This window comes from Oryza glaberrima, chromosome 2 (assembly GCF_000147395.1).
Source record: "Oryza glaberrima chromosome 2, OglaRS2, whole genome shotgun sequence".
In the NCBI taxonomy this organism is placed as follows: Eukaryota; Viridiplantae; Streptophyta; class Magnoliopsida; order Poales; family Poaceae; genus Oryza; species Oryza glaberrima.
The window spans coordinates 4864897-5002568 of record NC_068327.1 but is presented as its reverse complement, the minus strand read 5'-3'; the positions used below and the strand labels follow the sequence as shown (position 1 = coordinate 5002568).

The 137672-nt window shown below is 41.6% G+C and overlaps 19 protein-coding genes, 3 non-coding genes and 1 pseudogene across 23 annotated transcripts in view; 13 read left to right on the top strand and 10 right to left on the bottom strand.

Annotated features, from left to right (window-relative positions):
• Positions 1 to 1355, top strand: part of LOC127762822 (non-structural maintenance of chromosomes element 4 homolog A-like) — a 3402-nt gene extending 2047 nt beyond the window's left edge. Inside the window, exons 5-7 of the mRNA XM_052287327.1 lie at positions 54 to 270; positions 373 to 464; positions 845 to 1355. Of these exons, the coding sequence (XP_052143287.1) occupies positions 54 to 270; positions 373 to 464; positions 845 to 1093 (558 nt within the window). The 3' untranslated portion in view covers positions 1094 to 1355. The remainder of the gene's footprint in view (positions 1 to 53; positions 271 to 372; positions 465 to 844) is intronic.
• Positions 1356 to 1830: 475 nt separating this feature from the next.
• On the bottom strand, positions 1831 to 4539 carry LOC127762821 (zinc finger CCCH domain-containing protein 14). Its single transcript, XM_052287326.1, has 3 exons — positions 4279 to 4539; positions 3636 to 3696; positions 1831 to 2770 (listed from the first exon to the last, which is right to left on the bottom strand). The coding sequence occupies exons 1-3, from the start codon at positions 4346 to 4348 to the stop codon at positions 1999 to 2001; spliced, it is 903 nt and encodes a 300-aa protein (XP_052143286.1). The 5' UTR covers positions 4349 to 4539; the 3' UTR covers positions 1831 to 1998.
• Positions 4540 to 5365: 826 nt separating this feature from the next.
• On the bottom strand, positions 5366 to 5562 carry LOC127764852 (U2 spliceosomal RNA). Its single transcript, XR_008015994.1, has one exon. It is a non-coding gene; the product is annotated as a U2 spliceosomal RNA (small nuclear RNA).
• A 695-nt stretch (positions 5563 to 6257) lies between these two features.
• LOC127762327 (citrate synthase 4, mitochondrial-like) lies at positions 6258 to 12879 on the top strand. The gene is made up of 20 exons (XM_052286805.1): positions 6258 to 6395; positions 6760 to 6840; positions 6932 to 6994; positions 7138 to 7179; positions 7806 to 7871; positions 7961 to 8026; positions 8518 to 8631; positions 8741 to 8804; positions 9477 to 9559; positions 9770 to 9819; positions 9905 to 9982; positions 10082 to 10210; positions 10305 to 10347; positions 11099 to 11185; positions 11387 to 11488; positions 11750 to 11857; positions 11937 to 11987; positions 12094 to 12167; positions 12289 to 12340; positions 12461 to 12879. The coding sequence occupies exons 2-20, from the start codon at positions 6790 to 6792 to the stop codon at positions 12554 to 12556; spliced, it is 1419 nt and encodes a 472-aa protein (XP_052142765.1). The 5' UTR covers positions 6258 to 6395; positions 6760 to 6789; the 3' UTR covers positions 12557 to 12879.
• Positions 12880 to 14066: 1187 nt separating this feature from the next.
• On the bottom strand, positions 14067 to 18010 carry LOC127762326 (SWI/SNF complex subunit SWI3B). The gene is made up of 6 exons (XM_052286804.1): positions 17711 to 18010; positions 17229 to 17638; positions 15385 to 15765; positions 14934 to 15066; positions 14556 to 14683; positions 14067 to 14464 (listed from the first exon to the last, which is right to left on the bottom strand). The coding sequence occupies exons 1-6, from the start codon at positions 17979 to 17981 to the stop codon at positions 14264 to 14266; spliced, it is 1524 nt and encodes a 507-aa protein (XP_052142764.1). The 5' UTR covers positions 17982 to 18010; the 3' UTR covers positions 14067 to 14263.
• Positions 18011 to 18251: 241 nt separating this feature from the next.
• On the top strand, positions 18252 to 18431 carry LOC127764869 (U2 spliceosomal RNA; annotated as a pseudogene).
• A 5014-nt stretch (positions 18432 to 23445) lies between these two features.
• On the top strand, positions 23446 to 23642 carry LOC127764840 (U2 spliceosomal RNA). Its single transcript, XR_008015983.1, has one exon. It is a non-coding gene; the product is annotated as a U2 spliceosomal RNA (small nuclear RNA).
• An 872-nt stretch (positions 23643 to 24514) lies between these two features.
• On the bottom strand, positions 24515 to 27064 carry LOC127762328 (mediator of RNA polymerase II transcription subunit 18). The gene is made up of 6 exons (XM_052286806.1): positions 26873 to 27064; positions 26726 to 26791; positions 25463 to 25562; positions 25334 to 25391; positions 24899 to 25255; positions 24515 to 24806 (listed from the first exon to the last, which is right to left on the bottom strand). Exons 2-6 carry the CDS (start codon positions 26759 to 26761, stop codon positions 24695 to 24697), a joined length of 663 nt encoding a protein of 220 aa, XP_052142766.1. The 5' UTR covers positions 26762 to 26791; positions 26873 to 27064; the 3' UTR covers positions 24515 to 24694.
• A 175-nt stretch (positions 27065 to 27239) lies between these two features.
• LOC127762325 (brefeldin A-inhibited guanine nucleotide-exchange protein 1-like) lies at positions 27240 to 35753 on the top strand. Its single transcript, XM_052286803.1, has 12 exons — positions 27240 to 28327; positions 29203 to 29520; positions 29722 to 30058; positions 30162 to 30584; positions 30663 to 30955; positions 31033 to 31306; positions 31670 to 32172; positions 32283 to 32604; positions 33000 to 33348; positions 33450 to 34099; positions 34289 to 35066; positions 35154 to 35753. The coding sequence occupies exons 1-11, from the start codon at positions 27342 to 27344 to the stop codon at positions 34895 to 34897; spliced, it is 5064 nt and encodes a 1687-aa protein (XP_052142763.1). The 5' UTR covers positions 27240 to 27341; the 3' UTR covers positions 34898 to 35066; positions 35154 to 35753.
• Positions 35754 to 37476: 1723 nt separating this feature from the next.
• Positions 37477 to 38890, bottom strand: LOC127761660 (uncharacterized). Its single transcript, XM_052285986.1, has 3 exons — positions 38732 to 38890; positions 38168 to 38272; positions 37477 to 38079 (listed from the first exon to the last, which is right to left on the bottom strand). The coding sequence occupies exons 1-3, from the start codon at positions 38888 to 38890 to the stop codon at positions 37726 to 37728; spliced, it is 618 nt and encodes a 205-aa protein (XP_052141946.1). The 3' UTR covers positions 37477 to 37725.
• A 1618-nt stretch (positions 38891 to 40508) lies between these two features.
• On the top strand, positions 40509 to 40581 carry TRNAE-CUC (transfer RNA glutamic acid (anticodon CUC)). Its single transcript has one exon. It is a non-coding gene; the product is annotated as a tRNA-Glu (tRNA).
• Positions 40582 to 42693: 2112 nt separating this feature from the next.
• On the bottom strand, positions 42694 to 45855 carry LOC127763467 (mitotic spindle checkpoint protein BUBR1). The gene is made up of 11 exons (XM_052288175.1): positions 45541 to 45855; positions 45350 to 45409; positions 45061 to 45205; positions 44793 to 44950; positions 44020 to 44101; positions 43871 to 43937; positions 43735 to 43789; positions 43476 to 43641; positions 43267 to 43352; positions 43085 to 43165; positions 42694 to 42996 (listed from the first exon to the last, which is right to left on the bottom strand). Exons 1-11 carry the CDS (start codon positions 45783 to 45785, stop codon positions 42936 to 42938), a joined length of 1206 nt encoding a protein of 401 aa, XP_052144135.1. The 5' UTR covers positions 45786 to 45855; the 3' UTR covers positions 42694 to 42935.
• A 643-nt stretch (positions 45856 to 46498) lies between these two features.
• On the bottom strand, positions 46499 to 47945 carry LOC127761633 (uncharacterized). The gene is made up of 2 exons (XM_052285958.1): positions 47687 to 47945; positions 46499 to 47097 (listed from the first exon to the last, which is right to left on the bottom strand). Exon 2 carries the CDS (start codon positions 47076 to 47078, stop codon positions 46638 to 46640), a length of 441 nt encoding a protein of 146 aa, XP_052141918.1. The 5' UTR covers positions 47079 to 47097; positions 47687 to 47945; the 3' UTR covers positions 46499 to 46637.
• A 2284-nt stretch (positions 47946 to 50229) lies between these two features.
• LOC127761620 (uncharacterized) lies at positions 50230 to 51196 on the top strand. The gene has a single exon (XM_052285938.1). The coding sequence runs from the start codon at positions 50230 to 50232 to the stop codon at positions 51130 to 51132; it is 903 nt and encodes a 300-aa protein (XP_052141898.1). The 3' UTR covers positions 51133 to 51196.
• An 8624-nt stretch (positions 51197 to 59820) lies between these two features.
• On the top strand, positions 59821 to 61120 carry LOC127764141 (uncharacterized). The gene has a single exon (XM_052288974.1). It carries the CDS (start codon positions 59865 to 59867, stop codon positions 60441 to 60443), a length of 579 nt encoding a protein of 192 aa, XP_052144934.1. The 5' UTR covers positions 59821 to 59864; the 3' UTR covers positions 60444 to 61120.
• Positions 61121 to 66069: 4949 nt separating this feature from the next.
• LOC127764313 (uncharacterized) lies at positions 66070 to 66948 on the top strand. Its single transcript, XM_052289174.1, has one exon. It carries the CDS (start codon positions 66101 to 66103, stop codon positions 66701 to 66703), a length of 603 nt encoding a protein of 200 aa, XP_052145134.1. The 5' UTR covers positions 66070 to 66100; the 3' UTR covers positions 66704 to 66948.
• Positions 66949 to 71532: 4584 nt separating this feature from the next.
• LOC127764411 (uncharacterized) lies at positions 71533 to 72421 on the top strand. Its single transcript, XM_052289294.1, has one exon. It carries the CDS (start codon positions 71576 to 71578, stop codon positions 72206 to 72208), a length of 633 nt encoding a protein of 210 aa, XP_052145254.1. The 5' UTR covers positions 71533 to 71575; the 3' UTR covers positions 72209 to 72421.
• Positions 72422 to 73878: 1457 nt separating this feature from the next.
• LOC127761485 (protein LYK5) lies at positions 73879 to 76188 on the bottom strand. Its single transcript, XM_052285783.1, has one exon. It carries the CDS (start codon positions 76086 to 76088, stop codon positions 74019 to 74021), a length of 2070 nt encoding a protein of 689 aa, XP_052141743.1. The 5' UTR covers positions 76089 to 76188; the 3' UTR covers positions 73879 to 74018.
• Positions 76189 to 79780: 3592 nt separating this feature from the next.
• On the top strand, positions 79781 to 80786 carry LOC127761617 (peroxiredoxin-2E-2, chloroplastic). Its single transcript, XM_052285934.1, has one exon. The coding sequence runs from the start codon at positions 79873 to 79875 to the stop codon at positions 80548 to 80550; it is 678 nt and encodes a 225-aa protein (XP_052141894.1). The 5' UTR covers positions 79781 to 79872; the 3' UTR covers positions 80551 to 80786.
• An 8222-nt stretch (positions 80787 to 89008) lies between these two features.
• Positions 89009 to 96075, top strand: LOC127762171 (glucomannan 4-beta-mannosyltransferase 1). The gene is made up of 9 exons (XM_052286556.1): positions 89009 to 89422; positions 89820 to 89918; positions 91533 to 91785; positions 94058 to 94168; positions 94306 to 94442; positions 94632 to 94745; positions 94841 to 95040; positions 95168 to 95365; positions 95469 to 96075. Exons 1-9 carry the CDS (start codon positions 89132 to 89134, stop codon positions 95629 to 95631), a joined length of 1566 nt encoding a protein of 521 aa, XP_052142516.1. The 5' UTR covers positions 89009 to 89131; the 3' UTR covers positions 95632 to 96075.
• Positions 96076 to 96708: 633 nt separating this feature from the next.
• LOC127762169 (methyl-CpG-binding domain-containing protein 9) lies at positions 96709 to 116504 on the bottom strand. 2 transcript variants are annotated; one of them, XM_052286554.1, is made up of 11 exons: positions 115581 to 116504; positions 108282 to 108373; positions 107569 to 107891; positions 105379 to 106485; positions 104579 to 105265; positions 103336 to 103644; positions 102034 to 102369; positions 101594 to 101692; positions 100754 to 101182; positions 98136 to 100193; positions 96709 to 97691 (listed from the first exon to the last, which is right to left on the bottom strand). In XM_052286554.1, the coding sequence occupies exons 1-11, from the start codon at positions 116288 to 116290 to the stop codon at positions 97437 to 97439; spliced, it is 6405 nt and encodes a 2134-aa protein (XP_052142514.1). In that variant the 5' UTR covers positions 116291 to 116504; the 3' UTR covers positions 96709 to 97436. The 2 variants fall into 2 exon arrangements, with proteins under 2 accessions (XP_052142514.1, XP_052142515.1); XM_052286555.1 differs by having other exon boundaries at positions 115584 to 116504.
• A 5571-nt stretch (positions 116505 to 122075) lies between these two features.
• On the bottom strand, positions 122076 to 126074 carry LOC127762244 (uncharacterized). The gene is made up of 3 exons (XM_052286680.1): positions 125864 to 126074; positions 124306 to 124638; positions 122076 to 124235 (listed from the first exon to the last, which is right to left on the bottom strand). The coding sequence occupies exons 2-3, from the start codon at positions 124623 to 124625 to the stop codon at positions 122393 to 122395; spliced, it is 2163 nt and encodes a 720-aa protein (XP_052142640.1). The 5' UTR covers positions 124626 to 124638; positions 125864 to 126074; the 3' UTR covers positions 122076 to 122392.
• A 65-nt stretch (positions 126075 to 126139) lies between these two features.
• Positions 126140 to 129450, top strand: LOC127762245 (protein FLX-like 2). Its single transcript, XM_052286681.1, has 4 exons — positions 126140 to 127016; positions 127121 to 127263; positions 127356 to 127453; positions 128399 to 129450. Exons 1-4 carry the CDS (start codon positions 126457 to 126459, stop codon positions 129035 to 129037), a joined length of 1440 nt encoding a protein of 479 aa, XP_052142641.1. The 5' UTR covers positions 126140 to 126456; the 3' UTR covers positions 129038 to 129450.
• Positions 129451 to 137672: the final 8222 nt, after the last annotated feature.

Genomic DNA, 137672 nt, shown 5'->3' with positions numbered 1-137672 from the left:
GTTCCATGGCTTACTCTGAATAGCACATTGATATGATGCTACCTTGTATGCAGCTTGCTGAATCTTCGGAGGGAGTAAAGACAGACACTGATAGGAATGTGTCTGTCATATTTGATATCCTGAGGAGGAATAAAAGGGCAAGGCTGGAGAACATTGTTTTGAACAGGTGTTCTTTTGCCCAAACTGTTGAGAACGTTTTTGCACTGTCCTTCCTAGTTAAAGATGGCAGGGTGGCAATAAACATAGATGACAACGGGCATCATATAGTCTGTAAGACCCTTTTCCTCTGCCCTCATTTGTTTCCTTAAATGATATGACAAGATGCCACTTCTTTAGTGACATGTCTAAGATAATTCTATTGGTCCTATGCAGATCCTAGAAATGCTCCTGCTGCTAGTGCGATAGCCTCAGGAGAAGTCTCCTACAGCCATTTTGTTTTCAGATTTGATTTCAAAGACTGGAAGGTTAGTAGTTCTTTTTGTTGATAAACCTTCAGATTTTCGACTTTGATTAATCAACTTCAACTGTAGAACTGTACAAAATTCAACTTCAAGATCTGATATATAGAATTATTCTTAAGTTTTACCACCCCATTTTGGGATACTGGTTTTCTCAGGAGTGAGTGCCCTTTGTCTTCATTTATCTGATACCAATCCATTTTGTTGCTGTACATTAGGCCTAAGCTAGAGCTTAAGCTAGGAAGAAAAATCCTTGTGTTGATTTTTGTTTTGGCCAGCTCCTCTATAAAATGACAATTTTTTTCGCACGCCTTTTCTCTTTTCATTTACAGTTCTGGGCATCAACTAATCTACAATTGGCCCTCTTTTTTGTCATCCATTTCCAGCTTATGCAAGAAGTCGTTCCGGACGGGGAAGAACTGATGCCACACAGGAACCCCGAGAACATCCCCTGCGCCGAAGATCATGACCAGGCTGATCCACCGGAGCTATGCGCGCAAAGAACACCCATCAGGAAGCTCACCCGGAACCGGGGCCTGGTGATGCAGCAGGACCAGATGGTGGTCGCGGAGACGCCCGAGGAGAAGCAGCCAACCTCCAAGCGGAGGCGCCTCTTCAGAGACCAACAATCTTGAAGCGAAACCCCCCCTGCCCTGCTCGTCGGCTGCTGTAGTTTTTAGCACTTCAGCGTGTGCGCCTACCTGCTCTCGTGTTGTATGTAGAGGGAGAGATCTATTATAAGTTATAATAGCCCGCTGTGGTTTTGCCTAGTGTCTGTACAACAGTCGGGCGACATAGCTCATCTCGTGCTAGCTCGTGTAACAGCTTAGATGTAACTAATGTTCTTCTTTTAACTCTTTATTAGAATTTAGATCAGGCAGCTTCGATTTTTCCAAAGATCGGTGGAATTGTACTCTTGTAGTGTGACGAAAGATCGCTAGAATTTGCTCCTTAGAGGAATGTAGCACCAGTGGCTGCTGCAATCCGTCCGAGGTTTTACAAGGAGCACCAGTGGATACAGCAATCTTTCTGGAGTGCTTTGATTGCCAGGTACGCAAGTTAGCCTTGACCCATAATTCTGAGCTACGACTAAAAAGATTATCTAACCAACATGGTAATAGTTTCACATTGAGGTAGAAAAATGAAAGTGAAGACACATTGGGGTAGAAAAATGAAAGTGAAAACACATCGAGGTACGAGGTAGCAGTTTAGCAACAGGAAGCGCAGACAGCAGATCATCCTTGTTTGGGTAGTTCCAACAATCAACGAGATTGCTCACTTTGCCAGAGAAACAGTCACAGTAGCATTAATTTTATGAAAAGCATAGTAATCATCAACCACAGTAGGCTTTAACATCGCAGGAGAAAAGGGATAACATAATCACATAACCAGGCGTACGAGAAATAGCTCAAAAATAAAATGCAATATAGAATCCAGAGGTAAAACAAGACAGCACATAAGCCTAAACGGTCAGAAAATTCAGCATCAGCCCTCAAAGTTTCGAGTTACAATGACTAATCGCTACAAACCACAATGGATCTCAAGCAGCAGCTGATTTCCGAAGCTCATTTTCACCATGGGCAAAATGGCACCTGTCGCCAAAAGTGCACGACCCTTTGGTGAAGTTCTCGCACAGCTTGGTCTTGAAGTTGCTTCCGGGGCCTCCCCCGCGGTGGGATCCTCCCACAGGTTTCTTGCCTTGTGGAGGGGCACCGCCACCGATGCTGACAATCAGCTCCCTCACCATTGCACTAGCGTTCTTGATCTGATCAAATGTGCCCTCAAGCTCAATGTTTTTCAAGTTGGTGTCTGATTCATGATCACGGATGGCCAGCTTGGCCCCTGTGACTCTGGATATCTGCTTTGTGTTAACCCCACCCCTCCCGATTATGCCACCTGCAAGAGATGCATCAACACTGATCTTGGCTGTGGCCGAAGCGCCAAAGCTTGCTGGAGTGGACATGGCTGGGCTAGGCATTGGTGGAGGTGCAAAGTGACCAGTGGGCCTTGGTCCCATTGGGGGAGGCATTGAGCTATCCATCAACATAGGCTTGCCGAGCTCCCTCTCACCGTGCGCAAAGTGGCACTTATCCCCCCATTTGCATCCCTCTGCAGTGTTATACTTGTTGCACAGGCGAGTCTTAACAGTGGGTGTTGGTGGCCCATCAGGAACAGCATTTCCCATTGGCATTCTTCCTGGAGGCGGCGCAATAGCTGGACCACCAAGATTGGTCATCTTTGCAACAGCTTGGTAGCCACCAGGGAAGTGGTGGAGGAAGTGGCAACCCTCACCAAAGGGGCAACCAGAGGTACTGCACAATAAGAATATCATGAGTGCAAGCAAAAAGATGCTGCAAATAATGTCCTAATTGAAGAACTACACCAAAAGATTTCATTGTAAATGCAACTGATGTTTACTTGGAAGATTCTAATATGTGAACTTTAATAGGTCAACATCTCATAAACAATGATTGGAAATGATATTAACAAGTGAAGAACAAATGTTAAGATGCAGTATGGACTGGAGGAGATTTCTGGAACCACCACCACATTTAAAAACAACATGGCAGTAAACTACATTCTAAATGTTGAGCTTGACAATGGGTGCTAATAAGAGATGTAGACCATATGCACAAATTTTGGTAATGACTCATAACATCATAAGCTTGATAGAAAATAATTTCAGGAGCAACTATTTACGGAAGTATAGATTCAAACCATACAGTAGTAAAATTTATCCCTGCATGTAGCAAATGTTAGGATAAATATTATATGTTACAAAGGACATAAGTGGCAGGATTTCAAAATGTGAGTTCAGTTGCAGTTCCCAAGTCATGTATTCAATCTTCTTTTCTCAATTTGAGCAGATGAAGCTGCATCATGATATTACTGACAGGTTGTTCATCTGACAAGGAGTTACATATCCTTAATTCCTTATACTGTTGCATCTTTCACAGGTTCAAAGTGATTTCGTGCAACTGTGCGCATTCCAATTTTACTCCAGTGAGTGTTTCTTAAGCTTGGATTAGGTACAACCTGTATCACAATCTTTACTTGATTCATTTGTTAGCAACAATACAATTCTTTTAGGAAAAAAAAACAGAAGCAAAATTTTAATGAAATAACCATGCATAATAAATGTTACCAGGTGGAGTTCATTTTAAGTTGGATTATAACCTGAAAAATTTGGTGCATGGCTTCGATTTGCTTCCTACACCGGTTTGAAATGACTCCGATTCTGTTGCATCAAATTAATTATGCGTTCCAAGTTAATAGTTGTTGATTTGCTAATCTTTGGTACACAAGAGAACATTAATACTCCTTTTAACTACTTTTACGTTCCTACTGCAAAAACAGTGCAAAAATACCGCATTAATTGAAGCAGCTACTACACTCTTTATCAACTACCCACAGCTTCCCTCCAAGTTTTTAAAACCCATAATTAATTCAAAGTACGCCTTGAAATGAAGAACACGGAGCAACGAGACCACCAGATCTGGTTTAAGCAGACCAACCAATCTGAAAAAGAAAAACACATGCCAACTCGGCGAATCTTGGAAGAAAAACTACAAAAACATTAGCTCGCCTTTACGAAACGAGAGTCACATCCGCTCTTAGTCTCTCTCTCTCTCTCTCTCTTTCGAAACCTACAAACCCTAGCAGAATAAGCAGCAAAAGGGCACGAACCGGGGAGGCTCCTCGATCTAACTACGCAGCGAGGAAACCAAATCTCGCCGCGGCGGGAGAGAGGGGGATGCGATTCGGGAAGACGAGAGCAAAGGTCGGGCACGGGAAAGGGGAGGAGAGGGTTGCGACTCACCTCGCGCGCGCTTCCCGCCGGCGCCGTTCGCACCGTCGGGCTTGCCCCTCTTGCGGCCGCCGCCTTCCATCTCTCGGCTCCCCCACACCCGCGCCCGCGCTCGCGCTCGCGCACGCCGCCTCGGAGCTCGGCTAGGGTTTCCGGCTCGTCGCGGCGGCGGCGGCGGGTAGAAGGCGGAAGGGATTGGGTGGGCAAGAGGAGGTGAGAGATGTGGAGTTTGGAAGAGAGTGGTGTGATGTGTTGGGCCGAGCGATGTGGAGTGGAGTGGTGTGGTGGGGCTTTGCGCCTTCGTGGCTGGATCAAAGCATCGCCAACTCACTGTTCTTGGAAAAAAAATATAAATGAACTGCACCCCAATCTTGCAAGTTGAAATAAAAATCATTTTCTCGGATTTGAGGTCCCATTCGTTTCCAATGAAATTATTTGAGTGAATAATAAGAAGTTAGGGCACAAATAATAAAACATCTATTAATATTAATATGTGATTAGTTAAGTTTTAGTTATTTTAATATTGCAACATAAATTTATTTGATATTTTAAAATAATTTTTATATAAAAGATTTTTTTTATAAAACACACCTTTTTACAGTTTAAAAAAATTGCTAACAAAACCGGAACAGAATATTACCCCTCCATCCAAAAAAAAATATGTATCCTATGTATCCAGGTTCATTGCTAGAATTGAATTCTTTATAGGACAGCAGTAATCAGATTTATTGTTAGAATTAAATTTTTTTTAGGACAGAGTATTAATCATTAATTAGAAGTGAACTGTGCCTGATAACTTCCCAGTGCAATCGAAAATCAATTTCTGGGATCTGGGTTCACATTTTTTTCTTGACAACGTTCCACTTATTGCCCTATACTGCATAATAATTTTGCAACAAAATGTCAAATAACTTAAAAAATACTCCACGTTAAACACCTTTTTATTTTGCAACAAAATAATATCCCACGTATGGTCAATTAACCTCGTAAATCGAAAATCTAGGGTTTAAGTCTAATGAAAGATAACAATCGGCCCGTTGAAAAGTCTGATGGGCCAAGCGTAACAAACGGCCCTTTAAAAATTTAATTGATGCTTTGGTTGTGGTGCGCCAGGCCCGGGCAGCAGTGCAACGCCTGGGCGACGCGCGAGGGCCCCAGTGGCTAGCCACTGTGGTGGGCCCTCCCCCACAAAAAATAAATTTAACATCGAAGTGGGCACATGGCCCACATATCAGATATTAAACTGATAAGAACAGATACTACACTTGATCTTAGCCAAAAGGCCGAGAAAGGTATGAGTTGCTCTCTTGCTCTGGGCCTCCTCTTATACACGCTCCTCCGCCCCGCCTCGCTCAGAATCCGCGAGGTGGTACTAACATTGAGAACGAAACCGTATCAGCTCCTCCCGCTCTCCTGCTGCGTTGTTTGGTTGGGCCCGCGTCTCTTGGTGGGCCGCGCATAAATGGGCTTTTCACAGCCCAAATCACTCTGGATTTTACTTATCTTTATTTTATTTTATAAGTAGTTTCATGTTTGCATTTTTAAGCGTGGCGTGATCCGTGTTCTCTTCTTCTTGCGGAGCAAGCCTGCATTCCAATTTTTGCCTGGGCCATCCAAAATTCAGCAATTTATTTATCTGTTTCTACTTTTGCACCTGCTGAAAATTAAAACTATTTTTAACAAGCTAATTATTGACCAATGACGTGGCTGAACAGTCACAGGCCTTCTTCCTCCCCGAAGAGACACCAACCACGCGATGATAATAATATATTTTATATATTTTATTTTAGTCATGGTCGTATCTAATTTGTCTTCCTGTTTGCAATTTGCAATGAGGTGTCAACTACCTCATTCTAGAAGCAATTTGAACCCAAACCTTTTGGAATCAATTTGACCAAATTTTACTATCTTTATTGACCAAAGTGTAAAACGGAGAATTTTTGAGGGGGCTAAGTGCGAAAAGTGCAGGAAAAAAAATGGGCGATTTATTTATAGGCGAGGAACAATCGCTCGCTCGGTCGCCTTCCCCTTCTTCCTCCTCTCCGGGAGCGCTTTGAACAATCGCTCTCTCTCTCTCTCCCTCCCCGATTCGATTTAATTCGCGACGCCTCCGTGAAATTCTCCAAAGCGTAAGTGCATTTCATCTCTCCCGGTTGCGATCCTGTTCGCCGTAGGCTGTAGGATTCCTGGGCGGGTGGTTGTGTAGATGGATTTTTTATGTGGAATTTCGGTGGTTTTTTTTTCTATTGGATTTTGGTTTTCTACGCGGGGGATTACGAATTGTGGATCCGTTGTAGTTTCGAGAGATTTAATTTGCTTTTTTTAATTATTATTTTTTTCGGTTTGGGAGGAATTGTTTGGAATCGATGTGGCGATCTGTTCCTCCGCGCGTGCGCGTGGTGGTGTTTAATTATTTTTTTTGCGGGATTTTGGTTGATTTTGGGATGTATTATGTTCTGACGAAATCGTTTACTTCGTTGTTTGTTTGCGCAGCAGCTTGCCCTGTAGCCGCGTGCTCCGGCCATGGCGTTCTTCAGGGGCCTGACCGCGGTGTCGAGGCTTCGATCCCGCGTGGTGAGCCATCCAACATCTTGCATGCCTATTTTCTGGCGATGCGTTTGCATTTATGTGCGCTGAAAAATTGTTCGTTGCTTTGTGTTGTCAGGCACAGGAGGCCACCACGCTTGGTGGTGTGCGATGGCTGCAGATGCAGAGCGCATCTGATCTTGTAAGTCAATTAGTTTTTGTTCGTTCGTGCTAAATGTGTGGTTGAAACTACCAGTTACTATGTGCCATCTGTGGCTAGGCTCGAAAGTGGGGAATGTGCTCTGAAAAAAGATGTTTGATTGTGTTTCTAAATATTATATGCAGGATCTCAAGTCCCAGCTGCAGGAATTGATTCCTGAACAACAGGTTTGTTACTTTCTAGCACGTCTAATAATTCACACAAAGTTGGAAAGTATATGGCATCCAGTTCTTTATCTACCCTTTTTGCTCTACTGCTTTAGCCTGTAGTGATATCATCTTCTTGCTTCATGCAATATTGTGTGAGGGCATGCTTGCAACTTCCAAATGTTGTGGATTATCTCTTTTTTGTAAAAGCTGTGCTGGCGCATGGAAGCAAATGCTGCATGAACATTGCATTACACCATTGTTTCAGCACCTTCAGAAACCGCTCATCACAAAATGTGTATATTTTGAGCAGCCACTAGCTTTGTGTTTTCTGCACTATTGAAAATGCATTACAAGATTGGCATATCAGGTTATTGTTTTCTTCACAAGTTTAGTTTTGCACCAAGCAGTAATCACAATATTCAGAATCTGTATCAGAGAAGACCATAATTGCAGCTAGTTGCATGCTCCTATCATTATGAGGAAGTCATCATGGTTGATATAAAATAACTTCACCATTTCACTGTTTACCTAAAATCCATATATGAGTTGCATGCCCTGTGCTTTGTCTCAACCATCCAAGAGTGCCAAATTCCTGTCAAATACCAGGAAAGAAAAGCTCAACTCACTTTACCATTCTGTTACAGGACCGCTTAAAGAAACTTAAATCGGAGCATGGAAAGGTCCAACTTGGAAATATAACAGTCGATATGGTATGCTTTTGGTATTGATTATTTATGGATTGTTTCTCAAGGGTGTCCTTTATTGATTGGTCTAAAATCTTAAATGGTGTTTATCCAAGGTCCTTGGTGGGATGAGAGGGATGACCGGAATGCTTTGGGAAACATCATTGCTTGACCCGGATGAGGTATGCTTGTAAACTATGGTGCTACGATACCATAATGGCATAATATAGAAGCAAATTTGGATATTTTGTCTATGTATATCTTGAAATTGGAATGTGCAAAAGTTGGAAAATAAAATAAATGAATGATGAATCACCATATTTTCATGATCTCCAAGCAAGTGTACTAACAGTTGAGCATGATCCGTTCAGTGCACAGTAGGAATGACACAATGATTGCTCATATTTGTCAATCTGAATCAAGTTCTGTAATCAACTTTAGCACATTGATTTAAAAGAGGTACAGGGACTAAATAGTCTAGATTTCTATAGTCATTATATAGGAATGTGCTTCATTACAAGAGTTTGATGCTTTTATGATTTATTTTTTAGGATGGCGGCTTTTCTGCAGATTTTAAGTTAGATTTTTAGCTTAGTTTGACTTTGTGAAATTTAAACGTGCATCACTCTATATCTTGCTGTTGGATGTAAGTCTGTACCTCTTTCCTATCCAGGGTATTCGTTTTAGGGGTCTCTCGATTCCAGAGTGCCAGAAAGTGCTGCCGACAGCAGTTAAAGATGGGGAGCCTTTGCCTGAGGGTCTACTTTGGCTTCTTTTGACCGGAAAGGTTTGGCTTCTTTTGTTTAACTGTTTTTCTTGTAAACTTGGTTTTCCTGTTCTTATTTTTGTCGGCATTTAGCTGCTAGTGTGGACTGATAGGTATTTGTTTGTTTCAGGTGCCAACCAAAGAGCAAGTTGATGCTCTATCAAAGGAATTGGCTAGTCGTTCGAGTGTTCCAGGTCTGCAATTGTCTCTTCTGGTTTATTGCATTATTGTTTGCTCAATTAGTAAAAAAACCTAGATGAGTTTTATGTCATTATCTTATTTCCCTTTTCTTAGAAGATAAAAAATATAGTCACGGATACATACAGAGATTATGGAGTTTTTGTTCCTACGAAGCTTTATTCTGCAAGTACCATAAACACACCAAGTTTCTTGTATAATGTTCCCCCAGATGGTTCTTTAGTTAGTCAATTTGAAAATAAATTGAAGCTACTGCATTATGAATTTCTGATAGTAATCTGAGCTTTTAAGGTTAAACTCTTCAATTGCCTGAAAATATGAAATGTTGTTAACTTAAGCCTATATTCTTAAGTGTATTTGATTTATTATTATTATTATTTTTGCTGGGCAAGTGTAGTTGAAATTTGAAAGGCAACTGTAGAAAGTTTTTTTTTGGGACTGTTCCATGATGTTCTCTATTGACTTCAGTTTTCTTAATCCTGCCTTTGATAATGATATAGCTCATTTAAGTATTCATCTGTGATAAGTTGATTTGAGTTTTTGTATACTCAATCATTGGAAAAATATGTCTCAGGGCTGCATTACAAATTTGTGCTTCTGTAAACATACGGCATGTTACCCACTTGCCTACTTGGCACTTATTTGATTGACTTATGATACGGATGCAGGTCATGTGTATAAGGCAATCGATGCTCTCCCTGTAACTGCTCATCCGATGACCCAGTTTACCACAGGAGTGATGGTTCTTCAGGTAAACCTTTGTAGCATATATCACTCATCTGAAATAAATACATGTTCTGTTGCCACTTATTTGAAGGTATATTTATTTTGGAGATGGTGCATGTAAAAAAGACAATCATTTAAAAAAAATCCATTGATAAAACCCTCTTGCTGTTTGTAATTCTTTCTAGGTCTCCACACTTAATTAATTTGCCTTTTCTATTTTAATTCTTATTTGCAGGTGGAGAGTGAGTTTCAAAAAGCCTATGACAAAGGAATGTCAAAATCAAAGTATGCTTGGGATTTATACTGCCTCCAAAATTGCATTAGTTGTTGAATGGATTTTCCATGTACTGACCTGGTGCTATTTTAATAGGTTCTGGGAGCCTACCTATGAAGATTGCTTAAATTTGATAGCTCGCCTTCCAGCAGTGGCTTCATATGTTTACCGGAGGTAACTTTTTATCAATTCATTCACCATCTTTACTTACCAGGCAATCTGTAAAAATTTTCAACTGCAATAGCAATAATGCCGTTTTCTGGTTCTCTGAAGGATATTCAAGGGAGGGAAAACTATAGCAGCTGATAATGCACTGGATTATGCAGCAAATTTTTCACACATGCTTGGGTTTGATGATCCCAAAATGCTTGAATTGATGCGACTATATATAACAATCCACACGTAATTCATTCCATCCTTGTTTTAGTTTCTATTTATTTCTAAAAGACTTGGTTTGATTTCTTTTTCGCTCATACTTTCACCTGTGTTCTTCCAGTGATCATGAAGGTGGAAACGTCAGTGCTCATACTGGACATCTGGTAATTTTTGTATTTCTGGTTTCAATGCAGTTTTTTTCTTGTTAGCATTGCCACTATTGTTGTAAACCTGCCAATGGATCATTTCTGGCTGCTACATCATCCTTGTGCCTTTTACATATGTTACACTTTTGGCATGCACTATTGCACTGGATGCCACTTTAAGCCTTTGATTTGCTTTGCTGTTATTACTATGTATCGGAGATATATTAATAAGCACTGATAAACCAAACTAGCCATTTTAAGGAATATGAACTAGGAACAAAACTAAAACTTAAACTGCTTTTAGCTGAGTTCTTCATTACTTTAACTGTTATCTTGAAGGATCATCTGCTTAGTACTCATGGAGTCATTAGTCTTACATTTTATTGTCTAATAGCATCAAAGCTATGACTGAAAATATGTATCTATTTCTGCTACATAGCTATTGTATGTCTAGGAAAATCCTGGTGTATCAGTATGGCCTTTTAATGCATTAGGAAAGGTAATATAATTGGTTGCGCTGTGATCCTTGATCCAGTTAGCTGAATCTCTATCTTCAAGGTAGAAGTGGTAATGATAGTACAAGGTAGCCTCTTAATTTGCCGCAGAAAACCTTGCGATCCGTTATCTTTAGGATTTATCACTTATGATCTATGACTTATTTTCTTTTGTTGGCAATTGCCTCTCTCTCTCTCTCTCTCTCTCTCTCTCTCTCATGACTCATCTATGGGCACTGACCTCTTCATTCCGTGCTCATGATATTCAATTACAGGTTGGAAGTGCTCTGTCAGACCCTTATCTTTCTTTTGCAGCTGCACTGAATGGTTTAGCTGGACCGTTGCACGGCCTGGCTAATCAGGTATGCTCAGTTTGTTGTACTGGATCTTCTCTGCCACATCCTGCTAAACAAGGATTCACTGCATTGCATACTCAAAATATGTCGCAGATTATCTTTGGAAGAAGGAACATAATGTTCCTTCCATTTTTAAATTGATATTTTAGTGTGTGTGTGTGTGTGTGTGTGTGTGTGTGAACTAACCATAGTTCACATCCAATGCAGGAAGTGTTGTTGTGGATCAAATCTGTAATAGGTGAGACTGGTAGTGACGTTACAACTGATCAACTCAAAGAGTATGTGTGGAAGACACTAAAAAGTGGAAAGGTAGCTTATCTCCGTGTTATATTTCTATTTGATGAGGAAGTGCATATCATCATGTTTTAACTGAAATGAAAACTCAACTTTCTGAGAGTTCATTGCTAAGCAGTGGTTCTAAGTTTGTTATGTTATATTGGATCTGTTTTCTTTAGCTACTTATATTATACAAACAAATGATTTCTAATGATCTGGAATAAACATTCTCTTTTTGTTGAACTCTTAACTGAAAAATTCACAGATAGTATGCCATGACACATTCATTCGTAGGTTGTTCCTGGCTTTGGTCATGGAGTTCTACGTAAGACCGATCCACGGTATACATGTCAGAGGGAGTTTGCTTTGAAGTACTTGCCTGAGGATCCACTTTTCCAACTGGTTAGTCTAAATTCTAGCTGCATGGCTCTCTTCAGTCCCACTGTCTCAATAGGATTTATATCGACCTATCCTCTTTCAGGTCTCCAAGTTGTATGAAGTTGTGCCTCCTATCCTCACTGAGCTTGGCAAGGTAATGCTACTAGATTGATCAATAATTATTGCTCCTTTAATTACGGCTCCTTCAGTTTACTTCCATCTCATTGGCTAAGAAATAAGAACATCCTTCACATTTTCAGGTCAAAAACCCATGGCCTAATGTTGATGCTCACAGCGGAGTTCTACTGAACCACTTTGGATTATCTGAAGCTCGGTATGTTTATCTGTATTGGTTAAACAATCTAATGCCATGTCTAATTTAATCTTGAACTTATGATAGAGTAGCAAATCTAACTTTAGAACGAGTACTTAAGAAAACTTCTCTAACTGCGCAGGTATTACACTGTTCTTTTCGGGGTTTCAAGGAGCATTGGAATAGGATCTCAGGTATCTCTCACTTTCCACTTTCTACCTCATTTCTTTGGATCTTCTCTGCATTTTGTACTACAATGCAGAGGATCCTTCTTCATTCTATCAACCAATTCTTTCACATTATCTGTGTCGCAGCTCATTTGGGACCGTGCTCTTGGCCTGCCGCTCGAAAGACCGAAGAGTGTCACCATGGAGTGGCTGGAGAACCACTGCAAGAAGGTTGCTGCTTGAAGCTACACACGCCTACACGGCTGCGTTTTTTTTTTTTACTCTTTGAGCATCTTTGATGCTAATAACTGAGCATAAACTCGAAAGAGTTAGCCGCATTTTACCCTTTTTTCCCCCGGGCCAATAAACAAGAGGAAGATGCTCTCAGCTGGTAGATTTTGTAACCGTCGTCAGTTGGTATGCTCAAAGTTTATCTGCCATTGGGCAACAATGTGATTAGTTTTAATTTGCTTAGAGCTTTTTTTTTGTTCGTTGCTGAACAACTTTTTCGAGCATTTTAAGTTTGCTCGAGTTAATATACCAATTGCTGGTTACGGTACATATAACCTACTCTTCAAGGATTTTTTTTTTTTTGTTGAATTTACAAGTGCAATTCAATTTCTTTCACCAGTCTTCTGCTGGTGCTGGTTCATCTCCACCTACCAGCATTTGGAAATCTTAATGGTGCCTACGCTTTGTGTCAGACAAGTTTATTAAGACCCTGTTTAGATGGGGACTAAAACTTTTAATAGATGGGGACTAAAACTTTTAAGTCCCTATCACATCGAATGTTTAAACACTAATTATAAATATTAAATGTAGACTATTAATAAAACCCATCCATAATCTTGGACTAATTCGTGAGACGAATCTATTGAGCCTAATTAATCCATGACTAGCCTATGTGATGCTACAGTAAACATTCTTTAATTATGGATTAATTAGGCTTAAACAATTTATCTCGCAAATTAGCTTTCATTTATATAATTAGTTTTGTAAGTAGTCTATATTTAATACTCTAAATTAGTGTCTAAATACAGGGACTAAAGTTAAGTCCCTGTATCCAAATACCACCTAAGGGTATTGCCAACGATTTGTATGTATTGCTGCTACAGTAAAGCATGAGGCTTGATTTGTACTATATCCAATGCTGACCCTTCAATGCTTCTAGTACAAAGCTAGAAATAATAACACAACACATACTGTATTCAAAAAATTAGATTAATTGATACGAGTTGATTTCTTATTACGATGGATGGAAGAAAGAATGGATAATCCAATAGCTGCTTTAGCAGCCGCAAGGGCTATAACAAAAATTGCGAAAATGTCTCCTTTTAATTGGCGGCTATCAAATAGATCAGAAAATGTTACGAGATTTAGATTAATTGAATTCAGTATAAGTTCAAGGCATATTAGAGCTCTAACCATGTTTCGGCTTGTGATCAATCCATAGATACCAATCGAAAATAAATAGACACTCAAAAAAAAAAGTACATGCTCAAACATCATTAACTAACTCCTTATCAATCTCGATTCATTTCAATATGGGGACAAGAGTTGAACCGATTGAATTAATTAGAATAGAACAATTACACAACAAAAGAGAAAAGAAGGTATTTGTTGGCAGTAGATGGGTTTTACTAAATCAAAATTGTGGTTCTTTAGTGATTTATTTTAGATTTGAAATTCTTATAATTTTGACTCATTCTAAGTATTTCTTATTGCCGAGCCATAGTAATTGCATAGTACGTCATTCGAACTCAACAAGAACACACCATTTCATTAGCTGGACTGCAAAGAGTTTAATCAAACACCATTCATACAATCATACTACAGCTAATCACAGTTTTTGAATATTCTACTACCTAAAGCTGTCAAAAAGTCGGGCTACATCACAGGATTGCATTGTATCATACTAATGCCATGTCAATTGACGAAGCTCGGCTAGAATCAACTTATGCTGATAACGGGCTTCGGTTTCTCATCGTCCTTGCTCTCTGTGGTGACAGCCGGGGGCCTGCGTTGGTGCTGCACAACAGCTAGCTGATCAGAAAAGAGCAATTCCTTCAAGCAGTGGAGTTGCTTCCTCTCCTTCTCCATCAGCAGCTCCTTCTGCTCGAAACGACGTATTTTATCCTGGATTTCCTTCATCTGAAAATAATTTTAAACAGGAGATATCAAGAAGTCAATATAAGCCTCGAAATTCAATGTGGTTATCTCAGGAATTTTCGTGGCGCCCTACCTGAACACCCACTATGTCAGATAAAGACTGCTCTATAGCCTTCCGTTCCTTTTCAAGTTGTACTTGTGCGTTGGCAGACGCCTCTTTGAGCAAATCATTGGCTGAAAGACCATTTGTGCAAGAAGATTCTGTACAAGACACTCATTTAGTGAAAAGATCTTTTCAAAATATTGCAGGTATTTGCACATCATTTTCTCTCGTGCATTATTTGCACCCTGAAGCTGTTACAACACTCACTAATCATTGATATCTGAACAGTTATGTGCACACCAGCATATGTTTTGCCAATAATACAAGTATACAACAATCAATGTGATGGAATCACAGAAGCAGTCTAAGTAAATGCCAAGCACATGTATTAGAGAGCAGAGCTGGTACCTTCTTCCTTGCTGATGTTGATAGAAGAATCAGTCTCGCTGGCACTTATATCAACCTGGGACTGTGCAGAAATAGCTGCTCGCCCTGCAGCTACAGCAACATCTGAACCAACAATGGCTGACAAGAACGCAACCTGGGAAAACAATGCTATTAGTCAGTTTGCCGCATCAATTGTTACCCATATTCAAAAACCTGCTACATAAGAAAAGCACATAGCAACTATTGACTTGAATATAGGATTAACTGTGATGTTCCAGCCGAAGTGACATTCTTAGATAATAGATGTCACGTCTCTCAGTTAGAATTTACAAATATAGTTTTCTTGGCAACTATGGTTGCAAGCTTGCACGTTGCAGTCTTTGTTCCAAGTATAAGCTACAAGTGTATTGCATAATCAAGAAGTCAAGATATAAGAACAATTAACTTCAAATGGATAATTACTGATACAGACCTGGGCCATGATTGGATTGCTAGCATCAGCCAGTGGCGTGAGGCGTAGTCGTTTTGAGATATGTGATCCAGATTCTTCATTGAGATCACAATCATTCCCAAACTGAATTTTGTCCTCCTTGGGTCCCATGAACTGTTCCCCAAAAGGTAATCGGGTGAATCTAGCAATGCAGTCCTTTTCTGATCGACTACCAACATGATGAGAAACCTTTTTCCAGTCTTCCCCATAATGCAGGACGGCCTCAAGAAGGTGAAGAGTTTCTTTATCTGTCCAATCTGATTTTGCGTCCTCAGTAATTTCAATTCGCTTGAAGTCTGCCGAAGTAAGACCTGGCCGGTAATTGGCACGGACATAGCATCTAGCGCAGAGGCTTATATCTGCCTGGTCATAAGCAGAATTTAAGGAGTTTAGTAGTGTTTCCAATTAAAAGATACAAGGAATTAATGAGACTTTCAAAATACACCAGGATGATATATGACGACAGTATCTCAACTGACGTATAAAGTTTGCGTGACTAGCAATGAACTTCCCAGACTTAAAAGTGTCACTAAGTTATTATAATTGTTTGCAAATACTTTTCTTAATGGTAATTGGTAAAACACGACTGCAAAGAGTATACTTGTTCAAAATGAGTTACTGGCCACCTCCTTAACAAGCAATGGACAAATGAGCTGTCGTGCACGCTTTTGTGAGAGACTGGCGCTTGCATGCTAGATCACCGCAGCAAGCAGCAAAGTTGTGCTTGATTGTCCTTGGCCACAAGAAAGAAGGCAAAGAGATAAGTTGGTTGCTAGTATTATCTAACATGCTCTGTTAGGCAGTCAATCCATGTAGTTGGAATTTATTGCCTCTGGTAAACTTTGCTAGGAAGGTGCCTAAGAAAATACCAAACAAAATAACAAAGGTTGCAAGAACATGGATACCCAGAACTGCCTTTCACAGGGAACAAGACTATTGTTGGTTTCAAGAACAACTGCTCAGAGCCGCAGATATCCCCTTTTCTCAATACCCAAACCACATCATGGAGTTTCAACAAAACATAGGTAAAGCCAAATGGACTGTTGTTCCGGTAAGAAGGGCAAGCTCTGAACTGAATAAGTGCAATCTGGAAATATTTGCACTCTTACTGTCTAATTGAAACCATGAGTTTTACAAACCTAAAGACCTCAATTTGTGTAGAAATTTGCAGCACACATGTTTGATTACCCTCTCAATTTATAATTTCATAAGAAACTAAACACAACAGTTACCAAAACAAAGTATATATCAGACTATTTGTCAACAACTTTGTCTGCTCATCTGTCCTGCCCTTCCTACGGGACATGCCAAAACTAGCTAAACTAAATCATTGCAGCTGAAAACATCTCCACACCCACCAAATATATTTGTTTACAAATGCGTAAACTCATAACTGCAAAAGAAGAGACCCTTTGTTCCATTCCATAAGAAACTAAACATCTGAATATTTACAACACTGCGCAGTAGGTGGGAGGCTTGGATGCTCCCACCACCCAAGTTCAAATACTCTTAAGCTTAACTTTGGTGTTTCTTTCTTTTCTACTAATTAGATACCAAGGTTTTTGCTGCTTCTTTCTTTTCTACTAATTAGATACCAAGTTCTGCCTTGGTATCCTCTTTTTTTTTTCCATTCGAAAAAATATTTACCACTTCCCGTATCAACAGCCAAGCGCTGTCATAGCTTATCAGAAATAATTCGTGAAAAACAGCTAAGATAATTCTACAGCGGTAAAAGATGCATACACATTGACAAACTTGTAATACAACTGTACACAGCACTGCATAAATAACTCATCCGCAAATCAAAACAAGAGCAAATCACTCACCTTCTCACAAGAGAAATAAGCAAGCCCACACACGGTGCGGCACCCGGTGCAAAGCTTACTGGGCATTGTTGCCCCAATCGGCAAAGAGGACTGCGATAACGCTGCCTCCTCTTTCTTATCTCTCCCCTGCTTCGCTCCCGACGGCGAAGCTCCATAGTTTATCAGACCCCATTCCTCAAGGAAGTCGAACACGCGACGCACGGAGCCGACATCTCCGACGAGCCCACGCCTGGCCTCGGTGAGCGTCAGCCTACGCCCCGGCCGCGCCCGGAACCTCCTCACGAGGGTGTCACGGTAGTACTTGTAAGCCTCCGGGCCCCTGGACCCGGACGCCGCCGCCGCCTCCCCTTCGAAGAACTCCGGCATGAGGCGGCGCTCGGTCTCGTGGATGGAGTCGTAGGAGAACCACGCTGGCGAAGAGGGAAGCTAGGGTTTCAGGTTCAGCCTCGTCACAACAAGGTGGGGGCGATGGAGGGGGTTACCTGAATAGCTCGGGATGGTGATGGTGCAGGGCGACTCCTCGGCCGCGGCGGCGGCAGGGGCGGGGGCGGCGGCGGAGGCGGCTGAGGAAGCCGAGGTGGATGGCGGCGGAGGGGCCTCCGTCTTGACGGTGCCTGCCGTCGAGGGGGGCTGGGAGAACGGCGCCCCCGAGGACGGCGGCTGCGGCGGAGCGGGAGGCATGTAGTTCGCCGTCGCCGTGGTCGCCGCCGCCGCCGCCTCGGCCGCCGGCGCTGGCATCGACGGCGTGGCCATGAGAGCTCGAGACAGCCGCGTCTCGTGTTCGTCTTGGGCTTCACCCGCAGTGGAGCCTATCAAGCCGCGGCCCACCAAGAGGATTGGGCCCAACCGACCAACGCGGCAGAGAGCGGGAGGGCGGTTTCGTGGTCTCGGTTTAGTACCACCTCGCCGATTCTGAGCGGGAGGAGGCGGGGAGCGGGTATAAGAGGACGACCGGGGGCTAAGATAAGATTAATGTATGTTCTGATCTTATTCTTGAATAAGTTCAGAAGATACTGGAATAAGTTCACTTTGGGTCCCTCAACTTTATATCGAGTTTAATATCGGATATGTGGGCCATGTTCGCATGGCCTGCTTCTGTATCCAAATATTTTTTTATGGGGAAGGGCCCATTAGTGGTTCTGCCACTAGGGCCCTTGCGCGTTGCCGAGGCGTTGCACTGCTGCCCGGGCCGGCGCACCCCAACCAAAACTCAGTTCCAATGTTTGTAATTACTAGAAAATTCCAATGTTTGTAATTACTAGAAAAAATACGGTGATAGAAAAAATACGGTGAAGTTTATTTTAATCTTATTGTTACTAATATAAAATTTCACGTGGGATACTATGTAGAGTATATGATTTAACGTGGGATACTATATAGAGAGAATTACACTTTGAACCAATTTTTATTACCTTGCTTACATATTGGACCGGTGCTTACATATTGGACCGGGTATAGGTAAATATTTTCACTTAGGGCTAGATTTTGTTACCAAATTTTGCATTTGAGGCTACTGGTCCACATGTCAGTAACCAACACATCATCTTCTTCCTGAGCAGTCTTCCAGGCTTTATTCCGTGCATGTCTCCAGTGAGCTTATTTCGTCCTCACACAGACAAGCTCCTCTTCCCCAATCTCTAGCCACCTCGAACTGCACTCCGCTACTTGACAAGCCTGAGCACATAGGCTTTGAACTACCAAAAATTTGAACTCATGGTTTGATGTCAGGAGCATGGAGAAAGAGACGGGGCTGGAGTTTGAGGCGATGGAGAATATAAGGGATTGACGGAGCTCGAGTTAAAGGTGGTGGAGTTGGACTGTTGGTGCTCGAGCTCAAGCAGCAGAGGAGGTATAGCTCGAGCTTTGAGGCAGAAAAAGAGTTGAAGCTCGAGTTGGGAATAATGGAGGAGGCAAAGCTTGATATTGGGGAGCATGGAGATCGAAACCTGCGAGGAGACCTTATTCTTTCTTTTTTTCCAAGCATCAGCAAGAAGAGCTTTGTATGTATGGGCATGGCAAAGCTTGAGCTCGACCTGCCTTGCTCTGACTCAGTGGTTCACAGTGGCTCTTGGAGGAGAGACGCAGGAGAGAGAAGCTAGAGGTTGAAAGTAAAATACTCCATCCTTCCCTAAATATTTGACGCCGTTGACTTTTTTAAATATGTTTGACCGTTCGTCTTATCCAAAAACTTTTGTGGAATGTGTAAAACTATATGTATACATAAAAGTATATTTAACAATAAATCAAATGATAGGAAAATAATTAATAATTACTTAAATTTTTTGAATAAAACGAACGGTCAAACATATTTAAAAAAGTCAATGGCGTCAAACATTTTGGGATGGAGGGAATATTTTGCAAAGATATCTAGCCCAAAGTAAAAAAATGGATGTTTAACCCTTGTCCAACTTGTAACTTTGCTAAATGCAATTCACTCAATATATATATATATTTAAAAAAACATGAGCTGCAGTTAGGTGTCCGATCGTCTTAAGTTAACATGCGGGTTTTTTTAAACATATTTCTTATATGATTCGTTTGGTATTATCAAAAGTGAACGATCTTAAAACTGACTCAAATATGGATATCTATTTCCAAAAGCAAACGAACGTAAAAACCGACTCATATATGGATGACGTACCAAAATACCGGTAAAAACATTTTAGTTTTTATAATAGTAGAGATAAAGAGTAGCAATAATGCCCGTGCTTTACCATGGGATAAAAAAGAATTATAGATAAAAGTGTTGCCATGTGTACTTTTCTTTAAAAACTGAACAAAATGAAATCTTTGATTGAACTCAGCAATGATTATACAAGACAAATGATAACTATATGTACGTGTTATCTATAACATATCAAAAGAAAACAATTAACCTCCGTGTGCTTTCATTATGTCCATGAATGCCAAATTGTCTAGCTAAGATTTTGTAATTTACAAAAGGCATTTAAATTTAAATTGACAAATAGAATCTGGACTCCACCTCACCACTACCCTCCCCCCCCCCCCCTCAAAAAAAAAAAATCTACAGGTCATCTAAGGCTGAGTTGAACTACAACATCAAACAATTTTCTCGATTTCCCTTCAGCACAACTGCTAAGGGCAAGTACAAAGGTAGAGACCGGTATGATCTCTACGTTAATTAGATGCTATCATGTTACAATAGTTAAGATAATACGGTCTCTAATCATTAATGTACCAAAATACTTTCTTACTAGTTATCTTTCCTTTATTAGACTCAATGCAACGAAAAATTTCCTAATAAATGCTAAGAGTCGACTCTATGCCGTTGTCATGCGTAGCAACCATCTTTCTATTTCCTTCTTCCTCTCTCTTCCACGTCACCAAATATGTTTGCATGACAATAAAGAGAGACCGCTAATAAAAACCATTGTACATGCCTTAAGGGCAGTCCCAACCCTCTACCTAGGATGGTGTCTATGGCATTAACTACATTGCCATGTAGGACTTTTAGCTTATGTGGCACTATATTAATTAAGAGAGAGAGTAAAGAGAGAAAGAAACTAGGTCTCATGTAAGACATAGCTTCAACACGAGAACCTATGCACTAGACACTATCAAGTTTTGTATTGGGAGAGAATAGTGTCTTCATAATAGATGAAGAATGAATATGATTGGTAGAGAAGAGAGATGATGTATTTATTAATGGCCCACTTTAAGAAACCATAGGTTGTAGAGTGTAGTTTCTATTGTGATGTCTTGTTGACATGGCACCATAGACACTGCTTATGGATACTATGGGTTGGGATTACCCTAAACGGTGGTTTTGTGGACGAGCCAACCAGTTGCTGCTAAGTTGCAATTTGGAGTTGTCAGCCTAAGAACCACTCCTTGCCAATGGAAAGGAGACTTGTCTACCGGTGCACAACGAATTCATAAAAGGGTCATCGTCGGGAAAGCCTACTAAATTATGAACGCTCAACCTCACCAAAAATAGGATCTGTATGAGGAAGAAAAATAAGATCACATGGCTCATTTTCAACTTCACAAAGTCATTTTTCATCAATAAGCAGTTATGACTAACTGAATAAAAAAACTAAAGCTCCAAGTTATTTATCTAGCTCATTTTGTACCTGAGTTTGTTTTAGTTCTTTTAGCTCTATTGTTATAGCATAAGAAGAGCAGCCCTCAGGATTCTATTTACAATAGAAAGTATTAAAGAACAGTGCATTGTTTCAGCATTTTAGATTAACTGGCAGTACCTCTTTATTCTCCACGGCTCCTGATCTTTCATTTAGCAAAACTATATGATATATTTGGTTCGGAAAGCTTCAGAAATATAACAATTGTTAAGACTGATAAGTTGGTTCAACCCGGCAAATATTTAACACAATGGGTGCTATGAGAATCTGAGTTGCTGTCCCTATATAAAGTTTTATATTACATCCTAATGCTCTCACCTAGTTCTGCAAATACTTTAACCTGCATGTAATTGGTAATCAAACAGAAAACAATCCAAGGCAAAAAGGAGGATAATCTTTGTACCATACAATTTTCCAGATCACAAGTTCTACCTATGAAACCAAGAATATTCAGAAACACCATCGTATATCATACTCCTACATGAATGCAGCTTCTGTTTCGAACATTACAAGCTCCGCTGAAATTAGCTGTTGTTCTGAGTCCAGATGACTGTGAAAAGACACAGAGGATTCAATACAAAGAGCAAAGAGCATTTTCATGAACAACCGTCAACCCTCTCCAACGAGCTCCTCATGCACATACAAATTCAAGACCTCAGCGTCGATGGAAGTAGGCGGCGGCACCTCGATCGCACTGTGGCTCCGTTTGAGAAGAAGATTGCGTCGTCTCGCGTCAGCGGCCGTTGCCGAGGCCGCGAGAGGAGGGCGATGCGGTTGCATGAGGGATCTGTACTTATGGATACAGCTGCATGTATTCTCTCAGCCAAGTCAAACTCAGTATGTATGAGAGATGCGTGCCAGGCTAGGAGGACATGAGCAACCAAACACACTCTTTCTGATTCTCTTGCGATAACAACAACGATCGAACGAACGATAGCGTGTGTTCTTGTGCACACCAAATCACACAACGTGTTCCTGAATCGGACATGGAGAGGATGGACGAAACAATCGGTGAGAACGGAATTGTCTTCAAATTTTATAATTGGTAACTGATATATCGTAGTTTAGTTACAATGTAATTACATTTCTATTATACTATAGTTATAGTTGCAATGCCCTTTTTTTGGATATTTTATTTTTAGGTTCACTAATAAATTAGGTCAATGGATTGATTGACTTAGGTTGTATGAAACATATAAAGTGGTTTACAATTATCTGATATGTCATCAGATAATTCAATTGAGACATCAGAAAATTTTTGAATTGGTTTGTTCGTTTCCTTTTGCAGAAAATCTGTTGAAGATAAAGATAAAGATAAATATTAATTGTTTCACGTAAAATGAGGTAGTAATAACGTGTGATTAATTAAGTTTTAATTATTACAAACTTGAAAAATAGATTAATATGATATTTTAGAACAACTTTCACATATAAAGTTTTCGCACAAATATCCCGTTTAGCAATTTGAAAAGCATAGCCACCAGTATATATTTTTGTTGGAGAAAAGAACATGGTATATACTTTTGTCAGCTATGCATTGCATTGCATTCTGATTTCTGACATGGAGATGATAATTGCCTGGCTTATAAACTGTCATAACTGATATGCACTTCATTAGATCAAATTCTGTAAGTATAGTTGATATGTCTTTTCATGCACACTCCAATTGAACAAACTGAATTCCCTAATCCACGAGATGCTAACAAGTAACCACATATATATATGAGACGTAAGAAAAAGTAAAGAAAAACTACGAGATCCCAACGTTGTCAGTTGTCACGTCAGGCTCACGAGAAGCTCCGGCTTTTATTTTCTGACCCTTATGAAAACTAAAGCAAAGCCGTGACCGCCGGCATGGAGTCCGCCGTCGCCGGCAACGACGGCGCCGCGATCTGGGTTCGAGGCGGCCGCGTCTCGTGCTCCAACAAGGCCGATGCTGAGAGTAGAGGCCCATCTAATACATTGGCCCACCCAGAAGGCTTCGGCCCAACATGCCACGGAGCAGAGAGCAAGAACAGCTTCGTCTCTTCGGTTTAGTACCACCTCGCGGATTCTGAGGGGAGGGGAGGAGGAGGAGCGGGTATAAGAGGAGGGCCTGGGTAACAATGCAACTCATACCTTTCTCGGCCTTTTGGCTAAGATCAAGTGTAGTATCTGTTCTTATCAGTTTAATATCTGATATGTGGGCCATGTGCCCACTTCGATATTAAATTTATTTTTTGTGGGGGAGGGCCCATCACAGTGGCTTGCCACTGGGACCCTCGCGCGTCGCCCAGGCGTTGCACTGCTGCCCGGGCCTGGCGCACCCCAACCAAAGCTTAATTCAAAATTTTACCATACAATCCGAAGCTGCAGTAGTATATTGATCCATATAAAAAACATATTTTCAACATCTGAATTTCCAATGCTGTATGATGAGCAAATACATTAGGAGTTAGATTATATTTGTTGTTCAGATCGGTTAACTCGCATGAGATTCATCTCTCGAGATTATATTTTTTATAGGATGCCCAACTTTCTTCCAAAAGATAGAGATTTGAGACTCCATGATTATTAACTGAAAAATTCTAGCTAAACAGAATGTTGGTATTATCATTATCTTTCACAGTGTAGGTCCAGCTATGTACACTCGATGCTTTCCATATCATAAATCACCAGGCAAATGAGGAATAGGGATCCCAAAGAAATCTGAGGAAGAAGATGCATGTAAACTGTAAAGGAGCTGGAGCTGGAAGAGCAGGAGGAGATGGCACTTCATCCTGCACTGAGCATCAGGATGAGCTGATCTCGTCAAGTTGTCAGCAACCTAGCTCTCTCCCCTCCTCTCTAGTTACTCCGGCTTTGTTTCGTTTTGCAGCAACTTTTAGGAAGATCAGTTGTCATTGAGATACTTTGTTGACTATGCAAGTAATGCATGCAGTGTATTCTGATTTCTGGTAACTTGACTGCTAGACTTACATAATAACTAGAGAAAATAGTTTGATGCACACTAATTAACTAGAGAAAAACTACTGGGCAATTGAACGTCCCAAACCATGAGATCCTTACCACGTATGTGACCTAAATTAAAGTAAACAAAGCTACCATCAAATATATTGTCAGGATCATGACAAACTCCAGCTATCAGTCTACCACCAATATCGTCAAGCTTTCCCAGCATTCAGTTTCCACTCTTCAGTAAAAGCAAGCAATGATCAGTGTTCATTTACCAGCCTCCAAAGCAAGGTAGGCAGCATTTAGCATGTCATTACAAGAAAAACCATGGTGCTAACTAAAAGTTACAGAACTAAAGATGGCAACAATGTTTTAAGTGGGATGGTCAATGGAGATCATCATGGCATTGCAGCCAACACATATGACCGATCACAACGTTTTACCACCACCACCACCACCACTTGACATGAGTGAGGCGGCAGCAGCGCCTGCAGTCGGGACGATTCCAGTCGAATTGCCTGGTTTAGAGAGATGCAGAAGCCTGCAGTGTGTTTTGCAGTCAAAAGTGAGAAAATTCGTTTATGCCAGTCTAGTAATAATCTTGAGATAGCTAAGGAACACTTAGTTACTTACGGTGCTAGATATTCACAGAACGAAGTGACTGCTGAAACGACATCGTTGTAATTGTCAGCAGCAGCAGGGGCCGTGATTTCCACTAGCTGTATTGCAGGAGTGATTGGCACAGCTTCGTTGGTAGCATGGAGTTTTGTCATCTTGCTAACAGAGGTAACGGTCACAGTTATCTGGGCACCTCGGTGGAAACGAAATGCAAATCCTCCCTTCAGAACTTCATGATCTAACTTGTACCCTATACCGTAGAAGTAACGCAATACATTGTTGCTGGCTTTGCTCTCTACAATTGACCGCACAAGGACTGAGATTTGCTCTGCACCAGCACCTCTCATGGCACCTCCAACATGTCTTATGGTCCTACATGAATACTACTGGATTCAGAATATCCTCAAATATCACAAAAATGTAAATTTTAGCAGCTGAAAGAAAAGTTACCAGGATGGCGTGGACTGAGCTAAGTCACACAATAAACGAACCTCTGATGGGACAACTCCTGTATGATTGGAAGATGTATATGAGTAACAATGGCATATGATCAGAATAATGAAAAAGTTGCAAACTGACCTAGATTTGGCCCACTTTTAAGACAGAGCTCATGCACTCTGACACGTTCTTTTGGGACACCAGAGAGGCCCTGGAGAAGAACCTCAAGAGCATCAACATGCTGCATAACAAGAAGATCAACCAAAAGTTACACTGATGTCAAAGCAATGAAAACTAAAAAAGGTTAAATGGTGTTCTAAGCACAAGACATTGACATGTGTATATAAATTAATCCCTTTATTGTAAAATTACAAACCATATAAGTGATATGATTCCTCCAATTGTATATAAAATAGAACCATATCAACATATTGAAAAGAGAATCAAAAAAAGTCTGCAAGTGGCAGAAGTAGTGCCCTCAGAGTGGAGAAACATGGTTGACCATATAGTGGTCAGCATGATCAACTGTATACTTTTTTTTTATTATCCTGAAGGGAAGTGTTGATATGCTGACAAGAGGAAGCTATAAGAGACTAACAAAAGGTCATATAGAGACAATGGATCGACGACAAAGTCTTAATGCTGCATGAATTATTATTCTCTATTCCCTGATGTGTTTCGTTCAAGAAAAAAGAAATTCTCTATGGACATAAAGTTCCAATACTACTTCATGCTATATGGAGTGAAAAAATAACTTTGTTCCTAAGTAGGACTATTGAGATGTAATTTGACACTGGGGCTATGCAGTTGATAGATTTGCTACCTGGGATAGCTTAAGTGTTACCTTTCAAAAGGTTTTATCACAATTACATTTACAGAGGTCTGTTTTCAGGTAATTGACACCTCCAACAACAAAAATGCTATCTTAAATCAAGTGATAGAAAGTTCATTTAGTAAACGTCGAAATTCTACATTCCAACTCCTTTGGATAAGGTTGCTACAAAGCGAAAGGCCAAATAACCTTATGCCAAAAATTAAATAAAATTCAGAATTCTAGATACAACATACAAGTAAGGAGCGCAAATGTCAGATCAGCAAACTTGACTAGTACCGATTTCCCAGAAAGGCCTACCATCATACAAAAATCAAGAATCCATGAAGAACATCACATCTACCATCACTCCGGCTTATGTTACGGGCCATGTATGATTTTCCGGGTAAAAGTTCAAATTGGTCATGTTTTACAGCATAAACAGACAAATCAGTTTCATATGAACAAAAATGCATCGTTGCATAGCTACAGATCACTCATTCTCGGAAGAAATTACCGTTCACTTCAACAACCGCTCACACAGTCACCACTCATACAAGTCTACTGGCGAAGTGAGAAAGAAGAACAATAACCTGGGTCTCGATGATCCCCTGCACCACGCACTCCATCAACCCCACCGCTTCTCGCTACCACAATCCCTGCAAGAGAGACAAACCCTGAAACCACGCTGCGGAATTTCGTCGAACAGCTACCTCGCAGCAACAAAAATTCACCCCCACCTTTAACCTAACAGCAATAATCCGCGGCGCGGCGGGGGCTGAGGCGTCGGGAAGTGAGACGATCCGAGGCGCAAGAGCTCCCCCCACCTCGCAAACCCCGCGTCCCCGAACACTCCCCTCTCCGCCACTGACCGCTCGCCGTCCTCCGCCGCCTCCTCCTCCTGCAGCGATGGAGACGAGAAGAAAGAATTCCGAGAAACCGAGGGGGGTAAAGTGATAAAATGCCTCACCCCCGCGCGAAGGGTCGCGGCGTTTTGCATCTAGGCCCCTGGAAGAATCTGAAATTTCAGTCATACCCTTCCTCTGACTTCTCTTCCTCTTCCTCCCCCACGCGCTCGTCTCGTCTTCCTCTCGAATTCCCATTTTCTTCCACCTCCTCCTCGTCTCGAGGTCTCAGATCCAATGGCCGCGACGGCGACGGCGACGACCACCGCGTAGAGCGCGTGAGAGTCTGCGTGGACGGCTAACTATGGCCTCGCCGGCGGGGGCAATCGGCGGCGCGTCGCCGTCGGGGCGGGTGCTGGGCCCTGCGCTGGACCGGATCATCAAGAACGCGGCGTGGCGGAAGCACTCGGGCCTCGTGGCGGCAGCCAAGGCGGCGCTCGACCTGCTCTCCTCGTCGGCGTACGCGTCGGCGTCGGCGCCGTCGCCGCCGTCGCTGCTGCTCGGGTTGCCGGCGGCCGCCGCGGACGCGTGCATCCACGCGCTCCTCCTCGCGCTCGAGTCGGCGTCCCCCAAGGTCGCCGACCCGGCGCTCGACTGCGTCGCCAAGCTGCTCTACCACCGCCTCCTCGTCGGTGATCTCGGCGGTGGCGGCGGCGACGACGACTCCCCGTCCTCCAAGCTGCTCGCCGCCGTGCTCTCCTGCGGCGCGCTCGCCGACGACGCCATGGAGCTCTCCACCCTCCGCGTCCTCGTGGCCGCCGCGCGGTGCCCCTCCGTCGCCATCCGCGGGGAAGGGCTCGGCCAGATGCTCAAGACCTGCTACAACATATACCTCAGTAGCAGCAGCGGCGCCAACCAGCTCTGCGCTAAGCTGGCGCTGGCGCAGGTGCTGGTGATCGTGTTCGCGCGCGTGGAGGTGGACTCCATGGATGTGCGCGTGCGTACGGTGTCGATCACCGACATGATGGACATGTCTGACCGCAACCTGAATGACTCCAGCATTGTCCATGCGGCGCAGAGCTTCATAAACGAGACGATGGAGGGAAGCGATGTCCCTGAGCCGGGGTCCCCGGTTGAGCCGGCCGAGACGGATGGGAAGGAGGATGTTGTCATGAGCAAGATCAGGGAGGATGGGTTGACACTGTTCAAGAACCTGTGCAAGCTGTCCATGAAGTTCTCGACGCCGGATAATCCCGAAGATCAGGTCCTGCTGCGCGGGAAGGTGTTGTCTCTTGAGTTGCTCAAGATGGTTATCGACAATGCTGGGGCATTCTGGAGAACGAATGAAAAGTATGATATGATACTCATTATTGTCTTACTTCTGTGCATTTTAACAGCTCAACTTGCTGTGTTGCCTATCTATATAAATATTGTTGTTGCAGTGATTTAGAAGAATGCAGATGGCTTAAATGACTAAGGGAAGGAAGGCATAAAATGTTCAGTATAGTAATTGATATGGAGGCTTCATGTTTGCCTAGTAGTAACTCAGAAATTATGGACACACATTTTTCTGATACTAATACATTATTTTCACAATCCAGGCACGCTTTACTATTATCTGCTTGGATGTGTCAACATTTTGGCTATATTTTTTTAATGTATTATGATGGATGAAAATTTTTCTAGGGAAAAAAGTGCAGAGTTTAATCTATGGTGGTAGATACATGTTTACGTGACCTACTATTCTGTATTTGAATTGCCATTGGTTCTTTTAAAATGTTTCAAATGATGTCCTGATGATAATCTGCATTTGTATGTTGTTCTCTTAATTTGTTTAAGTCTCTTCACTAACTAAAAAAAGAAAATAATTAATGAGCTAACAATACACTGGAAAGGGAATAAAAACATGAAGTGTTGATTTATGAGCTCCAGATGTAACATGATGGCCAGGAGAGGGCACAAGCATCACTATATTTTATTTATAACATTAGGAGTGACTGAACTTTATTCCGTTCTTTTTTTCCTTCAAAATATGCTCATCCATCTAATTTGCTATGCTGAAAAATATGATTATTGTTCACCAAGCTTCCTGCAAGTATACGGTTACAATTTAAAACCTTTTATGTTTAGGGTATTCCATAAAGAGCATTCTGTTTACTCTGACTCCAATGGGTAATAAAACTCTTATACTGAAGTGTTCTTTTCTCTTTTTTTTTTCAATGCAGGTACCTTGGAGCAATCAAGCAGTATCTTTGTTTGTCCTTGTTGAAGAACAGTGCCTTGTCAGCAATGAGTATTTACCAACTGTTATGCTCCATATTTTTGGGTTTGCTGTCAAGATTTAGATCTGGGCTGAAAGAGGAAATTGGAATATTTTTTCCCATGCTTGTTCTGAGGGTTCTTGAGAATGTCCATCAACCTAGCTTTCTGCAGAAAATGACTGTTCTAAACCTTTTGGAGAAGATCTGTAAAGACTCCCAGGTTATTATTGATGTCTTTGTGAACTATGATTGTGATGTTGATGCACCAAATATCTTTGAAAGGTATGTAGTTTTGTTCTTGATGAATGGCAACCTTAAGTTTTGTTGTCACAGATTATTAGCAGCAGGTATGCATCTATTTAGTGGCCTGTAAGTGCTGCATGAGAATCGATGCATTGAACTGATTACAGTTCTGCAAAAATTAAGTTCACTCTCTCTTCATCATAGTTAAAACAACCCTTTAATTCCAACAGATCTTTGCAGGATTGTCAATGGGCTTTTAAAGACTGCTCTAGGGGTTCCTCCTGGATCTGCAACAACATTAACCCCTGCACAAGACCAGACATTTCGGATTGAGTCAGTCAAGTGTCTTGCAACCATAATAAAATCAATGGGTTCATGGATGGACCAACAGCTGAAAATTGGTGAATTTTCACCCAAACCTTCTGAAATATCTTTAAATTCGATAGACATTCCTAACATCCTTGTTGGAGAAGATGGGGGTGCTGTTGATTATGAACTGCAAACAGACTCTGGTAACCCAGACCTATCTGACGCTTCCTCACTTGAGCAGCGTCGTACTTATAAAATAGAACTTCAGGTATGTTAATATTTGCATGCTTTCTATTTAAATTAACTCCAATGTTAGACATTTTATAAAGGGTTAACATTTGGTTTACTGAACTGCAAAATTCCTTCTGCAGAAAGGAATTTCCTTGTTTAACAGGAAGCCTTCCAAGGGTATTGATTTTCTCATTAAAAGCAAGAAAATAGGTCATTCCCCAGAAGATGTTGCTTCTTTCTTGAGAGATACTGCTGGTTTAAACGCAACAATGATCGGGGACTATTTGGGTGAAAGAGATGAATTCCCTATCAAAGTAATGCATGCATATGCAGATGCACTGAACTTCGAAGGTATGGACTTTGGTGAAGCCATTAGGTATTACTTGCGAGGTTTCAGGTTGCCTGGAGAAGCGCAAAAAATTGATCGAATCATGGAAAAGTTTGCTGAACGATACTGCAAATGCAATCCAAATTCTTTTACCAGTGCAGATACTGCATATGTTCTTGCTTATTCTGTAATTATGCTCAATACTGATGCTCATAATACGATGGTCAAAGATAAGGTTAGCTATATCACTGATCCCCTCTGTTATATGTCAATAACAGAAGTTTTGATCATTAAATGGATTTTCGTTACGCAGATGTCGAAGTCTGATTTCATTCGCAATAACCGAGGAATTGATGATGGGAAGGATTTGCCTGAACATTATCTGAGTACATTGTATGATCAAATTGTCAAAAATGAGATAAAAATGAGTGCTGATTCGTCAGTTCCACAAAGCAAGCAGCCTAGTAGTGTAATTAAGCTCTTAGGCTTGGATAACATTATCAACCTTGTAAACTGGAAACAGGCTGAAGACAAGGCACTTGGAGCAAACGACTTACTCATTAAGAACATCCAGGAGAAATTCAAAGCAAAAAGTGGGAAATCAGAGTAAGAGAGAGTTACTCATAGACAAATAACTTGCGTCAGCTAACACTTTATAATAATTAAAGCTCTTGTATTCGCAGATCTATATTTCATGTTATTACTGATTCTACCATTTTAAGATTCATGATGGAGGTTTGTTGGGCCCCTATGATGGCTGCATTCAGTGTGACACTTGACCAAAGTGATGATAAGGCTGCCACATCACAGTGTTTGCAAGGATTCAGATCTGCAGTGCATGTAACCGCTGTAATGTGTATGCAGACACAGCGAGATGCCTTTGTGACATCTGTTGCCAAATTCACTTACCTCCATTGTGCTGCGGACATGAAACAAAAGAATGTGGATGCTGTGAAGGTAGGAACTTAGAAAAGCCAAACTTGGTTCTCTTTTGTTTTCTTGAAATAAAAAATGATTCTCATGATTTAAATGCAAATGCACACATACTATTGCATTTTCCTATTGATATTATGTAGACAAAATTCCCAAGCTTATATGGTCCCTTGGTCTATTTATGGTGAGGACACTTAGATGGCTTCACAGTACATTAGAGCATGAACTATTCAAAGCATTTACACTTGTACTGGATTAAAATACTTGATTCTATTTTTTGTCAAAACCATATCGACTAATATATATATCTATTATTTGTTAGACATAGTCCTATTCGTCAATATTAGAACAAGTAATGATGTGTGTTTTCTTAATGTCTTTTTACAGGCTATAATATCCATCGCAATTGAAGATGGTGACTATTTGCAGGATTCCTGGGAGCATGTACTAACATGTCTTTCACGGTTTGAGCATCTACATCTCCTTGGAGAGGGGGCACCTACTGATGCTTCATTTTTGACAGTGCCTCTGGTTGAGTCAGAAGATAAAACACAGAAGTCAAGTAGCACTACAGCTTCGAAGCGAACTAATGCTCTTCAGAATCCAGCTGTAATGGCTGCCGTCAGAGGGGGTTCTTACGACAGCACAACAGCTAAAAATAATGCCTCACCATTGGTTACTCCTGAACAGATAAATAGCTTCATATCAAACATAAATTTGTTAGACCAGATTGGCATTTTTGAATTAAATCATATATTTGCTCATAGCCAGAGATTAAATAGTGATGCCATTGTTGCTTTTGTGAAAGCTCTTTGTAAAGTTTCGATGACAGAGTTGCACTCACCTACAGAACCTCGCATCTTCTGCCTAACAAAGATTGTGGAGATTGCGTAAGTCTTTAGCAAAATCTAGTCCAAGAACATAGTTCTAGCAAATGTCATAGCAAGCAGCTACTATATTAATTTATACCTGGATCTAACTCAAAGTTTTGTTTGTGCAGGCATTACAATATGAACCGCATACGTCTGGTGTGGTCTCATATTTGGAAAGTTTTATCAGACTTCTTTGTGTCTGTGGGATCGTCAGAAAATCTCTCAGTTGCAATATTTGTTATGGACTCTTTGAGGCAACTAGCGATGAAGTTTCTGGAAAGAGAGGAACTGGCAAATTACAATTTTCAGAATGAATTCCTGCGACCTTTTGCAGTTGTTATGCAGAAGAGCAATGCTTCGGAAGTACGGGAACTTGTTGTTCGTTGCATCTCCCAAATGGTTTTGAGTCGTGTTAACAATATAAAATCCGGATGGAAAAGTGTTTTTACGGTATGTATGGTGTTCTATGGTTAATTTTAATTTTTCATAATTCCCTGGGCACAATTGGGAACTACTCTCTCCAGGCTGATAATATTAGTCGTTTTGAATAGGGAAAAGTCAAACTTTAAAATCTTTGACTATAAATAATTTCTAAAATATTTATCTTAAAAATATGGAAACCATATGTGTAGATTAGTCTTAAAAAGTACTTCAGTAAAATCATATATTTGTTGATATTCCTATATATATATTATAATAGAATAGTTGCCAAAGTTACTTTTTGGAGACCGTGCACTTGTCCAAAACGACAAGTATTATCAATCCGGAGGGAGTGGTTCTGAAGAAATAACTAGAGGAACATCCCTGCATTGCCACTCAATTTATGATATTTTATCTTAATACAGGTTTTTACTGCTGCTGCTGCTGATGATCGAAAAAGTATTGTGCTGTTGGCATTTGAAACCATGGAAAAGATTGTTCGGGACTATTTTCCATACATAACTGAGACTGAAACCACAACATTTACTGATTGTGTTAAATGTCTTATTACATTCACGAGCAGTAAATTTAGCAGTGATGCCAGTCTCAATGCTATTGCATTTCTTCGGTTCTGTGCTGTTAAACTTGCCGAGGAAGGATTTGTTTGTCATGAAAAGGATACAGATCACCAGTCAAATAACTTAGATGTTTCTGATGGGAATGCCACTCTGCACAAGGACGATCATGTTTATTTCTGGGTTCCTCTGCTTGCCGGTGAGTTATTTTTTCTGTCACAAAACTAGATTGGTCTTTCTGCGTTAGTCGATTTTGAAGTGCTTTGCGCTTGTAACATAGTTATTGCTTTATGCCTTCAGGTCTAGCTAGGTTGACAACTGACACAAGACCAACAATCAGAAAAGGTGCAGTAGAGGTACTCTTTGACATTTTGAAGGATCATGGGCACCTCTTCTCGCAGTCCTTTTGGAGAAATATCTTTGAATCTGTTGTTTATCCTCTATTTAGCACTGGTAGCTCTACACCAAATGGGCACATTAATCTAACTGAGGATGACTCTTGGAATTCTGAAACTAAAACAGTAGCAGTCAAGTGTTTAGTGGATTTGTACATTACCTTTTTTGATGAGATGCGGACAGAACTTTCTAGAGTTACTTCTGTTGTCACAAACTTTATCAGAAGTCCTTATAAACAGTCTGCTAGCACAGGTTTATCTGTTTTTCAGCGTTTAACAGAAGGACTTGAAAGCAGACTCTCCAAGGAGGAATGGAAAGAGATCTTGTTATGTTTTAAAGACTCAGCAATGCAAACATTTGTCGTGTTTGACAAGATAGTTAGGATGATGCAAGATATAGAAATTCCAGATAGAAATGAATCTTATCCTGAAGTTGAACGATATTCAGATAATGACATATACAATGATGATGAAGAGGAAGCTAATATGGAAACAACATCATACGCTATTATTAAATTGAAGAATCATATGGCGCAGCAGCTCTTAGTTGTTCAGGTACTTACAGTTTTTGTTACTTCTGTCAATAATTCCCTTATGTAACATGCCCTAGATTTAATTTAATACTATACTTTCCTTTGGCTATCCAACTAAAACAGTAATATAACAAATAAAAAATAGTCTTCCCACATGTTCTACATGCCAACAATTGTTCTAAGATCAAACTCACCACTGGTTTCTTTTCAGGGCATAGTTAAATTGTATGAGACACACAGGTGGTCTTTTTATGCTGAGCATATGGGAATAATTTTAGAGACACTATCAGCCATTGCGTCACATGCAAGTGAAGTGAGCTCCGAATCTACCTTGCTCATGAAATTCCATAAAGCATGTTCCCTTTTGGAGGTGTCTGAGCCAGCAGTCATTCATTTCGAGAATGAGTCTTACCAGAGCTATCTCAAACTTCTGCAAGCTTTGGTTCATGACCACCCATCAATCTCAGAAGATATGAAAATTGAGTCACATATTATGCTTGTTTCTGAGAAAATACTACGGAAGTATCTCAAATGTGCAGGGCGTGAACGATCTAACGATTCATCTGGTAGAGATCCAGCATTACGCTGGAAACTGCCTTTGGGCACTGCTAAGAAGGAGGAACTGTCTGCTAGAACTTCATTGGTCCTTCATGTGATGCAGTTATTGGGTGGCCTAGAGAGGGACTGCTTTAGGAGAAACCTGCCCCTGTTTTTCCCCTTATTAACTAACCTCATTCGCTGTGAGCATAGCTCTGGAGAAGTTCAGCTTGCACTGTATGATATATTCCAGTCATCGATAGGCCCTATAATATCAACATAGTATATATATCATTTGTTCAGCGGTTGTACAATTTTTCCATTCCAATTTCATAAGGTATAGCTTATTGATAGTGGTTACATGAGAATATAAGATAAGAAAAAGGTACCGGCTTGGCACTGCTGTAAATGACTGGCAGTTGGAACCTGCGCCTTCAGAATTCTGTTTGAAGGTGAAATCTTTTTTCTGGTTCTTCACAACTTAATATGTTGAAACTTTCAACTAAAATGTGGGATTAATCGTACACCATTTGTTGCAGCATCATTTAACATCGACCCAGGTGCCTGGAGATGGCCTTTTGAGGCTCATTTGACATTCTTTTTCTAACATACATTTCAATTCGATGGGGGTTCAGACTTCAGAGGCAACTGAATATTGGAAGTTAGAACAAGTCTTTCTGACTTCCAGGTCTGCTGAGGTTTTACAAAGAAATGGTTTGCTCACGAATGACAAAAATTTTGGCATGTAGCATTTTGTCCTTTGTATTACTTGTCTTTTGTATAGTATTTTCTTCAGAAAAGAGGCTTTAAAGTCGTCCATCAAGTTGTTCTTTTTTTCCGCTTTAAATTTATATACTCGAACTGCAGGCAACATGTATTTGTCATTCTTAGTGGAAATGGATCAATAAATGAAAGTTGATTGGTAACAGATAACTCTTTGTTTTACAGACCAGTGTGGAAATAATCTGTTGGTTTATTTCCCTTTGTCAGGAAAGGAGAACATATTATTTTTAGTTTAGACAAGGATAACGTATTGCCTAGCATTACTAAGTTACTTATCATTTATAGGCCCCATTGAAGCATGATCATCCCTACCCCTAGTGGTAGTTGAACTATTTTCTACTACATTCGTTCCAAAATACAAAAAAATTTAGGGTTATACACGGAAATTGCTCAGACTCATGAACTTTGCGAGCTAAATCTCAAATACTAATTCGTAAGCTTGCTTATGTATGCAAATTTCTACTGATATCCTAGTAGACTAGCACTGGATTTTTCATAATTCGGTCCTCTTGATAAACTTATTTCACAAATAGACTGCTAGAAAAACTTATCCCAGAAACGGTCATTTTTAGGGCGCTGAGTCATTGGCGCCGTGGTCCAATGGCACAGCGTAATCATCTCTGCCGTCGTCCCCATGCCACTATGGAGGGTCGGCGTTAGGGATGGCAACGGGTCAGGTCAGGCACGGGTAGAGCAAAACCATGCTTGACTCCATGCCCATCGTTGCCCGCCCAAATCCTACCCACTAGGGTTAGCGGGCAAAACTCTGTACCCATACCCATGCCCGATGGGTACGGGTATGTCCGGCGGGTACCCAATGAATCTCACGTAAATAATAACTCTAAAGATATATAATTTAACAAAGAGAAATAAAATTAACAATTTACCAAATTATCAGTTATCAACAATAATTTGAATTACATTACAACTTATTATTAGTTAGTATCACAAATGAACCAAGAGAAAGGGGTATAAGAATTAAGAGATAAGTCGAAATTAGCTAATACATATGTATCAGGTCGGGCGTGGGTTACCCACACGTAAAAAATGAAATCCAGCCGTTACCCACGATGTCTTCGGGTCTCGGGCGGGCGTGCCCATAGATAAAAAATCACACCCACGCCCGTACCCATTGGGTCGGGTATCCACAGATACCCGAACCCACGGGCAAAATTGCCATCCCTAGTCGGCGCTGACGTGGCAGGGGGAGCGCGCCAATGTCTCTGCCCCCCCCACCCCTCTTTTTTTCCTTTCCTCTCTACTGTAGAAGAGAGATGTGCAACTTTTTTTTTATTTTTTTTTCCTTCCCCGTTAGACCACGGTGCCAATGGTACTCAAAAAGGACCATTTCTAGAATAAGTTTTTTTAAAGGTCTATTTACAAAATAAGTTTTTTTAGAAGGACCAAATTATGAAAAATCCAGTAGACTAGCAGGTATCCAAATGATAAAACAATATGAGGTGTATCAAATATTCTTCTTATCCCTCATTATTTGTTAATGCAATAAAATTACAACTTCTTAAAGTAAATTTTATATAACCTCAGAAATTATGGTCCTAGATACACGGTGACGTACAATCTGAGCTCGAGCCTGATCAAGCTTTAGCTGAGCTGAGCTCAAATCCATCCCAATCGAGTTTCGAGATTGAAATGCTCAAACTTGTGCCAAGTTCGAGCCTAAATAATTGGGGTTTGCCTAAGCTCGGCTCGTTGACATCCCTAGTTTGAGGGATGTAGTATATGTACCGCCCATCACCATAAAAATAAGGAGTGGGTTCCTCATAGCCAATCAAGAATCACCCATGATATAATAACAACAATGGTCAATGCTGATAAACATGTATCATGTATGTCACTAGAAGCCCTCATCCTCTACCTTTTGTTTTGTACCATGCAAGGGCCCAACCACTCTTTTGTCAAACTAATATTTGATACCTTCGAAGTCACAATCCATGACAAAAACATCACCTAATTCCTAAGTTGAAAATCACCGCCTAACCATGCATCAACACGCAATTTTCAAGACCCCCAAGAAATTGACATCTATCTTTCTTTCCAACATGGCCAGTAGGCCATCACTACCAGCAAACATAATTATATTACTATGTAATTTTATTCATCAAAATTAACATCATTTTTGTACATTCTTGATGGAAAGCATTACGCAACAAAAGCTAGCAAAACTGAGATATACAGATTAATTTAAGCTACTGCACATCACAGGATGAGTGAACTTCATAACTTAATTGATCCACTAATTTTTTGCGAACGCGCAAAAGGATTGCACGTCAATATTAGTTGATCCACTAATTAATCGATGAAAATTCACTAGCAAGCTGATGCTGTAGTAGGCTGCAGGTATGATCTCTTGATGAACTCCAAGCAGTCGGCAATGGCCTCCGCCTGGAAAGAGCTCTCGCCGCCGGCCTCCGCCGGCGCCGCCAGCCGCCGGCGCCGGCAGTCCTGGCTCAGCCGCTGTGCCCTCATCACGGTGGTCGCCGCACCGGCCGCCGTCGCCGGCGACCACCTCCTCGGGCAGCAATTGAGCTCCTCCAGGCACCGGAGCAGCAGCCCGACGACGCCGAACAGCCTCACCCGCAGCCGGAGCACCGAGCCCAGCCGGACATGCCGCACCCGCCGTCCCCGGCGGCCGGTCGCCGGCCGGCAGCTGATGCTGATCACCTGATGTGTCATTACGCAAGAAGAAGAAGATGATGATGGAGAAGAAGAAGAAGAAGAAGCTACACTCTCTTTTTCAGTTTTCACTGACCTGAAACTGAAACTGAACTGAAAATGTGCAGAAGATAGCTAGCTGTGGTCTACTGCTTGGCCATGGATGGCCTCTTATATAGCAGCAAAGCTGCAACCTGTCACTCTGAAGTTATTTTTTTGTGAAAAAAATATATTAAAATTATGTGATCTAGAGGTAGTACACAAATACACAACACACTTGGTGTGGGCCCAAGCTGGCAGCCATTGTGCTTCTTTAATACATTATCACCTGGAGAAACCACTTGTCAGTTGTCATGCTGTGTAGGATGGATTTCTCTCTCTTTTTTTTCTCTCTTCTCATGGCCTTACCTGCCCTTTGCAATGTTTTTTCTTAGTTGAATATATAGACATATAGTTGATGTCCTTCACTAGTAATATAGTATGGCTACTTCTGCCCTCTGAAGATTTGGACATTCAGGTTTTGTGGATGGAGTTGTCTATCAGACGATGTTAAATCTGCGTGCCCCTAATGGTTTCGCGCATTGTTAATTCGACAAAATGAAGATTACAATAGTGAGGATTAAGAGCTCAACAATATGATTTTGCTCAGATGTTTACCAACCTTGTACTTGTGAGTTGGGAATTCTGAACATTTTTGTGCCTTTGTTTTGTGAGGTTGAGACTTTGTCTGATCACTCTCAGCCTCACACCTCTGTTGCATCACTATCCTTCTGGAAATTGAATCTGAAAAATGGCAACTATTGCTATGTGATTTCGTCATGTCCTGCACTTTATGCTGGCAATGGGGACCTTGATGAGACATGAACAAAATTTAAGCATTTTTAGTTCCATGGCAAACATGTTTTCGCCATGTCGGCAAAACAAGGTTGTAACTAAAATACGTGATCTTGGGCATTCTGTCATTGGATCCACTTGCATGACAGTTTTCAATCACGTTTTGGTGTTTGTGACCTGATGGGATTAATATTTAAAAAAAACAGTGTGAATTATTTGGAGAATCTATTTCATTTATGATTATTTATTTGAAACAAAATACTTTTAGGATTATTCAATTCCAAGTTTAGTTTGTTTGTATGTCGATTCAGGAAAAGAAAAAAAAACCATAGCTCCACTAAAATTTAGCAAATGATCAGATCACCACTAACATGAGCATATGCAACCAAATTAAGAACTTCTTATTGCTTTTTGATAATACCGAAGGTCACCGCAATCCACATCGAGGAGTTATAGTCAAACCAGAGTACAAGATTACAACATTCAAACTCTCAAAGCAAAGCCTAAAAAGGCTCTGCTTCTTGTCTAAGCTTTAGAGGTTTAAAGCTTATTTTGGCAAAATGTCGCATCATTCAAACAAGTCAGTAAAAGAAATGCAGCATTGCACCATATGAATACTGCTTAACAAAGGCTGCTTAAAAGGGAAGTTGTGCAGCGGATTTTCCATTAGCAGTTCAGCTTCCCTGTTCAAAAAAAAAAGTGTGATTAAAAAAAAACTGACAAAGAAACAGAACCTGTGGTAACATAATAAGTTAAAGTATTCTTACTGCATGGGGTTTCTGCGTGTTGCTTTCCTAAGCTTTAGGATAGATGGTTTTGAACTCTTTGGCACTTGGGGAGCTGGTTCCCTAAAATTAACGAAAAAGGAAGGTATATTGAAAGTCGTGCTCCCTCCGTTTCAGACTATAAGTAATTTTAATTTTGGTCAAAGTCAAAACACTTCAATTTTAACTAAATTTGTAGATAAATATGGTAATATCTATAACACCAAATTAGTTCCATTAAATCTATAGTTAAATATATTTTCATAATATATTTCTCTTGGGTTAAAAATGTTACTCTTTTTTTCTACAAACTTAGTTAAACTTGAAACAGTTTCACTATAATCTGAAACGGAGAGAGTTTATTTTTTTAAAAAAAAACTATTCAAAATCATTAACAAGTCCTTGAACGAAAAAAAAATCTCAAGTGATGTCCATTTAGGAGGCCTCACTTAGTAACTTTCTTCCGATATGCTTGTGTTCCAAGGGTATATATGCCAGGTGTTTATATAAATTTCAACATCAATTCTAGAATTTTTGCATCAGTATCACCACAGTCAAGAACCTCCAGGTTCATATAGATTTCTATTTTTTTTTATATATCGATTACATGTTAGTGGGTAAAACCATTATCTAAAAAAAATGTTAGTGGGTAAAAAATAATAGCCTTTTTGCATTTTAACCCTAGGTTTGCTTTCCTTACCAGAAAAAAAAAAGCGAGGGAATTTACCGTAGTAGTATACCCAATCACCACACACTTAGCAATAAACTAACAAATCCTGATTTTTGTGTGTTTTCGGTCAACTAAAATTACTCATATAATGAAGCCCTGACTGAGCAGAATCCGTTGTAGTCTAGCTGGTTAGGATACTCGGCTCTCACCCGAGAGACCCGGGTTCGAGTCCCGGCAACGGAATTGTTTTTGTTTTTCATCCTTTCGCTTTTTTTCCTCACAACTTTTTACGCTATTCTAATCATACAAAGGAATAAGCACATACATAGGACCGCTTTCTTTACAAAAATAAAATATACATATGAAGAAAATGGATTGTTATTATGGATTCACTCCATCTCTAACTACAAACATTTGACATACCCGAGTTAATATTCAGGTTCATAACTAGAATTTGATTTTTTTTCTCCGATTGAGAGAGTACTAAGTAAAGAACACCAGCTTTCGCTTTTTTTTTTCCAAAGCTTTTTACGCTATTCTAATCATACAAACGAATAAGCACATACATAGGGCAGCTTTCTTTATGAAAATAAAATATACATGTGAGGAAAATGGATTGTTATTATGTATTCACTCCATCTCTAACTACAAACTTTGACATACCCAAGTTAATATTCAGGTTCATAACTAGAATTTGTTTTTTTTTTTTTGCAACAGCAAAGAACACACTTAAAGAATATAAATGTAAGGAATATGATATATTGAGAACTCGCTAGTTAATTAAGTGGTTTCGTATCCCATGTACTTGATCGAACGCTTTCCTCTTAATTATTCGAAAGCAAATTAAAGCGGATCTAGATAACATGAATCTTATGAATCTTGTGTGTTTGGACTGGCAGCTGGTTGTTCTTCATTTGTCTGGTTCACTCTCGGAATCCATCCATAGTATAGTATGGTCGCCTTGTAGAGTTGTTGATTGGCTTCAACTGCAGCCACAAGAGGGTTCCTCAGCACGTAATTAACTCTTCGATAAGAAGATAAAATTACCACACAAGCAAATGCGCACCTAACCAAAACAAACCTTACCATTTGTGGCTAATATTTTGGTAAGATGTTGTTTAGTTTGGTACCTTACCAAATTTTGGTATGGTTTTGTGAGTGGAATGTTCTACAATTGCCCAATTTTGGTAGAGTTTGGTAAGGTTGCAATGGTAAAATAATGTTAAGTTTGTTATCTTACTAAAACTTGGCAATGGCAAATGTTTGGTAAGGTTTATTTTAGCAATTAAGTGAATTAGCTAGAAATTTGTGATTTACAGGTGCAAATCAAATTTCCGCCAAATCTTGTGAATTTTGGTAAGGTTAATTTTGGCAACAAACTAAACAAACCCTTATTGTAAGAGGAAAAAATAGAACCATGTTGATATCTCATCCCTTTGCAACGCATGGGGCCTGTGACTAGTAGAAGAAAATGGATAATGTGAAGCTAAAGGGCCTACATGTTGGTAACAAATATATGCATAAAATGATAGTAATAATGGGTTAGCGATAATTTTCTTTAATTCAAATCCCATTGCAACGTACGGGCAATATGATATTTATTGTTGTAAACTTTGATGATTTGATGCTTTATCCGTTATCACTTTGATTATATTAACACATGTGACAATAACATATGGGACCATCCAAGTGTGTGACAGTGGGCCAGGATATCAAATAATCAAAACCTCATTTTTTTTTCTCTCTCTCTCACTTATTACCACCCAGTGTGTTGTCACTACTATACTCTCAGCTTGCAGCTTGAAGTTGTGAGTGCTATTAGCCAATAGGGTCATCAACTTTTGAGGTTCTGGGAGGTGATCATTTTTGCTATGCTGGATTAGATCAAGTGGAGTAATATTTCATCTACTCTCACTTTTTTTTCCCTGCTTTGGCTCATATCTAATCTTCTCTTCTCATTTCCGCTCCGTTTTTCGTACTTACACGCTGGGAATGTCCGATTCCGAACACAGCCTTAAAGTTCCGTAATTTATGCTGGCAATGGGGACCTTTGATAAGACCTGAGAAAAAAAAAAATAGCATTGGAGATCTATCCATGGCAAACATGTTTTTTGCCATGTCTGTGTCTGCAAACAAGTTGTCACACCTGATCTTGTGTATATACTGTCATGGATCCACTTGCATGACAGTTTTCAATCACGTTTTGGTGTTTGTGACCTGATGGGGTTATAGTGAATTATTTGGAGAACCTAATGCATTATGATTTTTATTTGAAAGGAAATAATTTCCCGGAAGGTTTACTCAATTCCAGCCTCAGTTTGTTCAGCCCAAAAAAGAAAAAAAAACAGAGCACCATTAAAAATTAGCATCACTTATGTTTATCAGCATCCAACCAAATTAAGCACCCCCAACCCTCGTCGAGGATTTATCAATTAAATTATTGTGCAATATTACAACACTCATGGATAGCCTAAAAAGGCTCTTTGCCTGCCTAAGCTTTAGAGGCTAAAGCTTATTTCGGCATAATGTCACAAACACTCAAACAATAAATTGGTAAAAGAAGATCGAAATACAGCATTACACCACATAAATATTGATTATCTAAGGCTGGTTAGAGGGAAATTCCGCAGAGGATTCTCCATAAGCAGTTCAGTTTCCCTGTTAGAAAAAAAGCAAGTGTACATTAAAAAAAAATGAGAAAGGAACAGAACCTCTGGAAACATAATATAAGCTGAACTATTCTTACTGCTTGAGGTTTCTGCTTGTTGCTTGCCTAAGCTTCAGAATAGATGGTTTTGTACTCTTTGGCACTTGGGGAACTGGTTCCCTGAAATAATCAAAGGAAGGTATATAAAAATTATACGTTTTTACAGTTACTCTTTTTAAAGAACTATTCAAAACTGTTAACTTAAGGGCACAGTAGCATACTCGGCGCATTCGTCATCTACGAAGACTTCAATGGAGCTTACACGAGTCGGCTGAACTGCTGCCCTCGATCCAACCTTCTGAGGAATCTGTTGTTCAGTGCAATACTATCATCAGTTCATTGATCATTACTGAACCGATAAACCTCGAGACATGTCGCAAAAAGGGACCTTTTGAAGAATTCTAGTGGCTTAGGGGAGAAAAAAAAAAACCTTGTGTGATGTCCATTTAGCAGGCCTCATGTTATTTTCTTTGTTCCGATCTGCTTGTGATCCAAGGGTCTGCCAGGCCGTGTTGTTGCTCCTGGTTCTAGCAAGGCCATGACTAGGTAACGAATTCTCATCTGTGTAAACTGCAAGTGGCCTATTGACATCAACTCTGCAAATTTGCAACAGTATCAACACCAGTAAAAAAATTCCAGGTTCATCTAGATTTCTTTATACTGATTGCATGCGTATAACAAGTAATAACCTTTGCAGAGTGGCCCTAGGTTTCACCAGGTGAGAGTTTTCTGCATGCTGGCCTCCTGCCACATCAAAATGCAACATTAGTTCACCCAGCCAGGCACTTGAAATTGATGTTAATCATACCATCACAGCAAACTTACTGATTTCACCACGGTTCAAGACAGTCCCAAAGTTGCGTACTGGATGATCATCAGTAGTTGTGTCATCCTGTTTCAACAGATAATAGAATTCATTCAGTGGGCAGTGGAATATAGATTAAAAATAGGGTACTAAATCAGCCTATGTACACCTCAGGATGTGCCTTCTTTTTGGATGATCTCTGAAGAAATGCCCTGTATGTAGTTTCCAACTTCTCCACAGGCTTTGCTTTCCTGACCAAAAAAAAAAAAAAAAAAAAGCCAAAGAATTTTACGGTTTAATATGCACCATTCCATCAAACAAAATTCATAAATAGTATGCTTTAGGTATTAAGGTGTAGGTAGAGCAGAAAATTGAGAAATTATATCATATCCCTCCAACAAAAAATAGAGAAGTCAGGAATACATGTTTTAATCTAGAACAGTTCATAAGCTTACTCCACAATCAGTTTAATGCATTTTAGTTATAATACATAGAGCTAAAATGGTGAGTGGGAATATGGAAGACTATACACCTTGCAGTCAAACAAATGCATAAATCGTATGCTTTAGGTATTAAGGTATAGGTAGAGTGGCAAGAAAAGTCATATCCCTCCAAAAACAAATAGAGAAGGTAAAAGTTTTCAGCTACAACGGTTCATAAGCTTACTCCAAATTAGTTTAATGCATTTTAGTTACTATAATTCATAGAACTAAAACAGTAAATGGGGATATGTAAGACTATATGTTTGTTGACTAAAAATCCGAAGAAAACAGACTTCAAATCTAGAACAGGAATTCTTTGTCAAAGGCTATATGGAAATTTAGAAGGAACTTATCTATTATCACTATATAATAATCTACTAGCAGACTAGCACTGCAGAAAATCCGCAACCTTTCACATATCTGAAGAAACTAAACTACCAATCCCCCATAAAATTCTCACCTGGCAATACCAAGGTTAAAAATCTCATTAGCTTTCTTTAGCTTGTTCTTGGACTCCATTACCGACGCATAGGACAAGTAGTAATTGGTATGGCTCTGACCAATCTGGTTGGCCTCCAGGAACCTGAATATCACCTCGGAATCAGCACAATTCCCCGCCTGCATACAGATTAAGATCAAGCCAAACTGGATGTCAAAAGGAAACCAAACCAATCCAATCCAATCCAACCAATCCACCTCAGAACCAATCCTGAATTCATGAAACTCACATATTCCAGCCACACTTTGAGGTAGCGGAGATCGTCCTTGTAGCGGTCGTCGTGCCAGAAGGCACGCACGCACTGCTCGTAGATCACCACCAACCCGGAGCAATCCCCGCCTGTCGGAAACGACTCCTGAACCCATTTGATGCAGCTGCGTGTGGATTAAGCAGACAAAGGCATGCCATGAGCAGCAAGCTTGCGGAAACCGCAGAGAAATCGCCGACATGGCAAATCTTTCGGCTCAACCTACTACTACTAGTATACGAATCAATGAAACAAAGGGGAAATTGCTTACTCTATCCATGGTTGGAGCGGATCCTCGCCGCTGTATTCGTCGATTGCCTCGATCATTTTCCTGAATCAGTAGATCAATCAAACGTAGGACGAAAAAAAAAGATTACCAGAGACCCGCCCCCAAATCAAGAAATCCAGAGCAAACCAAACCCAAGAACCGAGAGACGCGGGTGACGGGAGCGGCGGCGGTACCTCCGGGCGGCGAGGAGGGCGGCGCGCTGGGCGGGGTCGGCGTGCGCCTTGAGGGCGCGGTTGAGGAGGCCCACGTTGCGGCCGCGCTTCAGCGGCCGCACGTTCTCCTTGAACGTCTCCCACTCCGCGCACGGCGCAGCCGGCGGGGCGTCGCCGCACCCCATCAGCATCAGAGTCTCCTTGTCGAGCGCCACCACCTCCTCTTCCGCCGCCGCCGCCGCCGTCGTCGCCATCGCCGCCGCCATGTGTTCGTCCGGGCGCCGCTCCGGAGCCGACCGTTCGGGAGGAGAGATATTCAAATTGGAAGAGATTTTTGACCGTTGAGCTGAGGCGGATGCTGCTGCTGCTCGGGTTTATATAAGGTGAAAAAGAATTGGGCTTTTCATGAGTTGGGCTTGGAAAGTTTATGTGGGCCTAAAATTGTTGGATCTTGATTGCGTCAGCACTCACACGGCAGAGTCACTATGAAGAAATTCAGTCTCAGCCCTGTTCAGCTTGTCAGCTAATTAGCCGATAAATTCATAGATTAATTCAATATACTGTAGATTATGAAGTTAATTAATAATTTGGTTAGAAAAGGTTATCTAAACAATGCTGTTGTAGAAAGATTTTTGAGAAATCATACTGTTAAAATTGTGGCCCGTCAATTCGCCGTGATGAATGAGTTTTGTTTTTTTTATGTTAATGCTGGAGTATATGTGTTTGTGCAAACATTACGCAGAAGTTTGTGATGATCAGTTGATCTTCACATGAACAGATTTAGTTTCTTAAATCACATGAAACACAAATTGTTCAGCTTTTTTCCCCAAGACCAGTTGCGTAGTTCTTACAAGCATAACTCAAACTTGAGGCAAAGGCGCAAAGCTTCATGCTTGCTGAACTTTCTGTTTTGCCACGATTAAATTTCAGTTAAACTGATAGCACTCTTTCATATTGCACAAAAAGAACTCCAAACAAGTGCTCTAAATGTTCGAACTTCCATAATAAACGATATAATATGTCTTTGCTCTTCCATTACAATTGGTTACATATCTAGCAGGAAGCAGTAACAGGTAACTTAATTGGACTATGAACAGGCAACGAACACGCATAGAATCTCACAGCCTTCTCGGTGGCTGCATCTGTGAAGGATCCACAAGGCCTTCCAACACAACAAGCTGATCCAGCAGCGCAAACTTTTCATCCTCGAGAACGCTGGCTTCCTCTTCAGCCTGGCTCAATTGCTTGTCCAGCTCACCGTTCTCATCCTCCAGCAGCAGGTACTTCTTCCGTAACGCTCTGTATTCATCAGCTGGACCGAACTCTGGCACCGAATCGGGGGTTCCCCAATCAGATTGCGGAGCCGAATGGCGAGGTTCATTCTTGAAGGTTATCTTAGGGGCTTTCTTGGTCTTGCCGGATGTGAGTGGAACCTCCCTCCGCAGCAGCTCAGGTTCAGCTTTTATTTGGCTGGGAGGCAAGGGGCGGGAAACGACCTTTCTCTTGTGCGTCTTCGGGGTTGCGAATTCATCTCGTGGCATACCTCTTGGGTCTTGCATTCCCTCCGGTCACTCCTCCCTGAACAATGCAACTCAAGTGAGAAATTTTACTAAAGCATAATCATAAACATATAATTCATTCTCAAAACAATATAGCAGGCAATTCAATAGGATAGATCAGCACTTAGCACTATGTGGAATACTACTACTTAAGGTGCTCCTCAAGCAAATCTAATTATCAGAGTGTGCAAACACACAAACTATTTTTTTCAGAATGTAAGATATTATCCCCATTCAAGATAATGACTTGGTTCTTGCTCCTGGTCATGGAGTTCGATGCTAGTGCACATTGCGAAAGGGATTCGACTCTAGCGCAAACATATGCCACCATATTATCTTTGCCAACTCCGTAACCCTAATAGCAACAGGGGCGGATCCAACTTGGGACATGGGGGTTCAGTTGAATTGAACCCCCAAACTGTTACTACTAGTTGTATTAAGAGAGGTTTAGGGCTCTCAAATTAAGGAGGAGGAGAAGAGCTCCTTCTTCCAGATCTAGAAGAGAAGCTACTAGGGTTAACGAACGCAAGCAAAATTCCAGACATAAGTAGTCCCGGTGGGGTGGGAGAGAGAGATGAATCAGAAAGAGGATGCGGATGGATACTCACCAGGATCCCCTCCCCTCCCCTGCTCTGCTCGATCGCCGCCCCTCCCCCGCGACTCGTCTTGGCGGCGGCGCGAGGAGCGGAGGAGACAACGAGACGGGGAGAGATTTCTCTTTCTTTTACGCGATACTCGACTACTCCACCTTTATCTCGACATTCTCCTGCCCTCGCCGGAGATCCTGGGCTTCGCCGCCGATCTGGAGTCGCCGCCGCGGTGGGAGATCGAGCCGGAGAGGAGGACGATGACGACGACGAGGAGGAGCTCCAGTTGGTTACGGACTTGCGGTGGTGAGAGGTGGAGTGCTTGATGGGCCGAGAGATCGCGTGGGCCGCACGTAATCCAATCCGCTTCGGATTGGGGCCTCACAAGGCCTTATTGGGGGGTATACTGGGCCGGGCCGAGTCAACGGTTGGGCGCTCTTACTCTAGCGATCATTCATTCCACCTAGTAACAGAAAAGGGTTTTTCCCCGTTTCCCCGGGACTCACACGCGTGCACGTTCAGTGGGGCTGTATGTTTTCCGTACACTGAGGCCCAATCTCATTCCTAGCGTGTGAGTTATACCCTTCTAAAAAAAGTAACAGAAAAGGACAAAACGGTTTTTTTTTTTGCTCCTACTGGAGTAATTTTGTTTTGGTTTTTTTCGATGAAACACGGTTTTTGCTTGGGTTTTCAAAGGGGTGGATGAATATATCTACTCAGTAATGAATGAAACGTATGGCTATATGAAGATACAGGCTCAAGAATTTATGGCTAACATCAAACTGTTGAGGAATAAAATAATGCATTTATATAGTGTTTGATTTAATTTAATTAATATGCCTTCTTGCAAAATGACACAAATGCGCTAACATCAAACTGTTGAGGAATAAAATAATGCATTTATATAGTGTTTGATTTAATTTAATTAATATGCCTTCTTGCAAAATGACACAAATGCCCTGTAGCCTGTACTATTGGTCTATTGCATTGATATTTTTTTAAGCATAGAGCTATATTTTTCTTTGTTTTAGTAACATGATTGAAATTCAAATAAAGTTGTTTTTTTTACCAAAATTCAATAGAGTTATATGATTGATAATTGATCACCAAAAGGTAAGACTATGCATGAAAAGAACTATATAACATGGTGTTCTCTCCACAAAAGGGCAACCATATTTGTCCTCTATGATGGTTTTCGACCATTGCTTTCCAATATAGTATTCGACAAAATTATAAAAATTAAAAAAATAGACGTACAAGGATGCGCCCCAGCATCTAATTAAATGATACGCATCGATCCACGCCGTAAACTTTTATATGCGGCCCAATATAGGTTACACTGGCCTAGTACTTAGATCAGTTGGTTCTGTGTGCGCCTATATATATGCGCATGATCTAAAGCATTTGCCGCATACGGAAGACTCGAACACATAACTAGTCTACTATGTTGCCAACGCCACCAACCTTGATGGTGGCTCCTCTCTCTTCTTTGGTGTACTCCTCATCGTGTCGCACAAGAGAAGAGGGCTAATCCCCCTAAGCGCATCTTGTTATAGCGGATAGATTCATGAGATATCCCGTGGTGGTGGTGGCGGTGGCGGTGGTACTGGATCGATCCCCATGGGACGAAAAGTCTGTTCTAATCATTATATAACCCTGGCTTACTACTCGGCGCAACGCTTATAAGGTATGTTTTTTACAGGTTAGGGGTGTCTGTTTGTTGAATTTTGTCTTCCCTAGGAAACTTTGCCGAATGGCAACATCTGATCTGATTCCATATTATCGGGTTGAGGATGGTGATTTAAGAGATCCTGCAGTTGGTTCCGTGTGTCGTATATGTTTATCTATACTTCTAAGTTTCAACATATTTTTTTGTATGGTTTAATTTTAATTCTTTGTGATCACAGGAAGATGCAAGGTACACATATGTGTTCAGTTCAGTGGTGAGTGGTTTCCTTCATCTATGATTTGATTTTGATGGCCCTTGTGGTTTGTGTGGGTTGTGCCATGGCTAGTTTTGACAATTAACCCTGGTGGTACCTCTCTTAATCTCTTTGCCTAGTGATTAGGGTCACATTGATGAATTCCAGTACAAAAATGGATACATAAAAATCGAGAAACACACGGAGAGAGAGAGAGAGAGAGAGAGAGAGGCTACCCCTCCCTCCTGCATCTCGTGCCATCCGTCTATAGAAACAATCGCATTATGCTAAAACGCTCGCGTCCGTAGTGTGTGTAAACCCAGCCGCCAGCCACTGTCCTCCCGTGTTTATCATTTCATTTCCCTTTCAATCCCCCCCTCCTCCCCCAATCTCATCAAGAAGAAGAAAAAAAAATATGGAGCAATCTTGAATCGAATCTGGCACAGATCCTCACTCTCCCGATCGATCGATTCTCCGACGAGCAAGCAGTGGTAACCGAAGGTATGTGTTTGTAGTCGCTTGGCAGCAAGATCGAGCAATGGTTTGTCCGGCATTGCTTGTTCTTGTCTTCGTCTTCGTCTTCGTCTCCGGCGATGCGGTGTTGATTTGGAGCTGCATTTTTTTTCGTTTTGGAGGTCGGTGATGGCGGCGGCGGCGGCGGACGCGGCGATGGCTGCTGGGTTGGCGGAGCGGGAGCCGGCGTGGCTGCGGTCGCTGCTCGGCGCGCGGTTCTTCGAGGCGTGCGCGGCGCACCGCGGCATGAGCAGGAACGAGTGCAACCAGTACTGCCTCACCTGCGCCGCGGCCGCCGACGACGCCGGCGGCGCGGCCGCCGTGGGGTGCCAGTGGTGCGTGGTGGCGGCGCACGGCGGCGGCGCGGGGCGGGATCGCGGCCACCGCCACCGGGTGGTCCAGGTGCGGAGGTCGTCGTACCACAACGTGGTGCGCGTGTCGGAGCTGGAGCGCGCGCTGGACCTGACGCGGGTGCAGACCTACGTCATCAACCGCGACAGGGTCGTCTTCCTCAACGAGCGCCCGCAGGCGCCGCGCAACGGCCGGTGCGCCGCCGCCGCCGCCGTGGCGTGCGCCGCCTGCGAGGCGTGCGGCCGCGGCCTCCTCGACGTCGCCTTCCGCTTCTGCTCCCTCGGCTGCAAGGTCAGAGCTCCGGCCGCCGGCCGCCGGCCACGCTCCTTTCCTTTTCCGGCCGTCTCCGCCACCGTCTTTGCCGTTTTTGGGCCTCGTCCGAGGAGACGCGTCTCCTATCATCAGTGGATTTTGAGCTTCATCTGGACCGTTGGATTGGGAACCAACGGCCCAGATAGATATAGACGTGAGGAAGAAATGGGAACGTCCGTATGCTGGGCCGGTCAGTCTTGCATGGGCCTACTCAGCCCAATTAGGAAATTAGCAGCTCTCTCTTTTTTTTTTTTGGAAAAATTCAAATCTCCCTTTTCAATTTACTTCCACGCAGTATGCTCCCTATATAGAGCATCACCAACAGTCTATACCTATCTGATTCCCAAAATTGATTTTAAAGGAATTTAGTCCAAAAAATAGCTCCAACAGATCCCTTACTCTCCTACTCGAGTTTGTTTAGGAGTTCTCTTTTCCCGATTTCTCGCTCCGTTTATATATAGGCGCGCGGTCTCACGAAAGTCGCTCCCAATCTCGCACTCCCGCCTCTCTCTCCTACCGTTCCAGCGCGTGGGAGATAGCGATCTTTCTGCACGTGGAAAAAAACAGAATTTTCTGTTGGTAGTTTCAGAAGGGTCCACTTTTAAGTTTTTTCACTTCCTATTTTCATTTTAGGAAACCCAAAAATAATTTTTTGGAGAGATTATAGATAATCTGTTGGTGATGTTCTAAACAATTCTCTTTAAGTTTTCTCACCTCTGTCTAGTTTACGCTGATTCTTCGTCATGTTTAGAGATTTCTCACATCCTGTGAATCTTGAGCATGGTGAGCGAAGTTTCTCAATGTCTTCCTTAAAAAAAAGTTTCTCAATGTCTTCTCTTATTGGGAATGGGATTTAATATACCTTTTTCATATATTATGTGATCGATTGTCATTTGTCGTGTTTTATCGTCAGACAAGCTGTTTAATTTAAACATGCATGCAAAAGTGGAAGGTGGAGGGAGACCGAGGGACACACACCTTTGGTGGCAAAGAACAACTTAACATACCACAATGGTCAATGAAAGCCCACGGAGTGTGGAGAAAGTGTTGAAAAAAGGACAGAGGAGGGAGGTTGAAAGAGAAAAATGAACTTGTAGGGAGTATTTAATTTTGTACAAAATTAAATTGCAGGGGGTGTAGGGGTATTTAGATTTTCCTCTCTTTGTTTTCCATTTTTCATTCAGGCATACTCAACAAAACCATGAAGCTAGTGCTAATCAATTCAACACACCATCGAACTCATATCTTTCTCTACTCTATAGTGAAAGAGATTTCTTCCATCAAATGAAAGCATCTCCAACATTGAAACTCGAATTTCCATATACTTTTCTGATTATTAATTCTTATTGGAGGTTTCCTGATAATGTAGTGTGGCTTTGCCCTCCTCCCGTGATCGAAGTTGCGTTTAGCCGTCATAGTAGTTTCCTAGCTGAAGTTTTTGTTTTGCTTTTTTTTTTGTCCTTCCCCTACATAGGCATACCTGGCCGATTGTGTTGTATAAGAAAAACTCTTTTTTCTTCTATTGATGTACAATTCATTTACGCGTTCATGAAAAACGATTATTAATTCTGATCACTTCTGATTAACTAACTGAATCACCACTCTAATCCATACTACTGAATAATCTTATCTATCTCCTGTTGATGTCAGCTGAAATGCATGGAATCGGATCCTACCCTGACATTCACCATCGATCCCAACAACATCCCAGAGCCACAGATTTCAGGGCCACAGGAAGACGAGGAAGAAGACGACGACGAAGAAGACGAGCCGTTCTACCCAACCAAGGCGAACGCTGCTCAGAGCAAGGCCTTGGGCGGCGGCGGCTGCCGGCCGCCGCCGCCGCCGTCCGCGTCGTCGTCGCGACCTAGGAGAGGAGGACGCCGGGTGGCTAGAGGCGACAAGGAAGAGGATCAGGAGGCCGCCGCCAACATCCTCGCCTTCGCCGCCGCCGCGGCGCGGTCGGTGCCGGCCGCCTCCGCCGCCGACCCCAACAGCTACCGGCGGCGCGCCAGGAAGGGCGCGCACCGCGCGCCGGAGCGGTCGCCGTTCTTCTGATGACGATGGCGGTGGCGGAAGAGATGCTCGCCGTCGTCGTCGTCGTTGCATGGTGGTGGTGGTGGTAGCTGCATGCGAGGTCTGAATCACCCGATTTTTATTTTAATTTTTTTTACAGAGAATGGGAACTTGGTTGGTTAAATTTTCTGTGGTGAAATTCGCTTGCATGCATGTATGCTAGCTACATTTTGATTAATGGTGGGTAAGAATCTAGACATTTTGATGACATTTATCCTCGAGAATTTGAATTTCCCGTGTGACTGTGCTATGTTATATATATCTTAGAGCGGAATTGTATTTGTTGCACAACTCTGTTTTTGTCTCTACATTAAAAGTAGATGTGTTCCATATTCATTTGTAGAAACCAAAAACACTAAACCGTTTTGGTTGAAGGGGGAATAGTGTTAGTATTTTTTTCCCCAAAATTTGCTAAATCTATTATGTAGTAATTAAATTCTGTATAAATTTGAAGCCATGGGGCTTTTCATAATAGTATAATATAATGGATAGATACGATGATGTGATAGTTCTGTCTCGTGGGGATAATTCAAAATACTTCTTTTTTTTAAGATAACGGCTCTAGGTATGTTGTGCAGTGTAGTCAAATTTCTTGATTTCCTATGTGCATATAGTTTTTTTTTTCTGCTTGATTGCATGCTATAGACCTATAGTATTAGTTGGGCAAAAGAAAGAATCTATTCTTCCTAATTAAGCAGCTAGCTACAAGCCACCATCTACCTTTTGTTTCCTAAGGAAAAATAACACGAGATTGTGCCTTTTATTAAATACTCCCTCTGGTTCTATAATAATTGACGTTTTGGATAAGGTTGAGGTTAAACTTTTATAACTTTGGCCATCAATAACTTTAATTTAAAGAAACTAGAAAAACATATATAGATTTGTCTTTCAAAACACTATCATAAAAGTAAACATGCATTTATTTATTGTATATATTACTAGCAAAAATACCCGTGCGTTGCAACGGGTAAAATTTTTTGTTGATAATATACGTTTTTCATGCATAATCATGTCAATGACAATGTTTCTATTTTAATGAGCGGCTTTTTTTATAAACATTGTTTTTTTTCTTGCGCGATTTTCTCAATCCATTTTTCAGAAATGACGCATTTCTTTATAACAAATTTTTCCTAGCATGTTTTATTTTTGCTTATTTTACTGACGAAGAAAACCATATTTTTCTCCCTTTTGTGCTTTTCTCTTCTCGTATGTTTTTTTCCTATTTTCTCGCACGTTTTTTTTCTTGTTATTTTCGAATGTTCTTTTTTATTTTTTTTCCAATACAGTAGAATGTATGACGAAATAAAGCCATGTAGTAGATGGCAAAAAATCGATGGATCATATCCGACTCAAGCGTCTATCAATTTAGTTTTTTTTAACAGTTTTTTCAGAGCGATTTATTTTTTTAGTGGACGGTGTTTTTTTCGCGCGGTTTTTTAAAACCAAACTTTTAGAAATGGCACGTTTTTTCTGACAGTTTTTTTTCCTCGCATGTTGTTTTTAAAATATTTTTACCGACGATGGAAATAATTTTTCTCACGCATTTTTTTATTGAAGATGGAAGACCTTTTTAGCGTGTTTTTTACGCTTTTTTCTGACTTTTGCCTCACGGGTTTTTTGAACCGTTTTTATTTTCTCATTCATTTTCTCTTTTTAAATAGTTCGATTAGATTAGAGATAGAGAAGAGATATATACTGGTTAGAACTCGGATTTTGTTTCACCCTTTCCATTTTTTTTCTCGCGTGTATTTTTTATTTTATACGAACCATTTTTTTCGCCACTTTCTTAGGGAATCGGACGAACTTTTTTAGATGTTTTTTCATATTTTTTTTCATTTTTAAAGGAATTGTATATAGCTTTTTTTTTCACCACTTTTTTTTGCCTTTTCTATGAACCATTTTTTTTTCCATTCGGATCTACGGTTTTTTTCGCCACTTAGGGGAAAAAAAACTTTTATTCTTGTTGTTTTTCTTTATTTTCTTTTTTGTAAGGCTTTCCTTTTTCTTTTTTCTTTTTTTTTGAGAAACACAGTACGTACGCAGGCGCTCACAACGTGCGCACACTCACCTCTATAAACGCACACACGCACACCCTACCCCTATAAGCACCTCTGAAAGACTGAGCCTTTTTCTTTTTATTCACCTTTCTGCCTTTGTTATCTCTCTTTTATTATTCTCTTTTATTATTTTTTTTAATAAAAATGACCTCAAGTACCTTATTGCAAGATTATAGAGACTCAAATGTAAATATAAAAATTACAGGGACTCAAATGCAAAAAGTACAAACCTAAAAATTAAAATCATATAAAAATGGAATGATCTCGACCTGTAGGTTCCATTTTTGCAAACAGATTTTCAATCCGGCACATCAATTTTTTCACCAATCTAGAGTCGAACTTTTTTTTTGGTTCATGAGAGGGAATCGGATATAGGAGTTGGACTTTTTATTTTATTTTTTTCGCTAATCAGTCCAAACGAAAACGGATGGGAGTTTGTTTCCTATTTTTGTGGAATCGGACAGATTTTTTTTCTTTAACCGCGTCGATGGAACTTTTTTTTTTTGGATCGGATAACTTTTGGTTTTTTTTCCCTTTTTTTTGATCGGACTTCTGGTTTTTTTGGTTTTTTTCGCCCTTTTTTTTGGATCGGACTTCTTTTTTTTGTCCTTTTTTTATGGATAACTTTGGTTTTTTTTTTGCCTTTTTTTGGATCGGACTTCTTTTTTTCGCACTTTTTTCGCCCGGTTTTTTTATCGGACAAACCTGGTTTTTTCCGTCTGGTTTTTTTGAATTTTTTCGCCCTTATTTTCTGGATCGGACTTTTTTTTGTCCGGTTTATTTATCGGACAAACCTGGTTTTTTTCTGCCTGGTTTTTTCACCCGGTTTTTTCTGACGGACGATGGAAGTACCTCTTATTTTTTAAGTAGTAGAGATAATAGAAAAATAAGGTCAAAGGTATATCTTGTAGAGCGTGTCATTGTCCAAAGCGTCAATTAAAATGAAACCGAAGGGAGTAGAGCAGAAGAAAAGCCACCTTCTACTTAGATACACACTCTTCTATTTGAAAATATATACAAGCATTTCTAGTTATGTACCTGTATTTTATAACGGAGAGAATAGTAGGGCTTGCTTCATGCCGAAGAATTTATTGAATTCTAGACGGTGACACAATTGATTTGGACAGTGCTACCAAATTCCCTGGGAGGCACGTCCGCACGTACGCATGCAGGAGCATATGCCCACTTGCCCAGGCTGAAATATACACCAGATTAATTATCAGTATATGTTCGCTGTCACAGTTTGCAACACGGAATATTAGGCGCATAATATTTTATTAGGCAAAACGTTTGACTAAGATTGCTATAACTAATGGCAAACACCTTTGATTAAGAGGATGTTTGGTTGATGCCTAACCATGCTATAACTAAGTTTAGACTAGTTGTGGCATGGTGAAATAAGTATGGTTTAGAAATAATTTGTCACAAGTACGGTATGCTTAGCTCTAAATTTGAGAGCATGACATGTGGATTCCAAAGTTAAGAAAGTGTGGCATAATATATACAATTGCGGCAGCGAAACAAACACATGCCTAAAAAATTGTGGCATGGCTAAAGTTTAGCGTGGCAAAGTGTGGCAACCAACTAAACAACCCCTAGGATTGTTGTAACTACGGTAAACCACTCCTCAGTAGTTCTACTTTGTAGTGATATTTTTTCCATTAAGAAGTCAAGCAGTTAAGTTTGTCCCTAGATAAGCTCGGTAAGTAGCACTTGTTTGACCATGTTTACTTACTTGAATAGAAAGGCAGCTATTTCAGTCAGCAACGAGAAAGATACGCATGATGTTGCAGCATTACTCGATCGGTCTCCATCACTAACTGATATGATCATGACTGGATGACCGGCCAAGTAATCAGGTTATTAATTAATTACAGTAGCTGTTTAGGTTCTGATCAGCCAGCTGAAACTAAAAGGTCAATTTCCTGCATGCATGATCGGTAATCAGTACTGTACACTATAGTGGATTAGTCCAAAAGGCCGGCGCTCTGGATAGAACTTAGTTTGATCTTTTCCAAGATAGGAGTAATTCTAGCTAAAAGAAAAAGATCTTTTCCAAGATGTGATTTGTCTGTAGAACTGTATAACAAGCTGCATGCGAATGTACTGTGTCGGAGGGGCGACGGCAACGAATTGAAAGCTAGGATTACAGGCGATGGAGACGTAAGTAGGTACGAGGAAGAAACCCAAAAAAAAAAAATCGCGAACACGGAACCCAGAATAATCTTTCGTGTAGGAGCGTTATTTAGAGCTTACCCCTCCATAAAAAAAAAAGATCAATCATACCTACAATTCTATACACACATGTGTGTCCAAGTTCGATCGTAGCTACGAATTTGTTTTTTTTTTTACGGAGCAGTAGCTTGCATAATTCTTTTCTCCACGAACAAGATTCAGATTATATTGTAGGGGATTGGAAGAATTAGTTTCGCGCTAAAGTTGGAACACTTGAGTGACAACAAGCACGCTCAAGGAAGGTACATATGGTTCTCTTGACATTTAAAACTTCGAGCCTCTTGATAAATCTATTGAGATATGAAATTAAGAGAATGGTATCCTTTTCAGAGTATATATCTTCCTATTATGGAAGATTTTAAGGAGGTACAACTACTCTAAAAAGATCTAATTCCTTTTAGCAATTAAGACCGTGAAACAGAATTAGAACTACCTGACTTGTACTCCCTCTATTTCAGGTTATAAAACGTTTTGACTTTGATCAAAATCAAATTGCTTTAAGTATAATCAAATTTGTAGAAAAAAGTAGTAACATTTTCAACCCAAGACAAATTTACTATAAAAATATATTTAATGATTGATTTGATGAAACTAATTTAGTATTATAAATATTATTATATTTGGCTATAAATTTAGTCAAATTTGAGACAATTTGATTTTAACCAAAGTTAAAATATCTTATAACCTGAACTGAAACTAACTAATTAACTAATAGCTTACTCTTAAGAAAAAAGCTAATAGTAGTTACTCTTTCGTTTAAAAATGTAGCAACCTAATAAGATATACGTCTTATGTCCCAAATAAATCAATCCTATGAATAAACATGAACACGCGATTTATTTTGATAGTACAAAGGAAGTATCCATATATATGTAGGTCAGTGCAGAAGGTTCTAATGTTGAAAACCTAATTTCTAATTTCGTCCGGGCTTTTCAAAATTAGCGAACGGACGAGGCAAGAACGCGGCAGCGAACGCGACACGGTAGAACAAGTTCCGAGTTTCGACGCGACGCGCCGTTGGCGCAGGAAAAGTCCGGTCACCCCACCCCACTCTCTCGCTTGGGCCGCCCGCAACAGCAAACCGCCTTGGGCCGCAAGCCTAGCGCCCGCGCTGACGCCCGCAGGGCTGCATCGCCAGTCGCCACGCGGGACGGACAGAGTCACTGCCAGGTGGGCCCCCAGTAGAGGCGTGGAGCGGCCCCGCGAGCCACTGGCAGGTGGGCCCCGCCGTTACTTCCCTAGAAGGCGGGTTCGCATTCTGTGGGAGGGGAGCGTCCGAGCGTGTGGTCGCCGCTGCTGCTGCTGCCGTCTTCGTATGTTTTTTTTTTTTAGCCGCGGAATCGTCAGAGCTCAGGCGCTCACACCGTCACACCTGACCTGACACAAACGAGTCCACGGCTTTTGTGTTGACTTGTCTCACGTTTTTTTGCCTTCTGGTCCCTTCACAAGTGCCATTTTGTGGAGCCAGACACCAAACAAGAAGGTCAAACGGCTGGTGCTTTTCTTTCCTCAATTGCTTCTAGAAGCAGTGGGGCTGTCCCGTACGGCTCAGATATGGCTGCCAAGCAACGCGCATCTACAATATCTAATCAGTGAAAATTGTCTGCAGTAATATAGCTACAGTAGCAGTGGCTGACAGGTGGAACCGAACCCATATGTCAGCGGCTTCTACCGCAGCTGCAGTACTATAGAGGACCCATATCCGTATCGAACACATGATAGTAGTAGCTGTGACACTGTAGCTAATACAGGCAGTCGAGCAGCAGTGTAGTAGTGTTGGAGTACATTAACTAACAGCAAGTTAAGGAGATGTTCATCTTGTTATCAAAATTAATCCTACCAAGTTTTGGTTTCTATCCAAATTTGACAAGGTAACAACCTAACATTGATAAATTAATTTATCTCCATTACCAAATTCTGGTAATTTTAGAATCTTCCTCTCACGCAAATTTGGCAATGATAATAAACCAAACTTAATTTACACCTCTCAACCTTATCAAATATTAACAATACCAAAATTCAGCATTACCAAAATTTAAATTTGGTGCGGTTGATTTAGACATCAAAGTGAACAACCCTAAGTGTATAGTGCTCTATATTAATAGTTACGTACTCTTTCCATCTCAAAATAACTTTTTTTTTAAGTCTCGTTTGTTTAAAACAAGGTAAAAGAAAAAAAAAATCACATGTAAAGTATATTGAAGATAATCTGATTTGCAGATAAGGGTAGATATGAGATAAATGTGAACATATTTTAAGAAAAGTTAGAGTTCAAAAAACGAAGTTATTTTAGAGAGTATGGACTAGTAATCCATCACTAATCACTCTTAAAAAATATCATCTCGTTCCGTGAGCAGGGCTATTAGAGCATCCGACAAATAGTGGATATCTTAATTTAGTTTATATTTCCAAGTTGTAATTAAGAATTATGCATATTTTTCCATGATAGCATATCAACACTCATAATAGTACCATAACTTGTTATATTCAGTTATCTCATAACTTAACTTACATCTACATCATCCATTCGACTAACCACAATACTTGACCAAAAAAGTAAAGAAAATTATTTTCTCCATAATTTCCCAAGAATCAAGGGGCTTAAACGAAACAAACTCATCACTTTCCCCATTTCGCACTCTATATATACACCATCCATCCATTTTCAGTCTACGCATCCAACCTCCGAACCAGCAATAGAAAATTCCAACATTTTCGCCAACATTAATTCCCATGGGATTGAAGCTTTCTTGCATCAGCCGGCGACGCGGCTCGCCGGTGCCGGCGCCGGCCAGGGTCATCGCCGCCGACGGCTCGCTCAAGGAGCTCCATGCGGCCGCCTCTCCCGCCGTCGCCGACGTGCTCCGCGGCGAGGGCGAGTCCTTCTTCGTGTGCAACTCCGACGCGCTCTACTACAACGAGCAGCCGCCGGCGATGGCGCCGGGGGAGGCGCTCCGGCCGGGGCAGATATACTTCGTGCTCCCGGCGGCGATGCTCGGGCAGCCGCTGTCCACCGCCGACATGGCCGCGCTGGCGGTGCGCGCGAGCGCCGCGCTCGCTGCCGTCAAGGCGCCGCGCCGCCGAGGGGCTCGCCGCGGCGGCGACAGGAAGATGAAGACGGTGCGCGTCACGCCGCTGCGGGACGAGGGCCTCGACGGCGGCGACGTCCTGCTCCACGAGAAGCTCAACGAGCGGACGCTGGGTGAGTTCCCGGCGTCGTGGAGCCCGCCGAAGAGCGGCGGCGAGAAGCTCGCCGCGGCGGCGCGGTCGCGGTTGAAGCGCGTGCTGAGCATCATCCAAGAGGATGCATAAATATTCAATTTTTTCCACTTCTTTTTTGGGGAAACAATTTTTTTTCAGAAGCTCGAAGCCCAATACATGCTTAAAGCTTTAATTAATACTCCCTCCGTTTCAAAATATTTGACACCGTTGATTTTTTATTACGTGTTTGATTATTCGTCTTATTAAAAAAATTTAAGTAATTATTTATTCTTTTCATATCATTTGATTCATTGTTAAAATATACTTTCATGTACACATATAGTTTTACATATTTTACAAATTATTTTGAATAAGACGAACGGTCAAACATGTGCTAAAAAGTCAACGGTGTCAAATATTTTGAAACGGAGGGAGTATGTTTAATTAGTAGATTTAGAAAGAAAAGAATACTGGGGAAAAAGATTCATGGATGAATCACCCTCTTGTATATACGACTTCAATCTGTAAAAAAACTACAACAATGTAAAAAAAAAAAGTTGATCTTTGTACATTTTTTCCTGATGTACATTTCCCAGACTCTGATTTTCTGCTGGTTACATAGAAAGATGGAGAATTAAGGAATTAATTCAGGCTGTGTAGAACAGAAGCTACATGGTGCCAGTTAGTGTCATTTTCCTCGCGATCACAGTCGAACTTTGTATTATCCTGACATCATTTGCAATAATTGTGAAATAAGTGAACCCCTTGATAATCGAAATGTTCTTACAAATTTCCAGTCTGCTTTTTACTCCAATCCACTCCACTCGTTAGACAATTCCCAGAAACTATTAATTAGTTTTCATATTTGCCATATCATATAGATATTATGCATAGAAACTATATATATAATAGATGGTTTCTTAAAATGAAATTCTCATCCAATCATCTCTCTTCTCTCTTCTTTTATCCACATATTCTCTTGTTTTCATTTTTTATACTTGTGTAGAGATGGTTTCTTGCATAAGAAATAGTTTCTTCATCTCTTTATCTCTCTCATTAAAATATTATGGGGCGGAGGGAGTAGCTACATGTTCTAAAATATACGCAAGCATTTCTAGCTATATGTTTGGACAAGTGTATTTTGAAACTGAGAGAATATTATGGCTTTGCTTCATGCCGAAGAATTGATTGAATTCTAGACGATGACAATTGATTTGGACAGTGCTACCAAATTCCCCACTTGTCAGGCTGAAATATACACTAGATTAATTATCAGTATGTTTTCGTTGTCACAGTATGCAGCACGGAATATTAGGCGTATCATATTTTATTAGGCAAACGTTTGATTAAGATTGCTGTAACTATGGTAAACAAATTTGATTAAGATTTTTGTAACTATGGTAAACCATTCCTCAATACTCCTACTTTGTAGGGACAATTTTTCCATTAAGAAGTCAAGCAGTTAATTTGTCCCTAGATAAGCTCGGGAAGTAGCACTTGTTTGACTGTGTACTTGAATAGAAAGGCAGCTATTTCAGTCAGCGACGAAAAAGATACGCAGGATGTTGCAGCATTACTCGATCGGTCTCCATCACTAACTGATATGATCATGACTGATCGACCGGCCGGCCAAGTAATCAGGTTATTGATTAGTACTACAGTACTATACTCACTCACAACAAGGTCAATTTCCTGCATGATCGGTAATCAGTACTGTACACTATAGTGGATTAGTCCAAAAGGCCGGCGCGATAGAACTTGGAGTACAACGTAGTTTGATCTTTTCCAAGATAGGAGTAGTTCTAGCTCGAAGAAAAAGATATTTTCCAAGACGTGATTTGTCTGTAAAACTGTACTAACAAGCTGCATGCGAATGTGTGTCGGAGGGGTGACGGCAACGAGTTGAAAGCTACTTCCTCCGTTCTAAGAAAAACCAACCTATGAGAAGATATGATCCCTTCTAATACAATGAATATGGACAAAAGACAGATTCATTGTACTGGAAGGAGACCTCTCTTAGATTAGCTTTTTTTGGGACGGAGGGAATAGAAATATAGGCGATGGAGACGTAAGTAGGTACAATGAAGAAACCTATAAAATAAAATAAAATTTCGCGAATGTGAAACCTAGAATAATCTTTCATGTAAGAGCAGTAGAGCACTTAAATAGAGCTTAGTTTCGATAGTTCTTTTCTCCACGAACATGATTCGGATTATATTGAAGGGTTTGGAAGAATTAGTTTCACGGTAAAGTTGGAACACCCTTAAGTGACAACAAGCAAGCTCAAAGAATGTCTGTTCCTCTGACGTATGTTGAAAAATCTGAACCTCTTGATAATGATCTATTGAGATGTGGAATTGATAGATTGGCAATCCTTCAGAACATATACAGTGTCCTATTATGAAATATTTTAAGGAGGTACAACTACCAAAAATATCTAATTCCCTTGAGCAATTAAGATTGTGAAACAAAAGCAGAAGTACCATACTTCTAATACTCAAATTAAATACTAACTACTAGTAGTAATAGCTAGCTTGCTCTTAGAAAAAAAAACAGTTATTACTCTTTCATTCCAAAATATAACAAGGACGTACATATATGGGGTCAGTGGAGAAAGTACCCAATTTTGAACATCTAATTTCGTCCCAAGTTTGAACATCTAATTTTGAACGGACGAGGCAGGCAGGAACGAACAACGAAGTAGCGAACGCGACACGGCCGCCGTCAGCGACATCCGATAGAAGTTCCGACGCGACCCGCCGTGGGCGCAGGAAAAGCCCGCTCACGTAAACCCGCCTTGGGCCGCAAGGCCCGCTAGCGCACGCGCTGTACGGACGGGAAGGCAGAGAGGATCGCGTCGCTGACAGGTGGGCCCCAGTAGGGAGGCGGCGAACCACTGACAGGTGGGCCTCGCGCGCCGTGCCGAATCCCCCCACACACCACTGGGTTCGGATTCGCATTCTGTGGGAGGGGAGCGTGTGGCCGCTGCTGCTGGGCGCTGCCGTCTTCAGGTTTGTTGCCCCGCGGAATCGTCCGTCAGCGCTCACACCTGACGCCACTCGATCGGTGGCGGTTTCTGTTGACCTGTATCCCGTTTTTTTTTTTTTTTTTTTTGCCTTCTGGTCCCTTCACTGGAGGCAGACATCAAACAAAGAGGTCGAACTGCTGGTGCTGGACTGGACCGGATGTGCTTTTTCTCAATTGCTTCTGGAGTAGAACCAGTTGGGCAGTTCCGTAGGACTAGTGCTCAGTTCTTTTTTTAAAAAAATAAATAAATTACACAGTACAACAACGCAGTTGGGAACTAATCTCTCCACTTGCAAAACAACGTAACTCACGTATATGATTAATTAAATACGGAGTATTATCTATTTTATTTTTAAAAATAGATTAATATGGTTTTTAAAGCAACTTTCGTATATATATATTTTTAAAAAAATTATTTAGCGGTTTGAAAAATGTGTGAAAAAGAGTAAGCTGAAGTTGGAAAAGTGAACAAACTAACCCAGCCTCGTATGGATGCCTAGCAACAAGCATCTAAGGGTCGAACACATTACTAGCTATGATACCGTGACAGGCAGACGAACCACCCTGTAGTAGGATCAACATCCTTTGCCGTCACTGTTGTTAGAATAATTGGGTTAGGCCCAACTTATCCTATTAAAACTCAAAGGTCCATAATAAGTGTTAAGGATAATAATACCATCTCAGGATTTAAGCGAGGAATATCTCAACCTAAATAGGGAGTTATTGGAGGCCCCCTATTGACTGGTTGAGGTGGGGGTCGGAATGCCACACGCGCGCGCGTCGGGCCGAGGCCGTGGGCGAGGCGTGGCGCGGCGCGCGTCACTATTCTTTTGCAGCCACTAACCACGTTCCCACGACTCTCTCCGCAACAGCGCGTCCACGTTCCAACGGCCGCCTCTCTCTCCTGATAGATAAGGAGGCCGCGAGTCCGATCTGTAACGTACGCTTGCTTATTTCCCGGTGTTAGTTCTCGCTTCCTCGCTTCTGATCTCTTGCGCGCACGAGAGATTGGAAGGAGCAGTGCCTCCAAAACCACATCTTCGCCTGAGATCTACACCGGGTTCCCTTTGCTTTGCAACCACATCTTCGCCTGAGATCTGCACCGGGTTCCCTTTGCTAGCGCTATCGCTTTACTGTTATGTAGATTGGAAGGAGCAGTGCCTCCGAAACCACATCTTCGCGCGCTATCGGCAACCACATCTTCGCGCGCTATCGCTTTACTGTTATGTTGATGCCTCTTCGCGCGCTATCGCTTTACTGTTATGTTGATGCCTCTAGCATGTTCCTGTTCCTGACATTCATGATGCGCATAGTATGCTACTGGTTATGTTAAGATCACCCTACACTGCTTATGCCATGATTATTGCTTTAATATTTTGGATTAAAATATGCCGATTCATGACTATATTTCCAACAACTGTACCGTGCCTTTGTCACTGACATGTGGGTCCGATGTGTCGTTGGGCCCACACGTCAGTGATAGTCGACTGCAGAGGATCTCAATGCCCTGTGGTAGTGTATAGTACTATATAGTTTGTTTCTATTCTTTACCGGCGTTATCTTTTGATGATGAAAGTATATACTCTCTCAGTCCCTAAATATTTGATGTTGTTGACTTTTTTAAATATGTTTGACCATTTGTTTTATTCAAAAACTTTTGTGAAATATGTAAAATTATATATATACATAAAAATATATTTAACAATGAATTAAATGATAGAAAAAGAATTAATAATTACTTAATTTTTTAACAAGACAAACGATCAAACATGTTTAAAACAATCAATAGCGTCAAACATTTAGGGACGGAGGGAGTATAACTATCGTATAATCCTTCCATCGCAGGATAACATTTTTACTCTTGTGTGTTTTAAACAAGATAAAATTTTAAAAAGAATCAAAGTGCTTATCATTAATAAGAAAGTAGTACTGGTAAAGCAAGTATATAAGGTGCCCGGCAGTAAAGTATATTGAAGGTAATCTGATTTGTGGATCGATAATAAGTAGAAGATAAATGTGAATTTATTTTGGGAGAAAAAGTAGAGTTAAAATAAAGTTATTTTAGAGAGTATGGACTAGTAATCCATCACTAATCACTATATCATTGGGCTAGTTTAGTTTGATGCTAATTTTTTCTGCTACTAAAATTTAATTTTGGTAACTTCAATAGTGTCAAATGCATGTTTGTTTTTGATACCAAATTTTATCTATAATAGTTCAAATTCAGTATTTAGTGATGTCAAAACTTACAAAGGTTTTAACACTACCAATATTTTAGTAGGGCAAAAATTGTTTCAATCCAAACAAGCTCATCTTGTTCCGTGAGCGGGTCTATCTATTAGAGCATCCGACAAATATAGCGGATATCTTAATTTAATTTATACTGGTTTCCAAGTTGTAATTAAGAATTATTCATATTTTACCGTGATAACATATCAACACTCATGATAGTAGCATAACTTATTATATTCAGTTATCTCATAACCTTACTTACATCTGCATCATTCAGTCTACTAACCACAATACTTGACCAAAAAGGCAAAAAGTAAGAAATTATGTTTTTTTTAAAAAAGTAAGAAACTTATTTTGTTCATATAATTTCCCAAGAGGAAAGGGGCTTAAACGAAACAAACTCATCACTTCCCCCATTTCGCACTCTATATATACACCATCCATTTTCAGTCTACGCATCCAACCTCCAAACCAGCAATAGAAAATTCCAACATTTTCGCCAAGATTTCATGGGATTGAAGCTTTCCTGCATCAGCTGCCGGCGACGCTCGTCGTCGCACCAGCCGGCGCCGGCGCCGGCCAGGGTCATCACCGCCGACGGCTCACTCAAGGAGCTGGCCGTCTCTTCCGCCGTCGCCGACGTGCTCCGCGGCGAGGGCGAGGGCCGGTCCTTCTTCGTGTGCAACTCCGACGCGCTCTACTTCAACGAGCAGCCGCCGGCGCTGGCGCCGGGGGAGGCGCTCCGGCCGGGGCAGATTTACTTCGTTCTCCCGGCGGCGATGCTCGGGCAGCCGCTATCCACCGCCGACATGGCCGCGCTGGCGGTGCGCGCGAGCGCCGCGCTCGCGGCCGCGGCCGCCAAGGCGCCGCGACGCCGAGGGGTTCGCCGCGGCGGCGGCGACAGGAAGAGGAAGACGGTGCGCGTCACGCCGCTGCGGGACGAGCGGCTCGACGGCGGCGACGTCCTGCTCCACGAGAAGCTCAACGAGCGGACGCTGGGTGAGTTCCCGGCGTCGTGGAGCCCGCCGAAGAGCGGCGGCGAGAAGCTCGCCGCGGCGGCGCGTTCGCGGCTGAAGCGCGTGCTGAGCATCATCCAAGAGGACGCCGAGTGAAGATAGATGAAGATTCAGCTTTTTGTCCCCCTTCTTTTTAGGGGAAACAATTTTTTCGTATTTTTTTTTCAGAAGCTTAGAGCTTAACACAAGTTTAAAGCTTTAATTAATTTGTTCAATACTAGACTAGATTTAGAAGGGAAAAAAAACCCGGGGAGAAGAGATCCATGCATGATCACCCCTTGTAAATACTACTTCAATCTGTAGATACAATCATACAAACCTACAAGAATATATAAAAGTTGATTTTGTATTTTTATGTACATTTCCCAGCTGCTATAGATTGCAGTTAATGGAAACTTTCAATCTCCTGACGCACTGTAATAATCGTGCAATCAGTAAAACACTGACGATTGAAATGCTGCTACTAACTTTTCAGTCTACCCAATAAGAAACTCAAACTTCAATTCCACTGCAAAAAGGGGATTAAACAGGGTAATTAACACCTACTGACATGCTTAGCATATTAATCCTCCAATCCTATGCATATTAACACCTACGGTCATCTCTCAGTTGCTTCTAGTTTGGGATGCGGTGCTTCCTACCTAGCTCTTATCGGGCGTTGAGGATCGTCTCGTTTGGTGTTGGACGAGTGATCAGTGTTACTTGGCGCGCTCAGCATAACAGGCATTCTTCTTTGGCTAGCACTCATTTGCCTGTGCCAACCTGCTCTGGCACGCGAAAGGCCCTGCCAAATGCAAATTCTTTCTTCGGTTTGCATTTCAGCAGCGTTGCTGGACAGCTGATCTTTTTCAAAAGCGTGGTATTGATAGCCACTATGTCTGTCCCTTTTGTGCTCAGGAGTTTGAGACGGCGAACCACATTCTCCTCGACTGTGTGTTCCCTTGACAGACCTAACACCATGTTTTGTCACCTGAGGGCTGGACTGCCCTCCTCCCCGGTGGCAATTTGCTTAAGGACTGGTGGTCGTCTGGTAGGACTTGCTTACCTAAGCATCTTCGCGCATGCTTCGACTCCCTAGTCCTACTGATCTCTTGGCAGCTGTGGAAGGAACAAAACTCTAGGGTTTTCGACTCGGCCCTTTCCTCGGTTTCCGTGTTTATAGAGTCTATCCACTCGGAAGGTTGTCTGTGGTTTTCCGCAGGCATTACAGCTTTTGAGGGTTTGCTAGGAGTATAGTGTGGCTCCGTCTCCTACCTCTCGTTTGTTTGGAGTAGCCTTTGTTTTGCAATAATTTTTTCCTTTCCTTTTAACTTTAGGTTTTTTTCTTTCTTCACCCCCGACATAGGCCTGTGTGGCCAATTGCGTTGTGTAACAAAAACTCTTTTTATTCTAACATATTGATGTATAACTATTTTGCGCGTTCGAAAAAAAATCCTCCAATCCAGCCCTTAAAATCCTAAACCAAATATAGCCTAAGGTACTAGGAAAAATGCAAGCAATTTACTCATGTTGCAGTTATAAATTAACTGGCTCGGACTCATTTACAATGGGCAAATTGAACAGGTTTTTATTTTCTTTTTGCAATAATTTTGCAATTTAGTCATTTACACACACAATTTTCATGATTTACTGCATAATATGATACTATGATCATGCAGTAAATAATGACCTTAAATATTATCAAATGTAGTAGATACTCCAACCATCAAGATTTAAATCCAGGTACACATAATATTAAGCACACCCGGTTATGCTATTAATAGGAATTTAGCGAGGTCATGAATTTGACATTAGCTTCTGTCTCTTTGCGCAAGTGTTAGAATACGTTTTTGCAGATGTGGGTGAAAATAACACAGTATTTTACCAGGTTACCACCTCATGAGAATCTCTAGTATAACGATAGGTCCATCAGTTTGATAAGGACAGTTTGGTCTCAACTCCCTTTTAATTTTATTATCCTTGCATTTTTTACATTCTCCAGGGAAGAAAAATGCACTAGAAGATTATATTCTACTCCTTTTCAGATGCCGTATGCATCGGTGCTCTCCATTTCCCGACGAGATAAGTAAAAGAATCGGTCAAAATATTCACCAGAAAGAGAGTTTCTTGGAAATTTCAAGCTACTCTGGTCTTGCTAAGGGAAGTGCCAATCTCGGGTAGTAATTAACGACCCCTAAGTACGGTAATCAACACAAAAAGATTAATTTATTGTACTGATCTCCAAGGAGCGATGCTAATTGAGATGATGCCAGAAACGTCAAAATTAGAAGCAGATAGGAAGAAGTCATGGTCAGTGAAAGCATTAACAAATGACGAATTAATTTGGCAATCAGTGGCCGTTTTATCCACTGATCAGTCAAAGTTCGTCAGTTAGCTATGCCCCCAGATCGTGTTGCAATCAACTGTTTTGGTGATTATTGTATGAAATCCTTGCTTTACTTGATGACTAACGATGCATGCATGCGACGACTGAAAGACTGATGGCGTCAATGATTAGATCAGAGCTTTGCACTGATGAAGGCTTCATCTCGGCCTGCCTCATGTGGCTAACTAATGGCTATACACCTACCTTAATCTTCTGTGTTAAGCAATTTCTTGATTGATTATGACAACTACCAGCTGCAATTATGTGTCCTAATTCCAAATGTGCATCGAGGTAGGTCGACGACATGGATGATCCTGTGGAGAAAAATAGTGGCACTGATCAGCTTCTGAACCTTAACTAATTCAGTTTGTCTCCTCTTTTGTCCTCTGTAGATTGCATGATTAAAACTAAGCAGGTAGCAAATGAGTCTGAAAATAGAGAGACGGACAAAAGGAGAGTATGAAGGCTTGGATTGGTAGTGTTTGGTTGGTGATCTTCTCAACTTATCAGCATTTTTCTGCACCCAACATTCTGAAATAGGAAATGGTTGCATGACTGACCACTGACATTTTTTTTAATATAAGAAGGTAGAACCTATCTAATAGTCATTTCATTGAAAGAAATGATAAGTTATAAAGTTTCATGAATAAGGGGAAAATGATTAAAGGAAGAGGAAAGGATAAAGAGAAAAGGAGATAGACTTACCACTGACTCGGGAGAATACTGGAAAAATTCAGCATCAAGTGTGGGAATAAACAAGCATACGCGCTTGTGTACCTGCAATCAGAGACTCGTAATTAGAGCAGGTACAGTAGCAGGCTATAAGCCAGCTGCAAATATATTTTAGGAAGATAAATTAGGAAAGAGAAAAGTAGCGGGCTACAGATTTGTAGCCAGCTGTAGCACGGACTCCAAGACGCAGTATGTCTATGACAGGTGGGACTAGATATTAATAGTGTAGTATGTAACTATTGTATGAATGAGCTATTAGATTGGCTCTAGATAAATTGGAGCTAGGAGTTGGCTATACTATTGAACTTGCTCTTAGCCAATTGGTCAGTGTGTCATGTAGTTAATTAATCTAGATTAAGATGTAGCTTGTTCATAATTAAGATGAGAGATACTCTAAAATCAAGTGTTCTCAGGTACAAAGAGTAGGACCATCAGACGACTGACCAAAACTTGTGAAGACATGCCTGCATCAATTAGCAAAAGTTCTTTAAAAATTTCAGTTAGGACTGATGCTGTCTGAAAATCTGTATACACACGAAAGATTAGAAGATTAATCTGTATGCACACATCATGGATACGTACGCGTGATCCGTCGACTTACCTGTCGAAGCAAACGTGATAGTCTTGCTTCTTGAATTGAAAAGCATGATTTTACACAAAGTTGATTATACAAGTTGATCAGATACAAGTTGATTAGATAAGCCATGGGAGTAGTAGTTAAGCACTGTTGGTATGGAAATGGAATTAGCATGCTCTAAGTCACTTTGCCCAAGTTGCCCAACAACCAACGGGGTGTGAAATGAGAAGTGACCCGTTGTTGAAATGAATCCAAATGTTAGACAATGCAAAAGGTGTTATAAGATACAGGATTTTCTTCTTGTTTTTTTCCCTTTGATTTCAGGGAAGACGAATGCACATGCACACACATTATAACGTAAATAGGCCACACGCCTATGGACATAAGTATGCTTTCTAAACTATGTTTAAAGAGACAGAGGCTGCTGTAAATCCTTCATTTTATTAAATTTATACTAAAAATGTACCAACACGTATAATATGAAACCATAACGGACGAAGTCGTACAGACATGAATTCACAATCAAATTTATTTTCTCGAGATAAAATGATTTTCTAATTGCATGGGTTGTCATTAATGAGTCCAAATTAATAAATGCCTAGGTATGGGGTATGGCTATTTCCTCTGCATTAAGTCATCTCCTTTCCTTTTTTTTTCTTTCAAAGGCGTAAAATTAAAACTATGAGCATATTAGTTCTCTGCCCTACAAAATTATTAGTACTGCCAAAATTAGGGTAAACTATGGCACTACCAAAGAATTAGTAAGTTAAAGTTATCTAATGTATGTTTGGATTGTGACCAATATAAAGTCAAATTTAATATTGTGGTGAATAAACTTCTAGAATGAACCAAATAAAATATGGGCACTACCAATTGGTTGACCTCAACCAAAACTAGCACATTTAGTATTAAAGTTATAAAAAAATTGGTAACGCACATTTACTATGTCTATACGCCTATAGACATATAGAGGTTTAGCCACACCAATTCTTACTAGAAAAAGTGATTTAGCTACAATAAGGTTTTTTTAATCCAGATGTGTCAATTAATAAAGAAAAAAATATCCTCAATGAAAATTCATCAGTGCCCTATCAGTCCCGGCAAATCCTTAATTAATTAATTATGCATCATCTATTTTGTTTTGAATAATGGAAAGACACCCGGTCCAACCCTTTGCTTTTGCCACTCTATAAATACATCTTCTTCATCCTTAATCCACCTGCAAAATCAAAAATTCAGACTCAACTCTCCTTAATCTCATCAAAAACACACACAAAAGCACACGAAAATTTCAATGGGATCGAAGCTTTCGTGCATCTACCGGCCGGAGAGTGACATCGTCGTCGAGTCGGAAGCTCCGGCGCCGCCGCCGGCGGCGGCGAGGGTGATCGCGGCCGACGGCTCGCTGAGGGAGCTGCCGGCCTCTCCCTGCGTCGCGGTGGTCTCCGACGTGCTCGGCGGCGGCGACGACGCGGCGTCCTTCTTCGTGTGCAACTCCGACGCGCTCTACTTCGACGACCGCCCGCCGGCGCTGTCCCCCGGCGAGCCGCTCCGGCCGGGGGAGCTCTACTTCGTGCTGCCCAGGGCGATGCTCGGCCGGCCGCTGTCCAGCGCCGACATGGGCAGGCTCGCCGTCCGCGCGAGCCTGGCGCTCGTCGGCGAGAGGCCACAGCGGCGGCGGCGACACCGGCGCGGCGGCGGCAAGAAGCAGAAGAAGAAGGTGCACGTCATGCCGGCGCAAGCGCAAAGCAGAGACGACGGCGACGGCGACGTCGACGGCGTGTTCAACGAGAAGCTGAACGAGCAGACGCTCGGCGTGTTCGCCGTGTTCCTGAGTCCGGTGAGAGGCGCCGCGCCGGCGGCGGCGGCGGCGGCGGCGAGGTCTCCGCTGAAGAGGGCGTTGAGCTTAGTAGAAGAGGAGGCATAGTAGTGAGGCAGTAGGAAGTAGTAGTAGGAATCCGTTTCTTGTTTTGCGCAAAGTAGAATGAACCAGTATATCATCCTCAAGTTTAGTTGTACTCACAAACAAAAAAAAAAGAGAGAGGAAGAAACAGGACGAATTTTGAAGTAAACTAGGCCTTAGGCCTTATTTAGTTCCAAACATTTTCTTTAAACTTTCAACTTTTCTATCACATTAAAACTTTACTACACACATAAATTTTTAACTTTTCCATCATATCGTTCCAATTTCAATCAAACTTCCAATTTTGACGTGAAATAAACAGACCCAAACATGAATGAATTCCTTAGCTCAAAGGAAATCCTCTCCGTTTGCATATACTTGACACTGAAGTACGATTCATCTCGAATCACTCATGATTTTTAGGGGATCATAAGTCCTCAAAATGATGATATATTATCAAGCGTGTTGCATCATAGGCTTGTTCAAACCTTTCTCCTGCACACAGAAAACAACAAAACATGATAACTCATTAGCACATAATTAATTAATTATTAGCTAAAAAAAGTTAAACAATGAATTAATATGATTTTTCAAAGCAATTTTCCTCTATATTTTTATTTTTATTAAAAGAAGTAGAGTTTTACAGTTTAGGAAGGCGCGTGTGCGTGAAAAATAGTACGGAGTAGTAGATTAGAAGTTAGAAAAGCTTAGCTGAAAACACACCCTTAACCATGAAAGTTTCTCCTATAGTAGTCTAACCATTTAAGGACTATTAGGGCTCAACGTTAAAATAACGAAAGTCAACATTGCAACGCAAATGTAAACGGAAGCGGTTTGGAACAAACTTTGTAAGGCCTTGTAGTTTGATGAAACCCATATCCCGGCCCATCTCGGGAGTATTATTTGGGAAGAGATTAAGCTAAGTAAGCATGTGGTTCAATCAACAATAACCAGAGTTAGTTAGCTGAATCTTGGTGGGGGAATCATTTAGTCTAACCCGCTAAATCACCCTATCAAGTGTTCTTTTCCCCTGATTGTGCTATCTTAAAATGCATTGCTTTCGATTATACAACATCACGGAGATATTAAAAAAAAACAAATTCAACCCACATGCTGAGGTATAAAAGAATCAAATTCAGCAGATGAACAATAATGGTACTATTCATATCTAGATTTGTCTCTCTTTTTTTCCCAATGCATAGTCACTATACTATACATTATCATTTTTTAAAATATTTGTATAAGTATTTATATTAAACTTTTTAAAAAACAAAATATACACGAGTGAAAATTCCCTCAAGAGATTTGAATCCATTCCGTAAATTCAAACGAAAGAATCAAAGAAGTACTAGTACTGTGTTTTTGGACCGTCCCAAAAATAATCTAATCCTAACTATAGATCTGGATATATAGGTGTGCAGGTTCGTAGATAGGGCGTGTGCATGTTCGTAGATAGGATTTGTTTTTGGAGTAGTAGGTCGGCTTGTAAATTCTAAGCCTTGTTTGGTATAAAAGCCCACGCACTGGCCCATCTCTAGAGAACAGGGATGAGCAATTCGATGGTATAGGCAATCATATTTGTCCCCAAATTTGCGAAAACTTATACAGAATCAGTCAAAACCACCTATAATGACTCAAAACCTATACAATTCGATCGTACTCCTTCTCAGTCAAGCATGTCAAGTTGTCGCTGCTGCTCGAGGACAGTTTTTATTCGCACCATCAATTGCAACACAAATACTATTTTCAGCTACAAATTCAAAACTCAATTTGAAAAATTCCGATCTTTTCGCATCGATTTGAATCGAATTTGCCACCGATTTGGTTCGTTTTGCTACCTCCCAATCAGCGACGACCCGGAGTTGCCGTGATCCGAGGGGTTCCAGTCCACCGTGGAGCCGTACACCGCCGCGAGCGAGACGAACACCTCGTCCATGGCCGGCCGCGCGGCGGGCTGCCTCGCCACGCACCGCGCCGCCAGCGACGCCACGGCCATGGCCAGGTCGAGCGGGTAGTCGCCGCCAAGCCGCGGGTCCATGAACGCGCGCACGTTGCTCCCCGCGTCCTCGCCGCCGCCGTCGACGAGCGCCTCCGCCGCGGACTCCCACAGCAGCAGCGCCTCGCCGTTCTCGCCGTCGCCAGAGGACGCCGCCTCCTTGCCGGAGAGGAGCTCGAGGAGGACGACGCCGAAGGCGAACACGTCGAGCTTGGGAGTGATGAGGCCGTGCTCGAGGTACTCCGGGGAGAGGTAGCCCTGGGTGCCCACGACGTGGCGCGTCAGCTGCGCGGCGGCGGCGGCGGCGCCGTCGCCCGCGGGGAGCGCGCGGGCTAGCCCGAAGCTGGACATCTTGCCGTGGAGGTCGGCGTCGAGGAGGATGTTGCTGCTCTTGATGTTCTTGTGCACGCATGGCGGGTTGGTGTAGTGGTGGAGGTAGTTGAGCCCGTCGGCGACGTCGAACGCCACCTGCACCCGCTGCCTCCACCCCAGGACGCCGGTGGCGGCGTCGCCGCCGTGGAGCCAGTCGCTGAGCGCGCCGTTCTCGGCGTACTCGAAGACGAGGTAGGTGTCGCCGCGGTGGACGCAGAGGCCGGAGAGGCGGATCAGGCTGCAGTGGTTCACGCGCTTCAGGATGCCGACCTCGCCGCTCACGTCGCCGGAAACACGCTTCACCGCCGCCGCGTCGCCGTTGAACACGCCGCGGTACACGGCGGTGCCGGGCACCCTCCGCTCCTCCGAGAACCCCGCCGTGGCCTTCTCCAGCTCCGCGTACTTGTACACCGTCAGCGACTCCAACGCGTCGCGCACTTCGCTCGCCATCAGCGACCTCGCCGCGGACAGCGACGACATCGAGGTTGCCGTCGTCGTCTGCTTCCCCGATGCCAGGGCGCCGTACTCCGCCGAAGAGGACACGTTGCCGACCACCTTCCCCGGACGAACACTTTCTTCCCCAACGCCGCGTCGCCGCCGGAGACAGAAGAACAGCAAGCCAAAGACACCCGCCAACGCAAGAACGCCGCAACCGACGCCTACCCCAACGGCGACTCCCTTCCCGCTGCCCGACCCACCAGGCGGCGGCTGCGCCCGCGGCGGCGCGGGCGCGGGGGGCGGCGGCGCCTGGGCCGGCGGCGCGAGCATGTCCGGCGTGGGCGCGTTCTTGAGCGGGACCAGCAGCGTGGTGAAGGGGTATATGATGGAGCTCTCGGTGAGCGTGTTGGCGTCGAGCACATCCTGCGCGTCGACGCGGAACCGCGCGGCGATGGCGGAGACGGTGTCGCCCCAGGTGACGAGGTAGGTGACCATGTGCTTGACGCCCGCGGCGGCCTGCGGCGGCGAGGGGCAGGCGCAGCGGAGCGGGACGGTGAGGTTGTCGCCGGCGACGAGGCCGCGGCTGTCGTGGAGGGGATTCTGCGCGATGAGAGCCTGGCACGTCGAGAGGCCCTGGTAGGTGAGGTTGGCGATGATGAAGTAGGTCTCGACGCCGGTGTCGCGGATGGTGTGGGAGGCGTTGTGCTGGTAGTAGCCGCCCGGGGAGCAGCCGCACGGCACGGGCGCGAGCACGAGGCGGTCGGCGGCGACGGGGGCGACCGGGTCGACGGCGTTGGAGTCGGCGACGGCGGCGGCGGCGACGTTGAGGAGGTAGGAGATGGAGACGGCGGAGGCGTAGAGGGGCGGGGAGGAGCGGAACACCAGGTACGCGTCGCAGGGCGCCGCGGCGGCGGCGGAGGCGGAGGTGGCGTTGCAGGTGTAGCCGAGGGTGGAGCTCGCGTTGGTGGCGTAGCAGGCGTTCTGCTGGTTCGCCTCGTACTCCTGCTGCGCCCTCGCCGCGACGGCGAGGAGGAGGGCGACGACGACGAGCGAGAGCCCGGCGCCGCCGCGGCGGATTCGGCGTGGAGTCTCCGCCATCGGCGAGGTCGGGGGCGGATTGGTCTCCGTCTCCGTCTCCGGCGAGGCCTTGTAATTTAGTGGTAGTTGGCTGCTGTCCTCCGCTGGTTTAGCTGGAGACAAGTTGGGTCAACGGTGACGAGTCAAACTAGTTGCACATTTTTCTATGTGGGGATGCAGCGACGGATCTTTGATAAACTTTTCATAAATTTTACCACGCGGAGTACTCCTATTTGTCATGAAATCGATGAGTATTTGCCTAAACGTGTCGCATCCGGTACGTCGTGAGCGAGTAATAACCGGCATAGTTTTAGAAGTTGATTTAAAGGATTTTTTTTGTCTTTCTTTTTAATTCTCATTTAGGTAAGAATAAAAGTACATAAATGATAAATCATACCCCCACTATCACAAAATGTAACTATATTTTTAGATAGTGCTAAATTAGACATTTTAAAATTAACTATTAATAACAAAAAAATATAAAAAAGATTGATCAGGTAAAAAGTATCTTTATCCTTATCCTTACACAAAGATGGTTCATCAAAGTAGTATCTCGAAAATCATGTTAAAGTTTAAAAAGGCCATATTTTAGGACATAGGAATTGTATATTTCAAATTATTTTCTGTTTTTTAAATTACGCGTCGTCAGGTCATTATTAGCCGAGTAGTAAAACTTGTTTGGAAATAAACCCGTGGAACTTTATCACTGTGGGTTCCATTTGTCACTGCAACTTCGCAAAGCAACACAAGACCAAATGGGCGAGCCCATAGTACATGGGAAATGGTCAAAGAACCGAAGGGCTAGCGAGTAGTACGGGGGAAATGGTCAACACAAAGACCGTCCCGTTATCAGTGGGACACGCAACAACGCGGGGATGATGGGTTTCCACAGGCCACTCCAGTCCAGTCGACGTCGTGTGTGTTTAGTTCACGTTAAAATTAAAAATTTGTTTGAAATTAGAACGATGTGATAGAAAAGTTCGAAGTTTATGTGTGTAGAAAAGTTTTAGTGTGATAGAAAAATTAAAAGTTAAAAGAAGAAGTTTAGAACTAAACTCGGTCATCGCCCATTTTTTCCGAGCGAATTCAGGTGTTTGTTTGCTTCACGGGACGCGCAAGCGCAACCGCGACCATGCTGGATTCGTTCCTTCGTCTGACTGTTACACTTAAATGAAGATGGTTGCTAATATTCTCTCTATCCTGAAATATAATGAATTTTAAAGAGATATGATACGTACTATAAATCTAAACACATTTTAGTAATATGAATTTAAACACATACGACAAATCTAGACACATCCTAATAGTATGTATATGTCACATTCCTCTAAAATTTCTTGGGTGTGTTCGGCTACACTTTTTAAGTTGCGGTGCAGCTATCTTTCACAGTAATTTGTGTCAGCGTAACAGTTGTATAGCTGCGTTGCAATGACTACAATCGTGCACCCGAACGGGACCCTTATATTTTGAAAGAGGAAGTATGTTAGTCCGAGGACAATTCGTCCACGTCGGGTGGAACATTATGGGCCGGCATATTTGCAGACTAAAAATAATTTATAGATAAAATTTTTATGTATGTGTTCTTAGCGAGCTAAAAGCAAAAACTGAAAAATAAACTTTGATGAAAAAACCTTAAAATTAACTCTAATTTTAAGATTAAAAATTTAAATTTTAGCAGATAAGTATAAGTATAAGCGAAAAGATAAGATAATAGATTAGTGAAGTTCCTTTCAGTCACAGCAAATATGTTAGTGAAGTGCTAATCGGTCAACCAAGCACTCGAGCATACTTTGGGGCTGGTCTAGCTCACGAACGTTCGAGATGAGCGGATTTCACGAACGGTTTTCATGGCATAACATCTCTTCATGCCTAATTACGTGATTAGTATTTGTTTCTTCTGTTAATAACCAAATCCATGCCGCCACTATTTGTACTTACGAGATTTGTTTGATTGGATTATATTTTTTCGGAAAAATATCCGGTGTGGCATGATCGTCATTTTTTATTTATATTAAGATTAAAGTGTACGGGCGACCCTTAAACTTATAGGGGTGTGTCATTTAGGTCCCTAAACTTTTAAAATATATATCCACGTCCCAGAACTTGTTATAGTGTGTCATCTGGGTCCCAAATCGCCACAACCACTTCAGGATCCTATGCGGCGTTGATGTGGCATGCCACACGGACATGACGTGGTATTATTTTGACTGACAAATAGGACCCATTTAATTTTTTTTCCTTTTTCTTTTTTCTTCTCTTTTTTCCCCTTTATTATCTTTTCTTTGTGACCTGAGCAGAAGAAAGGAAAAAAAAGAAAAATAAGAAGAAAACGGAAAAGAAAAAGAAAAAGAAAGAAGAAAAAAAAAAGAAAAGGACACGTCACATCCATGTGGCATGCCATTTCAGCGCCACGTAGGATCCTAGAGGGGATGTGTCGATTTGGGACCTAGATGATACACTTTGACAAGTTCTGGGACCTGGATATGCATTTTGAGAGTTTAGATATCTATATGACACAACTCTACAAGATTAAAGACCGCCAATACACTTTACTCTTATATTAAAGTTAATACACTAAATTATCTAATTGCAAATATAAATTCTATAGAAAGTTCATATACATAAAGTCTATATAGAAACTTTTTTATATATAAAATTTATATATTGAAAGTTTTTATATATAAAGTCTACATAAAAATTTTAGATATGCAAAGTCTATATATTGGGCTTCATATATATAAAGTTCATATATGTAGAAAGTCCCAAAAAAATTCATATTAAAAAGTTCCGTTAATAAAACTAGAAAGAGACTAACAAAAAAACAAATATGAAAAAAAAGTGAAAGAAACAAAAAAAGGTTGATACGTATATAGGAGGATCACGTGAAAAGAGAAAAACGGAAAATTGGGAACAGAATAATACAGCTTCCTCGCGCATCCTCTACTCCTCCTGGCGCGTCCTCTAGTCCTCTTCGTCCATATCCATTCACAAGATTCCTGCTGAGAGAATGTTCGCTCACTAGGCTTTCCGTACTTATTTGTGTCCATTCATTTATCTCTATTTCCGATAAAGTTATTGGAGATGTCGCCATCGTCAAAATTTACGAAATTGATCCGTGGTGACCTGGTGGGTAATCGGGTTTTGGCGGTTCATAAATAACTACTCGAATTTTATTCAAAGTTTGCAGAATTTTGCCAAAATTTACCAATGCGTATCCAATTGATAACACAGAAAACTGAGCGGTTAACATCTGTTTTGCGAACTTGTGTCAGCTACTCACATGACCAGGTGACCATCGGGCCTATTCTTTTCAAATTAAGATAAATATTTTTTCTCAATTTTCATTAACATATTTTTCAAACTTTTAGGCAGTATATTTCGTGCGAAAATGTTTTTCAAACAAATTTTGAAGTTTAAAATAAATAAAACTAAATTAAATCACGCGTTAACGGTTTTCTGCCGTACTTAGTCGTCCTCAACTCCATCAGAGTCAAACGGGGAAAACTGGGCTGGATTTTCATAGGCCCAACCCGAATCACCAAGGCAGGCCGAACAATCCTGTTTCGGCCCAACAAAAATAGGCCCGACACTGTAGGCCTGGGCCGTCGCTACCAGGCCCGTGGGCCGGCTCTGCCTCGCCTAATCCAGCGCGACACCACGCCGTCCACCCGTTCCTTCCGCCTCGCCATCACCACCCCACCAACCAAATCCCACTATTTCCTATCTCTCGCGTCGCGCCGCGCACTCCCAAACCAAATCCCAACAGAGAAGCATTTCCTCGAACACATCGCCGTCGCCGCCCTCCATGGCCGCTCCCACCGCAGCAGCTCTCTCCACCCTCTCCGCCGCCAGCGTCACCTCCGGCAAGCGCTTCATCACCTCCTCCTTCTCCCTCTCCTTCTCCTCCCGCCGCCTCGCAACAGGCGTCCGCGCCGCGGGGGCGAGAGCGGCGCGGAGGTCGGCGGCGTCGGCGTCCACCGTGGTGGCGACCATCGCCGTCGGAGACAAGCTCCCCGACGCGACGCTGTCCTACTTCGACCCGGCGGACGGCGAGCTGAAGACGGTGACGGTGGCGGAGCTGACGGCGGGCAGGAAGGCGGTGCTGTTCGCGGTGCCCGGCGCGTTCACGCCGACGTGCTCGCAGAAGCACCTCCCGGGGTTCATCGAGAAGGCCGGGGAGCTCCACGCCAAGGGGGTGGACGCCATCGCCTGCGTGTCGGTGAACGACGCGTTCGTGATGCGCGCGTGGAAGGAGAGCCTGGGCCTCGGCGACGCCGACGTGCTCCTCCTCTCCGACGGCAACCTGGAGCTCACGCGCGCGCTCGGCGTCGAGATGGACCTCTCCGACAAGCCCATGGGGCTCGGCGTCAGGTCGCGCCGCTACGCGCTCCTCGCCGACGACGGCGTCGTCAAGGTGCTCAACCTCGAGGAGGGCGGCGCCTTCACCACCAGCAGCGCCGAGGAGATGCTCAAGGCGCTCTGAAGATGGAATCCGAGCTCTCGTAGGTGGCAACAATGGCAGGATCAGCCCGTTGCTCTCGCGCGTTGGTGAGTAGCGTCGTCGTTGTGAAGAGGAAATTTTGTGTGTGTTTTTTTTCGGTTGAATGTTGCATGCCATGTGCTTGACGAAATGACGGAATAACAAAAGAAAAAAAACTACTTTTATTTTTTTGTTGAAATTTGCAAACCATGTGTTTGACGAAATGTCGAGATATGAAAGCTGTGAAATCGCTTACGTCACGTGCACCAGAAAATTGGGAAATTAAGCTAGGCCATGTTTGAAATGTGGAGAAAATTTATGGTTTTTTACCGAATTTGTACTAGCACAACGACGGCCTATGGTTTTTGGAAAGTACCCTCTCCTTTTTTTTTTTTTTTGGATGGAGGGAGTATATTGTCAAACATAGTTGCATAGGCCATGTTTAGAGGAGCAGCTATAGCTTCTTCTTAAATCTCCAACTCTTCCAAATAATGCTGATTTTCACCTAGATTCTTAAAATCTGTAGTTATAAAATCTAGAACTTAGACTAAAACGTATAAACTGAAAAACCCAGTTCTTTCTTTTACATTCTCAAAATCTAGCTAACAACAAGTTAGTTCTTAGATTTTGAGAAGTTACTTCTGCTGTATCAGTATGGAGGTCAACTGGCCCAACCTGTTTTGTGGGCCATCCACCGACAAGACTCACTACTATTTCTTAGAGCCCAGGGCCGAAGAGACTACAGTGAGGCCCATTATTAGTTTGTTGAATTGGCCACTAACAAAATTCTTCAATATTTTTTATCAAAATCATTCATCATGCATATGTTATGCCCCTTACACTGCCTACAGACATACAGTGGCCCCATCTCACATGTACCTAAAAACAAATCTTACTTTTAAGAATCATTTTCAGGCAAGAGAAATATGCCATATAATGTATATGCCCTTGTGCATCACTCCTCTCGCTCTCTGGTCGCAATATTTCCCACTACCATTAGGTTTAATTTATGTATCCCCTTTTCTTCTCGAACCAAACACCCCCTAAGAATATACTAGAATATGTACAACAACAATTAACTTGTATTTTGACTCCATATTTATATTGAGCTTAAATCGACTCTTAAGGCTGATAAAAAGAATTTTGCTACGTGAGGGTGGGTAAAAGGAAGGACAGTTGATTAATAATTATTTTGGAGGCTAAATGGTTAGAGGTTTTGATTGTCTTGTATGATGACTATTCCATCCGTCCCAAAATAAGTGCAGTTTTACACTATTCACGTTTAACATTTGACCGTTCGTCTTATTTGAATTTTTTTTATGATTAGTATTTTTATTGCTATTAGATGATAAACATGAATAGTACTTTATGTGTGACTAAATATTTTCAATTTTTTCATAAATTTTTCAAATAAGACGGACGGTCAAATATTGGACACGGATATCCACGACTGCACTTATTTTGGGACGGAGGTAGTATGTCTCTAGATGAAGTGTATTACCTATGAGCCTAGTAGCCATACAATACGATTCTTAAGCCTAAGATTTTAAAAAATTCTTTGTGATGTGGGCAAAAGAAAGGACAAATAATTAAAATTATTTTGGTGGCTTAATATTTAGAGCCTTTGATTGTCACAGCTGTTATATGAATGAGTCTCTAGATAACGCGTATTGTCTACTCTCTCAGTCCCATAATATAACAATCTAGGATCGGATGCGACATTTCATATTACAACAAATCTGGACATGCATCTGTCCAGATTCGTTGTAATATAAAATGTCTCGTCCAGTACTAGATTACTATATTATGAGATGGAGGGAGTATGAGACTATACTAGGCTCGTACAAATACGACTAAGCCTAAGATAAAAGAAAAAATTGCTACTTGTGGGTGGGTAAAAGGAAGTGCGAATAATTAAAAAATATTTTGGTGACTTAATAGTTAAAGCTTTTAATACCTCAATTGTTCTATGAACGTGTCTTTAGATGACGTACGTGTATTACCTATAAGCTTACATGCACCACTCCAGGCTTAACTATTGTGCTTGCTTAATACGGTACGGCCACAGCAGTGTCACCGGCGAAGTGATGCGATAAGCACCCAACACGAATATGCCATAAGTGGCCCCTTGGCCATTTCCCTCTTTGCGAGAGGGGCCTATCTTTGCAAATTCAGGTTTTTGAGAAGGTTGTATCCGCAAAAATCCGGCGAGAAAAAAGGGTGACCAAAAAGCTCATAGTAGTGCTCATGCATATCTCCTCGCTTTGCGCATGGCATCTGGCATTTCCGGGGCCTGTGCTTCCATGTGCCATGATTCCTTCTCTTCCTCCTCCTGATGCGTCCACTCTAATTAACCTAGAATAAGCTGATTACATATGTATTAATTGTAGCCCACACTGTTTGGGTCCAACACCATGTCATCCATCACCATCATCATCATCAGGGGCGGAGCCAGAAAATCAGAAAATCTTCAGTAGCAGGGCTCAACTTGCTTATACACCTTATGTTTTTAAAATCTCCGCCAAGTTTTGATAAATTTTAGTAGGAGTTTAGGAGACAAACCTAGGGGTCAGGCTCTAGGCTTATGTCTGCTACTGGTAATCATAATTTGGTCTACACTTGATAAATTGTGAAAAAAACAAACAAATAAAATTTACATATATATATATTTTTATCGACTTAAATGTAATATTGAAAAATAAATTGTGATTAAAAATATTAAAATCAACTTTAAAATCCAAATTTTAGCTGTGACTGAAGCCAATAAGCAAACGGTGGAGCTGGGTCTCCAAGGTACATATTCAGAAGCTGCAGAACAATAGCTACATATATACATACAGTTCAGGACCACTCCTGCATAGCATACCCTGTACAGGTTCTTGCTTGTACAATGCTGTAGCTCAGGTGCTCAGGTGAAAGTAATATCTGCATATGCAAATGTTTACTGCCTCGTCAGAGTTTCTTTACGAGCTACAGTTGATCGTATTTACCGTTAGTTATAACTTAGTAGAACATTGCACGTGATTTTTAGCAGTGACAGTACTAGGTTGGTCTGAGTTCTTGTTCTTTCATGTGGAAAGAATAAAGCTCTTTGATCTTTTCTGAACTTTCCTTGTCCCATCTTTCACTGCATCTTTGATCTGCAATCCAGCATTATCTCTCACATCCTACCATTCATGATTTTCCCCTGAAAGTCTCAAGATTAGCAGCACCAAGTATATGTGACACCGAGCCTTTCAGAGTTTCAGGATTAAAAAAACAGTGTTTTTTTTACTAGCTGTTTGACCTGCAAGAACAAGAACAAGATGGTCAGCTTTGTGCCGTGCTGCCTGCCTGATTAAATGAGCGATTAAATTCCGGCAATTAGCAGGCAACTGTTTCTTGGTCCTGGAATTTTGCAGGCAGCACACAAAGTGGGGCTGTGTAAATACAGTACGTACTCATCCCCACTATCATCATCATCATCATCACACTCACTGCTGTCAGAGCACACTTTGGTTCTTGCAAATCTAGCCAAAGACTCTGACAGTGATGATCCAAAGCGAAGAACCAGCAGCAGCAGTACAGCCTCGTGACTCGGTGAAATCGATCGAGATGCAGAGATATATACCCTGTACAGCGAATCGTCGTGTAAACCGGTGTCACCTTTCGCAGGTCGTGTTCATCTCTGCTTGTCTTCTTTAGATCGATCCCTTTTCGACAGAGAAACGCCGTGTCGATCACTGCATCGGAGGAAGAACAATGCCAAGCATCGATCTCTGAAGATTTGAACGTTTTGTTCGTCATTTTTTGTCTTGTCGGTTCAAGTTTTCCGGGATAACCGAACTGGTTGGTGCATACAACTCAATGTTCTTTTCGATGCCGTCGTACCGTTTAATCGCTTTCTTTGACTTACATTAATCTTCAGCTAAAGAATTGTTCAAGATCACATGTTTCGGAGCTCGACGTCAGAGAGCTTCCTGTTCTGCTGCTGTAATACTGCAATTGGGGTCAACTGATACTTATCATAACTTATTTACATTGGGCTAGAACATGCTTAGAGCACCCGAGATAGAATTTTCTTTTCGACAATACGCAAGAGGGCTATGTATCTTATAATTTACAGAGAAGATCAGAAGATTCGAATACAGCTTAATTAGGTACACTCTCACACTCTCGCAGAGAAGTATTCTGCAGTTCAGTAGTTCATGTCTGCATTTATATGTAGCCAAGTAGTAGTAGAAGCCGATTCGTCAGCTCAGATCGATCAAGCAACCTCCTTGCCTGTTTTTCCTTCTCGATCGCCAATAGTTTCCGGATTGCTGCAGTTTCTGTCATGAATAACAAAAAATACGGTTACCATTGTTTCAACTTGGAACTTATAAACGATGTTGTACGGTACAGTGAAGTCATTAGTACGTACAAGCAAAACAGCATAGCCCACCGAAAACGGCTCCAGGAATAAGCGAAACGGCATATTACAAATAAAAAACAATTTATGAATAAAACTTTTATATATGTGTTCTAAGCGACCTAAAAACAAAAATTGAAAAATAAACTTCGATGAAAAAAAAACCCTAAAATCAACTCTAAATTTAATGTTGAAAATTTAAATTTTAGCTGATAAACTTAAACATAAGAAAAAAGATGGGGCCGTGGCCGTCGGTCTCTTCTTGCTTCCATGAACTGAACAATTAATTCTCATACATAACTTTGGGAAAAAAAAATAGGAGTGAAATGTCAACTGCATATCATTCATCTGATCAGATCATCTAGCTAGCTAGTACCTCCAAGTAGTTAATTTTACTGCAAATTGGTGGCATGGGAGTACATCTGTCAAAACATAAATTAATTACTGGGTGCCAAGATAGAGAGATACCTATGGAGAGTAAAATACTGACAGGGAAGTTGCTGTAGAAGGGAATATTCCACATCAACCCGTGGTGTTTCCATAAATTGCACAACACATTGGCTGAATTTGCATTTGCAGTTGACTTGGGCGACCGACGGTTTCTTGCTGGCCGGATCAGATCTAAAGAGAGAGCATGAACAGTGATGTCAGCATCTAGGAGGAGATGCTACGTAGGGTTTTTACAAGGCGGAGACAAAGAGAAAGAGTAGAGAAAACGATGCGAGTGATACTAGTGGCGGAGTTAGTTGTGACGTCGTCGACCCTAGGGCGACGTAGAGTGTTTCCCGGTCGCCGGTTACATTTCATGATATCTTAAACCATCCTTTCACTCTCGGGATGGTTGGGTGGCCGGAAAACGATACCGTTGTACAATCATCATAGTTAGTACGTATTTGGGTTTCTGATATCGGTTATCCTATTAGTATACATTGGACGGTTTATCCTATTAAAAATTTAATTTCACGAATCTAATAAAAATAAACAAACTATAATTACACAAATTATCATATCGTATATCTAAATACCGTATATATACAAAATTTATACGGAGAGCAGTCCTCTAAACCATTAATTATTCATGTTCATGTTTTGCATTGTGTCGGTTGCAAGCAAGAAAGCTGGCGTTTCTCCCAAACGAGATCTCGATCGATCGATCACCATGTGGCTACACAATCCCCAGTAGGTCTCACAAACCCCATTCATTTTTCATGCATTAGGGTTAGGCAGCGGGGATCATGGCGTGGTTACCGTCAAAACACCCGGTTTTTGCTGCCATGTACCAACAAAGAAGAAGGGAGAAAGAAAAAAAAAGCCGATTTGTTAATCGGCGCCGTCACCAATGGTGGGGGTTTCATCAACGAATTAATTAATCACCAATAATCAATCTAGTCTTCGTTGAATCGCATTGTACTTTAGTAAAGCCAATTTAGGATCATACAACTATATTAATTAATTGATTTAGTGATCACTTTGGAAGGTTTATTAGTGAGTGAAGTAGTGTAAAGCTGCGCATGTTGTGGCGCGGCAAGAGGAGCCGAAATTAAGCTGCATGTGGCCGGGTCGGAGGAAGCACTGTCTTCTCCTCCCTTAATGCCTTGTCTTGTGGACTATGTATGTGTGTGTGTAGGCCATGTCCAAAAGAGAGATAATAAAGTTGTTAGCTTTGTGCCTTAATAAATGTTTGTGTTGGCATGGTGTAAGGTACTTGTAGAAATGGATTTTTATATGGTCTACATATATAGTCGAGTGAATTTTAGGAAAAAAGAAGATGATTTAAGGTTCCATCATTTGCCCTAGAAAGAGCCAAACCCTTGCCAAAATTTAAATTGTAAAACTTAATTTTAAAGTATTTTTAACGTGTTCTTTTCATTGGCTTTTAAGTCGCTAAGGGTGCACACATATATAAAAATTTTACACATAAATTTTTGTTTTTCTCTAATAAGCTATTCTGACATGCAATTGGTTGTTGGCTAACCGACGGTGCTATTAGATTATTGTACTATCACATATTTTTCCTAGAGAAAAATATGTGACACAAATTATTTACGTTATTCATTTTATATGGTATTTTTTTATAATTATTTAAACCACATCGAGAAACGGGGATACATATGCTCGAGTAATAATGAGCTCGAAAATATTTTTGGAGCCCAAGCAAAACCCACTATGACGACTAACCCTGACATTCTACCATATACTGACGAGCCCAGACGGTTATCCAATGTTGTTAGTCCTAGTTCATCCGATGCTCTTAAGAGCTAGAAGTAGCTCCCTTATGCAAGATAGCACATATATTAGTTAAAGACCCCTATGTGGAACTCGTGATTTTGCAAAGAAAAATTATGCATCCAATGATCAAAAACAGGGCCTAGCTAGACTAGGCAAACTGGTACTGTGAAGGCTCCAAGTACATGTTCCAAACCATTTGCTACCAAACCATTATTCAGAAATATCTCCTGCACTTGCAATAATGCCTTGGTCAACATGTAAACCCAGCCATTGATTTCTCATCAACCAAAAAATTTTATCATCTTGCTCATTTTTTTCTCCTTTTTTTTCTTTTTTTTTTCATGAAACTGGTGTCGTGGCACGTGATAAGCGCTGGCACATGATGCGACGGTTTTGGCGGGAGTCGTCTAGCTTTCCCTCCGTATATCTCTCTGCAGATGGTGGCTGATTTTGCACAAAAGCCCATGAACTGTAAATAAATTCCGTTGCTTTGTCTCTTTCTTCCCCCAACTGTGAGCCTGTGACAGTACTGAATGAAGAACATGAGGCCTGTTCAGTTCAGTGTGCATTTCATTTTGTTATTTGAGATTGGGTCAGAAGAACCAGCAAACAAAACCACATGGGATGCATGGCTGCAACACAAGCTCACAATGTGTTGTAGGATGTCAGATCCCATCCTCCCATTGTGAATATGCTCTTCCCTTGTTGTTCTTTGTTCATGTCTACGTCAGCTGTGTTGTCTCGACTCGTAGTAAAATGTGTAACGCTAAGCATTGGATTTGCTAAAAGAAGAGCTCGAACGTAACCATTCCGATACACGGAAGTTTAGAGACCTGGATGACATACACCCGTGCGAGTTCCCACACGAAAGAACAATGCCGAATTCGACCCTTGTAGTACACTCATCCATTTACAGCTCTTTCCACATTGTTAGAGTAACAGAAAGCTCCCCAATTTGCTGCATGATATGCCCTTTTGGCTAAAGCCAAAGGAACCCTAAAAATGTGGCATGCAGCAGCCATAAGCAACCCAACCCCAAGATTGATTGATCATCACTAGTAACCACTCAACCCCTCTACACAAGAAACCTCTCACACACCCCTTGATTAAACTGACTGACCTCCAGTTGGTTTTGTTTAATGCACACCCTCCTCACCACCGACACCCTCACTGTGGGCCCCACTCGACAGCCATGGCCTCCCCCCTTCAACACACTTTGCAATGTTATTACCACATTACCACCCAATCATGTATCATGTGATTTTTTTTTTCTCCTTTTTCCCTTGCACTGTGGAGCGTCTCCTGGAGCCCAACTTTCACATGCACAATTATTTCTTGCTGGATAGGTTCATGGTTTTGCCAAAATTGAAACAAAGTGGTAAAATTAGACCATTGGATGATTCTATGACCTACTCAAAACCAATAAATTTTCACATAAATCAGTCTGTTTCTACTTCTTCCCGATTTGTACTCTCTGTGTAAATTTAGTCGTTTCGACTGTCATAGGACATATTTAGAACCGAGAAACCATACATAAATAATCAATCTATTTCTATTTGTGTAACTTAAGTCGTTTCGACCATCGTATGTCGGCATATTTAGTACTGAGGGAAACTTCACATAAATCATTCCGTTTTCCATCGACCTAAAAAGATAAATATTATTTATTGGAAAAAAGAGTAGAGTAGATTTTGGAGGGGATTTTTTTTAATCTTTGTGAGTGCAGAGAGAGAGAGAGAGAGAGAGAGAGAGAGAGAGAGAGAGAGAGAGAGAGTGACACAAAACCCTACTAGTACATGTGCGTGGGATCATTTTATAAAACCCCCGCTCTCTCCCACGCTCTCCCACCACTCCACTCTCCAATCCCATTAATTGCGCCTCCTCCGCTCGCTCCTCCGCCTCGTCTCGTCGTCGTCGGCGCCGGCGCGGAGAGGGAGGGAGACCGACGAGCGGCGGCGAGGAGGAATGGAGGTGAACGGCGGCGGGGCGGCGGGGCTGCCGGAGGCGTGGTCGCAGGTGAGGGCGCCGGTGATCGTGCCGCTGCTGAGGCTGGCGGTGGCGGTGTGCCTGACCATGTCGGTGCTGCTGTTCCTGGAGAGGATGTACATGGCGGTGGTCATCTCCGGCGTCAAGATCCTGCGCCGCCGCCCCGACCGCCGCTACCGCTGCGACCCCATCCCCGACGACGACCCCGAGCTCGGCACCTCCGCCTTCCCCGTCGTCCTCATCCAGATCCCCATGTTCAACGAGCGCGAGGTACCCTCTCCCTCCCGCCGCCATTGCCGCCACCTTCCCTTGCTTGCTTTGCTTTCTCTTTTTTTTTTTTTGAGTTCTTTTGCTTCGAGATGTGGAGGGGTTTACTTACTCACGATGAGATTATACGGAATTATTATTCATTATTATTATTATTATACTTTTTGGTTTACTTACTCATGATAGTTATTAAATTATATATATTTTTGTTTTACTTACTCACGATGGAATTATAATGATTATATTTTAGTGTTTTTCGGTTTACTTACTCATTCTGATTTACTTACTCTTCATAAGTATTAATTATTTTTTGGTTTACTTACTCACGATGGGAATATTGTAATCGTGGTAATATTAATCAGTTAATTACTGTGTGTTGTGTACGTGTTGGGGGGTGTAGGTGTACCAGCTGTCGATCGGGGCGGTGTGCGGGCTATCGTGGCCGTCGGATCGGCTGGTGGTGCAGGTGCTCGACGACTCCACTGACCCCGTCATCAAGGTACGTACTAAAAACACACCCCAACACACTCCTCCTAATAATTCACTCCTCTGTAATTAAATTACTAATCTACTCCTGTCCTACTATACACTTAATTACTGAAAGGCCTAGCCTACATAGCAGCAGCGTAATTAATCTCAACCCCATCGCCATGTGTACCTGTCGGTGAGGAAGACTGAAGAAAAAGAAAAAAAAAAAAACCTCTTGCTGTCGGTGAGTGAGAGTCAAATCGTCAATGGAGTGAGGCTGTCTCTTTTTGCTCTTTTGGTGAAAAGGAAGGGAAGAAGGGCAAAAAAAAGCCGTGAAGCTGGGGCACTCTGCCGCTGTAGCCTCCGACCAACTTTCTCTCTTTCCTCCTCTCGCCACGCTACCATTACAGTTGGTATGCAAGCGAGCCGACCCGGGAATCTACTTATACGATAAATAAGTGGTAATCTATGAATTTTTACATCATGATCGGATTTACCACACCTAGAGATGTAAGTAGGTTGACCTATAAATCTACTTATAAGTTAAATTAGTAGGTAACCCACGAGTAATTTTGCCTATAAACAGGTTCACAGGTTAGCCCGCTTGCCGTCCCTACATCACAGTACGGACGCCACAGTGCAGTGTGTGGCTAGCTGCTAGTAGCTCTCACACTCTTCATCACTGCTTTAGCTTGAGAATTTGGGTGGAAGCTGTGGCCATAGGATTCGATTCGTCAGGGGGGTGGATGGATCACTGCATATGAAGGATTTTTGGGGGCGTTTTTTGGTTCTTTATTCTGTGGATTTTAGTGGGGGGCGTATTGTCTTTATTTGTGCTGGTTTTTAGTGCAAAATGGCGGGAACTCTGCGAGTTTGTTATTTCCAAAATGGTTTAAATATGAAGCCGGCATGTTTTTTAGGTTTATTTGGAATATGTGGATTTTTTTGGGGGTGTGAATTCTCATTTTCAGCTAGGCCTTTATATTGTGTATAGATGGCCGGAAGAGCAAGCAAAGTAGGTTTACTTCAGGGGAGGATAAACAGTACACTAGCTATGGCATTTTTTTAACCGAAAAATTAAAGATTATCTCTTACTGAATCTTGACAGCAGAAGAATCATGTCACTAGGCAGTAGTTTACTCCTACCTGTCATTACTGCTAATCACTTGCCATCACCGGGATCAATGGGTAAGCGGCGTGCAGGCCACGTTGTACACTGAAACGGCCATGTTACCGCTGGCTATTTTCCCAGTACTAGCACTAGATAGGTGTAGTAGTAGTAGTAGTACAATTGGGTAACAGTGTGCTTAAGTATGTGCTGTTACTGTCGATAAACAAGACAAGATACTTGGCCTAGAAGAGCTATATTAAACAACTTGTGTCAATTAGTACTATAAGCTAAGCTAGGATAGCCATCATCATCAGCTTATTTCTAGGTTGGCCCATGCATGCTAGTAATTTGTCCATTTGGTCCCATGCAAAAGCTGCAATTGGCTTGCAACTTACCATGTATCATTCTCATGTTAAGCCAAGCAGTAATAAGTACTAAATTCACCTTGTTGTTAATATCATATTGATGTGATTAAATTGTTGTTGGGTGGAGATCAGTATGTGGCTGACAAGTGGGGCCATTTTCTTTTTGCAGGACATGGTGAGGATAGAGTGTGAGAGGTGGGCCCACAAGGGGGTGAACATAACGTACCAGATCCGGGAGAACCGCAAGGGGTACAAGGCTGGTGCACTCAAGGAGGGGATGAAGCATGGCTACGTCCGCGAATGCGAGTACGTGGCCATCTTCGACGCCGACTTCCAGCCCGACCCCGATTTCCTCCGCCGCACCATCCCCTTCCTCGTCCACAACTCCGACATCGCCCTCGTCCAGGCCCGCTGGCGTTTCGGTAAGTATAGTATAATCGATATCTATCCCGACTCTACATGTCATCCCCCTATATCTCGTGTTGACTAGACATTTGCGTGTGGTGTCGGTTGGTGAGTGATTGGGGGTAAATAAGGGATCTCATATTCCGCGAATTTTATATAGTCGAATATTGTCCAGTTGATCTGGGCCGTGCGATCGAGTTGTTGGTTGGGCGAGTGAGAGTGAGTGTCTCTTACTGACGGGGCATGTGCAGGGTACATTGCACATTTCTGACAGCTACTAGAGTATATAAGCTTAAGATCCTCGTGCCCTTGTCTCATACTAGCATTGTACTGGCAACTACCAGCATCTTGCTAGATCTTCTCATCAATCGTATCGAGCCGGATCTCTCGATCCGATCATGATGATTATCAACTACCTCATTCGTTCAAAAATATGGTTATTAGGATCTCATCGTTTGGCTTATTCATGCCAAACGAAATATTTAAAAACGAAAAATAATTTATAAATAAAATTTTTATATACACATTTTTAGCGATAAAAAAACAAATGCTGAAAAATAAACTTTAACGAAAAAACTCTGAAATCAACTATAAATTTAAGATTAAAAATTGAAATTAACTAATAAACATAAGTATAAACGAAAGGATGTGACCGATAGATTTAGGTGATGTTAAATCCAATACTAAATAATTATATTTTAAGATGGAATATATGCGCGTGTCGCTGACGATCGCCGGCGGTGCTGGCTCCACCGGCTGGGCCAGGGGTGTTGCTATCGCCGTCGGTGATCACGGCGGCATGGAGGGTCGTCGGTGATTGCGTCTGGCAATTATGCGTCCCATTTCTTCCGGGATGCAAATTGTGTTCACATATTATTTTTTAGGGTTTAGTTGGTACTTGTTGGTAGGGTATGTGGCAGTGTGGACTTCATTAAGTAAAGATGATGGAGAAGATCCACGTGCCTCGTACTTCTATGACGACTCGCGATAGCCCGACCGACAGTTAGTAAGAGCTGAACTTTGGTCATATGACCTAAAATATCATTTTCTATTTATAATAAATTAAAATCCGATCTCTATATCTAACATGATTGTACAAGGTCAGACCTAAAATAACAATTGGTTTATAAAATATAAAATATTATAGGATTATGGTCTTATAAACGTTTTCTCACTATATGATTCATCAAATTGTCTGGTGCTATTCGTTTAAAAAAAAGATATCAGTTGGTTCATATAAACACCTTCTTCTATTTGGTTCCTATAAAATCCTCTAAAGTAAGCATAGTTAACAAGGTAAAGGCAAAAATCTTCTTCACTTAATTAGAACTAATTATATTTCCATTAGCATTGATCCAATCGCTAGCACAAACACGAGTACACAAGGAAAGTAAAGTACAAGCACCATTCCTTCCATGGCTTCCATGCAGTAGAGGAGCTGTGCGTCCCAGGGCGGCTACGTCAGCACAGCAGCAGCTTGTCCTGACACTGAAGCTGAGCTGAGCTGAGCTGAGCTGACCCATCTCGCTGCAGTCACTGTGACGTGGGGCCCACCCGTGCTGCCACTGCCGCCACCATGTGGCGTGTACGTGACGGGTGGGCCCATCTCGTCGGTGATCCTTGAGCCCTAGGTCCGGCCATGTCCTGCTGTCAAATGCTGCAGCGATTAGTGTAGTAATTAATTAGGGGCCGTGCCCTCTGAAGCTCCAGCTTAATTGGTCCTTCTCTCCAACAGTGGTGTGATCAAGTTGCAATTATTATCAAAGCATAGCAGTACAGTGACAGTGGCATGTGAGATCTCCAGAGTTTTGGCACGAGCAGAAATTGTGCTGCGATGTGCATTGGATCCTGCAGCTAAATTCAGAGATTAGTGTGGAGTAGTTTGGGTCCAATTGATTATTAGTATTGGCCACTGCCCAAGGTTACTGTTTAGTAGTAGTGGTAGTAGTACTAGTCTTAATACAGTAGTAGTAGAAGAAACAGGACAAAACCTGCCAAAAATAAAGAAACAAGCAAATAAATAATTACTACAGAGGACAGTGCAGTGCAGGCATCCACAGTTGCACAATTTCTTCACAACTGTGTAGCAGTAGTAAAATGTTTGCTACTAGTCTGGTTAGCTGAGACAACTGTTTCCAGGTCTCTTTGTTTTAATGATGTATATAGTACAGTTGTTACCTGTCAAGTATTTCTCATGGAGCTATGATGTTGATCTTGTCTTTGAACTATATGATGTTGACATTGTCTTTGAACTACAATGATATTGATACTGTCTTTTGTTTCTACCAGTGAATGCAGATGAGTGCTTGATGACAAGGATGCAGGAGATGTCCTTGGATTACCACTTCACAGTGGAGCAGGAAGTGAGCTCCTCTGTCTGCGCATTCTTCGGCTTCAATGGTAAGCTTCAACCTTCAGTAATTTCATCTGTTCTTCACCAAGAACTTTGTCTCTGAAGATTCTAGGATATAGAATATGCATTCTATGTTATGATTTTTATACATAAGGGCTGATTGATTCGGTGAATTTTCAATCAGGAACTGCTGGTGTGTGGCGCGTTTCCGCGGTAAACGAGGCGGGAGGATGGAAGGACCGGACCACAGTGGAGGACATGGATCTGGCAATCAGGGCGAGTCTTAAGGGATGGAAGTTTGTCTACCTTGGAGATGTTCAGGTACACACCAATCATGGATATCCTACACATGATCAGCTTGAGATAGCATCCAATGCATCCTTTGTCATTGCTCTTGCTAAGTTGCTATTGCATTTCCCTTCTTTTTCTTTTTCTTGAGGAAATAGTACATTGATTCATGTTGCCTAAGAGAGAAAAAAATGAGTTTAACAAGAATTGCGTCGTTTTCAGGTCAAAAGTGAGCTGCCAAGTACTTTCAAAGCCTTTCGGTTTCAGCAGCACAGGTGGTCATGTGGGCCGGCAAACCTGTTCAGGAAGATGCTGATGGAGATTGTGAGAAATAAGGTCTCCCCAAACATAGTGCCAAGAAATCCAGAAAAATTTAAGCCATGCAGTTTCTTGGGTTGGCATCTAACATGCTATTATTGACATTGTTGCAGAAAGTGACAATCTGGAAGAAGATTCATGTCATCTACAACTTCTTTTTGATCCGCAAAATCATCGCGCACATCGTGACCTTTACGTTCTACTGCTTGATTATCCCGGCAACTATCTTTGTCCCTGAGGTCAGGATACCAAAGTGGGGCTGTGTGTACATTCCCACAATCATCACCCTTCTCAATTCCGTTGGAACTCCCAGGTAAGATTTTCTTTTGATTTTATTATAATCCTAGTTGAATATGATCAACAGTAATGCTCCTTTGGTGAATCAACAGTTCATGATTGATTGCATGTTTAGTTAACCCAAGGAATTGAACTGTTTGCAGGTCTTTTCACTTGCTTTTCTTCTGGATCCTCTTTGAGAATGTCATGTCACTGCATAGAACCAAGGCCACTCTCATCGGCCTGTTAGAAGCCGGTAGGGCGAACGAATGGGTCGTCACCGAGAAGCTCGGCAACGCTCTGAAGATGAAATCATCAAGCAAATCATCAGCCAAGAAATCGTTCATGAGGGTATGGGACAGGTAAGAAAAATTGATCAGAACAAAAACTCTGCCAAATCTTTATAACTGTTTTCTCAGCTCATGATTCACTGATTTCGAGTGACAATTTCTTCCCTTTTTTCAGGCTAAACGTCACGGAGCTCGGCGTGGCGGCATTCCTCTTCTCCTGTGGATGGTATGATCTTGCATTCGGGAAGGACCATTTCTTCATCTACCTCTTCTTCCAAGGCGCGGCGTTCTTCATCGTCGGTATCGGATACGTTGGCACAATTGTTCCTCAATCATAACAGAAGAGAAGCAAATATATATATTTTCGAGATCGGCCGCCTTCAAATTCACCATGTCTTCAGCAAGAGTCTAGTAGTTATATAAATCAGTTTGAAGTAAAGATCATGCAGCATTTTTTTACTCTCATTTTTCTCTGTTTCTTTTCTTTTCTTTTTCTTTTCTTCTTTGCCTTTTTCTCTGTTATGTGCTATTGTAAAAAATAGTGCAGTGTAAGGTCACTGCAGGAAGAAAAAACTAGGGCAATTGGTGTGATCTGGGCAAGGAGGAGGTGAGGAGGATATCGTGATGTGTTTTTGCTTGTAGCAAAGTACGTGAGTGGTATGCTTAAAGAGGAGCAGGATGACTCTGCTTCCGTTGTACTGTAATAACATACAGAAAAAGAAAAAAGGTCAGACAAGTGCTGGACAAAACCAAAATGTTCAGCCTTCTCTCGCATTCCACTACATCTTTTATTTTGTTTCCTTCGCATGTGTTCTTACCACTTGAGCTAAAATGACATCAAAGTAGTAATATTTATTTATTTTTTTGTCGGGAAGAGAAGTACAGTAACAACATTGTAAAAAAAAGGGGGGAAATGTACAGTAACATAATACACAAGGTACTACTATACATCTCTTAATGAAAAATACTCACGTGCTTCCTTCTCAAAGACATGAAACAAAAAGCAATAGTCTCCCAAACAGAGAGGCTACATCAAGTACCAGTGCACCGTGTCCGTGCACCACAGCAACACGTCTACTACATCTAAGAAGACATGGAGATGCGTCCAAAAAAAGGACACGAAAACGTAGCAAACATGCCACATACCAACATACTTTTTTTATGCAGTTAGGAGTTAGAACCTTCATTCGCTATTTTTTTAATTAAGGAAAAATACATTCTTGGGCTAGAAAATTACAAAGAAGTTAAAAGAGTAGCAACAATAAACAATATCAGAAGCAGATGATTTTTCATCATTCGTTCCTTTCCCATCCTGACAATCTCCGTTTTTCACTAAAATGAACCAGAAGAAGATTTCACAGGATGGGATTTTTCGTTACCATAAGCAAAACAGAATTTGCAGAATTAGAAACCAGTGAGATATTACGACCACTCGCTCAGGCAGCCGAATCATTGTTGACTAATCATTATTGGTTTCAGTTCAGTTTAGTTACAATCAAAATTATATCTGTCGCAAGATGAATCTACATTCCTATTAGATGTTGCAAACTTGCCAGAAACATCAAACAAATGATCAATACAACGCCCCAGAGCGCCCCCCCTAAACACGACATAAGTACAGACCATGAGAATGAGAAACTAACACCCGCTACACTACCCACTGCGGCTAATAGAGTGAAAGTGGGTAGAAAATGAGACATATCCTCCCTACCTGACATGTCTCCTCAATCTCCTATGGAATAACCTCTACAATGAATAGGGTTAGTCCAACAGAGAAAATTGCACCGGGTACTCCTGGCGGATCAGATCAAAATGCCAGCACTTGCAGGTGCCTCAAACAATTTACATGGTGGCATCAAAGATCGAATGCTCGCACATGGAGTACCAATTCTTCCTTCTGGAACCTAAAACCACAACAGAAGTCGAAAAACGGTAGGCTGGTAGATACGAGGTAAAAGAAAACACAGTCAGGGTTGAACTCTTGCTGGGGTACCGGAACGATGTCTACCACGCTACCCTCCTTAAGCGACGACATAACAGAAGACTTTGTATCATCTATCATCGATCTACTTGACAGCAGGATAATATTCTTTTGCTGCCCGAGAGGCTTCTAACTTTGGAGTCTACAACGAAGAGTCCTACATTATGATGCTAAGGATTCAAGCTCTCTCCTCCTCCTCCCACCTCTGTTTCCAGACCTTGTATTGTCAGCTGGCTCAACGCTTGGAACTTGATCCTTACTGTAGATGATACAATCATCTAGAGTGTAGACCCTGAGCGCGAGTGAGGATACAGTTGATGTCTTCATAGCTGCTGTGAAGGAAGACCAGTACCACCAATCGTTCTTCAAGAACTCAGCTTTTATCATGCCCTCCAACAAGTTAGCCGCCAAAACCATCTAAAAGAGGATGGATGTCATTAATCAGGAAATTGGATAATGCAAAAGAGCTCTCAAGTAATAATTTATACTGCATCTTCACATAATGAAGTTAAAAAATGAAAGGGCTAAATTATAGCTCAGGTCTTGGTGGCCCATAATTCCTGTATCCTGTTTACTTGTGTATCTAGACTTACAACTTAGGAACTAACCACTTGAATCTAGACTTACTGCTAAAAATTTTAAATAAACGGATCCTGTATAAGTAATTTTACAGTTAAATTGAACTGTTGCAGACACAAACAAAGACATGGTAAATTAACGCTGCATGCTTGAGAGTATATCTTAGAATTTCGGAACACTATCAATTTGATGAACGTAAGCCAAATGCAGTATGCCAAGATTACACATTAAGCTACATAGATATATTTCTGTAACAAACAGTGAATAGATAGATTAAGGTACCTGGGATATTGATTCTGCATCTTTGACAAATGCACGCCATGAACGCCTTCTTATTTGCTGACACTTTGAGGCTCTCAGTGCCTCCTCAGGCAAGGCTGCTTCGATGTCAAGCAAGTTTATCTTTTGCTGCTTAAGTATGTGAGAGTTTCGTCCTATAAGAGGCCTCAAGGATGACTCTGGAACCAACCCCCCATTAACAGCTAGCAATCGTGTTGGCTTGCCTGTTGTAGAATGTGCTTCCTCACCAGAAGTATTATCAGGGGTGGGCTTTTTAGATTTTTGCACCTTCTCATCACCCACATTGCCAGGACAACTTTGACCAGATTTGGAAACCTCTTGAACTAGCTTTTGAGCAGACATTGCATTGCATTCCTCTAAAGAGGAGGTCCAATCCTTGAGTTCATCATCTTTTCTGTTTTGACTTTGTACAATTGCAGGTTCAAGAAAAAATGCAGGTGAAGGCACAAATGATGGAACTCCATTGGACCCATTAAGTCCAATCTGCTTTACTGTCTCCTTGTTCGAATCATTTGTGACGAACTTTCTGCAAATTTCTTCAAAGTCATATGGGCATTGCATCAATTTTCTGTCACTGGACGGTTCAATGACAGAGCTACGTTCAAGGGAATCTTTTTCCTTCATATCAGATTTGGTAACCTTCACTTTTGGCTCATCATTTTCTCTGCTTTCATCAGGAGACTGGTGGATTTTACTGCATTTTCCATCATTATGCCCCTCAAACTCTGTAGATATGAGATAAGTCTCATGACATGTTAAACAATGGTATCGAGAAGGCCATACAGGTTCCAAACAGTCGCAGCGATATGTTCTATCTTCAGAACTTAACTTTATCTTCTTTCCTCGCTTTTTCGGTAGATCACTTGTGTCCTGGTCCAATTGCAGACCATACTTTTGTTCCAAAATTACTGCAGCCTTGGTATTTGGAAGCTCCATAAGCTGTTCACTCTTTGGACCAGAAATTGGAGGATCAACGAGAGGAGAACTGCTTTGATGACAGAAATGTCTTTGCCACTGCAAGATAGAGTCTTTCAGTTCCTTCTCCCTTGGGTCATAGTCTCTTAACCAGTCAAGAAGGCACTGGATTTCCTCATCAGATTCATAAATGAAAATAGATGCTGAATTCCAACCTTTGCAATCAAAAGCAGATGGGGGATAACTGTTAACCATACTGATATCTCTCTCCTTGGGTATCAGCATGCTTCCATCAGCCACCAACCAAGGACGTTTACCCGGTCTTCCTATAACCCAGTATAATCGACCAATGGAATCCTTACCCAGACACTCTCTTCTCGATGATGCCATATTAATCTGTGACTCTAGTAAGCTAATTGAATCCTGCAATTTTGAAATGTCATCCGATAAAGTATCCATTTCATTATTATCAGCATCAAGTTCAATTGATTTAGTTGATGACGCTTCAAGATTATCTTGGAATGATGTGCTGGCTCTTTCATCAGGCAACTCTCTTCCAGGTGTGCTAAATTCAGTGTCTTTCAAGTTCAAGTTATCACATGTACTGCTCTTGGCACCTAATGACCTCTTCTCACAACTCTGGGACCCTTCATCAATAGCATCCCCATCAATCTGGTCAATAGCCATTCCTGATGGTTGTTCAGAAAGTCCTGAAGATTTGCGTTCTTCAACCATAGATGCACTGGATATGTCTTTGTCACTTTTGTAAGGCTTGCCTACATTCAATTGCCCATCAGGAACCCCATCAGCTGGGTTGTTTAGGTTAACTCCAACATTACCCTGTTCAGCCTCTTCCAGATGGTCCAATGCTGTGGGCGTGCACTGCTGTTGATTTTCCACGGGTCCAGAACTGTTGTTAAAATGCTGTTCAGTTTTACTAGATCTACTTTGTCTAGCATATGAAGTCCTCATCTCCTCCTTATATTTCAAATCTTTCAATTCAAAATTTGAAGCACGGAACTTCTGCTGAAGATCGCCTAACTTATCTGAACATTGATCTAGATGTTCTCTAATTAGAGCAGTGTTGAGCATTTCGTCGCATAGAAATTTCAGTAAATATATCCTCTGCATTTCAAAGATCACAATAAAATATTAAAACAAATATGTAGGTCACTTTGTCAACTATGGAAATCAGCATACCAGCAAATGCTTAGGCAATCATAGTATTGTACAGTACAATAATAGAGGGCAGGACTCTTAAGTAAAATCAAACCAGACTAAAATTGTATGCAATGTCCATGAAGTAGACATACTTATAACAAGGTATATTTGAAATGGCAACAAGAACTGTATCCAGCAGTATATATTTACCACTGAGAAATAAGAAAAACACATCAATTCCTTACGTGTTGCTTAACTTGGATGTCCAAAGCAACAAAACATTGTAGCTACTATACTATTCCATGGATGACAAAATTAACTTCAAGCTCCAAATTATTGACCTGACCTTAAGTCCTTATAGGTTTAGGGGCCTATAGCAGGTCCAACTTTGTTTTGTATCACTCAAAACTCTAAGAAGCTTATTTTGAGTCATTATTTTGGGATTGAGGAGCCTCTTGGTTTATACCACACATTAACAACAGAGAAGCTTACTTCAAATACAAAGGAAAAAAAAAAAGACAAACCTCTTGCATGTTAAGGTCCCAATATTCCTTCTCTTCCATTGCTGTAGCTAATTTATTAAGTTCCTCTTGAAAGGCATGGGCTTCCTCCCCAACAAATTTCTTTTGCTGCCGTTTCACATCTTGAACACCCTGATCATGATGTGCTTTCGTTTGACCTAACATACATGATGGACAGTACCAGTTCCCTTCTGGTATACGGGCTAGTGGGGGATTCAAGCAGTAAGTGTGGTATTCTGAGTCACATTTGTCACATAGCAGAACACTATCATCGTCCCTATCAATACCACATACTTTGCAAACGCCATCTTCCCATGGAGCTTTAGGTAAGCTGTTCGCTGCAGTTAGAATATCATGTAGCTCCTCGTGCATTTCTGAACCAGCATTCTTGTCCGAGAGGTATTTGTCAAATTTCTCAACAAGGTCAAGCACCTGCACCAGCCAAGTAGAAGGGAAATGAGAAGATAAAAGACTTCTACATAACCCTGACTATAATGTTTTAAAATATGAAACTATAAAAGGATCTATATATTCGAATCAGCATTAGCAATCACATGAGATAACACACAAAGAGGTGGTTTTTTTTTTCAAGTAACAATAACATTGTTTCCATCATTAGATTATGAAACTAAATTGGATAGGTAAACTAAACTGATAATCGTTTACAACAATGGTCTGGCCAATGTAGCTCAAGGGTGCAATGAATGGTGACAAAACCCATGAATGGAAAATGTAATGGCTATTGGTATTTTGTACAATATCTAGTTATTGTGATGGCATTTGGAGGAACAATAAAGCTGAACAGAAAAGCAAAGATGCAACAGAAAAATAGGATTAACCAACCTCTGTCTTGTACAATGACTCAAAACTCTGAGACAATGCAACAACCATTTCAAGCACATCAGGGCGATCACCAAATGCAGTGTGCAGGTTGCGTATTACCTACAGGAAAGCATAATGGCAGCATAATTTGACCAGGGAACTTCTTGCAGTCGAAGACAGAATATTAATTAGAATATGTTTCAGTATTTTTGCACTGCTCAATTAGTTATGCAAATGAACAGCTCAATTTTACATGTAAATGAGCAAGAATTACTATAGTAGGTTCACAAAATATCACCCTAAAAAATTCACAAAATAAACTAACTGCTGTTCCAAGTTGTTACAACAGTGCAAACAGAATTCATTGGATCAACATTAGCAAAACATACATGAAAAATCTTGCAAAATATATCATGTGCATCATAATTGAATAATATTATAAATGTTAAAGTAAAACATACTTCCTGGACATCCTCAAGAAAAGCCTCCCATGATCCATAGTAAGCTCCCATAGCCAACCTTATATCAATTGTGCGGAAGTCCAAAGGGCGGGACACCATACCAGGGAATCCTAGTATGCCTTCATCCTCATTTTCATTGGAATTCACTAGAGTAGTTCCGAGCAAATTCCCAAAAAGTTTGGATTCATCTGAGGAAATAGCAGAGCGCAGGGCAATACGGCACTTCTTCAAGATAGCCTCTGAGATGGAAATAGCATTTCTCTCTTTTCTTGGCTTTTCTGGATTATGTGGTACTTTTACACGACATGCTTCTGTCAACACAGATAGAACTGCTTTCTGTAACAAAAAAAAAAAAGGTATGCAACCAAACAATATTTTAGGCATAGGGATAGGAACTTCTTAAGAACAAAAGAAACACAAAATATCAGCATGGACATCAAATTTAATCTAATGCCAGATCCATTTCTTTTGAATGATGTTTAAGCATGGCCTTGCCATTAGGTCACTTTTTGGCATATACACTACTCCCTCCATCTCAAAATACAACTACTTATGCCCTTTTTTTTATGAGATTAAGGTAGGGGTGAGGAATGGTTGTGATAAGTTGAGATGAGGAAGTAGGTAAAAAATTAATGGGAAAAGGTTGTGATTGGTTGAGAGGTAGGCGGAGAAGTAGCAATATTTTGAGACGGAGGGAGCATATTAGTAGAAATGCAATTTCAACACAGAGCTAATGTCAACATTTTTCCAGTTAAACTAAGCCATGGAAGCATCAAGCATCATCACATCAGCAGAAAATCCGACACAGTCATGAGGGAAGGCATGTGAGTTGAAATTAAGAAAGTTAAAACGTATGACCTACAGCTACAAGAGCTATTAAACCTTGACTAACCAACTAGATAAACATAAAAAACTCATTGGACCACCAAAGCCTCTCATCAAAATCAAAGGTCACAGTGATTGTTCTCATGGGGCTCCCTTTTTTCATCACATCTTTTTTAGGGAATACAATAGACATAATAAAAGCACAAACTATTGGGGAGATACGGAACTATCATGCAATATGTATTACATGATGTATGACAGGAACTCAACAGATGAATTAATGTTGTATGCCAACTTGGCAAGAGTCAAACATATAGGGTACATGAGGACTCCCAAGTCCTAATATAAGCAGAAAAACACATGGTAATAAACCTAAACTAATATGAGACCATGCTTTAAATACTCTTAACATAAAGCAGTATGTGAAAATCATTATTTTGCAGAAGATTGAGCCATAGTTGCAGGGAGCACACTAACCTTAGTTGGTCCAGATGCATTACCCTTGTAGACCTCTTTACTGATTGAATGCTCCAAAATTTTCCTTGCCCATTCCGGAGGTTTTCTCTCCAAAGATTCATAAACGCATTTTCTAATTCGTGTCCCCACATTTGTTGGTAATTTTCTCACAGGCTCCAGTGATTTTGCCCAGTCAGGCAATGTTTTATTATCAGTAGCAGACACCTCAGGAGAATCTACCATGTCAGTATCCTTTTGATCCATCATAAAAACCTTACTTTCTTCATTCACCGAAGATTTGCATATCAAATTTTCAGCCTCCACAAGCAGCTGAAAATACAAGAAGATTAGTGTATAAAGTACAGCATAAGAAAAATTATATTTTCTCCTTAGAGAACACAAGGCTACTTAACATGGAGATTGTATTTGTAGTTTTCTTTACACAACTGCAGATGGAAATGAAGTAGAAAAAGTTACAGATAAGTTATATGACAGACAGTAACGCATTAACGCATCCTTCCAGGTCAGATTTATATTCAGAATGATGTAGCTGGACATGTAATTGCTGTAGCTAGGAAATCTCAATTTCAGCTTTGTTATTCGGAACATGAAAAAAAATTCTCTAGTAACATAAGAGAAAAATAAGAATTTTGTCGCCATAGGCATGATTTAACAGCAAAAATCTCTAAAAACAGATAAAGGGGCTCCCTATAGAACCATAGGAAATATCTTCCTAGATTTGGTTAACTGATTATCCTGCACTGATAGGCAACATCCTTTCATCTATTATTCATAGAACAACAAACATAAAGAATTATACAAGCAGAATAAGGGGTTCTACTGTTCTCCCTCAAGATAAGGTAAAAGTGTTGATATGGTTGGTAACAGAGAATGTTCTATAGAATTATAATAATGATAAACAGTGCAGAAAGTTCACAGCATATTATGAGATATCAAAATTTTTTGTCCAGCTAGCTAGTTTTGCTAGCATATATCTTTTCCTCACAACTTAAAAGAAGACAAAATCGTATAAGGGTAGAAATATAAGTAAAAAACTTGATAATGTTTAAATGAATGAGTGGAAAATAAAAAATTGAAGAAAAACACGAAGAGAAGATAGCAAATACCGTCTTATATGACCGAAGCAAGCTAAAAGTTACATCGGCGCTACTAAAAAAAGCCAACATTCCATATATGATACATAAAAAACTAGATATATTCATCATAAACAGAAGTTCAGCTAAACCAAGAAGCGATTCCTTACCAACGCATCCTTTTCCATGCCAGCAACCCCAGGTAGTGCACCACACAGAATACCACCATCACCTTGTAGACAGCGGAATAATTTCACTCCTTCTCGACTTGAAATATCAGATAAATCCATGCACCCACTTATGGACGAAATGGCTAAAATATACCTTCTTGCCAATTCCGGCCAAGTCAACTTGTTAGCTGTTAGCATGTCAAATTTAAATTCTTTTGCTGAAATGAGATTCTCAGTGTCTTTCTTTCTTCCACGCCTAGTTTTTGATTCTTTAGGATCAATGTTTGGATCTACAAAAATTGCAACCTTAGATAATAGCTCACCAAAAAGAACCCTAAAGAGTGTAAGGTGAACCCCAGGCAACACTACGCCACTGCATCTTCCAAGCGTCTGAGCTGCTGATTTATCTTGAGCAGCTTTCTTCATAGAAGAAGTTTCAACAGGGATGAACAAAGATACAATCTCTTCATTACTGGTTAGACCCGATTCACCATTTGAATATGATGTAGAAACATTTGCAGGGGAATTAATCGGCGAAGTGTGATCCCTGTGAATGTCATTTGATAACTTCTCTTTCTGATCTGCACAAATTGGCCATGGGTCAATAAGTTCATCTTCTAGCTGCTCATATGAAGGAATTTCTTTCAGGCCAATTATTTCAGAGAAACGTCCCAGGAATTCCCATATCTACAAGAAGATTGCAAGGAATCAGATGCAATAATTAGTAGATTTGGACAAGTGTGTACAGGTACATTCGATCAAATAGAAGAGAATTGGAAAACATATGCATAGAGTTATACCTGGAGAACCTCTCCTGCCAACTCTGGCGGAAGCTTATTGCTAATAGGACGTCCCAGAGGAAGTTCACGGATTCTAAAACCACTAGGCTGGGTATGATCCTGTAGCCCAGTCACCACAGACCCATGTCTGCCATATGACATGACGTCTCCATTACTCTGACCATTTTTATGTACAACTCTAAGTGAACCACTTGCAACTGTCAAAGAAGAGACGAATTCAGCCCTGTTGCACAAGAACTGGTAATTTGAACAAGCCCTAGATCTAGGAAGAGATTCTACAATTTCTTGAACGAATTCCAAGTCAAACCCAATTCTATCTTGGTATAGCCATTCTTTGAGTAGTGAATAAGTAGGCTCCACATCATTCTCCTTTTCTACAATTCTCGGTATACTGGGCCCATAAGATGAGCAAAATCTAGTTAATGGAGTGTAAGGACCATTAAAGTCCTGAAATCCACTCCCACTGTCAAATGAATGCTTTTCAGTACCATGTGTGCAGAAGAACACCAAATGGCCATGTTCCTTGTACATTTTTTCACAAGCTTCCATCATAGCACAAGAAATCATCCTCCATACTGAGGAAGGAGATGTTCCCTCAAACGTAAACTCGCCAATTTTGTCAGTCCCAGAGTGTGACGGTACTGTTGGTACCAACCTATTTGAACTATGCAAATCATTGCAACCTAAAGAAGTCATTTTGCTCTCCATATCATTGCTAAAACATGATAAGAAATCTTGATTGGTCTCAGAAGAGTCTGATAGGAGCATTAAGATATTATCATCTGTATCATTAGCAGTATCTTCAAGCAAAGTGTTGTTTTCATTTGTTTCTATTGTCTCAGCCTTTCTTGTACTATTTTGAGAGAGAATTGTTGATGCATCTGGAAGCGGGAACACTGAACATGATATCCTTCTCACCTTAAACAAAGGCCCAAAATTCCCTCCGTCACACACCTCACACTCGAACAGTGAACCAGTAATTCTGTCATGCCAGTAAGACGTAAAACCAACTGGCCATATCTGGTAGGAATTATGGTAGCTTGGCCTTTTATCGATTTCTCCCAAACTGGTGATAAAGAAATCACTATATTGAACAGGTAGGCCAACCTAGAGATACACAACAAAGCAATATTGTCAAATTCAGTATAGGAGCCAACATATAAATATGCAATTCCAGAAACTACAAGTCTGTGCCTTTGGAAAATAACATATGAGAATAGATTTCCCACATGTACATGTAGATCCATTTAGGCTGAGTTCTTTCCCCAACTTTCCCAACTCACCTCCCTCGTTTTCCGCGCACACGCTTTTCAAACTGCTAAACGGTGTGTTTTTTTGCAAAAAAAATATATACGAAAGTTGCTTTTAAAAAACCATATTAATCCATTTTTAAAATAATAATAATAATAAATGCTCCCTCCATCTACTTTTGATAGTCATATTTCATCTTGACACATAGACCAAGGATAAGTAATTCTACTTATCATTCATTTAAACATGCTACTAGTTATTCCTCGTAAACAAGCGATTCGTTAATATTTACATTTCTCGATGCCCATGTAGCCAATCTTGTGTGGAAGAATAGAGAGTCACGCATTAAATCCGAGAAAGTCATTAAGAGAATAGGTTGTTGGATTGAAATATGCCTATCAAAAATAAATTTTTCAGATTTGGAAATATGACTATCAAAAGTAAATGGAGGGAGTACTTAATTATTTATAAGAAAATGAGTCACTCCGTTTTGCGTGTGCGGGAGGCGAACACAGCCTGCCATCAATTAATCCTCGAAAAGTCAAAATTGATCAAACCTTTCAGAATTTAAACCAGCCATCATGTCTTCTATACATTTGTCATGTACTCCCTCCGTCCCCTAATATAAGGGATTTTGACATTTTGCTTACACTGTTTGACCATTCGTCTTATTCAACAAATTTTGGAATTATTATTTTTTTTACTTACTTTATTATCCAAAGTACTTTAAGCACAACTTTTCATTATTTATATGTGCACAAATTTTTTGAATAAGACGAGTGATCAAACAATGCAAGTAAAATGTCAAAATCCCTTATATTAGGGGACGGAGGGAGTAAATATTTAGGATGGTAGTATGGTACATGTACATGTGGTTCTGCAATTTCTAAAGTGGACAGTGGATAGAGAACTATATAAAATGGACAATAAGATACTCACAGTACGATGATGTGGTCGACGGCTACTATTTTCCCCAAGAAATTTTGGAGGCTTTGATGAACTTTTGTTTTCTGTAGAACTAGGCTCTGTTGCTTTTGTGTAAAAAGATGGATCCATAAAGATATTGGCACTTCCAAGCTCGTGGTTCTCAGCAAACTTGGGTAATGATGATGTCTGTGGAAGATCCCTTCTCTTTCTGCGCAAATGAATTGACCTTTGCACTATGTTTCCATCAGCCATGATATCACGGTCCATGGAAGTAAATTGTTGTCTCATGCTCAGACAATGAGCAAGACCAAATGCTGGCATAAACTGATTCCCATCTGCGACAAGAGAGAAAGTAGCGGAGTTGTCATAAGCTGCACCAATAATAGTCACCTTTGAAGCCACACAGGTATAAGATACACAGCATAAAACACCATGCAGGAGAATTCAAATATTGGTAAGGCTCACAAATTTCTGGGAATTATCATGAAGTTGAAGTTTACAGACAAGCACGTGTTATGCCTAACTGAGCAAAACAACATACGATGAATTTCTTGAGCAACTATGCACTGAGTATAGCAGCTAGCAGGATTTGATGTTGATGGTTATCACTTAACACAAAAAAATGTTCTTAAAAAAGTTACAGGGCTTTGAAGGCATAGTAAATTTCCAGCCAAAAGCTTCTACACATCTCTCTTGCCTAGATATGATTGTTCTCTAATCCTTACCATAAAGAGCAGTGTTCTTTAAGTGAAGCCCCTCAAAATGTGGCAGCTGCACAGCAAACTCAGTCAAATGCGCTCCATCTGCAGCATTTGTTCTGCAGATCAAAAGGATATATTAATTAGTGATAATAGTGTCCGTATGACAAACATCATTAGAAAACTTCCAAAAGCTTCAGATAATGTTAGTCAGAGCAGCCAAAAACACTCTGGGTTACTTGCAGTTCCATTTTGCTTTGCAACAAACCAGAATTTCAAGAGATCAGAGGTGTTTTCCTTTGTACAGATTTTTCAAGTGAATAGTGATCAAAACAGGTCCACTTGACAAAAAAAAAACACAAATATCATTATTCATGTGTAACTATGGAAGGATTGCAGCACAATGAACTATAGAGAATACAGCACGCTTTCAGTATAGCACATAAACAAGATTCAAACAATAAGACCATGGTTGGAACACATGGATCAGGTAAATCATTTTATTGTAGCTATGCAATCAACATAGATTTGAATCATCTTCCCAAAACTCAAATTCCTAGATTTCAATCATCTGATATTATTCTCCCCCTACTTTTCTCCACTGATACCAAACAGCACTACATGAAAAAAAAAAACCTAAAACAAGCATATTAAAGCAGATGGTTAAGGCCATGAACAGAACAGTTCCAGAGAAGGATCAACATAGCAAGACACAAATTCCGATGTTATGTCAAAACCAGTAGGCACGATGTGCTGAAGGTTTAGGGCTCCTATGGATCACAAGGATTTTACACGATTTTCACCAAACTAATTCAACACCCACAAAAGTCCTCCAAAATTCCTATGTTCCAAAGAAGGCCTTAAACGCCTCAAAGAATTGCAGACCTATAATTGTTGATACCCTAGATGCAAAGCACCAGATGAACAGAGCAACAAACCATTAACCCCTCCAAAATCCTCACGGAACCACCTGTACCACCAACAGAAAACGAAAAAAATTAGACTCAGGCCTAGATCTATACCTCCAGATGGACAGATTTGCGAATCGCTCGCTGTCCTATCAGTTCAAGAGAGATTCAGCGTTGATTGCAAAAGAGCGCTGAAGAAGCAAGTTAGAGATGATCTCTCCCTCACCCTTCCCCCTCTCCCTCTCTTAGATGATCTCTTCCTAACCCTTCCTCTTTTCCACCTATTTTTTCAATACTTCAATTGAGGAGATGGATTGCAAGGAGTCTAGGATGATAGGCCATATATAAAGGGTAAGGTCTAGGGAGTATAGACTAAGTCTACCAACTCCATGAAAAGGCATGCAAAAATTGTGACATCATTAAAATAAATAAATAAATATATATATATACTAATAAATTTGATGTCATAATTCCAGCACATATAATCTGGCAAAACATCTCACTTGCCAATTGAACAATTCTAAAAAAATAAATTGCAGGGATCTAGTTGAACAATTCTAAAAAAGCAGTTGTGCGGAGAGCTACAATTCTCACGTGCCAAACTCCATACGCAAAACAAGTAAGAAAATACTTTCTTCAATCTGTCCAATCCGATTTTTTACTCCAATCAAGTAGTGGAAACTTTGCTTTACATTCCAATCATTCATCCGTATGTGTTTTACTTCCTGATTTTATGTTATTGTAGCTATCTAAAATATGGTTCGACATTGTTTGTCCATCAAGGAAATAAAGATTAGCTATTTCAATATGTCTAAATCTATACGTTCTTCAGTGATGTGAGAAACGTTTTGTGTTTGTGGTATGTTATTGATTAATTCTATATATGGTCGTCTTACCATCATTTACAAGTAGAGATATGCACGATCATCTCTTACTAAATTTACAACTAACCACGATTAATCGTGTGACTTGCTATTCGGTCAAGTCGTGGCACTCTAGTCGTGTGGCTTGACCAACTTTACGACTAATCGCGGGACTTGATAACAATTGGCAATATGTTGCGCTCAACATGACATAAGGCATGTCCCATTGGCCACTGCCAATGTCAACACCAAGAGAACTCAAGATAAGAGTCTTCTTTTTCTTTGACAAGGCCAGTGATGGAGCCGAAGACGATCGTTTGAGATGGAGTTGGCATGGGTGTCAGCACAACTATCAAAATGCCACAGAAAACAACATAACCCACTTGACCAATGATGATATAATATCATCTACCATAGACGCAATGTTATTGAAGGTGGTTGTTCATGTTGTCAATGGTTGTTGTGACATTAAAAGTGTGGATTGTAGAAAGATAGAATTAGGGAAAACTCTTCACATATATGGTGGGTGTTGGAACAAAGTCCAAACAGTGTATTCAATGAGTATTTTGTATTCAATCTGTCCCTAACTGTGGACAATGCTTACATATTTATACATGGGGTACAAGAGGAAGTTACATCTTTACCCTAGCTAGATGCTTACATATTTAGGGCAGTCGGTAAAACCCCTAGAGACAGGGAGGGCTGCGCCCATTAAGGAAGCGATGACGCTTCCCGAGGGTGATGGCTATTATCCGGGTAAAGGCATGCCCCCGGATAATAGCAGATGCCATCTTGCCCTTGTTAGGATGTCAGAGGTGGTTGGCGGATGCGTAGTGCGTATTAATGGTGCCCCACTACGCTCGTGAACCATTTCTCCACGCTCGAGTATTTTAGCTCCCCGGACACTTCAGGCCTTCGATCTGCTTCGGAGCCATTGGTTAGCTCCGAAGCCAGTGATTGGCTCTAGAGTCATTGATTCGCTCTGGAGTCGTTGATCTGCTCCAGAGTTGTTGGTCTGCTTCGGAGCCGTTGGTCTGCTCCGAAGCCTATGGTAGGCTCTGGGGCGGTTGGTCAGCTTCAGAGTTGGTGATGTGCTTCGGAGCCCTTGGTCGGCTTTGAAGCCTTTAGTCGGACTCGATCATCGGGGTAGCTACTACCTTCGGTCATTCTCCCTTGGTGGATGGCTCCGGGCAGAGTTTCCCTACTGACGGAGGCCGGCTCCGTCATCCGGAGCCATTCCCCCAACAGTGGGGGCGGTTGTTATATATATACCCAATATACCGGTAGTTACAAGAGATCCTCGAAAAGAGGAGATAGAAACAAAAAAAAGTTATACAATCTACACTTTCCTCCAATACCCGCCCGCATGTGCAACGGGAGGATCACAAACGCAAAGACTCGATCTAAAATCAGTAAATAACTAAATAGGTAGGCTTTTGGTCATGATGTACGCAAACTGGTGAGAAGACAGGACATGTAGCACATGAACCTGCCCCAAAGCAACCTTCTCAGAAACAAAGTGAATGTCAATCTCGATATGCTTCGCGCGACGATGAACCGGATTGGTTGTCATATAGACAGCACTGACGTTATCGTAGTAGACAATGATGGCCGAATATGAAGTTTCTTAAGTAATTGCCACAACCAACAACACTCGACGGCGACGTGGGTTGCAGCATGATATTTGCCTCAGCACTAGAAAGGGAGACAGTGGTCTGGTGCTTCGAAGACCAAGCAACTAGATTATCTCCAAGGAAGATGTAGTAGCCTGATGTGGAGCGGCATGAGTTAGGACAAATAGCCCAGTCCACGTCGGTGTAAGCCTGGACTTTGCCGGTGCCAATGTGAAGGCCGATGGAGAGAGTGCCCTTCACGTAGCGGAGAATCCGCTTGTCAAGGATCATGCATGAAGAGGCTCACCTGTTGAACGACATACACCAGATCCGGTTGAGTCGACTTGAGGTAGTGCAAAGCATCGGCAAGACTCCTATATACTCCACTGGGTTATCGAGAGGTGGACCGTCTCTGACATACAGCTTAGCATGTGCATCCGTTGGTGTCGCAGTAGAGTAGAACTCGACCATAGCTGCTCGTTGAAGTAGATCCACGGTGCACTGTCATTGAGACAGGAATAGGCCGTCGGAGGAGCATTTGACGGAGATGCAGAGGAAGAAGTGATGGAGGTCGCCAAGGTCTGTCATGGCGAACTCGGAGTGCAGACATGTCGTCAACGTACAGAAGGTGTGCGAGATCGCATGGCCGAGAGGACGCAGCAGCGCTAGGGCACCGGAAAAGGTAAGAACTCTGAATCTAATACCATGCAGAAAGATAGAATTAGGGAAAACGGCTCACACCTGTTGCAGGGTTGGGGAGGGGGGTAGTTGTGATATATATAGCCAACTAGGACCCTAGCCAATATACCGGTACAAGAGATCATCAAAATGAGATAGAAACAGAAAATGGGTATACAATCTACACTTTCCTCTAATATGGATACTCGGTAATCTGACTTGAGCCTTGGCTCATAACATGGTAAGTACTAGGTGGAGATCATACAATATTGGCTTGAAGGAGAGAAGCACATGGGGAGAGAAACTATAGACTTTGCGGGAGTACTACTTTGTTGATTGTTCTATCTCAAACATGGGGCCCTGATAGAAAATACCTCCTACCAAGAACTTATAAGAGGCAGAAATAACTACAAAAGATATCAGTCTACATAAGTACATAACATGGAAAAAGGAAATTAGACATCTAAAAAAGCAACTTTTAATCTTTGGGATTGACCACCTCAGCTGCCACGATAACCTATGTCTTCCAATTCCTTAATGGTTTCCATGTTCTTATAAACATTTCCCCAACATCTCCTATTCCATGTTCTTATCAAACATTTTCCCAACATCTCCTATACATAAACAGAAGGCATGCATCTGTTGGCATTCATTCAAGACAAATATGCCAATTATGATTGGTTCTAATAGGCCCATATGCCTACGAGCCCAACAACAGTAACATTTTATCGTCAAATCACTATCATGAGATCATTAGACTACAATAATAGGACCAAAGATGGCCTCCCTTAGTAAATTATAAAAAAAATATGAAGTGCTATTCCACTCAAACACCCATGTCAAAAAAAAATTACCAAATTAAACACCTGAATCCAAATTGAATCATGTCCATTTCTAATTAGTAATATGCATGTTTAATTGCCAAATCGAACACCTAAATCCAAGTGTTGATTTCTAACGAAGGTGCCCATGTCCAAGTAGCCTTAAAAGTTAAAATTGAATGGTCTGTACTCTTACATAAAACCTATAAGCTACAAAATTATGCAGCAAGCCATACTATGCTGCTATTTGATCAAATGCACATGTTGGAAGAGCAAACAACATCCTCTCTACATGATGTTAGCCTTCCAAAACGGAAGTCTTCATACGCAAACAAAGGACAGTCACTTTCACATCATACTACGTAAAAAGTTGGTGGAAATGTAGAAAAAAAGATGCATAAATCTATTATATAAAACCAATAGCATAGAGACAAAGACAATCACACTGGCTAGTATAGGCATAAAAGGATTCACCGAACAATTGCAAAAAAAAAAAGGCGGTGATGATTGTAAGCAGCAATGGTGGCAACAATTAGCAAGATGGTGATGAAAAGAAGACTAAGATAGTCAAGTCACAACAAACGCACCAAATCAGAAGAAGGCTAAAAAAAGAGGACTCAAGTGAAAAACTGAATCGATGATAACAGGCCATGATAAATGCGGCAGAAGAGTGGAGATTGAACTCGGTCCAAGATGGACTGTGATCAGCCTAAAAGAAGAACGAGCATGGTACACATCATTAGATCAGATAAGAATGGCAAGTGCCAAACCAAGGAAATAATCACCAAATGTTCTAAATTTGGAATGGCTTCAAAAAAAAATAGAAGGCCATGTAACTTTGATTAAACTAAAAAAATCCTTTAAACATAAAAATCCAAAGGATGTAGAATAAGGTCAATAGAGAAAAGCTGAGAATGTGATATCATGAGGGAAAGCAAGTGATACAAGTCTGCCCATGAAACAGTAACTCGACAGCACAAGATGCAGCAAGGAAACCTGAATGGTCATTGCAATGAGGCTAGAAACACCAACACAAGATAATGCAACGCAACTGGTATCGCTTTCCATGTAGGTCCAAATGGTGCGATAGAGGTCATCAATGCACAACAGCGACAAGATGGTGCACGCTTTAGATCCAAAATGGAGGATGAAAAGGTAGCCAAAAGTGGCATTGCAATTCAAACACCACAGGGAGCTTACTAGGTGTAAGTGTGTCAATTACATGGGCTCTCCCCTGAAAAACCAAAGCACTGATTCATTCTGATAGCAGCAACCCCCAAAAAAACAAAAGCATTGATTCATTCCATGCCAACTACGGATTGGTGGAGAAGTACAGAGTTTCTTTGATGCCGTCCATCTCTTGTACCATGCTAGGAAAATAGGGATTCATGAGGACTCAGTCTAGACCAAAAGCAATATGGTAACAGAAGGGAACTAATACAAACTAGTGCTCTAGTTCTCTTCCCATGCCTTATTTGTTTGTGGCAACTGGCAAGAGCAAATTGGTGAAGCCAACTAGAGGTTTTCAGAACTATGCTGTGTTACCATGTTAGTAGGGAGCATATGTAGTCAAGCTAATGCATTCATGGATAGACCAGAAGCCAAGTACGCAAAACACACGAGGACCCATAGTCTAGACCAAAACCAATATGGACTATAAGTAAACTACAAATTGACTATAATACATGGACCTGCCAATATGCCATGAAGAGAACATGTAGGTTCCTACATGAATCAACTGAGAATGCAAATTACAAATGACATAGGAAAGATCCTAAGACTACAACAGAAAATCAATATGGACTATAAGTAAACTACAAATTGACTACATGGACCTGCCAATCTGCCATGAAGAGAACATGTAGGTTCCTACTTGAATCAACTGAGAATGCAAATTACAAATGACATAGGAAAGATCCTAAGACTACAACAGAATATAATACCATTGACCATACCAAGCAAAGGGTAAAAGCATCAAATCATCTGCACAGTGCAATATATCTGGTTCGTAGCGTATTGGGAAGAAAAGAGACAAGCAACAGTGTGGCACCTAAATTTAGTAATCACTATAACAAGAAGCTATAAAAAGACTAAGGCCACTGCCACATAGTGCTAACTATAGAATTGAAACCCAGTCATTTCGGCATCAATCATGCAACAGGACTAAGATCCAAATGCATCAACAGTCAAACAGAGCAGATAAACGTAACACACATATTAAGTCTGTAACCATGGCAAGCAATGAATTAAAACATCAACCATAACAAAAAAGGGTTCATAGCGTCATCCCAAGCTAACGGGTGTGGCTTAGTCCCACCAAGAATACCATCTGCAGAGCACCAGCATTTCATCGCAAAGCGGCATGAATTTTCAGCACTTTTTAGACCAACGGATCAAGTCAGCCGTAAGCAAAAGGAGTTGAGGAAATGAGAGCTGAGATAACTGCCTGGTGACGTCTCTGGTGGCGACGGCGACGGGGTCCTCCGCGTCCGGGGTGCTCGGCGGGGGCACGTTGATGTCGAGCGGCACGGGGCCGAGCTTCCACCTGTTGGTGCGGGCGCCACGCATCTCGCACTCGGGGCATATCCAGTCCTCGTTGGCGGTGGCGCGGGGCCGACGCGCGCCGGGGGGGCCCGGCGGCGGCGGCGGCGGCGGCATGAGCGGCGGCCAGACGCGGACGCAGGCGAGGTGGAACCCGCGCTCGCAGGAGTCGCAGACGATGGTCCCCCCGGGGTTCTCGGGGAGGCCGCACGCCGCGCACGGGGGCGGCGGGTTCCCACGCCCTGCCTCCCCCGGGTGCCGCGCCGCCGGCGGCCCGAACGGCGGCGCCCTCGCCGTCACCGACTCGATCGCGCTCGCCGCCGCCACCCTCAGCGCCTGCGCCTGCGCCACCGCGTCCCGGTGGATCCCCATCGCCACCTCACGCGCCTCGTAAGGAAGCATCCCCACCTGGCTCACCACGGCGCCGCCCATGGCGGCCGGGGCCGTCGGCTGCGCCGGGAAAAGAGGAAGAGGAGCCGCCGCCGCCGCCGCCGCTGGAACGGGCGGCGGCGCGGGCGCTGGGGCGGGGGCGGGGGCGGGAGGGGGCGTCTCGCACGGCGCCGGCTCGGGCTCCTCGTTGAGGTCGATGACGAGATGCGGCGGGCGATCCATTTCCGGGAATGGTGTGGGGGATCGGGGCTTCGCCGCGCAAGCTCGTTCTAGGGCTACGATCTAGGGCATCGCCTCGCCCCAGCAGCAGCAGCAGCAGCAGCAGGAGGAGGAGGAGGCGGGTGGGGGAGAAGAGGAGGAGAGAGCTCACGCGAGGAGAGCAACAAGCAAAGCAAAGCACGAGCAAAGCGAGGAGCGGGTTAAGCGAGGAGAGGGGAATTCGCGGAGGGTCGAGTCGGGGGGCGAGGCGTGGGGCGGATGATGAGGCCGTGGTGGAGTGGGACCCAGATGTCGGTGACTCAGATGCGGGCCGCAAAAGGTCAGAGGTTTCTCGCTGATGAGGCCTTCCTCCTTTGCGGTTGTGCCGCTGACGTGTGGGCCGCGGTAGGTGTGGGACCCACGTGTCAGGGAGTCGGATGGGGGCCGCAAAAAAGTCAGAGGTCTCGCTTCCCCGGGGGAACGGAAGGGGGGAAGGGGACGTGACGCGAGTCACGCGACGGGACACGTGGCGGGGGGTGAGTGGGGCCAGGCGACGTGGGGAACGCAGCGATGCGGTGGGGCCCACCTGTCGGTGACTGCGCGGGGGGTGGGGTGGGGGAGCGTGGACGCACGGGTTGCGCGTGCCCCGGTGGTGGTGGCTGTGTCCGTCCGCGCGGCTGTTTCTGGTGGTGATGCGCTGGTGTGTTTTGGCTGGGTGTACCCGGCTGGTGTACACAGAGCAGCAGTAATTTTCCTGTGCAAAACTCCATGAACTTTTTTCATAGAGGTAATTGTGGAAAGTATTTTGCTGGGTTTTTAGTGGCTTTAATGGGGGTTATTAATGGAGCAGATATCAGTTTGAACCCCAGATATGGAAGCAATTAATGCATGCTTGCTGTGAATAACTGGTGTAATACAGGTGGGTATTAGTGTGAATATGATTTTGCAATATTATCTGGAGTAATTTTTCTTTATATGGTTTGTCATAATTCGGATTTTTGGTGTATTAGTGGAAAGTATTAAATTCATATTTTCTTTTAGTGACACTCCCTCCGTTCTAAAGATATAAGACATATTAGCATTTTACGTGGTTAGCATCGTGGCTAAGGGATCCCTCAATTCACCGGTTTGCTTAACATGGAATGCAAGCCATCAAAACTGTGTGGGTAATGGGCGAGCATTTCTCCGGCCTAGGCCAAATATGAACCCTTTCGGGGAGGTCTATATGTCCATCGCCTGTCTATGTATCAAAGCCATAAGAAAGATTGAACTTATGAGACTCTACTAGGGTCAATTGGCTCGGGTCGAAGTCGTGTCTGCAAAGCTGCTCGGAGGCAGCCGCTTGTCCCACGAGTTGTTACATGGGGCCAACTAGCTAGCCACCTAGGAACTAGGTTGTGGCAATGTCTTAAGATAGAGGTCGTGACTAAATACTGGTAGGGGAATGCTATGCATGGCTTGACCGAAAATGAGTCAAGGTGAGTAGGGTGGGTCATCCTCTCCTAGAGGGCCACCACATGGTAGCCTCTAGGAAGGAGATGGTTTTCACACTCCAGCTGTCTTACTACGAGAACCCATTAGCATCCCGGGAAGGAGTACATGTGTTCTCATGGTAAGCAAAACGAGTTGATGTGTATCTATCAATGGCCTATACCCGACAACGGTATTTGTATAATATAGGAAACGCTGGTGCTAAAGTATATACGAGTTTGCAATAAAGTAGACGGTAGACAAGGATTTGCATACTGGTTCAAGCCCTCGGGATGAATAATAACCCTACTCCAGTTTCTCCACTTTATATGTATAGTTGTTATCCTTCGAGAAACCTAGACACTTGCTTTGCATTTCTTGCTCCCGAGCACTCTTGAGCACATCAAGTTCACCCAGAACCTCTAGTCAATCAGAGACTTGTGGTTTCCCATGTCTATTGAAGCCCATCTCTCCGACATATTATACATTGATCATTAGTTTATTTATAGTATACAATCAACAGCTACGAAACTAACATTATGAAAAAGTATTTTTTAACACAAATCTAATGACATCACACACATCATGTTGAGCATGTACTGTAATTTAAGTATCAGCTAAAAGTAATATGAACACATTATGGTGATGCGCTGGTGTTTTTTGGCTGGGTGTACTCCGGCTGGTGTACACAGAGCAGCAGTAATTTTCCTGTGCAAAACTCCATGAACTTTTTTTCAAAGAGGTAATTTTGGAAAATATTTTGCTGGGTTATTAATGGCTTTAATGGGGGTTATTAATGGAGTAGATATCAGTATGAACCCAGATATGGAAACAATTAATGCATGCTTGCTGTGAATAACTGGTGTAATATAGGTGGGTATTAGTGTGAATATGATTTTGCAAGATTATGTGGAGTAATGGTGTTTTCTTTACATGGTTAGTCATAATTCAGATTTTTGGTGTATTAGTGGAAAGTATTAAATTCAGATTTTCTTTTAATGACACTCCCTCCATTCTAAATATATACTAGCTCCGTTTCAGGTTATAAAACTTTCTAGCATTTCCCACATTTATATAGATGTTAATAAATCTAGGCACACATATATGTCTAGATACATTAACATATATATGTATGTGGGTAATGCTAGAAAGTCTTATAATATGAAACGGAGGAAGTAAGACATATTAGCATTTTACGTGATTAGCATCGTGGCTAAGGAGTCCCTCACTTCACCGGTTTGCTTAACATGGAATGCAAGTCATCAAAACTGTGTGGGTGGTGGGTGAGCGTTTCTCCGGCCTAGGCCAAATACGAACCCTGGTGGGGAGGTCTATATGCCCATCACCTGTCTAGGTATCAAAGTCTTAAGAAAGATTGAACTTATGAGACTCTACTAGGGTCCATTGGCTCGGGTCGAAGTCGTGTCTGCAAAGCTGCTCGGAGGCAGCCGCTTGTCCCATGAGTTGTTACATGGGGCCAATTAGGTTGTGGCATTGTATTAAGATAGAGGTCATGACTAAGGACTGGTAGGGGAATGCTAGGCATGGCTTGACCAAAATGAGTCAAGGTGAGTAGGTGGGTCATCCTCTCCTAGGGGCCACCACATGGTAGCCTCTGGGAAGGGGATGGTTTCCGCACTCCAGTTGTCTTACCGCGAGAACCCATTAGCACCCCGGGAAGGGGTATATGTGTTCTCATGGTAAGTAAAACGGGTTGATGTGTATCTATCGACGGGCTATACCGACAACGGTATTAGTATAGTATGGGGAACACTAGTGCTAAGGTATACGCGAGTTTGCGATAAGGTAGACGGGAGACAGGGATTTGTATACTAGTTCAGACCCTCGGGATGAGTAATAACCCTACTCTAGTTTATATGTATAGTTGTTATCCTTGGGGAAACCCAAACTGCTTTGCATTTCTTGCTCCCAAGCACTCTTGAGCAGATCAAGTTCACCTAGAGCCTCTAGTCAATCACAGACATGTGGTTTCCCACGTCTGTCTAAGCCCATCTTTCCGACATATTATACGTTGATCATTAGTTTACTTATAGTATACAATCAACAACTACAAAACTAACATTATGAAAAAGTTTTTTTTAATACAAATCTAACGACATCACATACATTATGCTAAGCTTGTCCTGTAATTTAAGTATAAGCTAAAAGTAATATGAACACCTTATATTTTGGGGGAAAATAGAGTAATATCTTAGTGTTAAGTGGTAACTCAAAATTGAAAATATCTATTATACGTACCATTATAATACTACAAAAATACATAGAGAATGATTTCATTACAATCAAATACTATGGTTTTTGGTGTGAAAATGTTAGCGGTGACTACAAAATATAAAGTGGAGGTTCATGGGAAGGATGTTAGCCCTTGGGGGAGAATCACCATCACCACTATGTTCTCTTAAAGTAGTATAGATTTTCATATTGTGTTTTCAATTAACTTCTCAGAATAATGGTTTGTAGGAATCAGAATTGATTGATTTGATGTGAATATCTTAGTATTTACTAATAAAAACAAAAAAAATAAATTCATTGAGTTTTGCAATTATTTGCTATAAACATTTTTAGAAGTGTGTAATATGTTTTTCCCAGGTTAAATAAAGTTTCACCACTTGACTATCATATTATTACTCTTTCCGGTTTTTAATGTTTGATGCCATTGACTTTTGGAAATATATTTAACCACTTTCTTATTTAAAAAGTATGCAATTATCATTTATTTGTTGTGATTTGTTTTATCATCAAAGATATTTTAAGGATGATTTTTTTCATATGTAAAAAAAAATTGGATGAGATGAATGATCCATAAGTTAATGGCATCAAACCAAAAAAAATGCTATTGGGATGCAAATGCTGGAAGCAGGGAACCCGGAAAGCTGGCACGCTGGTTAGAATATCTCTACCCCTGGTAAGTAAAACTGAAAGACTACAATATTTGTTTTAAATATAATATGAAGATTCTATACTATGAGGATGAGTGGGGCCAGCGACGTGGGGCATGTTTGGGGAACCCAGCCGATGCGGTGAGGCCCACTTGTCGGTGACCGAGGGGGACGAGCGCGGCGCACGGGTTGCACGTGGTGTCCGTCCGCGCGGCTGTTTCTAGGGTGGTGTATTTCGCTGGGTGTACTGGCTGGTGTCTACACATAGAGAAGATATTTCAGGCAGGTTTTAACTTTTCCATGGGAAATTGTAGCAAGTGTTTAATGGGGATATATTTATTGCTATGCGATTTTCACAGATTACACGGATTTATGATCTTTGCTGTATATGGGTTGTCATGATTCAGATTTTTGGTGTATTAGTGGAAGGTAATAAACCCACATTTATTTAGTGATACTCCTTCGGTTCTAAAATATAATGTTATAAAATTTAGTCGATATAGCGGAACGACGACCAACCTTCCCAATCACTTCTCATTGATCACCCAAGACATGCCATATGACGACACAGGAACACATAATATTTGCTAACGAGGTTCACCCAAACCTAAATCCCCGTGACTATGATTATGGACGCTGCTCCCCAATCAACATAGCAACTAGCCGCTACAAGTCTATGGCCACACCACCATCATCTCCCCATGTGGCTAAGTCGTCATGGTTACATTGTGATATCCAACTCTAACTCACGGAAATATCATTTATTTATTGTGATGTGTTTTATCATCAAATGTATTTTAAGCGTGACTTATGCAAAAAAAAATTTAATAAGACAAATGGTCCATAAGTTAATGATGCTAAATATTAAAAATCGAAAGGAGTACTAATTGTCATTTCTTTACTCAGAATATCCGAGTGGTAACTGATGAGTAAAACCGAAACACTGCAGTATTTAGTTTAATATAATATGAAGATTCTATACAAATGTATTTCTCAGAGGTTATAATTGTTTTTTTTTCAATGAACATTTCTAATGTCAACTATCCTCATCACCCAAAAAAACAAAGAACAGCAACCAAATATTACTCGATGCATTTGACATGAATTATTAGCAGTGATTAGTAATGAACAAGAAACTGAAGATGTAACAGAACAGGCGAGGGCAAGCCGTTGATTGGTGGCATCTGATGACCTCTAATGCCCCAACAATGCGTATTTTTGATATGATAGTAAATAATATTTAGAAGAAATAGTTAAAATTTCAGGAGTTTAAATACAACCTAAAACGGTTAAATTGATGCTAAACACGTATTTGTTACAAGCATCAACCTGGTATTATGGTTTAAGAATTAAGAGTAATATCGAGATACTATTACTCATCCATGTCACGGTTTAAGAGTAGTATCGAGATATTATTACTCATCCAAAGATTTGCACAGTTCAACAGAAATAAAATAACTTATCTTCGGATGTCAAAATTTACAACCATATGGAGGAAGGGAGTGCTGGATAACAACGTACAAAAAACTCCAATCCTTTTCCCAGATTCTGCCCACCACAAAAAGTTCAATCTAAAAGTACCGGCTAGTGCTAGGCAAACCATACTTGGAGCTAAAACCACCGAATAAGATTATGTTTCACACGTTATCTGATAAAAGATACATGATGGCATTGCACAGGTTCCACTAGAACGAGTTCATAAAAGGGCAACAAAAGGCACAACATAATTTACACTTGAGAACATATGGCAAGGGTTTTATGCTGCGATAGGGACTTTGCAGGTTGCCTTGTTGTGCCCATAACCCTTACACCTGCTGCAGCGCACCGCCCTTTTGATTGCGATTCGAGGATCAGCTGGCTTTTCCTTTGGTCTTCCAACCTGCCTCCGGGTTAGAATCGGTGATTGATGTAATGCCGCGCCTTGTGATGGGTCAGTTGATGGAGCAGCCATAACAATGTCAGGTATTGGATTGATTGACATGGCATAGGTCAAGCGGTAGCACTCTGTTGTGAAATACTTGGCACAGAAGTCAAGTGGGTTATGATCAGTGCGCTCAAACACCGCAATTGCATGTGAGCATGGGATCCCAGAGACATGCCACTTTCTGCAGGTGCAGTCCCATGTATCAATGTTGACAACATTGACAGCGCCATCGCATACCTCAAACACATTATTGTTTCCGTCATTGCCTGTTGAGCAAACAACACTGTGTGTAAGAGCTTTGCCCATCTCTTCCTGAATTTTCTGATTGGTTGATGGAGTTAGCGGTTCCGTCCATGAATTAGAATATTCCCTGCGCGTATACATCATCTCCATCAAGTTGCATCTGATTGTATCAACCAACTGCACTACTGAGAGCTCATATCTACTGGGGACCCACTGAAGAATTGTCTCGGGAACATTGCAGGTGTACTGGCCAAGTCGCGACCCCTTGAAGAAGGCATCTGACCACTTCTCAGGTTTAGTCTCCAAAAGCCATTCAGCAAGCTTATCAGATTCAACTTTGATGAGTTCAATACACTGGTTGAATTCATCAACTTTGCATGAATACATGGCTTTCTTAACATGCTCAACCATTGTATCTTTTAGTTCTTCACTCCAACTGTCATCCAATTGTGCCTTAAATTCTTCAATAAAATAGTTGACATGGTAGCCATGATAGCTATCTGGAAATATAAGAGAGACCTCATCCAACAGACCACATTTGCCATTTGATATGAATGTTAGTTCTCCAGACACAGGCAATGAAGCTTTTAGCTGTTCAAGAAACCAATGCCAATTTTCTTGACTCTCGTCGTCCACTACAGAGAGTGCAACTGGGAACATATCACCTTCACCATCAACTGAGGTAGCAGCCAACAGCTTCCAATGCTTGTTCGGTTTCACAGATATCACATCAAGAAAGAGGAGAGGTCTGCAGCCATGCACAAAACCTTGAATGGAGGCATGAAATGCAACAAAGAAGCGGAATTTTGAATCTTCCAAGGCCTCTACTGTTGCCGCACTTCCAGGGTTTGTCTCGACAATCCTTTGGCAAAACCAAGGAAGCTGGTTGCATGCCTCTTCATGTGAACTGTATAGTTCTTTCTGGGCTATTGATTTGCCTCGCCAAGCTTGGGAGTAATTCAGGCTTAGCCCATATTCCCGCTGAAGATCATTAGCAATATCTCTTGGCCTATAGTTTGGACTATCACGCAATTTTTCCTTAATAACACTGGCCACCCACTTTTGAGACGCTAGACGATGACTTTTGACTGACTCTGATTCACATGTATGACTTCCAAAAACTTTCTTAATCATGAAATCCTTCTTTGCAGGAGACTTGGATGCATGTATACGCCATGGACATCCTTCAGCAGTACATTCCACAGTGACACGAGAAGAGTCATTCTTGACAAATCTGTAATGGAACCTATGTGCAATGGCATACTTGTGTAGTGCATCACGGAATTCCTTTGGACCTTCAAACACTTGACCAGCTCCAGTAATCGCATTCTCCCAACTTGCACAAATCTTTTGCCTCTTAGATCCATCTGGAGTAGTTGCTGCTACAGCATGATCTGCAGAAGCAGCAGGCACCACGGCAGATGTTTTTACCCTGAAAAAAATGTCTCATGTCATTTTTGGATATCCACTTATGAAGATGTTTATGCCAGTCAGAAGGGTACCTGTTGTCAGCCTTCTTCATGACATAAATATATGTTGTCTCTGACTCTGCATGGAATTCAACCATGCGTTTTAGGTCTTTGTCATTGGAAATTGAAATCAAAGTCTTGTTATTCCTCGGAAGGAAGTACTTGAACACATAGGAGTCAAGTTTGAGGTTATTGAGCGTTGAAGATATCTCATGTTTGAATGTTTTAAAAGTCCAATCACTTTTCACATGCATCGCGTGCGCCTCTCCACCAGAATAGGACATCTGTCCATCATCATCAGTTTTGAATTCTCCACCTACTTGAAGAACAGCTACTATCTGTTTGCTCCCCATGACTTACACTTTCCTAAGAAGAGGTTCAATGAAAGTGTTAATGATTTGCAGAATTAAGGATGTATGCTCAGCAAGTTAATCTACATGGGAAAGTACTTATTGTGCAGCCGATACTTGTTTACCAGTTAAAGGCAGTGCATCAAGTTCAAGATATTATCAGGCTACCATATTGCCGAGTGAAAAACTTAAAGAGTTTTGAGAGACACAAGCAGCAGGCCATCCTTAAACAAATGGGGCAGGACATAAAAACAGCATCCAGCACATGAATTATCTAGTCTCACTAGAATAATACTACTATAATCTATACCACTATATTAACAGAGATACAGACAGAAAATAATAACAGAACATTTTTTTTTTACCGAGTTCCTTGTATCCTAATCCTTTTAAAGAAGCCACCACTTAACTACTCAGGCAAATGAGTTTTAGACAGCCAATCGTAGATAACCATAAAATATATATTACTCTCTGTTCAGTCAGATGATTAATTTTGCGTGCAACAATTTACTATTTATGTAAGTGTACTTTTGGTACTGGAATGCTGGGAATGCACAGGATACCCTAATTTCCATATTACTATTACATATCCCCTCCATACATATAGGTTTCAAAACTTTTGGACCTAATTTCAATTAGATAAGACCTGAAGGACTTTGGCAGAAACTCTAATCTACCCATCACTCCCTTACTTTTCTCTGCATTGCTTACAACAGCTTATTATTGGTAGAGAAAATATTCTTCTTACCCCTTATCCTCCCAACAGTTTAATTTAGTTATATAACTCAAAACAAAAGGTCCCAGTGCTTAAATTGAAGAATATGGAACTGAGTGTTCTATCTATATCACATAAAGTGGAAAACTTGAAACTGGAGAAATGACCATCCATTAGTTTCTGGACACACTTTTTGCCACCGTGGTGAGATGATGATTACTCATCAGATCCCAAACCTACGCCCAAAACGTCAGTGATCCAACCCTAATCCCGTCTCCTCTCCATCCCCCAGGACAGAAAGATCACGGGAAACCCTCACAAAATCCACAAATTCTACCCACGAACAGCTCAATGTCTAAACATTCATCAAAAGCAAAGAAACCCCCCGACTATTTCCACAAATTCTTTCGATAAGCCATTATATTTATTACATACGAACGCACGAAATGAAGCCCCCCAATTATTTCCACAAATATTTTCGATATTCCATTATATTTATTTACATATGAACGCACGGAATTTTTACCGGCCACGGTGAAGCTTCCACAGCTGCAGTTGCCGGAGTCGGGGATGCAGTAGTCGCGCCTCCGCTCCCTCACCACCCACGCCGCCGCCTCCGCCGCCGCCAGGAACACCCCCCAAATCACGGCCTCACCTCCCAGCCCGCGAGCACCGGCGGACGGAGCGCCGCCGGCCACCGTGGCGCGCGGCGGGCGCGCGCGCGTGCGGCTAGGCTAGGGTTTGGAGCTCGCGGGGATTGTGCTCGTGCTCGTGCAGCCGCCGCCGCCGGCTAGTATAAGGGAAGGAAGTGGGAGGAGAAAAAAAAATATAGGGAAAATACTAATAGGTCCCTGCACAAATACAGAAATTACAATCCTGTCCTCCTCAGGTGGGCCGGAATTTTACAATCCGGTCCTTCTCGCCCCATTCCTGGGCTCGTGGGCTGAAATAGCACGAAAATTTCAGTGAGAAATCCGAAGCCGTCTTCCTCCTCCCCCCACGCCGGCGACGACGACCAACCCTAGACCCGCCGCCTCCTCCGCCGCCGCCGCCGCCGGCGGCCACCGCGAGAGGTAACGACCTCTCCTCCCGCATCTCCCCCTCCCTCTCCTTCCCACCATGGGGAGCAAGGGGAGGGCGCCGCCGCCTTACCACCACCGGGGGGCGCACGAGATGATGCACCGGGACCCGTACGGGGGGGCACCGGGGATGCCGGGGCCGTTCCCGTACGACATGCTGGCGGCGGCGGCGCCGCCGCCGGAGATCCTGGAGCAGAAGCTGATGGCGCAGCGGGGGGAGCTGCAGAAGCTGGCGGTGGAGAACGACCGGCTGGCGATGAGCCACGACTCGCTGCGGAAGGAGCTCGCCGCGGCGCAGCAGGAGGCGCAGAGGCTGCAGGCGCAGGGGCAGGCGGCGAGGGCGGCCGAGGAGCAGGAGGCGAGGGGGATCCTCGACAAGGTCGCCAAGATGGAGGCCGACCTCAAGGCCCGCGACCCCGTCAAGGCCGAGCTGAAGCAGGCGCACGCCGAGGCGCAGGGCCTCGTCGTCGCGAGGCAGCAGCTGGCCGCCGACACGCAGAAGCTGAGCAAGGACCTGCAGAGGAACCTCGGTGAGGCGCAGCAGCTCCCCGCGCTCGTGGCCGAGCGCGACGCCGCTAGGCAGGAGTATCAGCACCTCAGGTGCCGCGCGATATGAAACGCTCCGCGTTTGTGCCTTTTAGTTATGAATTTACTTGATTTATGACTGACATCGATTTCTGCATGCGCACCGGTCGAAATCTCAGGGCTACGTATGAGTACGAAAGGAAACTCAGGATGGATCACTCCGAGTCGCTGCAGGTGATGAAGAGGAATTATGACACCATGGTCGCTGAGCTAGACAAGCTTCGTGCTGAGCTGATGAACACGGCTAATATTGACAGAGGAGGCATGCCGTTTATCTGTTGTTCCATTTTTTTTTACCACAATTTTTGGGTAGCATATATAGAAACCACACCATGAGACATTTTCTATGTGTAGGTATGCTATACAATACTAATACTGCTCAAAAGGATGATGGCGCGCCTAGTCTTCCTGTTGGACAAATTGCTTATGATAGCGGTTATGGAGCTGCGCAGGTGAGCATCTTTATAACTCCTAAATAGATAACCAGCATACGGTGGAACTTATTATTTTGTGAAGCATGTTTCATCTGGATGACTATGTATATCATTTCATTGTCGTTGCAACTCCACTAGGCAAACCTCACTTCTCCATAGCCTTCAGAATTTATCTGTCATGGAAGTTGAGCCTTTTTGTTGTTATACCTTCATGGGCTAGTCTCTATCATGAAAGCACTTCTACTATGATGTTTATGCATATACCTTGAATTAAGTTATGCACAGTAGCACAGGTCAATAAACCAGTAAATAGCAAGAGCACGAGGATTTGGCCTCTGTTAGTTCCAATGTCACTGGTTTAAGTTTTTAATTATTATTTTGCTAACTTTTGCGGATATTGTTTTGTTTATTTATACAATTGCCATCTTATTTTCAGTCCCAAATATTAAATTCTTATTCTATACTTGTGTAATTAAATTGATTTATTTGCACAATCGGGATACCCCTTGCCATTAGCTAGTTTTGCGCTTTTGCTTGGTTTCAAATTTTAAGACTTCAAGTTATGGCACTGAGTTATACAAAATACATTGTACCAGTTTATTCAAAGATCATTACACCTACTGTAGAATGAGTTCATAACAAAGATACGATTGAATCAAGGATTTGGATCAAATCCTAAGCTCTCATGGGCTTCCAATGCAATCTCATCGAAAGTACAGAATACCGTAAATGAAAGCAGGACTAACTAGCTTTTTTACTTTTGTTCATTGATTCCTTTGTGCGTTTCTTTTCTGTCCTGAAGTTAATGGATGCTTTTCTTGCGGTGCACCCTTGATCATAAAGTAATTACGATACCTTTTTCCTTGTAGCAATGACAATTTCAATTTTGTCTTCTGCTTTTCTAACTGGTGCTGGAGCAATCTTTATGTATTAGTAACGATGGTATTTCAAATGTTATTGCAGGGAAGGACACCACCTGCTGGACTGGGAGACTCTTTAAGCGGAAACCCAGCTGGCACAGCTCCTCGGACTGGATTTGATCCATCAAGAGGCAATATGTATGACGCTTCTCGTATTGCTAGCTTCAGTTCTTCAAAAGCTGGAGGACATGATGCATCAAGGGGTGCCGCAGGCTACAATTCTTTGAAAGGTGCTGGATATGATCCTTCTAAAGCACCTGCACTTGGAGGACAGGCAACAGCTGCAGCTGCTCATGGGAGTAGTGCTGATTACTATGGATCAAATCAGGCAACACCACCTTCATATGCTTGGGGACAAGCTGCATCCGCTTATGGATCTGCACAAGTGCCACAGTCACATGCATCTGGACCTCCTGTTCAATCAACATCCTACAGTGCAACAACAGCACGTAACTTTGGCTCTGCCCAGGCTTTACCATCATATGCACATGCACAGGAGCAACCTTCATATGGACACGCACAGCTACCATCCTCGTATGGATTAGCACAAGCATCATTTCCATTTGCCCCAGCGCAAGGGGTGTCACCCTATGGGTCAGGTGCACAGCCTCCGCAGTATGGAGCTGGGCAAGCAGCAACTAATCCTGGCAGTGCTTACCAAGCACCTCATGGACGTAAATAAATCGGCAAAAGTTGTCTACTGATGGATTGTTATTGGCAAAAGAGACAATGCGCTGCTTTGTACACCAGAGTTCAGTTTCCTTTCCACAGCTACCAAATCTTGTCGTTTAACTGATATGAGGTGATTCCTGAATATAGTCTGGAGAAGTAATGCTCTGCAAGATGGGAATGCTTCTGTAAAGTGTAAACTTGTCGTCGGTGTTTTAACTGCCTTTTTTTATACCTTCAAGCCTCCAGGTTAGGCAACCCATGGAAGCATGAATTCTGACAAGAGCTGTAACTGTTGATTCTTATTTGATTTGTCAAAGTTAGTCGATTGTTTGTTAGTTCAAACTCAAATGCTGCATGTATGATATGAGATATACACTGCGAGTTCTGGGAGGTTAATAATATGCCCGTGCTGGAGATTCTCAATGTTTATCATGCATGCATTCGTTCTGTTTATCCTGTAAATGCGCATGCCCAGGATGCATACATCCGACATTCCCAATGACAGCCTCAATGGCATATGTTAGAAGCTGAAAAGTTTGGAAATTTTGTACTGGAGTTGCAGCCTCCTGTTGTGCTCTGGTTTTCAAATATGTTTTCAGATGGACAATCACATAGTTTTGAAGCAATGCTAACATTTTTTTGACATAATGATCCAATTTATTGAAAAACAATCAGCACTAGATTGGCTGCATTGTAAAGACAAAAAACAGTTTATTCCTTGATGATGTTCCATGCATCTACCTCGCTAATCAGCGATAAGCTAGAGGAACAGCAGCTAGCAAAAGGTACCTACCTGGAACAATTTCAGTGGCAGAGGGCACAACGCGAACGCAAGTAACAGCCACCCGTTTCACTAGTTACAGCAGAATGACAGATTGAACAGCACACATGAATCCCTATCTGCTGCAATATAATGCACTATGAATCCAGCTTCTTTTTTTTTTCTTTTACCTCAGTGCACCAGTGGAAAATTCTGAAGAAAATTCGATCGAAACGTCTCGCGAACCGCGCAATTCAATGGCCATGGATGCACAGAAAATTTTGCCAGGACAAGTCAAAATTCCAGCTAGAGTTCTTGGTGCCGGCACTAGTATATTATGGCTCATATAAGCTTCTTGCTGAACTTGAGCAGAATAAATTCATACACACTTTATAGAAAAAGCAGAGGAGAAAAGACTGAAATTTGTTCTAACTCTACACACAGGGGAATATGATAGGGCCTATACTGCCTCAAGTTTAAACTCAGTATTATCAGGAATCATGATCAGGAGGGGATAACAATGAAAAGAAAAGAAGCTTTTTACAGGGCAGTTAGGACTGTACAAGTGAAACTCTGAATTTAATTGGCTGATAAAAAAAAAGGGTATCACTGCCTAACTCTCTTCTCTGGACTCTGGAAGTGCTTTATTCATAATATTCATAAAGGCAAAATCTTCTTGCAACAGACAATGGTTGATAAGGTATAATGTTACTGTGCAATTTATTCAACTTGTGTCAAATCACTCGTATAGTTCTTTTGATAGCGCGATAGCTTTAGGAAAGGTGATCCATTAAACCACTTGATGATGTATCTATTTGAAAATTGATTTCTTTGTAATCTCGTTATATTGCTTTTGCAATGATGCCAGTCAACATCTATTATGTCTGTCTAGAAAATATAGCTGCCATTTAGAAACATAATAGATGCACTGTTAATAATTTTGTCAAATAACTCTTGTAGCAATATTGTTTGGGCAACAGTGCAATGTTGCATAATTAATAAAAAAATAATCAGAATATACTAAATTCGGCAGTTGGTTAATATTTTCTTTATCAAAACAGGTCATTGCTTTAGTTCTTTTAATAAAAAAACCACTCTAACCTCTTACCGGTTGTTTTTTTTCTTCTCAGAATTGCATATCGGAACCTCATAAACTAAGTGAGATATTTCATACTCTCCATGTTACTCTAGTGATGATGCTTGCTTTATACTTTCTAGGTTTTGTAAGTAGTAACCACCATTTGTAAGATTCTATTGTTCTTCATTTGTTCGGCACGTACAAAAGGAAAGGAGGCGATAAATTATTGCTAGTTTGATCAAAAGGGGTAAACACTTTGTCATATGAAAACAATTCTCAGTTTTAAAGGTGAGAAATATCTTAAATTAATCCCCTCTTTGTTCTCTTTGGTTGCTATCTTTCTTTGGAAGCCATGAACTCACTCTCCTATGCCAAGATTCATCTCTAGCTGCGGCTTCCAATGCCATCTGGACACAAAGACATACAGATGGAGATGGTTCTGCATTATTGCATTGAGAATCCAAATTAACTAATCTAACAGAGATTATGACATGAACATATCTAATATCTTTACATCTAAATTTGTAGCTCTCGCCTAACAACTCCGGACCTCTTCTCATCATTAGGATTCTGCCTAAAATTTGTTATGCATGATCATCCCAACATTGCGATTACAGCAAGAACGCATTACATGTACGGTGAGGACTAAATTAAATAATGAACCAAAGGCCTAAAAGCAAAGAGATCTTGCAGTTTGCAGCTTGTCTTCTGATACAACTAGGCAAAAATTTATCTGTAGAAGGTACTTGGGAGACTGCAAGACTGGAGCTGTATGCAGCAAAGCTTCTACTGCAATATGCTGTATGACATCTTCTTTGGGTGGTTAGAATCATTTACATGGCAGAATTCCCTTTTTGACTGGTCTTTCTCAGTGATCACTGATCAGTAGTAAACTGGTATAATCTATACTATACCGAATTACAGATTAGTATAGAGAATTATACGCGGTATATAGCTAAAGGGAGCAGGAATAATTTGCTCTAAAACTTTTTGCCTGTCTACTTGTTAGGCACCGAACATGGTACTGAATTTGGGGTAATGTGAATGCTTCTTTTTAAGTGTTTTTTTTAGAGTTTTGATTAGGATGTAAGATCACGGAATTGCATGCTAATCAAGATTTGTTCCTCTTGTTCTCCTAAACAGGAGGTATTGGTCCCTGACTTGTTAGTACTGAAGGTAAAGAGGTAGGCCAAATCTTGGCCATGTCTGGTTATTAAAATGGCCCTGAAATGACTAAACATGTTAGTGACCCTAAGATGCTGGCTTATCGTCATTAACTGCCTTATCTAAACAGTTTGTTCTCGCTTCCTTATCTGAATTTACTTTAATCAGTGCCCTAATGGATGATGCAAAGAGTCACTGCATGCTGTGGATTGTGGAAGCTCAACTGGGATATTGCTCCTATGATTAGCAGTTAAATATTCATGTCATTTCTAATCCGAGAGGAGTGAATTGCTGCACAGCTAGATTGTTCAGAGAACAACTCCTGAAGTCTGAATGATCCTTTTGGCAATTTTTTATTTTGACTTTTTTTGGAAACTGTAATTGTACAGTGTACTTCCAGCATCAGGGAAGAATGCATCCTTGCATTGCTGCACAGCTAGATTTGTTCAGAGAACAACTTGTCCTTTTGGCAATAGTTATTTTTTATTTTGATTTTTTTGGCAATTCTAATTTTACAATCTACTGTGAGCATCAGAGAGGAAAGCATTGCTGCACAGCTAGATTTTTCAGAGAACAATTCCAGAAGTCTGAATGATCCTTTTGACAGTTGTGATTTTTACAATGTACTGTGAGAGCATCACATTCAGCTGCACATTACTAGTACTAAGAAAATGATTAATTTTTCTTGTAACCCAAGATCAAAAGAGTACCTACTACACCTAATTGTCCGGTCAAAGAAAGAGGGTGGCTGAGGTTGATTAGAGGTAAAAATTATGCCTAACTAGTAGTAGCATGCATGCCAGATAATTTGCTTTCTAGGACTTCCATCAGGAACTTCTCTTCTTGATTAGCGAAAGAGAGAACTTACCATTCACTGATCTCCCCAACAAAAATCACATTTGAATCAGAAGTTGGAAGCAGTTTTTATTGGTAACGCTTGTTATATGAAACGCTAAATATAAACACCATATTTATACTAATCCAAAATTCCAAATCATACTGGAGCATGCAAACTTTGAAGATCCGATGACAAGTAACTGCAACAATGCATTTCAGAAATTTCTTCTGTGACTGTAACTTCAGAAAAATTTCATTTGAACAGAATTCAGAAGCTCACCTGAATTTGACTCCCAAAAATGCTATCCAGAATGCACCTTTTTGTTCTATAGGGAATAGTTAGTTTGTCATCATGTTGTTTGCTGATTTTTTTTAAAAAAGAAATGCATTTAACTGTAGTCTGTAGCCACAGTAGACTGCTATTCCGTACTAGTAGGCCATAATCACTGTAGCAGAAGATCTAGGCCATTCTTTTCGCAGTCCAATCCAACGGTTGGAATTTATCCCAAGACAGGTGCCTTCTTATTCTCTACGTACGGTAGGCAATCTTCGTCTACCGCCGTAGTTACATTTGGTATATTAGCTTAATGATTTTTATTAGGGCCTATTTTGTCCTAGCGTCTAATTGAGTGATTTTACGGCTATTAAGAATATATCGACTGTCAAGCAGCATAATTTTAATCTTCTGGTACCTCAGTACTTGGAAGGTACTAGGAATTATCCTTTTCTTTACAAAATAAACCTCCTTCTGGTATTTTGCCATTTTTTTTATAAAGGAAGCTTTTATTAATCTCATACGATTACATCAAGTTGGCTATTTTGCCAATGCCCATGAGAATCGTTTGATTTAGATATCGACATGATCTCCAAGATACAACTTTAACATTTAATTTCTATTATAATATATTTTACAAACCCGATAAAAACGAGATATATTGATACATACAACCTCCATGCATCCACTATTAAGATGAACATTTTTCCAGACAGGCTAAAAGTATTTTCATAGATGTGCCTTGTGGTCATTTCTAAGCAAAAGGCTGTACAAACAATCGTGTACATAGGCGGCCACTTAACATAGCCGCTTGTGAGAATTATTAATACATGTAGCTATTTTTAAGTGACCTCCTTAAGAGCCCCGACAACTTACTCTACTGTCTTTAATAATATATTTCAAACACAGCGAATTATGGAAATGGTCCCATTTAGATAGACGGTCCACTTAAATTGTTTCTAGTAGCAGACAATGTGGACCTCACCTGGCGTTCTCCACATTTGTCTCCTTTCATGGAATGCCCATGGAGTTTTTCTTGGGGGTAGGGAGGAGAGAGCACCGGGGAAAATTTCATAGTAGTGATCCAATCTTTTTTTTTTCTATTTCCAATATGATTGAATTTAATGTTGGAGTCGAAATATCCAAAACTGACATTTTCACGAAGGTGGTATAGTGTAATCCATCAAGTCCAAATGCTCAATCACCAAATCATTTGTCAGGTCCTACAGACCAAGAATCCATTGATGATTGATCCATATTTAATCTATACGTCATACATATATACTCCTTGTGAACTATAGCAATATTTCATGGCAATAATGCAGGCTCTTGCAGATCCAGGTCCATCAAGATAAAGAACGGCTGCAAAGTTGCAGCAACTTGTGTGTGGTCATGTACATCTATCGATCAGTATATAATCAGCTACTCATCACTCCGTTCCAAATTAAACTGATAATAAATTTAAATAAGTACGTATTCACATTTGTTGTTAAAGTTTATTCTTTTTAGAGAGCGTATCTAGATAGCTCATCGATCCTCTATCAAAGGGATTGAGAAACGTATAGTCAATTCCCACCATCGAAACCGCTGATGTACATCGATCTCATGCTAGATCGATCAGTAATCAACTACTCTCTCCGTCAAAAAAAATGCTAAATGAACTTAGATAAGTACGTGTTTAGATTTACTTTTTTATTTTTTTTAAGACAGAGAGTGTAGCCAGCTAGTTAGCTCATGGAACCTCCTGCAGATCACCAATCTCAAGGGTGAAGGGGTCGAGAAACGTGTGATCAAATCCCCACCGTCGAAACCGCGCAATAGCAGCTAACGCGCGCAGCTGCAACTTGCGCGGGAATAATCCCCCCCGTTCGCGCGTATTCCGCGTGCGCTTCTTCTCCACCATCCTCCTCTCTTCCCACCTCCACACCTCGATCAGCGCGGCGCCTATAAATTCACCACCTCCCATGGCGAAAGCTAAGCAAATTAACTAAGCCCAACCAACCACTGCTATAGCTAGCTAGCTAGCTCGATCGAGTAGCTATAAACTGCTTGCAAATGGGAGGGTGCTGCTCGTCGAGGTCGTCGTCGACCGAGCTGGACGGCGGCGGCGGGTACAGGCCGCAGCAGCGGCGGGTGCGGCCGAGCGACGAGGACGGCGAGTGGCCGCTCGCCGGGCGGCGGACGGTGGACCTCGAGGCGGCCGTCTACATCGCCAAGTTCCACCAGTACCAGTCCAACTGCTGCGCCGAGCACGCCGCCATGGCGCCGCCCACGCCGCGGGCTCCTCCTCCGGCGGCGGCGCACCCGCCTCCGGCCTGAGCTCCGGCCGCCGCCGCCATGCGATGCGAGAGAGAGATCGATGCAGAGATTGGGTTGTTGTTCTTCGGCTAAGTCTTAAGGATGAAGCTACTAATGAATAATTAATTTAAGAGGTGTGTGTGTTAATTAATTATACTGGTATAATTGTTAGTACTAGCTAGCCAATAATACTAGTGTATGCATGCAGCTTAATTAATTATGTAAATTTATTGAAGAATATAAGTGGTTTTGGATGGGAATGAAAATATGAAATAATTATCACTCTCTGGTTGATGTTGTGACAGTGCTACAAATGTATACAATCAGTTTTAATTAATCTCTTAGGTCATAACAAGTGAACACTTCGCACAAATACATGTGTATGGTTGAGGAGAAACAAACAGCGTGTTCGCAAAAAATAAATATAAATAAATAAATAAATCATATATATAACTGTGATTTGAATTATATCAGCATGCATGACGCGAACAAGCAGTGGCAGAGCTAGCATTACCGTCGAGTCCATATGACTAATAGCGTTTTTTTTTTTGGTGATCAACTGATTTTTACAGGTAACGACATTTGTCAATAGTGAAGATGGTAGCTGCAAAGTCCAGGCGACTGTCTGACCTGCCTAATAGTTGTCTCTCTCACTACAAACAAGCCAATATATAGATAGGGGTAGTGAACCCTCCACTTATACTCGGGTTAAAATCTTAAGAATGAAGTTCTAATATTAATTTAGAATGGAGAATTTGAACCGGGTGAATTATAGCACACTAAGTGTGCTACCAGTGCTAGTTATTTGGTTATGAGATCAGTAAAAAATCATAAATTTTTCTTAGAATGCGATTATGCACATGTATATGAGTATATCCTTCCTCAGTGAACGCTAGAGCTTATTGTCTTCTTTAGAAAAGAAGAAGAGGAGGAGGTTCATGCGAGTACGTGACGGAATATTGAAACTATAGCTAGATATATACTACCTTTGTTTTTAAATGTAGGATGCTGTTTATTTTAATATGACATTTGATTTAACCATTCAATTTAATTAAATATTAGGCTTGTATTCTTTTTATATTTACACTAAACTTTTAATAACGCAGGTAACAAAACATTACATATAAAACTAACAAAATCACACATTAAAATGATGGAGGGAGTAGAAGTTTAAATCGACCGGACGTAACCGGTATCCTATATACATACTTATATATAGTTCATCACCACTAAGTGTAGTTAATGTTATTTCTCTCTTCTCTCATTAAGCCACATCACTTCAATTATTTCTAACCTTTGGATGATAGATCTATGGTCCAAATTGTCTCTTCTTTCTTCTCTCTTAAAAACATACAATCTCAATTATTTTTAGGCTCAAAATTGTGGCAAATTGTTTTAGTTTTGATAATCAACTTACATTTTATTTGTACATATTATGCAACTTAATTTTCTGCAGCAATGCGACGGGGTATTCATCTAGTTAACCAGATTGGCCGGGAATAGTATTGATATATAAATATACGATCGTGCATGTTTATATTTGTATTTGCCCTGCTCCGGAGAAATTATGATTAGAGAACGAGCATATATTTAACTTGTTAGGTTTTTATGGTTGAATTTATTGATTAGGTTTAAATTCTAGATTTAACAGCCTACGTTTACAGTTAATTATTAGGTTCAGTGTGCGTATTGATAGCGGTGAGTGTGCACGCATATATGCGTGGATGCTTGTGCTTGTACCGTGTTTGTAGAAAGAAAGAGTAAAAGTCATGTTTGAACTTAGAATTAGTGTTTGGTTCAAGATGCGTTTTGGATCAGGTGCGTGCATTGTATTTACTAATTTGATCCAAATTTTATTTTGTTCGTGCATCTTCTGGCGGTATTTTACTTCTGAGATTTGATCGATCGCGCGCTGGCATTCTCATGTAGCTTATTATTATTATTTTTAACTATGTAGCTTATGGTAGAAATGCCAGTGATTTACTTCGTTAGGTCTAACTCAGTAAAATTCAGTTTATACATGCCAACCCGATCGCGATTAATTTCCACGAGAAGCACGGCTTATTCCACCTGAGTAAATAAAGTGCAAATTGTGAGGAATTTACAGATAAAGGAAAACAAAAGAGGGCACCGAAGGTGTTCCACGATATAAATCCAGGAGCCCAGGTGCTTTGGGAAATAAAAAAAAATCTTCCCTGGAAATTGCGGTGATTAATTAATTTATAATTTACTTT

What these genes read in the sequence shown, in the direction of transcription:
- LOC127762821 (XM_052287326.1), bottom strand. Translation starts at nt 4,348, where the DNA reads ATGGAAGGCGGCGGCCGCAAGAGGGGCAAGCCCGACGGTGCGAACGGC. An exon ending in CGGCGGGAAGCGCGCGCGAG is followed by an intron (nt 3,697 to 4,278) that starts GTGAGTCGCAAC and finishes TTGATGCAACAG; the next exon opens with AATCGGAGTCATTTCAAACC. An exon ending in CCATGCACCAAATTTTTCAG is followed by an intron (nt 2,771 to 3,635) that starts GTTATAATCCAA and finishes CTTATTGTGCAG; the next exon opens with TACCTCTGGTTGCCCCTTTG.
- LOC127763467 (XM_052288175.1), bottom strand. Translation starts at nt 45,785, where the DNA reads ATGGCGGCGGCGATGGCGACGACGGCGGCGGCGGCGGCGGAAGAGGAG. An exon ending in TCAAAGTGTGGCTGGAATAT is followed by an intron (nt 44,951 to 45,060) that starts GTGAGTTTCATG and finishes ATCTGTATGCAG; the next exon opens with GCGGGGAATTGTGCTGATTC. An exon ending in CTAAATGGACATCACACAAG is followed by an intron (nt 43,353 to 43,475) that starts GTTTTTTTTTTT and finishes ACTGAACAACAG; the next exon opens with ATTCCTCAGAAGGTTGGATC.
- LOC127764313 (XM_052289174.1), top strand. Translation starts at nt 66,101, where the DNA reads ATGGGATTGAAGCTTTCCTGCATCAGCTGCCGGCGACGCTCGTCGTCG.
- LOC127762325 (XM_052286803.1), top strand. Translation starts at nt 27,342, where the DNA reads ATGGCCTCGCCGGCGGGGGCAATCGGCGGCGCGTCGCCGTCGGGGCGG. An exon ending in GCACCAAATATCTTTGAAAG is followed by an intron (nt 29,521 to 29,721) that starts GTATGTAGTTTT and finishes AGATCTTTGCAG; the next exon opens with GATTGTCAATGGGCTTTTAA. An exon ending in CTGGGTTCCTCTGCTTGCCG is followed by an intron (nt 33,349 to 33,449) that starts GTGAGTTATTTT and finishes TTATGCCTTCAG; the next exon opens with GTCTAGCTAGGTTGACAACT.
- LOC127762328 (XM_052286806.1), bottom strand. Translation starts at nt 26,761, where the DNA reads ATGGAGTGCGTGGTGCAGGGGATCATCGAGACCCAG. An exon ending in TAAAAGTGGGCCAAATCTAG is followed by an intron (nt 25,392 to 25,462) that starts GTCAGTTTGCAA and finishes CCAATCATACAG; the next exon opens with GAGTTGTCCCATCAGAGGTT. An exon ending in TTCTGTGAATATCTAGCACC is followed by an intron (nt 24,807 to 24,898) that starts GTAAGTAACTAA and finishes AACACACTGCAG; the next exon opens with GCTTCTGCATCTCTCTAAAC.
- LOC127764411 (XM_052289294.1), top strand. Translation starts at nt 71,576, where the DNA reads ATGGGATCGAAGCTTTCGTGCATCTACCGGCCGGAGAGTGACATCGTC.
- LOC127761485 (XM_052285783.1), bottom strand. Translation starts at nt 76,088, where the DNA reads ATGGCGGAGACTCCACGCCGAATCCGCCGCGGCGGCGCCGGGCTCTCG.
- LOC127764141 (XM_052288974.1), top strand. Translation starts at nt 59,865, where the DNA reads ATGGGATTGAAGCTTTCTTGCATCAGCCGGCGACGCGGCTCGCCGGTG.
- LOC127761633 (XM_052285958.1), bottom strand. Translation starts at nt 47,078, where the DNA reads ATGCAAGACCCAAGAGGTATGCCACGAGATGAATTCGCAACCCCGAAG.
- LOC127761620 (XM_052285938.1), top strand. Translation starts at nt 50,230, where the DNA reads ATGGCGGCGGCGGCGGCGGACGCGGCGATGGCTGCTGGGTTGGCGGAG.
- LOC127762326 (XM_052286804.1), bottom strand. Translation starts at nt 17,981, where the DNA reads ATGGCCACGCCGTCGATGCCAGCGCCGGCGGCCGAGGCGGCGGCGGCG. An exon ending in GCAATCCAATCATGGCCCAG is followed by an intron (nt 15,067 to 15,384) that starts GTCTGTATCAGT and finishes TTGTTTTCCCAG; the next exon opens with GTTGCGTTCTTGTCAGCCAT. An exon ending in CAACATCAGCAAGGAAGAAG is followed by an intron (nt 14,684 to 14,933) that starts GTACCAGCTCTG and finishes TGTCTTGTACAG; the next exon opens with AATCTTCTTGCACAAATGGT.
- LOC127762171 (XM_052286556.1), top strand. Translation starts at nt 89,132, where the DNA reads ATGGAGGTGAACGGCGGCGGGGCGGCGGGGCTGCCGGAGGCGTGGTCG. An exon ending in CGCATTCTTCGGCTTCAATG is followed by an intron (nt 94,169 to 94,305) that starts GTAAGCTTCAAC and finishes ATTTTCAATCAG; the next exon opens with GAACTGCTGGTGTGTGGCGC. An exon ending in TCTACCTTGGAGATGTTCAG is followed by an intron (nt 94,443 to 94,631) that starts GTACACACCAAT and finishes CGTCGTTTTCAG; the next exon opens with GTCAAAAGTGAGCTGCCAAG.
- LOC127762245 (XM_052286681.1), top strand. Translation starts at nt 126,457, where the DNA reads ATGGGGAGCAAGGGGAGGGCGCCGCCGCCTTACCACCACCGGGGGGCG. An exon ending in CAGGAGTATCAGCACCTCAG is followed by an intron (nt 127,017 to 127,120) that starts GTGCCGCGCGAT and finishes TCGAAATCTCAG; the next exon opens with GGCTACGTATGAGTACGAAA. An exon ending in GGCTAATATTGACAGAGGAG is followed by an intron (nt 127,264 to 127,355) that starts GCATGCCGTTTA and finishes TTCTATGTGTAG; the next exon opens with GTATGCTATACAATACTAAT.
- LOC127761617 (XM_052285934.1), top strand. Translation starts at nt 79,873, where the DNA reads ATGGCCGCTCCCACCGCAGCAGCTCTCTCCACCCTCTCCGCCGCCAGC.
- LOC127762327 (XM_052286805.1), top strand. Translation starts at nt 6,790, where the DNA reads ATGGCGTTCTTCAGGGGCCTGACCGCGGTGTCGAGGCTTCGATCCCGC. An exon ending in GGCTTCTTTTGACCGGAAAG is followed by an intron (nt 8,632 to 8,740) that starts GTTTGGCTTCTT and finishes TGTTTGTTTCAG; the next exon opens with GTGCCAACCAAAGAGCAAGT. An exon ending in AGACACTAAAAAGTGGAAAG is followed by an intron (nt 11,489 to 11,749) that starts GTAGCTTATCTC and finishes ATTCATTCGTAG; the next exon opens with GTTGTTCCTGGCTTTGGTCA.
- LOC127762169 (XM_052286554.1), bottom strand. Translation starts at nt 116,290, where the DNA reads ATGGATCGCCCGCCGCATCTCGTCATCGACCTCAACGAGGAGCCCGAG. An exon ending in AGTCATTGTACAAGACAGAG is followed by an intron (nt 101,183 to 101,593) that starts GTTGGTTAATCC and finishes TGGCTGGTGCAG; the next exon opens with GTGCTTGACCTTGTTGAGAA. An exon ending in GGGACCTTAACATGCAAGAG is followed by an intron (nt 100,194 to 100,753) that starts GTTTGTCTTTTT and finishes TTTGAAATGCAG; the next exon opens with AGGATATATTTACTGAAATT.
- LOC127762244 (XM_052286680.1), bottom strand. Translation starts at nt 124,625, where the DNA reads ATGGGGAGCAAACAGATAGTAGCTGTTCTTCAAGTAGGTGGAGAATTC. An exon ending in ATGAAGAAGGCTGACAACAG is followed by an intron (nt 124,236 to 124,305) that starts GTACCCTTCTGA and finishes CATTTTTTTCAG; the next exon opens with GGTAAAAACATCTGCCGTGG.
- LOC127761660 (XM_052285986.1), bottom strand. Translation starts at nt 38,890, where the DNA reads ATGACGAAATCACATAGCAATAGTTGCCATTTTTCAGATTCAATTTCC. An exon ending in TCCCAACTCACAAGTACAAG is followed by an intron (nt 38,273 to 38,731) that starts GTTGGTAAACAT and finishes AAATAACTTCAG; the next exon opens with AGTGACAGGTTGCAGCTTTG. An exon ending in CAGTTCAGTTTCAGTTTCAG is followed by an intron (nt 38,080 to 38,167) that starts GTCAGTGAAAAC and finishes ATGACACATCAG; the next exon opens with GTGATCAGCATCAGCTGCCG.